General features: G+C 37.4%; 4 protein-coding genes across 6 annotated transcripts; 3 read left to right on the top strand and 1 right to left on the bottom strand.

Moving 5' to 3' along the window:
- The first annotated feature begins 15,352 nt into the window (after positions 1 to 15,352).
- Positions 15,353 to 16,494, top strand: LOC149477573 (SOSS complex subunit B homolog). Its single transcript, XM_089710755.1, has one exon. It carries the CDS (start codon positions 15,525 to 15,527, stop codon positions 16,089 to 16,091), a length of 567 nt encoding a protein of 188 aa, XP_089566881.1. The 5' UTR covers positions 15,353 to 15,524; the 3' UTR covers positions 16,092 to 16,494.
- Positions 16,495 to 27,014: 10,520 nt separating this feature from the next.
- Positions 27,015 to 31,793, top strand: Rae1 (ribonucleic acid export 1). Its single transcript, XM_089710989.1, has 7 exons — positions 27,015 to 27,503; positions 27,665 to 27,757; positions 28,730 to 28,807; positions 28,963 to 29,058; positions 29,143 to 29,214; positions 30,197 to 30,679; positions 31,421 to 31,793. The coding sequence occupies exons 1-7, from the start codon at positions 27,372 to 27,374 to the stop codon at positions 31,502 to 31,504; spliced, it is 1,038 nt and encodes a 345-aa protein (XP_089567115.1). The 5' UTR covers positions 27,015 to 27,371; the 3' UTR covers positions 31,505 to 31,793.
- ND-B12 (NADH dehydrogenase [ubiquinone] 1 beta subcomplex subunit 3) lies at positions 31,786 to 34,798 on the bottom strand. Of its 3 annotated transcripts, none has more exons than XM_089710992.1 (3): positions 34,684 to 34,798; positions 34,388 to 34,547; positions 31,786 to 31,998 (listed from the first exon to the last, which is right to left on the bottom strand). In XM_089710992.1, exons 2-3 carry the CDS (start codon positions 34,522 to 34,524, stop codon positions 31,833 to 31,835), a joined length of 303 nt encoding a protein of 100 aa, XP_089567118.1. In that variant the 5' UTR covers positions 34,525 to 34,547; positions 34,684 to 34,798; the 3' UTR covers positions 31,786 to 31,832. The 3 variants fall into 3 exon arrangements, with proteins under 3 accessions (XP_089567118.1, XP_089567117.1, XP_089567119.1); XM_089710991.1 differs by having other exon boundaries at positions 34,388 to 34,526; XM_089710993.1 differs by having other exon boundaries at positions 34,388 to 34,526; positions 34,768 to 34,789.
- An 807-nt stretch (positions 34,799 to 35,605) lies between these two features.
- LRP1 (LDL receptor protein 1) lies at positions 35,606 to 119,884 on the top strand. The gene is made up of 88 exons (XM_089710977.1): positions 35,606 to 35,981; positions 47,189 to 47,344; positions 50,484 to 50,615; positions 50,779 to 50,925; positions 52,307 to 52,417; positions 52,613 to 52,741; positions 53,840 to 54,050; positions 54,225 to 54,340; positions 54,555 to 54,717; positions 54,950 to 55,175; positions 55,539 to 55,725; positions 57,301 to 57,432; positions 57,555 to 57,744; positions 58,020 to 58,117; positions 58,331 to 58,466; positions 58,596 to 58,751; positions 58,866 to 59,008; positions 59,210 to 59,341; positions 59,902 to 60,112; positions 60,423 to 60,511; positions 60,626 to 60,712; positions 64,592 to 64,756; positions 65,122 to 65,356; positions 65,638 to 65,716; positions 65,880 to 66,111; positions 66,513 to 66,667; positions 67,868 to 67,955; positions 68,118 to 68,318; positions 68,476 to 68,591; positions 68,942 to 69,029; positions 69,677 to 69,848; positions 69,941 to 70,157; positions 70,341 to 70,497; positions 73,660 to 73,823; positions 74,458 to 74,675; positions 78,872 to 78,996; positions 79,249 to 79,346; positions 79,732 to 79,873; positions 80,246 to 80,416; positions 80,635 to 80,805; positions 80,997 to 81,287; positions 82,518 to 82,654; positions 83,005 to 83,156; positions 85,803 to 85,902; positions 86,434 to 86,593; positions 86,715 to 86,817; positions 86,900 to 87,030; positions 90,669 to 90,873; positions 91,171 to 91,375; positions 91,569 to 91,755; positions 91,957 to 92,220; positions 92,359 to 92,500; positions 92,819 to 93,030; positions 93,519 to 93,704; positions 94,085 to 94,269; positions 94,610 to 94,856; positions 95,911 to 96,072; positions 96,200 to 96,362; positions 97,970 to 98,052; positions 98,275 to 98,658; positions 99,044 to 99,367; positions 99,711 to 99,838; positions 100,033 to 100,153; positions 100,557 to 100,765; positions 100,977 to 101,138; positions 102,485 to 102,643; positions 102,719 to 102,919; positions 104,047 to 104,207; positions 104,416 to 104,559; positions 104,769 to 104,996; positions 105,134 to 105,222; positions 105,294 to 105,383; positions 105,468 to 105,540; positions 105,655 to 105,716; positions 105,934 to 106,039; positions 106,321 to 106,513; positions 106,756 to 106,976; positions 107,227 to 107,684; positions 107,823 to 107,956; positions 108,034 to 108,348; positions 108,528 to 108,669; positions 108,759 to 108,829; positions 109,010 to 109,226; positions 116,170 to 116,364; positions 117,333 to 117,522; positions 117,914 to 118,019; positions 118,158 to 118,226; positions 118,401 to 119,884. The coding sequence occupies exons 1-88, from the start codon at positions 35,894 to 35,896 to the stop codon at positions 118,467 to 118,469; spliced, it is 14,370 nt and encodes a 4,789-aa protein (XP_089567103.1). The 5' UTR covers positions 35,606 to 35,893; the 3' UTR covers positions 118,470 to 119,884.
- Positions 119,885 to 123,776: the final 3,892 nt, after the last annotated feature.

The raw sequence follows: 123,776 nt of genomic DNA, 5'->3' as shown, positions 1-123,776 counted from the left end.
TTGTAACCATCATGAGAAAAATCTGAAAAAAAATCTATTCCATGCAGTTTGAAAAATATGGGCATTTAAGAAAAACCTAAAAATTTGGTCAACCTGTAACTATTTTTCGGTTATTTTGGTTAATTTTTATTATTTTTGTTCATTTAAACTTTGGAACCGTAACCCTAAATAACATTTCTAGAACCACAGTCAAAAATAATGACACAATTGCCCCAAGTTTCCTTGAATTGAAGACTATTTGTTAAACTATACAACGTTCACAGTTTTTCTTTAGTGTATTTAGTATTAGCATTGCACCCGTGCGAAGCCGGGGCGGGTCGCAAGTATATAAATAAAAGAAAAATTGTCATACATAGGATAGCTACCAAATTATAGGCATAGGTAAGAAAGGATTTTAATAAATTCTATAATTATATTGAGCTACACTTGAAACGTTTGGGAAAACATGATGTTATAAACTTTAATGAGAAGCCTTAATCCAAAATGGCATATCAATTAAGAAAAACACGTTTTCTCGACACAAATTCGATGATGTTGCTAAACCATAATATGCCTAGTGTGGCGTCGTCTTGCGGGTTGCGACATCCGCGCCGCCGTCGACGGAGTTGTCCTCTGTGGTGCGCTTCCGCTCGTCAAAACTTTCATCTTTAAGTCTGTTAAAGTTTGAACAACTACATTAATTTATTTATGTACTAGCGACCCGCCCCGGCTTCGCACGGGTGCAATGCTGATACTAAATACACAACAGAAAAACTGAACGTTGTACATAATATATAAAAACATAGAGGCCCGCTCCGGCTTCGCACGGGTATAAAATAGATAGCCGGGCGGCCGGCCTGTACCGCCGCAAACGCTACGTCCCGCAATTTTTAAATCTGTAATATCTTCGAAAATATTCACTTAAATCATACGGTGTAAAGGGCCATATAGATCTATATTAATTGAACAATGTATTCAAGGTATTTAATTGGTTAAGGATTAATGCTCTATTGGTTAAAATCGCTTCGAAAATTAGCTATTATTTGTCGTAAAAAGTAAATGACAAAAAAAGTTATTATGGGTTATCCATAAGAGATAGAAATATACCACCACGGACTTTTCTGTAGACCTTTTCAATGTGTATAATACTTAGTACATTATTTTGATAAAACTCGTAGGGTTCAGCCTGCGTTTGCTATGTAAGCGGAAAAAATGTAATTTTTTACGACATCACATTAGAAACCTCAAAAATAACAGTACTTCTCCACTATTTGATGGATGTTATTATCTAGATATAAACCTTCCTCTTGAATCACTCTATCTATTAAAAAAACCCCATCAAAATCCGTTGCGTAGTTTCAAAGATTTAATCGTACAAAGGGACATAAGGAAATAGGGACATAGGGATAGAGAAAGCGACTTTGTTTTATACTATGTAGTGATGACATGTTCGAGCTTCAATTGCATTGAATGTACATTGTGGTTGTATACAAGCTCCAAGTGTATTTATTATTTTTTTGTCCAGTTTCCACGCCTCGGGCAATATAGATTAAGGTTAACCATAGCCATCTTGACCATCATCTATAACAGCCTTCCCCAACCTGGGGTCCGCAGACAAATCAAGAAAATTACGAGTCTTATTTTTATAGTAGCCAGACTATTCAGATTTCAGACGGCCGGATTTTGTATTTTTCAGTTATAGGATGGAATAATCTGTCAAGTGTAGCTAAGCTATTTCATACAAAAGCACTGCAGCAGTTCAATCAATTTTTAAAATAATATAGATTGACCTATGTGATTACTGTGAATAATTTTTTAAGGGATCCGAGGATCATGGTCAGGTGGCGCTAGGGGTCCGCCATTGGAAAAGGTTTGGAAAGGCTGATCCACACGATGTAACGAAGCTTTTACGATTAATGTTGAAGATGAGCCGCGGCCCCGCGCCTGCGCCCGCGCCGGTCCGGAACACGCAATGTTCTTCTAATGAGATACACAACATCGCAAGGTCTTTCGAAGCTCTCAACTCCGCCTTTTACTTTGGACACATCACACACATGAAGTATTTTAAAGTTATGTTTAATATGATATGAGATGGTAAAGGTCACTTGATCATTTCAGCTTTAATAAGAATAATATTGTAATTATACTATATGGAGATAGTTTAAATGTAAAAAATAAGGATATTGATGTAGGATTTCAAAAAATGTTGGAAATTAGTAGTAAGACTAAATGTAAATTTATGTTGTGTACATTGCCATACCTACCTGGTTTGACACAAGAACAAAATAGATTAATTCATAGTATGAATTTAAAATTGTATAATGTAACAAATCATCATCGTGATGCATTTATTTACTTTGACATTAATTTGTGTATTAAATCTTTTACTTTGACAAAGAATACAGTGTATCTGCCATCTAGATATAAGCGAGAACTTGCTATGTTAATAGCATATAATATTAACCAGTCTGGTACATGTTCGGTATCAGACCCTGGATCTACTATAATTTTATGTAGTAGTAATTATATACACCAACCTAGTGTTGACAGAAAATCTAGCCCTAAGCTAGATTTAAACTAGTATATAAGACAACAGCTAAGCAGACCTTTTCTATTGTACATCAAAACATTCAAGGCTTGGCTAGCAAATTATTAGAAATAGAATTGTTTTTAAATCATAATAGTATTAAGGTTTTTTGTGTAACAGAACATTGGCTTAAACAATGTCAGTTGTTAATAAATATTGATAATTATAAATTAAAAAGTATATACTTCAGGACATATGCTATTCATGGAGGTTCTCTTATTTTTGTACATAATAGTGTAAAATGCAAAGAACGAACTGACATTGTTAGTCTTTCTGTAGAACGGACCATTGAACTGTCCTGTGTTGAACTGGAGCGTTACATTATTGTTTGCGTTTATAGATCCCCTTCCAGTGACTATAATATGTTTGAGACAGTCATGGAAGAAATATTAAAGCGTTTAAGTAGGAGTAAAAAAAAAGTTATAGTATGTGGTGATTTTAATATTGATATACTTTTACAAACACAAACGGCAACACGAATTGTTAATTTGTTTCAGTCATTTAATCTGTATAAACTTTTTAATGAACCCACACGAATTACACCTACTTCTGCAACCTGTATTGATAATATATACTGCGACTGCATCTGTTTAGAGAAAAATATTCTCAATACACTCACTTCGGATCACTGTGGCCAGAAAGTAGTTTTTGAATGGGATTGCTTACCTGAATTTAAAAGAATTAATGTTAGGCCTATAACTAAAAAAGGCATTAATAAATTTAGAGATAATATTAATAAAAACCTGCCCGTACTGAATGATCAATCCTGTCATAATAATCCTTGTGAAATGTTTAAAAATCTTTTTAATTTAGTTCATAATGAATTTGAAAAAATATTTAAAGTTAAATCTTTAAATATTACCAAGGATTTACCATTTAGTAAATGGGCGACACCTAGCATACATAGGTGTAGGATCGTTCTTTATGAGTTATATGGTATGAAGCAATATAATAAAGACCCATCTTTTCTTAGATATGTTAGAAATTACTCAAAAACTTTTAAAATTGTTTGTTTTACTGCGAAGCGTTTGTATATCAGAGATAAAATACGCGACTCGGATAATAAAGTTAAAACAGTTTGGTCTATTATTAATGGTGAAATGGGTAAAAGCAAATCAAGTAATACCATAAAACTTGTACATAATGGCATGGTTATTGACAAAAATGCTGATGTTGCGCTTGCTTTTGAAGATTTCTTTAGTAGTGTCCCTGCTAGCATTACTAATAATTTAAACTCGTCTTCAGTACTTGCAGAGACCTTTTTGAGGGACCATGTTGCGGGGTGCAGTACATTATTTCAATTGCGTCACGTAACTGCTAATGATATTGTTACAGCATTTAAGACACTTAATTTAAAAAACACTTGTGATCTTTGGGGAATGTCCGTAAATTTAGTTAATAATATAATAGAAAATATTGCAAACAATTTAGCTTTCATATTTAATAAGTGTTGTGACTATGGTACATTTCCTAATTTACTAAAGCTTAGTAAAGTTATACCTCTATTTAAGAAAGGCGATCAAGAAGACTGTAACAACTCGATTTTACCAACATTAAGTAAGGTATTCGAAAAGTTAATATTAAACCAATTGACTAGTCACTTTGCTTCTAATAATTTGCTGCACACCAAACAGTTTGGTTTCACAAAGGGGCGCTCAACCACAGATGCTGGAGTTGCACTACTAACACATATATATAAGGCATGGGAAAACTCAAAAAATGCTTTGGGGATATTTTGTGACCTCTCCAAGGCATTTGACTGCGTTGAACATTGTACATTATTGCGTAAACTTAATCACTATGGGATTAAAGGACAAGCTCAGAACCTCATAGCCTCATACCTGCATGATAGGATACAAACTGTAGTTGTTAATGGAGAACGTTCTAGCGGTGCGTCAATTAACATTGGTGTTCCACAAGGATCTATTTTAGGACCCTTCTTGTTCTTGGTATATATCAATGATCTACCTTATTATTTACAGGATAGGTGTGAAATAGTTCTGTTTGCAGATGATACCTCATTAATATTCAATGTGGATAGGCATGACCCAAATGTTGACGAAGTGAACAGTACTCTTTTACACATATCCGACTGGTTTACTGCTAATAATTTATTATTAAATGCCAAAAAAACAACTTGTGTTGAATTTTTACTACCTAACGTTAAAAAGTTGAGCAGAAATATTACCTTGAACGGGGAGGTATTACACCCTACAGAATCGACTGTATTTCTTGGGTTAACATTGGACGAGAAACTACAGTGGGGAGCCCATGTCAACACCGCTGCAGGTAAGCTCAGTTCAGCAGCATATGCAGTCCGAAAGGTAAGGCATCTCACCGATGAAGATACAGCTAGATTGGTTTATTTCAGCTACTTTCATAGTATTATGTCCTATGGAATTCTACTATGGGGCAGGGCAGCAGATATAGAAACTATATTTATCTTACAGAAAAGAGCCATTCGCTCTATATATAATTTACGTGCTCGGGACTCACTAAGAGATCTCTTTAAGAATACTGGTATCCTTACTGTACCATCACAGTATATATTTAATAATATTTTGCATGTACACAAAAATGCCGACGTACACACAAGAGTAGGAGATAGACACTGTTATGGCACAAGGAACAGAAATAGAATTGAAATGCCATTTTTCCGATTAGCTAAAGTTAAAAATTCATTTATGGGTCAAGGTATACGCTTTTACAATAGAATTCCTCATAATATTAAAGAGTTTGGTAGTGCTAAATTTAAAACTTATGTAAAAAATATATTAGTTCAGAGAGCCTATTATAGCATTAAGGAATATATGGAAGATGAAAATCCATGGAGGGTTGTCGCGTAAGAACCACAGGACAGTTCTTTGGCATATTATGATATATTATGTAGTTAGATTTAAGTTACAGATTATGTAATATTGACAATATGATTTTAAAAGAGCAACTATGGAGTTTCTTGCCGGTTCTTCTCCATAGATACTGCTTTCCGAATCGGTGGTAAATGTTAAAAATACTTATGTAATGACGATTCGAAAGTGCTACTAAAAGTAGTCTAATTGAATAAATAAATGTTTGAGTTTGAGTTTGAGTTTGAAGGTCGGATCAGACAACACACATTTTATAATAACGATCTCTCAAATAATTGATTATAGTAAAGCATCATTTGATAGATCACGACGGAATTGACATCGTTATTTTGTACCAAAATCCTTTAATAAATGCGATTATAAAACTTATACTAGCTGGTACCTAGCTATGTGCGGCTTCATCTAGGTAGGTATTCAAAGAAATTAAGGAAATTCGCATGGAAATTAAATGTTTCACAAACGTCAAAATCCTATATCGTTCTATAACGTCCTAAGTATCTACATTAATAAAAATCAATAATCATATACCTAGAAGGTACATGAAAACTAGTGTGCTAACATTAACATTTCAAGTCAATCTAGGTATCCACATTACTAACTAAGCGAAGTCGAAGTGGTTTGCTAGCACCAAAAGTAATTATATTTACACAAAAATTCAAATGTAAGATTTACGAAACTAGCTGTTTGTTGGAAGATTGTTTTTGTTGGTTATAAAATCAAATTATTTATATCCTAATCGAAAGCTACCCAAATCATAAATCCTTTTAAACTTGAGTTAAAAGTTGTGTAAAAAAACGCGACTTTCTTTACTATAATATTAGGTATAATGTTGGTAGGTATAATCAAAATATAATATAATTATATCAGATAGGTATCGATCTTATAACAATTGTACACTAATGAACTTTTGGCGAATGCGGTACCTGTGCTCTCTAAACGTGAGACGTGAGTTATATTATAGCCGGCCGCTTCGAGAAGATAAAGTATTCCACGATACGTATGAGCTTCAACGGCCTCCAATAATGTCAAGTGTCGAAAATGTAGCCATTCGAGTTATACAACCATATACCTACAACCCACGCGAATATTAGGAGCGACCTTGAACTTGATTTTATATTAATGTCGATCTTCTTGCAAAAAACCTGGCGATAATGAATCAGCTAATAAAAATATTAGCTAATTAAGTAGTTAAGTTATAATTAACAAGAAGTTTTTGCAACGGGCAAGCGGATGCGATTGCGAGGTAAGAATGATGCGAGGTAGATGTACCTAAATTTCGAGCGCATAACGAGACTTTTAGTAAATAAATCATCTTTGTGTTAAGAGGTAGTTCGGCAAGAAATTTTTATCCACATTTGTTCCACCTGTGGTGACACTGGATGTTCAAGAATTAATACTAAATAATTTTTGTGCGAGCTTGTGTACTTGATGTATACTTAATGACTTGAGTTTTCTAATGTGAAAGTAAAGGTTTGGGGGCGGACCGTAGTAATTCTAATGACATTTAACAGCCCAAATAAACATTATTTTCTTACGCAAGCGTGTTTTTAGCTCTTTAGCCCGGCCCAGGGCACGTATGTTTACAAGTTACAACGTTCGTAGACGTTTATTCATCCATGTACCTACCTACATACAGGCGACTCTCTACCACTGGGCAGTTTGGACACTTGCCCAGCGTTAGGTTATATTCATTCCTGCAGGCCACTAAAGGATAACCAATATTTACTACCAATAACTTTTTAGAAGAAAATAATATTAGTCCAAGATCCCAGAGCCGTAAGACACAACTTATTTTCTAAAGCATATAGTATAACTTTCGGTTCTGACTGATTAAATAACATTCAAATTCAAATTTCTTTATTTGCAGAATGTAGATTTACAAAGATGTTAGGTAGGTACAGATTATATAGACTCATAAACATTCTCGCTCGTAATTGAGCGTGCAAATATATAACAATTTTATATCACACAATACTAAATCTATCTATTATAAATTTTTACAAACAAAATAATTCGGTCGAATATTCGATTCGGAAATTAGTTTTTTTTACATACTTAATATTATTATAACAAAAATACAAAAGTCAATACAATATAATTTATTTATTTATATTTTAAGCCTAAGCCAAGTCCTCGTTCATCTTACATGTCAGAAATTCATTCACCGTATAGAAGCATTTTTGTTTCAGAAATAAAGCAATCCTCCATTTAAATTTACGGGAAAGTGATTATAAATTTTTATAGCCATTCATTGACAATTGGCACAAAATAATTTTGATTTATTGTAATAGTTATCTGAAAAACATATAAAAAAAATCAGACATTAAGTAAAGATAAATAATTAAGTTCATTTATTAGAGCTTTAAAGCGTCTGATAAAAGTTTTAGCTCAGGTAGCGCAGGTGTCACCGGTAGAGCTCCACAAACATTCAGCTATTAAAAAGTACACTAGAGACTACTACTGTGAACCGAAAGTTATATGCTTTAGAAAATAAGTTGTGTCTTACGGCTCTGGGATCTTACTCTATATGACCTATAGCTATTTTAAAGGAAATCAGATAAATCTACATATTATATTTAATAGATTTATCCTTAGAGAATGTATAATTTGCTAATACATACTCTAAGGATTTATCTAATTATACATAATTTTTGAAGTGAAAACTTCTTTAGCGGCGGCGTTGAGCACTTATTCTGTAATGGGTATAAAATCTTAAACTCGCGTCAGGACACGTGACCTGATCGAAAAAGCGTAAGACGGATGGAGAGTAGACAGCTATCCCCTCTCTACTACGCGCGTTTTCACTTCTGCCGGCACTCCCGGAGTGCAACCCGTCTTTTTTTTTCACATTCGTTACTTTATTTAATAAGTGGTGGGATGGGGTTTCGTGTTTTCTTTTTAGGTATGTCATAGTCGGAAAAGGAGCTGGTGGATTGCCTGTAAGCTCTACCACCACCCAACAACATTTCCAGAGGCCGATTGCAGACCTTGCGAGTTGCGCCTGTAATATAATATACCTAGTTAACCGACTTTTAAAAAGGTAGGTACTTGGAAACCAATTTTTTGATAGAAGAAAAAAGATAAAAATTGATTTTTGGTGAATTTTCGATTGAAAATTAGGGTGCTTATTCAATATTAATTGAAAATAAGATGAAAATATGGATTTAAAAAGATTTAAAATCAAAACAATTACATAGTTACAGCGTTTTTGGGACGTAGAAAGATAAGTTTCCACCTTTCATAAAAAAAAAAAGTTTATAAAAGATTAAATTAAAAAACCCTGTGATTTTTTTAATTTAGTTACGGAATTGGCGGGAATTTTTGGCATTTTATTATTTATGTTTTGAATAATATTAACAACTTTTATCTGGACATGAAATGTTCAATGTTGTACCTTATTTTTGAAGATCCAGTGTTTTCAGTGTGACCGGACATCGGTCGTATAGAAAACGAATAGATGACGAGCGTTTTTCCATTTGTATAGGTTATTGTAACGCAGGCATGATACCAGATAATAAAACAAATGTATTGTTATTAGGTAGGTATTAAACTATTACTTACCTAGTTGTTTTCGATACCGGTAATATTTATGAATCATTCACTTATAAAGTAAGAGTTGCAAAAAAATTGGATGACGACAGCAAAGTTCGGAGTGGGCATTAGCTCCGAATAAGGAAACCAATAGGTAGGTACCTACGGCACGCCGCGTGACATAGACATGTGACCTTTATGATAAGGTCGAAAGGCAGAAGATGACTTTTTGTAAACGTATTATTACTTGAAACTGAAGATGTGTTTTTCTATACTTACCTTTTAAAAATAAACATTGAATTGCTAGAATGTCAAGGTTATTAGATAATCGAATTCGACGGATACCTATAGGTATATGGTGTGATGGTACGATTGTAGTAAGATTTTAGGGATAGGTTGTCATGATGTGGTCATGATCGTATCCTAAAACCAGTGCAATTCAAGATAATATTCTTGCATCGCGGGCGCTCGACCCTTTAGAAAATACTTCTACATACAGGTTATATAAGTAATGAATCAATAGTTAAGTAGGTACATAATCATGGACCTTACCCTTAGGTGATGGAATTAGGTGTAGGTTGAGTGGGGTGAGGCTGAATTGATGAAAGGTTTCATGAAATTTAATTTTAGCGTAGGTACCTAACTGTTACCACATTTTTAAAAGTAGTTACCTAGTCATTAATAAGTAATAACACAAAACCGCATTTGACCGCCTCCTTGGTACAGTGGTTGACGCGTGAGCGTAACACCGAGGGGTCCTGGGTTTGATTCCCGGTGGAGACAAAGAAAAAAAAATGTCTCGGTCTGGCAGGACACAGAAACTGATCACCTACTTGTCCCTAAAGAAAATCAATCAGGACTTTAGCTTCGGCCCGCGACTCCGTCCTCGCGGATGTCCGTCTTCGCGTGGATGGTTTATTTCTCCATTTTGAGTAACTCTGACGACATCTTATAAATGATGACATATTATAATAACCTCCTCCTTTTTTTGAAGTCGGTTAAAAAAAAGAATCCACTGCGGGTAACGCAACGTGTGTTCGCGGTTCTATAGAACGACGTCTATGGATAAAACTGAAAAATTAAGATTTTTTTTTTTTCCACGTATTTTTCCAGGATAAAAAGTATCCTATTTTACGCCCAGGATAATAAGGTATAATTATACCAAGTTTCATCGAAATCGAACCGTTAGTTTTCACGTGATGTCTTCACATACAGACAGACAAAAAATTTTTTAATCACATATTTGGGTTTGGAATCGATCCAGTATCACCCCCTGCTATTTATTTTTTCAATATTTTCAATGAACAGAATTGACCCTTCTACTGCCCCAGCCACACGACTCGACGAGTGGTATGGGAAGTGACGAGGGAAGTAGGCAGGGACGTAGTGTGGCCACGTTACTCGTCATGCCACTCGTCGTGCTCATCGTCCTGCTCACTGCTGTCGGCTTTTGCGCGCGAGTCAAAGGACCGGCAATACGAGTGCGAATTAGGGATGGGCGTCATGGAATCAACGGACTAGTTAAATTAACCGTCTATATGTACACTCAACGATTCGACTAGTCCATCGCTCACCAATGCACTAGTTGAATTCAACGGCTAAACAGTCTTATTGATAAGAATAAATTCTTTTCTTTGAAGTTTTTTAAAAAAAATATTTTTGGTTTACAAGACCAATGTTTTGAATTTAAACTATAAAAACAAACGATAATAAGATTTTTAGTAATACTTTTTTTAGGGAGTATAATTTTTGTAAGAAAGCATAAATATTTATTAATTGTTTTATTGAGATTAGAATTTATTGTTTTAAGAATTTATTTAATAATAGTTATTTATTTTACACATGGACTAGTCGAAGATTTTAACTAGTTGAATTACTAGTTGATGAACGACATTTAACTATCTAGTCTCGTTGATGAAAAATACGTCGACGACCCATCCCTAGTGAAGAGCGTCGTGATTAATCGCGCGAGTAGAGCAGTGTGTGGCCAGACGGCAATATCGAGGCGAGCGGCAGCGCGATGAGCAGGACGAGGAGCAGCACGAGTAGCAGGACGAGTAGCATAGTGTGGCTGGGGTATACAGATTTATTATATGTACTTACTACTTATAGATAGATACCGACCGCCAGAACTAATACGGGTCTTCGTGTGCCTCTTCACAGAATGTCTAGTTTTTATAATACCAATATATGAATGATCTTGATATGTTTTCTTGTTCCTCTTCGTCTTACAAAATGAATGTGAAAAAATTGCTATTGAACATACAAGAATATTAATGTGTAAAAATTTTTGTAAATACTTACGTATTTACCTCCGCCTTTATGTACGCATGATAAATATTAATTATCGATTATTTTTTTCTTGTCTCTCCTACTGCTGGGTGTTGGCAAAAATCCATACTAGATAATATTATAAATGCGAAAGTAACTCTGTCTGTCTGTCTGTTACTCAATCACGCCTAAACTCTGAACCAATTTTCATGAAATTTGGTATGGAGATATTTTGATACCTGAGAAAGGACATAGGCTACTTTTTATTCCAGGAAAATGACGCAATCCCGGAAATCCCACGGGAACGGGAACTATGCGGGTTTTTCCTTGAAAACGCGGGCGAAGCCGCGGGCGGAAAGCTAGTATTATATATGTTCACAGTGAAAACACTAAGGCATTTTCATGTATCTTTAGTTAATAAGATTTTTTTTGTTCTACATATTATCTCTGTCTTTGTCTCTGTTTGTTTTCCAATAAAAAAAATGAAATAAAATAAAATAAGACACTTCATACACGACACTTCAAACTCGACACTTAATACCCGACACTACACACAGACACTACAAATACAATACATAACACCTGACACTTCAAAATCGACACTTAATACACGACACTTCAAACTCGACACTTCATACACGACACTTCATACACGACACTAAACTCGACACTTCATACACGACACTTCAAACTCGACACTTCAAACTCGATACTACACACAGACACTACTAATACGATACATAACAGCTGACACTTCAAACTCGACACTTAATACCCGACACTACACACAGAGACTACGAATACGATATATAAACGAATACGATACATAACACTTGACACTTAAAACTTGACACTTCATACACGACACTTCAAACTCGACACTTAATACCCGACACTACACACAGACACTACGAATACGATACTCAACACCTGACACTTCAAAATCGACACTTCACACACGACACTACACACAGACACTACGAATACGATACATAACACTTGACACTTCAAACTCGACACTTCATACACGACACTTCAAACTCGACACTTCATACACGAAACTTCAAACTCGACACTTCATACACGACACTTCAAACTCGACACTTCAAACTCGACACTTCAAACTCGACACTTCATACACGTAACACGACACTTAATACCCGACACTACACACAGACACTACGAATACGATACATAACACCTGACACTTCAAAATCGACACTTTATACACGACACTTCAAACTCGACACTTAATACCTGACACTACACACAGACACTACGAATACGATACATAACATCTGACACTTCAAACTCGACACTTCATACACGACACTTCAAACTCGACACTTAATACCCGACACTACACACAGACACTACGAATACGATACATAACAACTGACACTTCAAAATCGAAACTTCATACTCGAACACGACACTTCAAACTCGACACTACACACAGACACTACGAATACGATACATAACACCTGACACTTCAAAATCGACACTTCATACACGACACTTCAAACTCGACACTTCATACATGACACTTCAAACTCGACACTTCATACACTTAACACGACACTTAATACCCGACACTACACACAGACACTACGAATACGATACATAACACCTGACACTTCAAACTCGACACTTCATACATGACACTTCAAACTCGACTCTTCATACACGACACTTCATACACGACACTAAACTCGACACTTCATACACGACACTTCAAACTCGACACTACACACAGACACTACGAATACGATACATAACACCTGACACTTCAAACTCGACACTTAATACCCGACACTACACACAGACACTACGAATACGATATATATTTATTTATTTATTTATTTATAGATGCACCAACAGTAACTCAATTTGTAACATTATATAAGTAATCGTACATAAAGTCTTAGGGCGCGTTCCCACTATGTCGTAACGACTAATTTATCGTTCGACGACTGTAGTCTCTACCTGTTCCCATTATAACGATTGTTTATCGTCAACATTTTTTATCGTTTAGCGACTGTCGTATCTAGCTGTTCCCATTGGATCGCTCAGATCGCTCGCATCATCAGCAAGCTACAAATCTAGTCGCCTCTGCGTTCGCTTGGGTTGGGAAAAGCAAACCGAGTACAGAGTACAGACGCGAGGAGCGCGCGGGTGCGAGAGGGAAGGGAAAACACGTGTTCGTCTACATAGAGTTGCCGTCCACGATTTTTTTATCGTTTTACGACTGTCGTGCTAGCCGTTCCCACTGTCACGACAAAGTGTCATCACTGCAAAAACTGTCGTAGACGACAGTAAATTGTGTCGTTCTAAATGTGAACACCTCCATTTAAACATATAAGCCACGACACTTAAAACTACACGATTATTTGTCGTCACGACCCGGTGGGAACGCGCCCTTAATCTAAATTGGCTACTAATTATAGGTACATACAGCATTACTTGAGAATTGGATTGAATTTAGTATTTAATCTAAATAATTATACACAGAAAAAAAAATGTCAGATATAGAGCAATGTGAAAACAATATTGTCAAAAATAATTATAGGAATTCAATAACATTTTTACAGGAATTCAATAACAGTGTCCATAGAGATAATTCTGATAATTTTATTCTTGAAAGACCAAAATGAGTCGTGAAAGATGTCAACATCATTATTTATAGTTCAGTGTTGAAAAAAAAATATTCATAGAGTTAGCAATAACCTCATTAATGTGTAAATAAAGTGGTATACATAATAATTAATAATTGGTTGAAAAATATTTACGGTTATTTTAAGTAATTTGGATTTTGATTATTTCATTAACATTTTTTTCAATGTTTGTACCTTCATCCATACTTATATTTATTTTTTTAACACAATTTGAATTAACTTTGATTATTTCGAAAAAACTACAATGAAACGAAAGCTTTAAAATTTTTTCCAACAATTAATAATTACTAACGATAAATCGATTGCACGCATCAATTCACGCGCATTACTTTTTCTAGTGCTCGATTGTGCGAAGCGTTGCTGTAGTTGGAACATTCAACGTTTAAGCATTATGCCGCATAATGCGCTCTAGTGCTGTAATTGTAAAACGGGGCTTAAGAACTAGATCACGGATCACCTATAAAGCGTCTTATTCACGGTCCATCCCCGACGTACGTCAGCTCAAGGCCGCGGTGCTGGATGTATCCTACTGACGATCGTGCGCGCATCAAGCATGGCTAGGGTTGCCAACTTTTATTTGAAGATATAGAGTATATCTGATTTTAAAGGAGATAAATAAAGAGTAAATAAATATTTTTAAAAATGTATTTTTTTGTACTTTTTGCAGTACCTAACAATTTTTCATTATTTTTAAATGAATTATATGAATCCAAACATTCCAAATCTAAATTTATATATTTCAAGAGCTCATTTTTAATTAATTTTTAATGAAGCTCGGTTTCTCTCTTCCCGCCACTTCACATTCATGACCGAAAAGACTCTTTCAGTAAATGCTGAAGTGGCGGGAACAGAGAGTATATAGCTAATCAATTTTTTTAAACAAACAAATTCGTTAGGACATTTTTTTTAAATAAATTGCCATTTTTCTGCAGTGGACTTTTGCATAAAATCTGTGTTATTCATCAATTCGCCTTGGAGTTCTTTTAAAATAATAACTTCTGAATATAAACTGTCCATATGTACTAGGTTGATCCAAAAGTAATGATAATTGGGTATTTCCTGTGTACATAAAAATATAAAATAACTGTTTCTTGCTTGCTCATGTAGGTACTCACTAGGTTATCACAAAAAAATCATATCAATAGGCCACGTTTCCAAGTACATATTTACATTAATTACTGTTGGCAACACTGATCTGCTGTACGTCTGCGCTATTGACTCTCCATCTGCACGACGTTCACGGTGGTGGGGGTGCTCGCTGGATGAAAAATTGGTCGTGCACACTGCACATCCAGCAAGATAATAATAATAATTATTGACGTACGTCAACACTATTCACTGCCGTTTTGCGTCGTGCATCGTGTATGACCTTGGCGGGACGTACGTCAAGATGGACCGTGAATACGACGCTTAAACGTTCACATACTAAATTGTCATTTGTCAGTTGAAGTACAATGTCATTTTGATTCATCTTTTATTTTTTAAAGATCTTTTATTTTACATTTCACATAAAATTCTTTACTATCACCACTTTAAGTTCAGCCCCGTTTCCTTAGATAAATAATATTCATTAGTCACTAAAATTTGACTGTTCTCAAAAATTCAAAACTAAGAATGAGTAGTACCGAGTATGTTCAAATTAAGGATTTAAAGCCTGGTATGAAGAATATAAACGCAATATTCATAGTGTTAGAAGTTGGACCGCCGACATTGACTAAGGAAGCGCGCGAGGTGCGTACGTTGCGCGTGGCGGACGCGTCAGCCTCTGTAAACTTGTCTGTTTGGGACGAACCCGGCGCATTGCTGCAACCGGGCGACATCGTGCGTCTCACGCGCGGCTACGCTTCCCTCTGGCGCCAGGCTCTCACTCTCTATTCTGGCAAGTCAGGCGACATACAGAAAGTAGGAGAGTTTTGTATGCTATTCAATGAACAAGTCAATATGAGTGAACCTCAGCCAGCTCCGCCGGCCGCCGCTGCGGGGCCTCAAGACAGAACGAACGGAGCTCACACTACAGGAAGGAATGTAGCACCCACGTCGCAGGCGTCTGCAACAAGCACGCAACAAATGCAGTCAAAAAATGAACGGTTCAATCAAAACTCGCAAGAACATAGCAACAAACACCAGCACAAGACATATGTGCGGGGCCGCGGGCACCAGAGGGGCAACAGCCGGCGGTAACCATTACCACAGTAGCGTGCTGGCTACTTTTCATATACATGAACATGATAAGGACGATCAAAGTATGAGCTTGTTACCTCATTAAGTTTTAATTTGCAAATCATCTTGGACTTATAATGTCTATTGCATTGTTGCATTTAATGAGACAAAGGTGTTGCATCATGAGATAAATAAGCATATATTTGTTTTTAGGATTACAATATTTTACCTACAGATTATTTAAGTATTCATAGTGTAGAATTCATATTGATACTGAATACCCTATTTGTAAGAAAAGTTGACATTGTAAAATCATATTATTTCATATTTTGAATGAAAACATGTTAAACTCATTACAATAAGTTTTGATGTGTTGTAACTTGTATAGAAAGAAATAATATATTAAAATCTTTTGCTTCGGAAATTCGTGTTTCTGGTTGTAAAATATTAAGTTTGTGCAACATAATTAAAATGTAGCAAATGAAATACAGAAAACATGATTGTAGCTAGACTGTGTCCGGGCACCGGGCAGGCACACTAAGTGCTAAACTGAGTCCGGGCACCGGGCGGCGGGCAGGCACACTAAGTGCTAGAAATATAAATATCATGAATACATTTATATTGTAATACATTGAATTTAATTTTAAAGCCAAAATCATATTATGTATTAAAAAAAATAAAATGAACACAAAAAGAAAATGCGACATGTATTTTTTATTATTGACCAATGGTGGATGAGACCCGTGCCTATACATGCAATTAATTAATGTATATAATATAGGTATATTTAATCTTAATTACTACAACATGCATCAAATTTCAGTAAATATTTATCTTACTATATGGCACCCGTTACACGCTCAATCTAGAATGTGATCCTTGATCATGATCATTGATCTCAATCCAGATTGACTGTGTAATGTATTTGATTGACGGATCGTAAAATCTGATCAGAAAATATCTAGATTTTTAGAAATCAACGATCTCGATCCTTTGGTCGAGATCCAGATTGATCGTGTAATGTAACATGCTGTCAAATTACGTCAGTCTGCGTTCGGAGCGCGATGGTATGGGACGACAACACACAGGTGTTACCATTTATAACAGATGATCAAAACATGCCTCCTTCATCTTGTAGTAATTTGCGTAATCCTCTTCCTCTTCCGTACTATAAATTTCATCTAACAAGTTCGAATGTGTATAGATGTTCCTTTTTAGTAGCCACGGTTCAACCCAGCGTTTCCTCTTCACGCGTTTTTTCAAATAACAGGCAATAATTATTGCTGCACAAGCTTTGTTCTTATTCAGATCTATTTAGTGGTTGTGAATGCGTGTGCATTTGACAATGTCGAACAGTGGACTGATATGTCATATGATCTGCCCCCCTAGTCAAGTGGTTTTCTGTTAGCGTAGCGTTCAATAGAATAGACTACGAATGTATGAGATTGACGTAACCTGTAGATACGTTTATCTACAGCCTACGTCAATCTCATACATTCGTAGTCTATTCTATTGAACGCTACGCTAACAGAAAGCCACTTGACTAGGGGGGCTGGATTGACCATCTAATGTCGCGACGATCCACATAAAGATTCGTCAATCCGTCACCTGACTTGGATCGTGATCTGGATTGAGCGTGTAACGGGTGCCTATTAGTACTACAACCATTATTCAAATGAGAAAAGAATAAAACAAATATATAACTACATCTATACTTATAATAATTCTGTAGAGGCCAATAATTCTGTACATGAAATATATTAAAAAAAAAACTATGAAGGGGTGATAAGGGATCACTAAGTACCTACTGATGCCAAAAATGCAATCAGTAAAATTTTTGTCTGTCTGTCTGTCTGTACATTCGTTATAGAAACAAAAACTACACGACGGATTTTAACGAAATTTGGCACAATTATTCTTCATACTCCTGGGCAGGTTATAGACTTATAGTATACTTTTTATTACGCTACGATCAATAGTGAAGGGAAATATTGGGAAAACGGGAGAAGTTACTCCATTTTTTAAGCTTCCGTCGCGTGTGTTCAGGCATCCGCCCCGGAATGGCGCGAAAGGATGCGGGTTCGAGTCCCGCCTCGTGATCGAATTTTTTCTATTCATTATCAGTTTTTCTATGCGCATTATCAGTTTGAGCTTTTTACAAAGGCGCGATTAAAGTGTCGAGTTTGAAGTGTCGTGTATGAAGTGTCGAGTTTGAAGTGTCGTGTATAAAGTGTCGATTTTGAAGTGTCAGGTTTTATGTATCGTATTCGTAGTGTCTGTGTGTAGTGTCGGGTATTAAGTTTCGAGTTTGAAGTGTCGTGTATGAAGTGTCGATATTGAAGTGTCAGGTGTTATGTATCGTATTCGTAGTGTCTGTGTGTAGTGTCGGGTATTAAGTGTCGAGTTTGAAGTGTCGTGTATGAAGTGTCGAGTTTGAAGTGTCAGATGTTATGTATCGTATTCGTAGTGTCTGTGTGTAGTGTCAGGTATTAAGTGTCGAGTTTGAAGTGTCGTGTATAAAGTGTCGATTTTGAAGTGTCAGGTGTTTTGTATCGTATTCGTAGTGTCTGTGTGTAGTGTCTGGTATTAAGTGTCGAGTTTGAAGTGTCGCGTATGAAGTGTGTATGAAGTGTCGATTTTGAAGTGTCAGGTGTTATGTATCGTATTCGTAGTGTCTGTGTGTAGTGTCGAGTTTGAAGTGTCGTGTATAAAGTGTCGATTTTGAAGTGTCAGGTGTTATGTATCGTATTCGTAGTGTCTGTGTGTAGTGTCGGGTATTAAGTGTCGAGTTTGAAGTGTCGTGTATGAAGTGTCGAGTTTGAAGTGTCAGGTGTTATGTATCGTATTCGTAGTGTCTGTGTGTAGTTTCGTGTGTGAAGTGTCGATTTTGAAGTGTCAGGTGTTGAGCAGAGGCGGCTCGTGACAAAATTTTATGGGTGTTCACTTGAAATAAAACAGTACATACATGGTGTAAAGCAGTACAATTTATCAAAAAAATTACTTATAATGAAAAGAAAGACGTATCACGTATGATACGTCTTTCTTTTTGGTGTGCAAAAATATCTATAACTTAAAGCCGATAGACGCCAATTGCAGTTCATTCAACAAATGTTACCGAGATTGTGAATGTTTTTTCATCTTGATTGAAAGATGAGCTAAGTCGTCAACGCCCGTTTCAGTCCAAGCACTCTCACCTCCGCCGGCCGCGCCCGCTTTAAATAAAAGACACGGAAAACAAAATAATTTGTTGCTTTCATCACAACCACACAACCACGGTGTTTTCACATATTGTTCAGATTTAAACACACGCGTATATGTTTTCGTTTTTGTCGTACATTTTTGCGTAAGATCAAGTTCAGGCCGTTGCGGTCCCTTAGCTTTACATTCAAGCCGAATTTGTAACGTTTTATCACACTTTTTAATGAACGCCACATTATAATTATTGTTTATTTTAACACTCACAAGTAATACTGATAACGACAGGCTATTTCAACACGTATTTTATAATTTTAATTAGAAAATTGCATGAATCGCGCGCGTGCATTGAAGTTGACTCGAGTGTTTGTTTATATTATAGAAGTGGTAACTGGTAACTGGCAACGTCGCGCACAATCGCTGTCCTGCCTGGCGGTAAAAACGAACCGGCAACGTTTGCGGGTGCGGCGCTCCGAATTTTGCTACTTTTCCATAGAAAATCTTTTGTTTCACGCGCAGGGCTCTGGCAAAACCCTCTCTTTCACTCCTGTTGGATTTCGTATTAAGAAATGTACTAAATCTTTTTTCATTGGAGCGCAATCGTGAGCGCTCCGCTTCGCGCGTTACATAATACAGTAGGTATTATACTGGTGTATGGGATGATGGAATGATGGATATATTCATTGGTATTAACAGTAGTTTGAAAGATTACGATTGATTTTAAATAGTAATAATTAATGTTAATAATTAAATTAAGGACTAATATGATTTTATTATAATTATTTATGGGAGTTCACTGCACCAGCGCTCCTTAGGGCGAGCCGCCTCTGGTGTTGAGTATCGTATTCGTAGTGTCTGTGTGTAGTGTCGGGTATTAAGTGTCGAGTTTGAAGTGTCGTGTATGAAGTGTCGAGTTTTAAGTGTCAGGTGTAATGTATCGTATTCGTTTATATAATTCTAGTGAAGTTTTGGTAATTGGCGACTTTAACTTAGGTTTCATTGATTGGGAGTTAGAAGATAACTTATTACGTCCTTGTAATTATTCCAATATTTTAGGGACATCACTGATTGACTTTATGTCTCAAAATGATCTTATTCAATTAAACAGTATTAAAAATTTTAAACAACGGACGTTAGACTTAGTTTTTGGACGTTTTTGTAACATTAACGTTTCAAAGGTTACTGTTCCCTTATCAAAACTAGATCCCACCACGCAATCTGTATAAAAATAGCTTCGATTACATGTAATTATTTGAGACACAAACCGCTTGAAATTCACAACTTTTTTAAAGCCGATTTCAGTGTTATCAACTCTGAACTGTCTAAAATTGAATGGGAACAGGAACTTTTGCCTTGTGATGATGTCAATATCATGGTTTCTAAATTTTATAAAATTATCTATGAAACTATTGATGCTCATGTACCCAAACGGATTATTAAAAGTAATAAATACCCAATTTGGTATACAACTGACCTTAAGAAACTAATATCTGAGAAGGAATAAACTCGCAAGAGGCTAAAAATATATCACAATCCGAGGGACAAGCTAGAGGTAGGTATCTTAAACAAAAGGATAAGCGATCTAATTAAGATCCGTTACAAGGAATACATTTCTAGTATTGAGTCATCTATTATACAAAACCCTAAGAAATTTTGGGCGTTTATAAATAACCGAAAAGGTTGTTCATCAAATATTCCATCTGAAATGAAACTAGGCAATGTAACGTCTGATACGGGGCAGGGTATTTGCAAACTTTTCGCTTCTCATTTTGAGTCGATTTATTCCAAGAGTGACAAGAATTTTATTTCTGATACTGAGGATAAGTATCCCCAATTCTTCATCCACAATATCGCCTTGAGTCAAGACCATATAGCTAAATTACTCCAATCTCTTGATTCTAGTAAAGGTGCCGGGCCTGATGGTGTACCACCCTTGTTTATAACTAGAACATACACAAATCTGTCACTTCCTCTGAAAATTATATTTCAAAAATCTCTTGATTCTTCACTCTTTCCTAAACAATGGAAACTTGCTAATGTTATACCTATTCACAAAAAAGGAGATAAGAATGACACCAAAAATTACCGTCCTATATCTATATTGAACACGTTTTCTAAAGTATTTGAACGCTTGGTGCTTTCCACTATTATGCCATACTTCAATAATCTAATTAACGATTTTCAACAAGGTTTTTGTAAAAACCGCTCAACGGTCTCAAACTTGCTGCATTATGCTTTTTACATCTGCAATAATCTCGACAGTGGCAGTGAAGTAGATGCTGTATACACTGACTTTAGTAGTGCTTTCGATAGGGTGGATCATTTCACTCTCTTACAAAAATTAAAAAATTATGGATTCCACGGGCGTCTTTTGGATTGTTTTCGTTCTTATCTTCACAATAGAATACAAAAAGTTACCGTGGGGGGTTATACGTCCCATGAATTTGTTGCAACTTCTGGTGTCCCTCAGGGCTCGCATCTAGGCCCGGCCCTTTTCTTGATTTTTATAAATGATATTTCAGACTGTGTAAAATATAGTCAACTAGCTTCCGCCCACGACTTTGTACGTGCATCCCCGTTTTTCCCCGTTCCCGCAAGAATTTCGGGAAATCCTTTCTTAGCGGATGCCTACGTCCTAACATCTACCTGCATGCCAAATTTCAGCCCTATACGTCCAGTGGTTTGGGCTGTGCGTTGATAGATCACTATATCAGTCACCTTTGAGTTTTATATATATGATGGTGGCAGATGATTTAAAATTGTATAGGACGGTAAATAGTTTAGCAGATGCATTTTTACTTCAACAAGACATAAATGCTGTTCATAGTTAAATGGTGTATTGATAATAGGATGGAAATCAATGTTGACAAGTGTTTACATATTAAATTCTCTAGAAAAATTAAAAAATTGAATTCAGATTATAACATTAACATGGAACCTATCAAGGAAGTATCTGTTGCTCGCGATTTGGGTGTATACTTTGACTCTAAACTTACTTTCTCGCATCACTTTGAGGATATTATTTCAAAAGCATGGCGTATGTTGGGTTTTATTAAAAGGAATACTAAGGATTTTCACAGAACTGCGCCTTTGGTTATTTTATTCAATTCTCTCGTCCGCAGTGTGCTAGAATATGCTAGTGCAATATGGAACCCTCACTATCAACGACACATTGCACGAATAGAAAAAGTACAAAAGGCATTCACAAAATTTTTAGCTTTTAAGGATGCTCACATCAACTATAGGGCCCCATACAATGATAGGTTAGCCGTTAGAGCATTTCAAACTTATTTCTTTGGAAAATCGTCGTCACCTTTTGGATCTTAAGTTATACTTTGCATAAAATCGTAAATGGCAATCTAAACACCAATCTTTTAACTTATATTAATTTAACTGTTCCCCGTTCAATTCCACGTTATGCGATAGTTAATACTTTTTCTGCCTCTTCGTCTCGTACAAACTTAAAGAAGTATAGCCCCACAGAGCAAGTAATATGTATAGCCCCATGAACAGACTAAGGGCGTATTCAGAAAGAAAGCTTGAAACTTATAAGCGCTTATCGGCGCTTGTCATGTTCATATATTTTCCTGCGCGGCTTACCAGCACTGACAGGAAAATATAGAACATGACAAGCGCCGATAAGCGCTTATAAGTTTCAAGCTTTCTTTCTGAATACGCCCTAATAATATATATCTCTTATATATAAAATTCTCGTGTCACAATGTTAGTCTGCATACTCCTCCGAAACGGGTGGACCGATTCTCATGAAATTTTCCGTGCATATCGGGTAAGTCTGAGAATCGGCCAACATCTATTTTTCATATGTACCACGGGCGAAGCCGGGGCGGACCGCTAGTAATATATAATAATATAAGCTTTTATTTCCTTACTTTTACAAAAATTTACACTTTAACTTAATACTAAATACTTTATATAATAAAATCTTAAAACTAATATAATTATGTGTATTGTTAGTGACATTTTTAGTTATTCTATGTTAGTATTTATCTTATTATTCTATATTGTAAGGACCGCTTTGTGCGGTGAAAGCCTCCTCCAAAATTTTCCATTTCTGCCTATCATTAGCCAGTTTTACCCAGTGGTTCCCCGCTACACCAACAATGTCGTCTTGCCACCTTTTATAGGGTCTGCCTCTTTTTCGGCTCCTGTCCGCTAAAAACCAGTTTGTAATGATCGTTGACCATCTTTCATCTTTTTGCCTTTGGTTGTGTCCTGCCCATCTCCATTTTAATCGAAGAACATGATTACCGACGTCATTCGCTTTTGTTACTTTCCTTATTGATGTATTTTTTATATGGTCTTTTAATCGAATATTCATGTAGCTTCTTTCAATTCCTCGTTGGCAGACTCTTAATTGGTTAAGAGATTTTTTGGTCAGTGGCCAGGTTTGGCATGCGTAAGTAAGACACGGTAACAAGCAGCTGTTCATGGCCTTCGTCTTCAAGCGTACTGGTATTGGTCCTTTAAATATGTCTTTCATAGACCAGTACTTGTTCCATGTCATAGTTATTCTTCTAGATATCTCCCTCTCTGTGCAGGACTTAAATGAGATAAGGTGACCCAGATATATGTACTCATCTGTATATTTCAGTTCTTTTGTGTCTACATATAAAGGTATTTTTTGTCTGTTTGTCATAATTTGTGTCTTGTCATAGTTGATTTCTAATCCTGCATTTTTGCTATGTTCACTGAGGGTGGTTAACATTGAATGAAGCTGAATCGGGCATTCTGATAGTAACACTATATCATCTGCGAACCGTAAATGGGACAAGTATTTTCCATTTATTCTTATGCCTTTGTCTGCCCAATCAAGTTTCCTAAAGATGTTTTCAAGTACCGCAATGAATAATTTTGGTGAGAGTGGGTCTCCTTGTTTAACACCACGTTCTATTGGAAAGGGTGAACCATTTGTGTCCAACTTTATCCTTGCATAGTTTTCTCTATATATTTCTTTTAAAAGATTGATGTAGCCAGCCTCTAAACCCTGTGCTTGAAGAGCTTCCCACATAGAGTCATGAAATATTGAGTCAAAGGCTTTTGAGTAGTCTATGAATAATATGTATAGGGGTCTGTTATATTCCACGCATTTCTCAATAACTATTTTTAATGTAAATATATGATCTACTGTAGAGAATTTTGACATAAATCCAGCCTGCTCTACCGGTTGGCTCTCATCTATTATATGGCTTATTCGTCGTAATAGGGTAGATGCGAAAACTTTATAGAGACATGATATTAAGCTTATAGGTCTGTAATTAGATATTAGTTTTGGACTTCCTTTTTTATATATTAAAACTATTTCAGACTCCTTCCACTGATTTGGTATTGCATTTTGTGAGAGAATCAGATTGAATAAATTTGTTAGTGTCTCCACCATCATATAAGAACCTGCTTTTATCATCTCATTGGTAATTCCATCTGCACCGGGACTCTTGTCAGATTTTAGATTTTTAATTGCTTGTTCTACTTCTTCATTCAAAAAGACAGGTATTGGATCGTTATTCAAGTAGGTAGTGTACGAATCCAACTTGGTTGGTATGGTCTTAGTTTTATATAAGTCTCTGTAGTACTGTGTGGCTAGATCTAGTATTCCCGCTCGATTAAAGACTGAGGAACCTGAAGGATGGGTAAGTTGTGACAGTAAATCTTTTTTAATTTCGAGTGATTTATATGCTTTTTTGACACCTCCTGTCTTTTCTAAAAAGGTCTCCAAGGTCTTTATTCTAAGTTCCTTATCATTGCTTTTTATTTTTCTTTTTATTGTCTTGTAAAGTTGGCTAATTCTCTTTTTTTCTATTTTTGTCTTGTTTTCTGTATTTCTAAGGTTGTGTAATTCTTTCTTCATGTTAATTATTTCGTCTGTCATTACAGTTTCAATTCTTTTTTCGCGTATTCGTGAATTTCGTTCTAGTGATTTTTTTATTTCATTTATTAAGGTGTTATAAAAGTCCTGAACACTAATATTATTAGTGATATTGAGTGTTAAAATGTTGTTTTTAAAATTTTTAAAGTTGAGCTTTGAAGAACTCGTGTTATTGAAACGAGCTCGGGTTAATTTTTTTCTTCTGCCAAGATCAAGTGTTATTCTTACGATTCGGTGATCACTCGGATGTATAAATTTACTAAGTACGTTGTAGTTTTCGATAATTCCAGGACAGTTGGTAGCTATGTAGAATACGCCCTAATGCGTGCTTTCAATAAGATTAATAGCATCTACAGACGCTCCGATTTGGTTGGTGCCAACCATCCGACCACGACCAAATCGGAAAGTGTAGAGAGCGGTCGGTCCGACATAATTATTATTAATATTGGTTTGACGTGGTCGGATGCGCCGGCGATACCGACCAAACCAACTTCCTATCCGATCCAACCAAATTGGAACGTCTGGAAGCTTTGTTCCGACCAAATCGGCTCATTCCATAGAGTAATATAGGTAATTGGCTCATTCACATTCGCAACGCCGCCGGTGTAGGACGTCAACATGAACGCCGAGGGAGTTACGGTCACCGAACGTGACATATTAATAAAATTGCTGGAACTATATAAAGACTTTCCCTGTTTGTGGGACTTAAGTAACAAAGATTACGCAAATAGAGATGCCAGAAATCAAGCGTATTTTATTATGTTAGAAGTATTAAAAAAAATTGACAGTGCGGCTACATTAAAAACCTTAAAAAATAAGTTATAAGAGCCGCATATGACTGTAATTTTCTCTATTTCTATAGTAGAATTTAGCCCATTCTCTTCGTACTATGGTCAACTGACATATTACTCTATGGTCAACTGACGGCTGGAAGGCCAACCGTCGGACAATCTGTAGCAATGTTGGAATGGTTGCCTTGTCGGTTCCGATATGGTTGGCACCAACCAAATCGGAGCGTCTGTAGATACATTAATAGCATCTACAGACGCTCCGATTTGGTTGGTGCCAACCATCCGACCACGACCAAATCGGAAAGTGTAGAGAGCGGTCGGTCCGACATAATTATTATTAATATTGGTTTGACGTGGTCGGATGCGCCAGCAATACCGACCAAACCAACTTCCTATCCGATCCAACCAAATCGGAACGTTTGGAAGCTTTGTTCCGACCAAATCGGCTCATTCCATAGAGTAATATAGGTAATTGGCTCATTCACATTCGCAACGCCGCCGGTGTAGGACGTCAACATGAACGCCGAGGGAGTTACGGTCACCGAACGTGACATATTAATAAAATTACTGGAACTATATAAAGACTTTCCCTGTTTGTGGGACTTAAATAACAAAGATTACGCAAATAGAGATGCCAGAAATCAAGCGTATTTTATTATGTTAGAAGTATTAAAAAAAATTGACAGTGCGGCTACATTAAAAACCTTAAAAAATAAGTTATAAGAGCCGCATATGACTGTAATTTTCTCTATTTCTATAGTAGAATTTAGCCCATTCTCTTCGTACTATGGTCAACTGACATATTACTCTATGGTCAACTGACAGCTGGAAGGCCAACCGTCGGACAATCTGTAGCAATGTTGGAATGGTTGCCATGTCGGTTCCAATATGGTTGGCACCAACCAAATCGGAGCGTCTGTAGATGCTTTTAGCGCAACCTGCTGGTGCGTTTCACGTTCCAATTAAGCATCAGCATAATTCGGCATTGTGCGGCACTGAGTCGCATTATGCTCTGTAATTGGAAAACAGCCAAGGTTCTGTGAATGAAAAAGTATTTTAGATACCTATCTGTGAAAAACCCTGAGGCGAGCCCTGAGGAAAAACCATTATTGTCAAAATAATTTCATTGTCAAAGTCATGTCAAAGTTGAAGTTTTGTGGTTGTGACGGTTTCGTGATTTCGTCTTTCGATACAGTGCTTGTTTGAAAGTGATTTTTTGGCGGATTATTTATGATTAGTTTTATTGAATTTAATTCAAATCTGTGAATTTATTCAAAAACTTACCATCCCGAAAACTATGTTTGCAAATTTTTTTGTAAATTAAAGTGAAATATATATTCTATAGGATACCGAAGTTCTGTTTCATGTGCCGCTACAATAACCTATGAGATTTTATATTTTACACAAGATTTCCATTGATAATATATAACCATGTTTGGTGGAAATAATCCTAACAAAGACCTGGAGGTTGCTTCGCCACCGGACGATACAGTGTCTGCATTGGAGTTCTCTCCCCCATCAGTGCCACAAACATTTCTGGCGGCCGGTAGTTGGGACTGCCAGGTATATACAATTTTTGCCCCCTCTGTGTTCACACTACAGTTTTCTTCTTTACATTACATTACATTCTAAGAATCACCACCACAATGACCTTTTCTTAATTTTCTCATTGATTGAAGAAAGTTATTTGTATTTTTGAGTATTTATATTGTGTTTCACTTTAGGTGAGATGCTGGGAGGTGGAGCAGTCAGGCAAAACTATCCCCAAGGCAGCTCAGAGCATGACCGGCCCTATATTGGATATAGCTTGGCATGATGTAAGCAATCATTTTATTTTATATAAACTGAGACTGGAAAGTCACTACAATAGAAACTTAAGATACTGGAAAATCTAGATAAATGTATGAAGAAATTTCACATGCTAAATAAGTTAATAACTAATGACTAGACATCGGATTATATGCATTTGCATATTTGCATATGCAAATGCATAAAACTCTCTAATTACGGTGTTAGTGCATATTTTAGCCTTTTTCCCCAATCGTGCATATTTCGATAAGTAGCGGGAGTTTTGATTGGTTGACTAACCTTTATTAGCCAATCAGAACGCTCAGCGAGTAAACAAACCCTATTTTGGCATGGTAAAATGGCAAAAAATTACAAAATGGGCTCCATTTTAAGTACATTTTGAGCCATTCAAAATAGGGCTAGATTACCCTTTTGGGGCTAAAAACTTAAAACACGGGTTGAATTCCAAAAAAGGGCTAGATTTAGCTCGGAAAGGTCTAAGGTGGCAACACTGGGCTCGCGGGTGACAAACATCACAAATTTGCGCTCGAAAATTTGGTAAAAATGCTTAATTGTATATTGGCACAAAAACTATACTTAATTTCAAGAAAATTTCACTGTTTTTGATTAAAATATATAAAAATAATAAAGGTTTTTTGATTTTGTATTGTGCATATTTTAGGCATATCAGTCGTTTTTAGTGCATATTTCGGCCTTTTTTAGTGCATATTTGCATGCATATTTTGGCATTTTGTTAGTGCATATAATCCGATGTCTACTAATGACATTTCCCTCACTCTGTATATCTATGTATTATAACATTTTTGTAAATCTGCGCATGAATAAATTCAAACACATAGTAATTTTATGATGTATTCTAAATAATTGGGTAGTCTAGTTTAACTTGGATCTCTACAATATCTACTTTCATTCAATAAAATATTGTTATTATTTTCCACATGATGATTAATGTAACATGTTATTATTATCAATGATTTTAGGATGGCTCTAAAATATTCATGGCATCAACAGACAAAAGTGTGAAGTGCTGGGATTTGGCGTCCAATGCTGCTGTCCAGGTATGCTTTATAATCTTAAGTTCTATGAACTTATAGTTTTCAATCTATTTTACAAAAAAATATTATCCTTATCAATTATACAAAATATGTAAAGATTAAAAACATTGTGACGCAAATATTTAATTTTAAAAGATTTGCATGGTAACTGTGTTCAGGTGGCGGCTCATGACGCGCCGGTGAAGACGTGCCACTGGATCAAGGCGCCGAGCTACACCTGCCTCATGACTGCCTCCTGGGATAAGACGCTTAAGGTATCATGCACCATCCCCATTCTGTTTCATTGATTCATATTATAATGATTTATTTTAAATATTTACGTGATTGTATTATTACAGTTTTGGGACACGCGCAGTTCAGTTCCAATCATGACAATCAATTTATCAGAGCGGTGCTATTGTGCAGATGTGGTAAGTAAAGTTAACATTGTATGTATGCAATAGTAATTTATTTATTTCCTTCTTTATAGCAATTTCAATTATCAAAACTATTTAAAATTTGCTGAATATTAGGAATTTTTACTCTCTTTCGATCTTTATTGAATTTAATGTTAAATTTCTAGCCATTCAAGTAATATTTTAAAAACTAGAACTCATTTCATATAGTACAACAAGCGTTCCCATAAAATATAATGGGTAGTATTTAAACGAGTGACTGTAAATTAAAGTTTTAGCTATCAAAAATAATTAATTGGGGTAACAGAATTACTAAGTGAGTGATTGACTGCGAGCTATGAAAAATTAATAGATCAGCAACTAACAAACATTAATTAGCGTTACATAAAATACAAAATGAGCAGCTTCATAATATTTGAGCGACCTAATATTAATTGTTTGAGTGACAAAATTACGTCTTGTATTATATTCATTATTTGGCATATGATTTATTTATACTGAGTGGCATTTTATCTTAATCGAGGTATTTCGAATAGAAAAATCACTTTGAAAAATACTATAATGGACACAGTAGGTACTATCAGTTCAATTTGTTTTTGAAAGTTTTATCAAATAACTATTTGAACAATTTATTCTAGTGTTTTTAGTCGCTCTAGATGAGCGTAATTTAGTCGCTCTAGTAGTAATCTATTCGCTCAACTAGTAATTTAGTCGCTCATATAGTAATGTAATCACACAATTAGAATTCTAATACATATATCAAATGGATTAATCACAATCCTCCTTTAGTACGCTCAATCTGTATTTTATTATCAACTAATATTCGTTGCTTGTTTAGTTTATTTGTCGATTACTCAAATTCATACCGCTCAAGTTATTAATTCAGTATCTCATAATCAGTCACTCACTTAATTTTCAGTCGCTCGTTTTATTATTCCCCAAATATAATGAAGAATGTCGTCGTCGGGGATGTAACTATTGTGTGTGATGTGGGCAGGACTACCCGATGGCGGCCGTCGGGCTGGCGGACCGCGGCATCTGCCTGTACTCGCTGGAGGGTAAGCCGGCCGAGGTGAAGCGCGTGGAGTCGCCGCTCAAGTACCAGCACCGCTGCCTCGCCATCTTCCGCGACAAGAAGAGCAAGGCGCCCGCCGGCTTCGCGCTCGGCTCGGTGGAGGGCCGCGTGGCCATCCAGTACGTGAACCCGGCCAACCCCAAGGACAACTTCACGTTCAAGTGCCACCGCTCGGCCGGCACCACGGGCGGCTACCAGGATATCTACGCGGTGAACGACATCGCCTTCCACCCCGTGCACGGCACGCTGGCCACCGTGGGCTCCGACGGCTCCTTCTCTTTCTGGGACAAGGACGCGCGTACCAAGCTCAAGTCCTTCGAGGCGCTGGAGCAGCCGCTCACCAAGTGCGCCTTTAACCACACCGGCCAGATCTTCGCCTACGCCATGGGCTACGACTGGTCCAAGGTACGCTCCCCGCATATCCTATTGTTATTAATGTGATTTGATATACTTTTATTTCAAATACAAATACAAAATGCCTACTTTGTATTAACGTTTTTTTTTTGTCCTGTAATGACGTGATGTTTTTTAAATAAAAAAATAAAAAAAACTATTTATTAGTCACAATGTATTATTTTATTTAATCTATCTTTCGTAATCAACGGAAAAAGTTTTTAGTCACATAATCGCAGGAAAAAGTTGTTTAAATAAACACAGGTAGATTACAAATAATGATTAAACAAGTCGTCCTATGGGGTTAATTTATGGACTTATACTAGTTTTTTTTAAATAAATACACAATTTTTTACCGAAAAAATGACTTCGATTCCGTCTTTTTTTTTCGTAGTCGACAATTTTTAGTAAAAATGTTAATTAACCTGATAAAATAACTCATAAGCTTTTGGAAATAATAAACAGAATCCAAATCGACCCATAAACTTCGGAGATGTGTCAAAAAATAGAAAGCAAGTCTACAAAAAATTAAAAATTGAATAACATGAAAAATATTATAGATAGACCCCCCCTTTTGAAGTTTATTTTCGATATTTCTTCATGAATATACAGAATATTACGGGCGGTCACATGCACATGAGCGACATTGTATATACAACTGATGAACTGTAGACCTATGATTTGCAATTTATTTCGATTTTATGAAGTGTAATTTATAAAATCATATTTTTACTATTCCTTATTGCTTTCCAGGGCCATGAGCATTACAACCCCGCCAAAAAGAACTTCATCTACCTGCGACCGTGCTTCGAGGACCTCAAGCCGCGCTCCACGTGAGCCAGCTTTGTGTACCGTGTGCCATGAACTGACTGAAGTGGGAACTGTGCTTGTGTTCAAATTTATCATTGAATGGCGAAGCCACCCAAAAGTATACCTATTAATTACTTTAATACTAAGTCTAATATTATTCCTTATGGTTAAGGCTAAATCTGACATTGATCGTATTGGACTAATTGTGCGTGTCAGTGAAAATGTGAATACCTTTGTCTTATTACTTTTTTGTATAACCTATAATAGTATAGGTTAATGTAAATCTTGTGGTAAAATAAAGAAATAAAGTTGCAAATTGATTTTTATTTAACTAATAAACCTGAAAGTACACAATCTAATGTTCAGCGTGGCCATGGCCATGTTGGTCTCCACCAGTGAGCTTGTCGTAGGCGAGGGTGGCAACGGTGAGGCCGATGCCGATAGGCAGACCACGGAAGAACAGTTTGCGGGCCTTGTACCAACGAGTGCCGAAGCCAGGGTGATACCTCCAAGCTTCATTCCTAGAAACCACAAAATATTGTCTTACAAAGTTGTTAACATAAAAAAATACATTTTAACAATATTGTGTTTATGTAATTGACAACAATGATAATAATTATAGTTAGGGGCCATCCATAAATTACGTCACGCGAATTTTAGAACTTTTCAACCCCTCCCCCACTCCTTGTCACACGTTGTCACATTTTTAGTACCCCGTTCCCCCTAATGTGACGTCACACATTTTTCAAACTTATGCATGTATCTAAAAATAATCAAAAGTAAACAGTTATTTTCATTTTTTTACTTATTAAATATCGAAAATTTAAAAAATCGTAAATTTTAGTGTCCCACTTGCATTACAACATGACTCTAGGAATTAAATGTTGTTGCGTAAGAGATAATCTTATAGCGACAGTGCGAAATTATTAAAAAATACATATAGGTAGGTAGATTAAAAATTTTCTGTTCAAAGTTTTTTGCTCACGTACTTACAAATTTCGTTTCGTTTTATTATGTCACGTCACAAAGTTTTTGATCCCCCCTGCCCCTTGTCACATTATGTCACATAAAGATGATACCCTCCCCCCCTATTAACGTGTGACGTAATTTATGGATGGCCCCTTATCAAAACAAATGTATATTAGAATAAACCCATTTAAAGCCTTTTCAAAGTTTGGTGGGCAAATTTGATATGGCAATAATAAGCCAACACCATAACTTTCAAGGAAAGCAAGAATGTCAGAGAAAATTAAATACAATAATACTATTAAATACAAAAAAAACAAATTGTGTAGAATTTATCCTCCCAAATGTAAAAAAGGTGAAAAGGAATATTATTTTAAACGGGGAGGCATTATACCCTGTGGAATCGACTGTTTTTCTTGGTTTGACATTAGATGAGAAGCTTCAATCGGGGGCCCATGTTACCACCACCGCTGCTAAGCTCAGCTCAGCTGCATATGCAGTTAGAAGAATAAGGCATCTCACCGATGAAGAAATGGCTAGATTGGTTTACTTTAGCTACTTTCATAGCATAATGTCCTATGGAATTCTGCTATGGGGCAGGGCTGCAGATATAGAAACTATATTTATATTGCAGAAAAGAGCCATACGCTCTATATATAATTTGCGTGCTCGAGACTCACTAAGAGATCTCTTTAAGAATACTGGTATCCTTACTGTACCGTCGCAGTATATATTTAATAATATTTTATATGTACACAATAACGCTTACTTACACACAAAAGTAGGAGATAGACATTGTTATGACACAAGAAACAGAAATAAAATTGAAATGCCATTTTTCCGGCTAGCTAAAGTTAAAAATTCATTTATGGGCCAAGGTATACGCTTTTACAATAGAATTCCTCATAATATTAATAGTCCGGGATACATCGCCCATTTTTGCAAGTGATTACTATCAAGCTAATTTTTCGTGAGTAGCTTTATTTTGATGAGATGCCCAATAATTTCATGTACAAAACTCTCGATTGTGGTAGCTACCAGAGGAAACAAGGATAAAATATTTTGATTTGATGGTTCTCAAATATTAATTACTAACTGAATGTTTTTTTTTGTTCAATCTCAAGATAATTATCTAAATTATTCGAAAAAATATTTGTCCTACAAAATCTATGGTTTGATCAAAGAGTCCCCCTTTCCAATGTGTATCGATAACGAAGTCATCATAAATGATTACTAACCAGCTGATTTTTTTATTTTCACTTATTTAATACTTACTTATATAATTCAACAGACATATTGTCCTACAAATTGCGTAATAAATATTTGAGAACCATCAAATCAAAAATTTTTATCCTTGTTACCTCTGTAAGCTACCACAATCGAGAGTTTCGTACATGAAATTATTGGGCATCTCATCAAAATAAAGCTACTCACGAAAAATTAGCTTGATAGTAATCACTTGCAAAAATGGGCGATGTATCCCGGACTATAAAGAGTTTAGTAGTTCTAAATTTAAAACTTATACATATAAAAAATGTACTTGTCCAGAGAGCCTATTACAGTATTAAGGAATTTATGGACGATAAAAACCCATGGAGGGTTGTCGCGTAAAAACCACAGGACAGTTCTTTGGCATATTATGATAATATATTATGATATTACATATGTAATTTGTAAAATTGTAAATCTGACATGATTAAAAAGAGCAACTATGGAGTTTCTTGCCGATTCTTCTCCGTAGATACTGCTTTCCGAATCGGTGGTAAATGTTAAAATATGTACTTAATGACGTTTCAAAAGTGCTTCTAGAAGAAGTCTAATTGAATAAATAAATGTTTGAGTTTGAGTTTGAATTGCCGCATTCACCGTACACTATTTCCTTTCAATATTTAATGGAAACCAAGTTTTCTAATCAGTTTTTATCTTTTCTTTATTATTTGTTACCTTATCCATGGATCCTTTAAGCCTCTTTTGGCGAGTTCTTTTTCCACTTCCTCTAGCTCTGGGATTCCCTTAATCTGGAACTGCGAGTAATGAGGAATGGTGTACGGGGGTCCGTGACCGTGATCGTGGCCACCCATATCTATAAATTTGAGAAAGTTCTCAACAAAAAGTATAAACAACAATACAGTCAAAACAGAATATCCTAACCTAATAATGTTATATAATTTCAATATTCAAATAATAGCATCAATGAAGCAAAAAAAAAATATACAAACGCACATTATGTAAGTACTTACTTAACTATTTAATATTTATAGCTAAAATACAAGTGTTCTTCTAAGTAATTATTTGATTTTTAAATATAGAAGAAAAGTACCTACTCCTCGTTCAGATTCGATTTGAACTTTGAAGTTGACATTATTCTGAGTTGTGACATTGACATTACTGACAATATTAATTGAATTGACGTAGGAATAGTCATGCCTGTAAAAAAACCGATTATTCTTTAATAAAATACCGGTTTTATTGCTTTAAAATCAATTTCATTTAAATGTTGCTTTTGGATCGATTCGGCATATCGCTTCACTTGTAAATAGCAACCTTAGCGCGTTAAATTTGAGACGTGCAACTATCAAGTATCTAATATATAATATATAATACTAGCTTTCCGTCCGCGGCTTTGTCCGCGATTTCAAAGAAAAATCCGCATAGTTCCCGTTCCCGCGGGATTTTCGGGATTAAACCTATCCTATGTGTTAATCCAAGTTACCCTCTATATTTGTGCTAAATTTAATTGTAATCGGTTCAGTAGTATTTGCGTCAAAGAGTAACAAACACACACATACACATCCATCCTCGCAAACTTTCGCATTTATAATATTAGTAGGATGTATACCACTTACTAGTAATATTAATATTAGACAAACGATTAATTAGCCAATTTCGTCTTATATTAGAAGTAATTGATTTTCATTATAATAAAAGTTTTCGACCTAACTACAATGCACAAAACTATTATATTGGGATAACAGTTTTATTTCACTTCTAAAGCTAATTTTGACTCAAAATAATACAACGCCGGTGAATAAATTAGAAATTCAATTTTAGTTTTAAGTTAGAACAAACAGGCACCCATAATCGATAAACACGAATCGACTCTCTTTATATTAAGTAGAAGGTGCATACCTAGCTTGTTATTGTGCTTTCATGTCAGGCAGCTTACCGCTTTCTTGTATCGGGCGCAGAGACGGTCTTTATTTATTAATTGTGCCGGTCATGTGTGATTAAAATGAATAATTTATTGCGAACAAAGATTGTTGTGTTAATGTGATTATATCGCACAAAAGAAAACTGTATCAAATTTAAAATAATAGATTTTAACTAAATAGGGAAAGCTTTATAGATTTACTGTGGTTTATTCAAATCTATTTCTTATTAATAGGTTTGACGAGTGCGGCACAATGTTTAAAGTGAAGCTATTACACAAGCTATTATAGGTTCGAAGATATGCAACCGTCCCTTGGGATGGCAAGCCCACTGCTTGCTGTTCTTATATTAGCGGCTTCGGCGTTCGCTTCGAGCCCAATACTACCCGGTATGCCCTATTTTAATACATAAATAAATATATTATAGACAAAAAAATAACTCCTGTCCTTCCATTCATTCGATAAAACATATCTAACAGCACAAGTATGTTACTTATATTTTTTTTACCAAAATCTCCCTACCTAATATACCTACCTATTCTAAATTATTGTATCAATTTGTTTATTTTCACTTTATCTGTATAGACCAGAACCAATCTATTTCCTTGCAGTACATCTTTACTTTGACTAACATGATAAAATTATTTAAGTATAGCACCTAAAGCTAAAAAGCTTTGTTTTTGCATGTTCTTTCAAAAATTATCCTGCATGTCTGTTAATGCTTTACCCACATCAGGTGTTGATCCAGGTGGTTCTGCATAATTGTAAACAAATGTCATTAAAATTACTTTTTGATAAATGATAATATCATTGAATAAATGGTGAGAAGATAGGTAATATGTTTTACTTCTGATACTCTTATTAATCATAATATGTATGGTTAGTTGCTATAAATATTGATATCTATTGACTGTCTATGAATAAAAAATGAAGTTAAATACCTAAATCTTGTTTCATTCGGTAAAATTATATTTTTATTAAAGTTCCTGATGATCTGTATGAAATATATAAAAAACACCAGTGTAGCACAGATAAGTGACCATATGTCAATAAAATTATGTAGTTTCTGTAAATTTAAGTAGTTATTAATAACAATGAATCTCCAATCCATTATTTTACCTAGATGTTTCACTGACTTCACACTTAATATTTTATAGAGCATAATTATTTATATTTTATAACTATCTTACACAAATAGTTGTAGGTATCATTTACTAATAGTTTACAAGGATATTATCTAGCTCTTCTGAAGACAATAATAACTACTAAATTATATTCATCTATATCAGTCCCCTATATGTTACTAGTGAAGAGAACTCAACATTGTATAAGGTAGAGCTCTGGCTGAAGTTACAGAAATAAAGTCAACAATGGTTTTAGTCTATATAATGTCTCCATTTCCTACTAAAATATAAATGATGATATTTTATGCTGTTTTTTTAAGATACTCTATACAAAAATCAGAAATGTGAATGTGTAAATGTTCATCATTAGGGAAAGAAAGTACTTTGAAAGCTCTTTTTTTAAATTATAACTGGAAAAGGTGAAATAGGTATCAGTAAGCGGTAAATATATCAATAGAATTATCGTCCCTTGCATATTATAACAGCCTTAACACTCAATGTAAGACACATTTAAGTTCCTAAAATAAGTCGAGGGCGGAAATTGAATGCAGTTTAATTAATAAATTAACGATTTAATTTTACATCAATAAAAAAGAAACCTTTTAAAGTGCCAGAAAACGCCCTCGCTTTATGTACCGATTTCGATGATCGCTGAAGGACGCATAGAGGCGAAAGAAGGCGTCTGCTCATAATTAGACAAAAACCGGGCAACACGCTTGCGGCTAGCGGGAACCTGAACCACCGCGCGACCGGTCCCGTGCGCTGCGCGCCCGACGCGACGCTCGACCTATCATCATTTTGCAAGCTTTGCAATTTTGTTTCAAAGCGGGATTGTGGATTTTATTTTATCGGAAATCTTCATCATGGAATGTTAGCTTAGCCTATGTCTGGAATTTCATTGATGAATCTATCATTCATAAGTGTAAGTAGGTATATTAAAAAAAAAATCAGACCAAAAGATAGGTAAATAAAAATGAAGAAAAAATGTAAGTAGTAATGAATGCATTTTTGCGCAATAACTTATCAATCATGTATTGGTTTTTACTTTTTATACTCGATAATAAAATAAACGATTACGTTGACAACGCACACTTTGAATAATAATTGCATGTTTCTTATTGTTGATGTTAATTATCACCAATTTAAATGCTACATTAGATAACTCGAACGAATATAACTGCAAGGTCTTATACATATATCAAATTCATACTGTCCACTCACAGGTTCTCATACGTACATTGTTATCGTCTTTTTTTCAAGTAGGTACATACGACGTTCAAAAATAACCACATTAGTACGACCTAGGAAGCCAAAAACCTGAATGCCAATGAGAGGTTGTTGGCCTCTATCTTAAGTCTAAACAATGAACTATCGTCCAATTCGGTATGATTTTCAAATTCAAAAGTAAGTAGGTAGGTATACAGGTATAATAACATCAATAGTAAAATACTGAAATCATGAAAGTACATTGAATAGTTCAGGATCCATCGCCCATTTTTGCAAGTGATTACTATCAAGCTAATTTTCCATGAGTAGCTTTATTTTGATGAGACGACCAATAATTTCCTATACGAAACTCTCGATTGTGGTAGCTAACAGAGGTAGCAAGGATACAATTTTTTGATTTGATGGTTCTCAAATATTTATTAACTGAACTGAATTTTTTTTTGTTCAATCTCAAGATAACTTAATTATCTAAATTATTCGAAAAAATATTTGTCCTACAAAATCTATGGTTTGATCAAAGAGTCCCCTCTTTCCAATGTGTATCGATACGAGGTCATCATAAATGATTACTAACCAGCAGATTTTTTTGTTTTCACTTAGTTAATATTTATATAATTCAACAGACATAATATTGTCCTACAAATTGCGTAATAAATATTTGAGAACCATCAAATCAAAAAATTTTATCCTTGTTACCTGTGTTAGCTACCGCAATCGAGAGTTCCGTACAGGAAATTATTGGTCGTCTCATCAAAATAAAGCTACTCACGGAAAATTAGCTTGATAGTAATCACTTGCAAAAATGGGCGATGGATGGATGGATGGAACTAGAAATACCTCGTCTTGTTTAACTAGTTTGATATATTTTCCGAACAAAGGAAATATAAAGAAGGCATAGGTACAAAGAAAACTTATCGGATCATCAAATGGTATTGTGAGAAATATGTACTACGTAGGTACCTAGCTCATTACTGCCTAAAATATAGCAAAAAAGTTGCGTTGTAAGAATATTCTTTATAACATACAATAATTAATGTAATGTGAGTAAAACTAGCAATAATAAACTCAAATAATTGAACCTTACTAGTCACTTATTACAAAATATGCTGTTGATATTAATTGGTATCGAAACAATAAAGATCACTCTCAGATATAATTTCAACATGCTCCCCCGGGTAGGCCCATATAGATTGACCAACATATCGTCTGGGGCTCATTAAGGATGATTATCGATTAATCTGACTCGGTTGAAAAGGAATCGTCCATCGGGATAAATCGCATTGTGAACGTACTGAAGAGCTCTCTGCAGAGTAGATTGAATCCAATTTTAAGAATAGGAACAAATAAATTGACCGCCATGGAACTTTGATTATTTTAAAATCACGTAACGAATTAGCAATCCGTACTTTATCCACAACGAAATGCCAATACTCCATTGAAAAGTTACATTTGGGGTTGCATTTTTTAGAGGACGCAATTTTATTTTTTTGATGTGTAGGGGGGGTCAGTCTGAAGCTATCACCAAGTTTGTGGGGTCGCCACCCTTGTCCCACGGCCGCCATCTTGAAAATAGCGGTTGATATGTTTTTTACGATATATCTCTTAAACTATTTATTTGATTAAAAACATTGAGTAACTGTGAGTAACATTATTTGTTACAAAATTAAATTCTCTACAACTTTGGTCCAGTAACTTTTTGTCGTAGAACTATAAATAAAAAAGTTATAAGCGAAAATGTTCAGAAATTAGAGATATTTATATTTTTCAATAAAACTTTTTTTTATAATTTTACGAAGAAATGATATCAGACCATTTTTGTAGATTGTTTTTCGAGGAACAACTTTTATATACAACATTTTGTCATTAAGTAAATAGCTAAGGTTTTACAGCGCTCCGAAGTGAGTACTATTTTTCAGTAGTAACTATACATAATATATTGGCTATTGGCTCTTTTCCCAGACTCCACAACAATGGAAGCACACTGCAGAACTATAGGATAGTAAGATAGTAACCCCTTTAAAATTCGACTCTACATTAAAGTCTCAATATTGCTTTAAATAAGTGGAAGTTTCCTCTGGCGAGTAATGTCCTTATCGAGCGGTGATAAACAGAGGCGCTGTGTAATTGTATCGTATCTAGTTTGTAGATATGACTTAAACACATCTGTAGGAGCTACTTAATAGGTCTTCCACTCTGCCCACCAGAGACTAAAGAGCAGTAACAGCCCTTTTGTGATTTTTCGTTTTATTAGTGATTCTGAAAGCGGGTTTCTTAAGCTTTCTATTGAATTAACTTACTTATTTCTAAGACTATAAGAATGGTTTTTATTTAACAGTTTTCACTTACTGCAAACGAAAAAAATTAACAATTTGGCGTGATTTCCCAACTAAAATACAGTATAAATTATACTGCAGATTAAATTTTAAGGTTTCATAACTAAAATGCAGTAAGCAATATAATTTTACAGTTCTTTAGATAGTTTTATATTTCTGGAAAAAAATTAAAAAAAAAATTAATACGCAGTAAAATTTACCGCCATACAAGCTATTTTTACTGCAAATTAAGAAAATACAATTTATTGTCACGAACTCCCAACTAAAATGCAGTAAAATCAAAGCTTGTCGCATTTTAGTTGTGAATACTTAACATTCTTTTATCATTATAAACTGACTAACACGCAGTAAAATACAGCATTACTGCAGATTAGTTTGGATAGCATAATGACACAGATATGATTATTCCTAGCTAAAGTGCAGTTAATGTTTTAAATACTGCAACTGTGAACTAGCTATTTTTCTTACTGCACTAGTAAATTGAACACTTTTTTCTTAAAAAACTAACTAAAATGCAGTATTTTTTTGACCTTACTGCATGTTAGTTGGGTTTCTTGACAAAATAACTGATCCAAACGCAGTAATAGGGCTTTTTGCTGCATTTTACTAAGTTTAAAATGGTATTTTTTACAAAAAAGGCTATGCAGTAATAGGCACCAAAAAGAATAAATGGCCATAATAAATTCAGTTATTAAGATATATTTTTTTTTATTGCTTTAACGTGTGAATCTATGCCTTTACAACCTTTCTGCATTCAAATTTTTTTGCTTATCATTCTGTTGATTTTTTAAAATCAATTCTTAACTTTAAATGCGTTTTACTCGAAATCGTGATTTTGCTGTTACTGCACTTTAGTGTATGGTGGGCAGCACTGACGAGTGGCAGACACGCGCAGTAAACATTTTTCGTAATACATATATGTTATTAACATACTGAACTACATAGCCGAATACCTCTTTGGCTGTAAAATGTAACATAACATAATATGATCGTCGATCACTCGTCTTGTAAATCTTAACTATTATCGAATTCACCATCTGAAAACATAAAAATTTCATTAACATCGATCCAACCGTTGAAGTTCAGTTACAAACACGCACAGAAGAAATATTCAAATAGTAAATAGTAAGTACTTAGGTCAAAAGTAGGTACATATAAAATTATGGCTGAAGTAAATATTTAGTCCATTGAATGAGTCTCTCCAAAGGGGGTCTAGAGTGCGTGAGTTAGTAACGTAAGATGTTTCTTCGGAAACATGTCAAGAGTCCCTAGGTAATAAACATACTAAAACCCCGGGACACTAGGAGGAGCCCCGGAGTGGGGGGAGGGGGGGAATGGGTCCATTTTTTCATTTTTCGCTTAAATCTCAAAAACGGTACATGTTAGAGAAAAATTTTCAAAGAAAAGTTGAAAGGCCATAAAATTATCTACCTAAATCATTTTTTTCTATTCGCAGCCGTTTTCGAGCTACATCCCATGAAAGGTGAAAAATTCAATTATCGTAACTACCCTTATAAAATTCAATTCCTCCTAAACGCCTCCATGGTGGAATTTGGTATTTTTATCAATGATAGACCTAATTATGAGCAATCTATCTGTACCGGTCACAAGTTGCACTTTTGAGTTTTTTGGAAGAAAAAAAATAAAAAGTTTAAGTACCGTAACTACCCTAATAAAATACAATTCCCCGTAAACGCCTCCGTGGTGGAATCTGGTATTTTTATCAATGATAGACCTAATTATGTGCAATCTATCTGTACCGGTCACAAGTTGCACTTTTGAGTTTTTTGGAAGAAAAAAAATAAAAAGTTCAAGTATCGTAACTACCCTAATAAAATTCAATTCCCCGTAAACGCCTCCGTGGTGGAATCTGGTATTTTTATCAATGATAGACCTAATTATGAGCAATCTATCTGTACCCGTCACAAGTTGCACTTTTGAGTTTTTTGGAAGAAAAAAATAAAAAGATCAAGTTCAGTAACTCAAACTACCCTAATATAATATTTTGACAATCGATTCCTACTAAAGGCTTCCATGGAGGAATGTGTTTATTTTACCAATTATAGACCTAATTATGAGCAATCTATCTGTACCGGTCACAAGTTGCACTTTTGAGTTTTTTGGGAGAAAAAAATAAAAAGATCAAGTTCAGGAACTCAAACTACCCTAATATAATATTTTGGCAATCGATTCCTCCTAAAGGCTTCCATGGAGGAATGTGTTTATTTTACCAATTATAGACCTAATTAAGAGCAATCTATCTGTACCGGTCACAAGTTGCACTTTTGAGTTTTTTGGAAGAAAAAAAATAAAAAGTTCAAGTATCGTAACTACCCTAATAAAATTCAATTCCCCGTAAACGCCTCCATGGTGGAATCTGGTATTTTTATCAATGATAGACCTAATTATGAGCAATCTATCTGTACCGGTCACAAGTTGCACCTTTGAGTTTTTTGGAAGAAAAAAATAAATAGTTTGGAAAATCCAAAAGTGCACGCCTCATAATTTTTTTTAATAATTATTTATTAATTATTATTTTTGTTTATTTAATAACAATTAAACCACATCGAATCAGACCCTGAAAAATGAAAGGGTTCTATTCCTGAGCATACTCAAGCGTAAGAGAAAAAAAAAAGACTCGATTAGTAAAGTATTTCGGTCGCTATCGTGTTAACAAGAAAATCCTCCGCACATACAGAGTACAGACACACGGACGTCCAAGACAGAACTTTTTTAAACTGTTTTTTAACTAGTTTAAATAACAAAAATGACATCAAAAATATCATGAATGTTAAAAATAGTGTTTTTCTTAATATGTGTGTGTATGTATTATATCTTACAAGTGCAATGTATGATACATAAAGACATTTTAAGTTTGAAAAATCAGATGTTTTGCGCGAAGTGACAGTAGTACCCACCTCAACGCTTCGCTTATGAGACGTGCAAAAGATGAAGTTCAGTAACTCAAACTATCCTAATATAATATTTTGACAATCGATTCCTCCTAAAGGCTTCCATGGAGGAATGTGTTTATTTTACCAATTATAGACCTAATTAAGAGCAATCTATCAGTACCGGTCACAAGTTGCACATTTGAGTTTTTTGGAAGAAAGAAATATTTTTTGATCGATTGATGAGCCAAAATCATTTTTTACTGCGTGTAACTCAGAAACGGTAGGATATAGGAAAAAATGATTTAGGTAAAACTTGTAGATAATTTTATGGCCTTTCAACTTTTCCTTGAAAGTTTTTCTCTAACATGTACCGTTTTTGAGATTTAAGCGAAAAATGAAAAAATGGACCCTTTCCCCCACTCCCCCCACTCCGGGGCTCCTCCTAGTGTCCCGGGGTTTTAGTATGTTTATAACCTAGGGACTCTTGACATGTTTCCGAAGAAACATCTTACGTTACTAACTCACGCACTCTAGAACTTTTTATTCAATGGACTAATTATTATTCCCGATTATTTTCTCCAATATAGCTTATAAAGTTATAACTTATTGTATTCTCATAATAGAAGTTGAACATTATAATCATTTGCATCGTAATCAATGCTACAGGTACAGACAATAGTCGCGCAAACAGCCTACGTTTATGATTCACATCTGTTTGTGGCAACGGGGAGCCGGCGCCGCGAGGTACCTACTCTATTTCATTCTGCAACATAAGCTAGCTATTGTTGGAACTCACACAAGTACATATCGGGGACCGAAAAGCGCTGTAGTTACTATGTATTCACAGTCGGTCGTTTTGTATTCATAGATTGAAATGAGTAATTAATTATTTTGCAAAGCGCAGTGTGCCGAAATAGACATAGCCTGCGTGAACGCACAGCGTACTGCGTAGTGCAGCGCAGGTTGAGCGCGCGCACGCCACTTGAGCTCGTTAGTGCTTCCTGCGCACCTCGCGCTCCCCGCCCCGCCCCCGCCTCACCCGCCGCACTCGCAACTCGACACTGCTTGCCCCTTGCCGCCCGACGTATCAGCAACAAGTGCTTCACAAAATAATAATGTAGACTGTACATTCGAGGCCTATCATGAATCACGATCATGATACATATCTATTTACACGGTGAATGGCCGAAAGGGCAACGTATAGTAACCAACAAGTGTAAATCTATAAATTTCATTAAGTTATAATGTTCTTTACCATCTTCATTTGATTTTATTCTAAGCATTCCTTGTAATTCTACCTACATCGTTTCATACAAGATAACTACATCATCATGCACGATATCCGATCTCGAGCCAACAGTATCTGCACCTATTAGACTATTTATTTATTCTTTACGATTTTATATTATAAGCAACAAACCCATTTTGTGCGGGAGGGTCCGTTAAAAAGTATGTGGCTTAAGATCAGAGCGGTCGCCTTTGTCCCCTGCAGATAACGGTTATCTCGCTGAGCCCGCGACATTGCTACTTACACCAAACAATGCATACCGATGGTCATTACTTACAAAACTTACATAAAGTAATAAGTGAGAGATGTATACATGCGCTGATGATCATCGGATACATATTTTTATGATGTGAATGTTTTTAATTTACGCACATCGTTCGTCCATTGCATCGTCATCATCGTTAATGTTTCAATATATTAGCAAACCTATTCTTACAGTTTCAAAATACATTACGCATTAAAGTATTGTAGAGGCTTAGGTAATAATCTTAATATATAAATCTCGTGTCACAATGTTTGTCCTCAATGGACTCCTAAACCACTTAACCGATTATAATAAAATTCGCACACCATGTGCTGTTCGATCCAACTTGAGAGATAGGATAGTTTAAACATGTAGGTACCACGGGCGAAGCCGGGGCGGACCGCTAGTAATATATAATCGGAAGTGTACGTGTCACGTAGTGTTCCACGGCCTGCGTGTATAGGTGGAACCGTGGAAGTGAAGTGAAGAATGAGTACGTAGCTTTAGCAGTATATAGCATTCTCGTATCTGATTATCATCTCATGTAATTCATCGAGACTTCTATTTTTTATTTTAAAATCTTGTACAACTAACAAAATGCAATGTACTTGATAAAGTTATTGGAACATATTCTTTGAATCACTGCGAGCAGTGATCCGACATTACTGCAGGTTATATATGTATAGAGTTTAGGCTTCAATATTGTATATGCATACTTTTTATTTAATGCTTTATAACATGTTTTTCTAGATCGCTAATTTGTATTCGCTTTCAGCTTCGTTTATTTACAAAATGCCAGCTGGATATATTATTTAGGGCTTGCTTGGTAATTTGAGTGCGCCGGTGAGAGTGGGTCGCGTCCGGACAAGGACTTTTAGGGCGCTTGTGCACTACAAGGAATTTTACTGTCCGGCATTCCGATTTTTTACGGTCCGGTGTGGCATGAAAAAACCGATGAATTGCTTGTGCACCTGTCCGTCTTTACTCGGATCAGTGCGGTACAGTTCAAGGAAGTTTGGCGGTATAATGCTATCATAAATGATTGTTTTGCATTTTACAAGAAACGAGTAAAAAATATAGAAGGTGAAATATTATATTACTTCGTTATAATAAAAAGTAAAGTTCCGTAAGAGATTTAAAATGCGTGTTTTACTTATTTATTTTAATCGGTGACGAGGAGCTAAAGCTATTCCCACTTGAACTTGAACTTACCAACACGTACTTAGATAATAATTATAGGTCAATGCTTGGTCAATGTATATAAAATAACAATACCGACTTCTCAAATCTCATTGCCAACTAAAAGAAAGTAAAACAAGAGCTTGCTTTTAATTGGCATATGCAGTAAAAACAGTAAAATCCAAGCAAGTGGGCATTCGAAAACAATTATACCTACAGCGACTCGTAGACACAAAAAACCATCCGGAATAGGGAAAAGTAAAATGTCGGACAGTAAAATTACGTATAGTGCACAAGCTAGTATATAGATTAATGGCGTGCCATACCGGACCGTAAAAAATCGGAATGCCGGACCGTAAAATTCCTTGTAGTGGACAAACGCCCTTAGGAAATAAGTTTCCTTTAAGGTTTCAGTGACCAAAAATATCAATTTACACTTCCGCTTCTTTTATTAAATCATGGTGATTTTTTAAATATTAATCAAAATAAAGTTAATATCATAAACTATTTGCTCATCCTATCAAATTTGTAGAGATTGTAGAGTTACGGTGATATATATTTATCTCTACATAATATGTAGGTATAGGAAGACAAAAAATATGGGTCTTTGCGAGAATAAAAACTTATTCGATTCAGTAATCAGGAGCGCTAAAATCGTTGACCAATGTTAGAAACCGCGGAAAGATAAAGTACTATGTAATGTTTAATAGTAATTAATTATATTAGGTAATAGAATAGGTAATAACTTTCGACAAAGTTACAATTCATCGCAACTAAACGAAGACGTAGACAGCTGAATCCTATCTTAGTTTTAGAACTTTATTAAAATCAACAATTTCCTCCATTATAATTTATAATGGTGTCATATTATGAAGCCTTTTAATCGTCAAGGGTACCCTGAATGAGTAATCGTACATAAGGTTAGTTTAGAAATTCAAATATGAAACATTATATACTTCCCTCATTTGTCGACATCTGTTAGAAGCTCATAAATGTAACAACAAACTGGTTTATCTTCCGTCTTTACGATAAGCGTGAAAGATCTTTGTCGTCGCTAGCAGCTGTGAGAAGACGCAGTTAAAATAATATTATGATATCAAACTGAAATAGAATATAAATTTCAAAAGATGTTTTCAATTTCGAATTTAAAATTAATATAATTAAAATACATAATTATATTAAATCGTCAAATTAGAACCGCAAAGAACGTAGTATTTTTCTAATATTTTGTCTAGATACGACGAGTACAAATTAAATTATTGAATATGATTTATCAAATGATATGAATTTCTACTTGTAATTTCCAGGGATACCGGGCGAGGGGGGCGAGGGGGGCGAGGCGGGCGCGGTGACGTGCGGCGCAGATCAGTTCGCGTGCGCGGACGGGTCGCGCTGCGTGCCCGCCGCCTGGCGCTGCGACGGGCGCCCGCACTGCCCCGACACCTCGGACGAGCTCAACTGCAGTATGAATCGTTATACACCATATTCATTGTTAATTGTTAAAGCAAATCATTTATAACAGACAAGGTTCCATATCCTTAATCCTACTAATATCATAAATAAAAAAAGCGAAAGTTTGTAAGAATATAGTTACATATAAACTCAAACTCAAACTCAAACATTTATTTATTCAATTAGACTTCTTCTAGAAGCACTTTTGAAACGTCATTAAGTACATATTTTTAACATTTACCACCGATTCGGAAAGCAGTATCTACGGAGAAGAATCGGCAAGAAACTCCATAGTTGCTCTTTTTAATCATGTCAGATTTACAATTTTACAAATTACCTAAGTAATATCATAATATATTATCATAATATGCCAAAGAACTGTCCTGTGGTTTTCACGCGACAACCCTCCATGGGTTTTTATCTTCCATATATTCCTTAATACTGTAATAGGCTCTCTTGACAAGTACATTTTTTATATAAGATTTAAATTTAGAACTACTAAACTCTTTAATATTATGAGGAATTCTGTTGTAAAAGCGTATACCTTGGCCCATAAATGAATTTTTAACTTTAGCTAGCCGGAAAAATGGCATTTCAATTTTATTTCTGTTTCTTGTGTCATAACAATGTCTATCTCCTACTTTTGTGTGTAAGTAAGCGTTATTATGTACATATAAAATATTATTAAATATATACTGCGACGGTACAGTAAGGATACCAGTATTCTTAAAGAGATCTCTTAGTGAGTCTCGAGCACGCAAATTATATACAGAGCGTATGGCTCTTTTCTGTAATATAAATATAGTTTCTATATCTGCAGCCCTGCCCCATAGCAGAATTCCATAGGACATTATGCTATGAAAGTAGCTAAAGTAAACCAATCTAGCCGTTTCTTCATCGGTGAGATGCCTTATTCTTCTAACTGCATATGCAGCTGAGCTGAGCTTAGCAGCGGTGGTGGTAACATGGGCCCCCCATTGAAGCTTCTCATCTAATGTCAAACCAAGAAAAACAGTCGATTCCACAGGGTATAATACCTCCCCGTTTAAAATAATATTCCTTTTCACCTTTTTTACATTTGGGAGGATAAATTCTACACAATTTGTTTTTTTTGTATTTAATAGTAAATTATTAGCATTAAACCAATTGGATATGCGTAAAAGAGCAGAGTTTACTTCGTCAACATTTGTGTCATGTCTATCCACATTAAAAATTAATGAGGTGTCATCTGCAAACAGTACTATTTCACACATATCCTGCAAATAATAAGGTAGGTCATTAATATACACTAAGAACAAAAACGGTCCTAAGATAGATCCCTGCGGAACACCTATATTAATCGGCGCACCGCGAGATTTCTCTCCATTAACGACAACGGTTTGTACCCTGTTCTGAAGATATGAAGCTATGAGATCCTGAGCTAAACCTTTGATACCATAAAAATTTAGTTTCCGTAATAGAGTGGAATGTTCTACACAGTCGAAAGCCTTAGAAAGGTCGCAGAATATCCCCAAAGCATTCTTTGAATTTTCCCATGCTTTGTATATATGTGACAAAAGAGCTACTCCGGCATCAGTGGTAGAGCGCCCCTTTGTGAAACCATACTGTTTGGCGTGCAGTAAACCATTTGATGCAAAATGACTATTTAATTGGTTTAAAATTAGTTTCTCGAAGACTTTGCTCAAAGTTGGTAATATGGAAATTGGCCTATAGTTATTACTGTCTTCTTGGTCACCACTTTTAAATAAAGGAATAACTTTGCTAAACTTTAGTAAATCAGGGAATATACCACAGTCGCAACACTGATTAAATATAAACGCTAGTTGATTGGCAATGTTTTCTATGATGTTATTTACTAAATTTACAGACATACCCCAGAGATCACATGTTTTTTTTAAATTTAATGTTTTAAAAGTTTTAACAATTTCATCAGCAGTCACGTGTTGCAATTCAAATAATTTGTTACACTCAGCAACGTTATCCCTCAATAAAGACTCTGCAAGCGCTGAAGACGAATTTAAATTCTTAGTTAAACTAGCAGGGACACTACTAAAGAAATCTTCAAAAGCAAGCGCAACATCAGCACTTTTGTCAATGACCCTACCAGAGTTGACAAGTTTTATGGTACTATCGTTTGATCGGATTTTGCCCAATTCACCATTAATAATTGTCCAAACCGTTTTAACTTTATTGTCAGAGTTGCGTATTTTGTCTCTGATATACAAACTCTTGGCAGTGAAACAAACTTTTTTAAATGTTTTTGAATAATTTCTAACATAACTAAGAAATGACAAGTCTTTGTTATATTGCTTCATACCATATAACTCGTAAAGAACGTTCCTGCATCTGTGTATACTAGGAGTTGCCCATTGGCTGAATGGTAAATCCTTGGTAATAGTTAAAGATTTAATTTTAAATATTTTTTCATATTCACTATGAATGAACTTAAAAAGATTTGTAAACATTTCACAAGGATTTTTATGAAAGGATTGATTATTCAGGTCAGGCAGTTTATTATCAATATTATTTCTAAATGTATGAATGCCTTTTCTAGTTATAGGCCTAACATTAATTCTTTTAAATGTAGGTATGCAATCACATTCAAAAACTACTTTCTGGCCACAGTGATCCGAAGTTAGCGTGTTGAGAATATATTTTTCTAAACATTTGCAATCACAGTATATATTATCAATACAAGTTGCAGAAGTAGGTGTTATTCGTGTGGGCTCTTCAAAAAGTTTATACAGATTAAATGAATGAAACAAATTAACTATTCGTGTTGCCGTTTGTGTGTGTGAAAGTAAATCAATATTAAAATCACCACATACTATTACCTTCTTTTTACTCCTGCCTAAACGCTTTAATATTTCTTCCATGACTGTCTCAAACAAAATATAGATATTGGTTAGGTACTCTTTCTCGAAAAAAGTACTAGTCGGATCTGGATGAAACTTAATACAGTTACATGAACTATAGAAATACTTGAACCCGCGCGACACCGCTAGTACTAAAATAATAATTCAAAATTTTCACACGATTGCCTCAAATTAAATATGTACTTTTCTTGTTGCTTTTGTGTATTATATGTATTGCAAGACCAAAATCATACAACAAATAAATAAAAATGTATGTATATGTAATAAAATATAGCATGGAATACGACGTGCGGAGCGGGGCAGTTCCGGTGCGTGCGCAGCGGGCTGTGCGTGGCGGACAGCTGGCGCTGCGACGGCGACGCCGACTGCGGCCCGCACGACTCCTCCGATGAAGACCCTTACATGTGTAAGATGCAGTTACTGATTCTACTTTCTTTATCTCGTGTAATTCATTAGGTTTTTGCCTGTATACGGCCGCATCGAAACATTCCATTGTGGTGAAAGCATTTTGTCTAAGGATTATAAGATGTTGAGGCTTACTAACTTTTCAAAACTGTCTGTCGGTCCAGGCGAGAAGGACTTCAAGTGCTGGGGCAACTGGGCGCGGTGCAGCACGCCGCTGGAGGGCCGCTTCAGCTGCGTGCCCGTGGCGCAGTTCTGCGACGGCGCGCGGCACTGCCTCGACGGCAGCGACGAGTGGGCCATCTGCAACAACTGTGAGTGCAAATCTATCAATTATATAATATATAATACCTTATATAATATAGTCAAGCAATAAACAAACCATTTTTGTCTTGAATATTTTTTTATAGAAAAATGCTTTGCAATATGGATGTTGATAAATAATGTCTAGTTTTTATTTTTATGTTTGTTTCTTATAGGGGGTGTCGTATGTATAATTTATCTTTGCATTTAATCCTTTAATATTAAATTTGTAATTTCAAAGCATTCTAATTTTTCTGATAAAAAGTTTGTGTAAAGATAACTTCTGCGAGCAAAAATTGTGTCAACATATTCTTGTCAATGTGTCTTTATAATATTTTTAGATTAATATTAAATTCATATTAATTATTAGATTAATTGATATCTTTTTAGTTTTTGTAAATAACTGTAAGTGGTGTATATGTCGTGGCCATATCGTAGATTTGCTCATTTCATGATATGATCGATCATTTCACGGAATGGTCGCATTTCATGAAATGGCCAACATAGTTTGATAAGATCGTTAAATCGTCAACGTTTCACGATTTGGCCATCCACATTTGGCCAGATCGTATAAAATATAAAGAGTCCATAAAATATTAAAAAAATTCAGAATATTCTAAAAACGAATCGTTTTTGCAATAAAAAACATTTAGGTTAGGTTAGGTTAGACTTTGATAAACAACGCACGAGCCGAGCGAGCAAAGCGAGCGTGCCGCGGTAGCGGCCGGCGAGTGCCAGAAGCGGATCGCTTTTTAAAAAACAAACAATTATAATACTATAGTAGGATATATAAATATATATCCTAAAAGAAAAAATGCGTCTTAAATTATTTTATTTAAGACGCATTTTTTCTTCAATATATAACTATAAGATATCCACATTTTCCATAGTACTCGAACCGTCGTAAATTCTTTGCTATGATTTGCTTCATATTATTATTAAACGAATTATGAAGTTTTTAACTGCGAATAATTAAATTTTCGCCAGCGGCCGTCATCTTATCACATAAACATAGAGCTAGCAGCGCCTCTACCAATGATTAATGTAACTATTTTACGATATGATCAAATAATTTTGATCATTTCATGAAAAAACCGCGCGTTTAGTTGGCCATATCGTGAAACGATTTCTTATCATTGATCTGCTCAAGCCACATCATGATGTGGCCAAACTAAATTGGCCATTTCACGAAATGCGACCATTTCGTGAAATGGCCAATCATATCATGAAATGAGCAAATTTACGATATGGCCACGACATATACATCGTGGATAAATACTAACAATTTAATTATTCTATGTTTTATTTAAACACTGTTGGTATGCGTACATAAAAAAATATACTACGTTTGTTTCACTATCTGTAACGACAGCTTGTAAAATATGTTTCCAGTCACAGAGTCTCAGTGCGCGTCGCTGGGCTGCAGCGCGTGCCGGCCGACGCACGAGGGGCTCGCCTGCTACTGCGCGCCCGGCTACGAGCCCGGGAACGGCACGTGTGTTGGTACGTTATATTATTTATAGTTTATAAATTACGTGACATATAGTAAAAAACTGATACCTATGGTCATTCACGAAAAGTGTTTACAATAATGCAGACTAAAAACAAGTGGACGAAATTTTAAGTGGAATAGTCGAGTATAGACCACGCCTTTTTTCAAGTAAAAAAAAAAACGTGAATGTAAATTTTTGTTTGCAGATAGTGATGAATGTCAGTGGGAAGGTGCGTGCGCGCAACAATGCCACAACACCGCGGGCTCGTTCACGTGCGCGTGCGCCGCCGGGTACGCGCTGCAAGATGATCGACGATCCTGTGTTGCTATTAACGGTAAAAAATACTGTTAGCGTGTGCAAGAAATACTACTCGACCCGCGTTTAAAATATTGTTCAGAAATAATTGAATACCAATAGTAACAATTTATTTTATTTTGCAACCATAATTTACGTAATTATATATTTGAGGGGACGAATAAAAATGTGCCTGCGTTCCCATCAAATTTTGTGTTATTCTTTATAGTGAATTTGTAATGTTGTATGATAATAATATCATAATGTTTTAGATTTATTTAATTTTTTTATCACAATTTCGATGCTTTCGAATGAATGGGGGCATAATTCAACAGAAATGTTTTTACAGTGTCAAAGAATACCTAAACTCGTAAATAAGATTGTCTACTTGCGTCTTGATTTTGATTTTGATTTTGTAATGTATTTAATGAATAATTTTTGTAATGAATATATTGTATATGAATGAATTGTGAAATATTAATTATATTATGATGAATAATGTGAATGAATAACAAATGAATTGATTATAATAAAATAAAATTAAGAAATATTAAGAGACATATATAATGTATTTAAGTAATTTGCATGCCGTTGAATGACGGCTAAGGGTGCACTCACACACATCAGTCACCGTCACGGCACGTCACCGGACAGGATTAAAAAAAATATGTATCAATAGTTCTAGTATGACTCTGTTCCCACACGACAGTCGCCGGCACGAAATCTATCAGTGACGTCCCCGGTCAGGCACGTCAAATAATCTTTCCATACATGTATCATACTTTTATCCCCACTCACCCGGTGCCGTCACGTCTCAGTTCAGTCAGCGTCGTGCTACCGTCAATTGCTACTTGTTCTCTAGCATGACACACGTCTAATCACTGACTAACCTGATGTATGTGTTCAATGATTCAGTCAAACCGGCGACGTGACTGACGGACAACATGACGGTGACTGGTGTTTGTGCGGATACGTACACAAACCGTCACCGATCAGTCATCGGTGACTTGACGGTGACTGATGTGTGTGAGTGCACCCTAAACATGCTCTAATAATGTATTTTAAGACCTTTGTATACCATATTTATTTGCAAATAAAAGTTTTTTTTTTAATAGAGGGTACATTTATATCGTTACAGACCCGCCGTCGGAGCCGCTGTCTCTGGTGGTGGTGACGCAGAGCGAGGTGCGGCGTGCGTGGCTCCCCCCCTCCCCGCCCGCCCCGCACACCCCGCACCCCGCACACACCCCGCACACCCCGCCCGCCCCCCACACCCCGCACACCGCGCCCCGCAACCAGACGCTCGCCGCGCTCAACGTGCGAGCGATCGATATACATTACACCAATAGGTAAGTATACACGACGCGTAATATGGTCAATACATTTTTCCTTGATACTGCGTCCCTTTTGGTCTGAATAAAAAAAAAGATGAGCAAAACATATTATATTAAAATGGTACATACTATATATACGGCGCATTTGTATGTTTATTTTTTATCTATTCCATACTCTTTTCCATTTAGATCGATCTGCTACATCCACCACAACGTGAGTCGCAGCGGCATCGTGTGTGTGGACGCGGACGACTTCTCCAAACGCACACATCTGGCGACGCCCGATCTCTTTCCAGACCTCGAATGTGAGTACACATTTATGAAGGCTATAATATTATGTTTCATAGAGTAGAAAAGTAATAAAAAGGAAAATTTTCTGCTCGATCTCTCTATCCAATCGTAGAGTTAGCACGTTTTTAGAAATTCATTGTACGTATCGTTGATTGCTGCGTGTTTTATTACATTATTTCTTATAGTGTAAATTGTAAACATTAACATACGTGTGTATCTGTCGGTCAGCGGTGTCGCACCTGGCCATCGACTGGCTCTCGGGCAACTGGTACCTGGCGGACGAGTCGCGCGAGGCGGTGTACGCGTGCGACGCGGCGCTGGCGCTGTGCCGCGTGCTGCTCGACGCCGGCCTCAGCAAGCTGCACGGCTTCGCGCTCGACCCGCTCGCCGGGTGAGCCCCTACCGACACGAGCGCCCGTGTGCTGCGTGCGGCTGCTATAAATAAAATAATCTTATTTGCGTAAATGTGGTTTTACAACACATTATTCTTATGAAACGTACAACCGATTATATTAAAATACAAATATAAACGTAGATAATTTCCGCACAGATAATTAGATAAGTTAAATTATGTATTTTATTGTTATACTACTATAAGTCAGTGCGTGTGTTTGCGTGCGCAGGCTGATGTTCTGGACGGTGTGGGGTGGGTCGGCGGCGGCGGTGCGCGGCGCGGCGCTGAGCGGGGCGCACGCCCGCACGGTGGCGGCGCGGCGCCTCGTGTACCCGGGCGCGCTGGCCGCCGAGCCCGCCGCGCGCCTGCTGTACTGGGCCGACGCCTACCTGGACTGCGTGGAGCGCGCGCGCTACGACGGCTCCGGCCGCCTCACCCTTCGCAAGGGATACTCGGTACGAGATATGCGATGTATTCGCTTGTATGTCTTTATTGCTTACGACCGTTTACCTTTGTTGCTATTTAGTTTGTTTTACGGAAACTATTTAGTTTTAAATTTTGAATGTACATAACGAACGAAACCTACATCGATGAATGTGCGCACACACACAGACGTGCATACGGAATCACCTACCGCATATATGAAAGATCATACAGAAACTTAGCAAACGCTAATTACTTATTCTTCTTCGCGATTTAATTTCACGTCATGGGTATGAACGATAACTACAGATTAATAAAATTGTCACTCTTATCGTGTAGCATATCGTCCTGTAACTGCATAGACACTACTTAGCGCTACACTGTATCTCACGCAGACGCAGAAGCTGCAGCACATCTCGGTGCTGAGCGGGCGCGTGTACCTGCCGGTGTGGGGCAACAGCAGCGTGGTGTCGGCGCGCGCGGGCCCCGCCCCGCCCGCCCCGCGCGCCGCGCCGCTGCGGCTCGCGCTGCGCGACCGCCCCACCTCCGTGCTCGTGTTCCATCGACAGAGGCAACCTATAGGTCATTGGCGGATTCAAAATAGTACTTTGATAAGAAACATATAATGTAGTTGTAGTGTATAATCTTGTATGTGTGCGTCATACAATTATAGTCCTTATGTTCTACGGTTTTAATATCAATTTAATACAGTCTATTACAGTCTACAGTCTAGTAAAGTGTGTCATTTGCCACCAACTATTGCATAGTGAAATTGGTAAAATTGGTAGCTATAAAATTTTTGTAGATTGTAGGGCGATAGACCCAGTGGTGGGCTGCGTGGCTAGTGTTGGAGGGATTTGTTATAAAATCAAACTAAAGTTACACTAAATAATTTATATTTTCTAAAATCACTGTTATACTTGTTTGTTACAAAACACTGTTATACTTTTACTTGCTAATGTTTTACTGTTAATGCTATTGTTAATAATTGTTATATTATATGTTAATTATTATCCTGTTATGTTATGTTATATGTTTACAGCCGTACAAATAAACGAGTTATAACATTTTATGCAAAGAATAAACTAAGAATAAGGAAAAATCATACAAATAAACACGAAATAAATGTAACCTAGTATAACTTCGTAATAAGTTTTCATACTAATGCTATTCCGTCCTTATTACGGCTACCACCCTAGTATAAGTCTGACATAACCGAGTTATAACATATCTTTTAGTACATTGTGCTGTGTTTTACAAGTTTTAGAAGCAATTTTCAATCTAAATTTGAGATAATAGCAATGAGAGTAATACGAGAAGTAGAAAAAGTTGAGCAAATTAATAATTTCATTACGTACCTATTGAAATGGAAAATTTTGTATGAAATGTCAAAATATACGAAATTATGAAAAACCCTTTTGATATTTATAATGATTTATTTATTTACAACATGCGCCAAACCATACATACATAAAACTTATTTCTAAACTTATCACAATAATATATACACTTTCGTTGAAAATATAAATCTTCTAAGCCTGGAGTTGTATGTTTTGAGTACCAGTTATTTGGCAACTCTCTATCTCAAGGTGGGTTTATCTTCGCATAGCGGATCGCGTTATCTATCATTTGCTTGCATATTTAATGATATATTTAAATTATTTCCAATAAATATTTAAAAAATAAATAAACAGAACATCGTATGATGAAACTTCACAACAAATTCGACGAAGTCAAACGTCAGCAAAATGACAGCACCAAGGCTTAACCGTAGACAATTTCAATGTTTTTCATAATTTTATGAATGAATTGCGACGTTGCCGCTTCGCGCCTATTGCATAGCGTGAGCATAGATACATCGACGTTATTCCAAATTTATTTGTAAGAAATTATGACATCCTTATTCTTTATTTATTCTTATCATATCTATGCATTGCATAAGGTTTGAATAAGCAAGTTTTTATTTGTACGGCTGTTAATGTTTAACGCGTCGCGACGGTAATATGTTATTTGGTGGACTGCATGAATTTATGTTAAACGCCGCCCGCGATACCTAGTATTTGCTGACTAGGCTGTTCGGTGGTCATTGCACCGAACAAGATTAAAATATCTCTTGTTTACATAATGTTTCTTTATTTTAATCTTATATTAATATAGTGCAACATCCGTGCTCGGTGAACAAGGGCGGGTGCGCGCACCTGTGCATCACTGCGTACCGCAACGGCACCGCGCACGCGGAGTGCATGTGCAAGCACGGGTACCGCCTCGTGGGCCACGGGGACTGCGAACGTGAGTACATTCATACGTTGACGTCAAATTCGAATGTCATAAATGAAGTAATTAATTTTTTTTTTCGACAAGCTAAAATAGCTTGCATTTAATGAATGTATGTGTAAAACGTGTGTCGTCAGGTGTGGAGGAGGACGAGTGGCTGGTGGTGTGCCGCGGGTCGCCGCCGCTGGTGCAGAGCGTGGGGCTGCGCGGGGCGGGGCGGGAGCGGGGCGGGGGCGAGCCGGCCGCGCCCGCCGCGCACGCCGCCCGGCCAACCGCTGCCGACGTCGACTTCGCTACCGACACGCTCTACTACTGCGACGTGCATCGGTAAATAATTCAATAAAAATAAAATAATAATTTTGTTGCTAATAACATGGTACAAACAGATGACAATGAATTTGTTGTTATTCGAGCGCATTTCCAGGTGTGTTTATGATTAATATTTGTAATTTTTGTTGATTTATTATTATAACTAAAAATGAAAGCGAGTACGCACTTATACGTACGCTTTTCAAAAAATCTGCAAAAATTATAAAATAAATGCCATTTTTATGACCTCAGCTAATTATAATGTTTATATTAATCTCGTGTCTTTTTACTAGATATGAAATAGTTCGACAAAAACTCGACGGCAGTGGCCGCGAGGTGTTCATCGGAGAAGACGTAGACAATTGTGAAGGATTGGCTATAGACTGGATAGGTGAGTCGCGAGGAACATTCGTGAAGATTCTGATTATAAAAAGTTGCAAGTGGCTACGTCTAAAATACAATAATTTTTTATGTTAAAAATAGTTCAAATGTTTCAGTCGAACGCGAAACTACACATCCTTAAACTTTTTTATTTGTATTTGCGTTCAATAGGTATAGTGAAAAAGTATCGATTAAAATAATAATGTAGTGTGTCGGTCGTCAGGCCGCAACCTGTACTGGACGGACGACGCGCTGGGCCGCCTCAGCGTGGCGCGGCTGGACTGGGCGGCGGCGCGCGCCGCGCTCGTCGACGAGCGGGACTTCCACCCGCGCGCCGTCGCGCTCGACCCGCCCAACGCGTACGTTGCTTCTGTATAAACATGTGTGTTCGTATGTGTTTGCGTATGCATATGCGTGTCATAGTGCGTGTGCATGTGTGTGGTGATATGATTATTTGCAATTGTAAAATATTGTGCTCTTTTGTATAGAGTGATGTATTGGAGCGTGTGGGAGGGCGCGAGCGGCGGGCGCGGGCGCATCGAGGTGGCGAACATGGACGGGTCGCGGCGGCGCGTGCTGGCGGGCGCGGGGCTGCACTGGCCCAACGGGCTCGTGCTGGATGCCGCGCGCCACTATCTGTACTGGTGGGTGTGGCTCATGTCATGCAGTACTCCAGCAACACTCTCTCACTCACTTTTGAATTGATTTTGAATATTTGGTTGTATGCGTATTTTATAAGCCAAGAATGTGTGGCACAGGTGTGACACGTACCTCAACAAGATCCAGCGGCTGCGTGTGACGTCATCCGGCGACGCGCTTGCGGGCGCCGAGCCGCAGCTGGTGCTCGCCAGCACGCCGCAGGTGCCCATCTCCAAGCCTTATGGACTCGCTTTGTATAATGGTATGCTTTGAAACAACTCTATCACAGTTTTCGGAATTAAAAAAAATCTTTTATAAAATTGCCAAACTTGAAAATAAAAAATAAAAGTCATTCAAATTTGGAATTCAATACAAATCTCTATGTAAAACGTAAAATTTACAAAATTATAAAATATTTTTTTACAAAATGAACGACGTTGAATATTTTATATGTTGTATGTAGGCGATGTGATATGGAGCGAGCACGGCACGGGCTGGGTGCGCAAGCTGGAGCGCGGCGTGGTGAAGCCGCTGCGCCAGTTCCCGCCGCCGCTCTACGACATACGACTCGTCTCCAAGAACTTGCGGGATGGCCGTGAGTTTTATAATTAATTTATAAAAAGTTTGAAGATCGAGAGTAGTGTTTTGAAAGATTTGCAATTTCCGTATTGAAGCAGAAAGAGTAAATTGAAACATTTGTATCTAAAATTATGTAGAAATTTTTTTTGACTACGTTTAAGTGTCTGAGAAAATATTTAATTTAGTTCTTTCTCGTTATTGTTTTTTTTGTTATTGTATATTGTAATGACAAAAATTCATATTATACAGCAATAACTATTCAAAATGATGTATGTAGCCGTTTTGTAAACAATAATATATTATGAACAAAAGTCCGCTATCGGTGTTTCCTTTAACGTTAGAATCGTATCATTAACTAGCCGCTCCGCGCGGTTTCACCCCCGTGGCTCCTCTCCTGTTGGTCGTAGCGTGATGATTTATAGCGCCTATAGCCTTCCTCGATAAATGAGCTATCTAACACCGAAAGAATTTTTCAAATCGGACCAGTAGTTCTCGAGATTAGCGCGTTCAAACAAACAAACAAACAAACTCTTCAGCTTTATAATATTAGTATAGATTTATAACGCTTTTCATCAGGCAATGCGTGCTCGTTCGCGAACGGCGGGTGCATGGAGCTGTGCCTGGCGGCGGGTGCGGGCGGGGCGGGGGGCGGTGCGGGGGGCGGGGCGGGCCGCACGTGCGCGTGCGGGGCGGGGCGGGCGCTGGCGGCGGACGGCAGCTCGTGCGCCAACCGCACCGCCGCCGAGCCGCCGCGCTGCCCGCCCGAACACTTCCACTGCGGACGGGGGTCAGTCTATTATTTCAATAGATATACTGACGTTTCAAAAGTGCTTCTAGAAGAAGTCTAATTGAATAAATAAATGTTTGAGTTTGATTGTTTTGAGTTAGAATACTAACAGCATTCTGCATTTGTTTCCGACATTAAACACAAGAAAAAATACATAATTAACTATAAACAATAGTTTAAAAATGGAACTTTATCATTATTTCAAATTCTTACTATTTAAAATCTTTGAAGACATTAGGCTGTCTTTATTTACAACATACATATATTTGGTTTTCACATTGAATAATGAACAGTAAGATTTGTAAAACAGGCGATGTATTGATGGCTCGCTGGTGTGTGACGGTGACGCAGATTGCCCGGACGGCTCCGACGAGAATTCCACGCCTGGTGGCCCCTGTGGTGAGAATTACCAATTTTTATATTTGAATTACTAAATTGGCTTTTACTTAAAATAAAATCTGTCCAAAACAAGGAATACGCGTGCAATGGTAAATAAATATTTTATTTTTCCAGCTAACGTGACTTGCAACGAGGATCAATACATGCAATGCGATACCAATCGCTGCATTCCAAAAAGTTGGGTCTGCGATGGACTTAAAGGTAAATTTGAAATTAATTTACTTTAAAAGACGGATTAGGATTATTATTATGTATTATAAACGGAACAGTAAAGTAGATAGAAGTGTGATGTGGGCGTGGCCCACGTGTCACTGGTAAGGTAAGATCACCTAACTTGTTCTCAGTTATGCGCAGAAAAATATTCGAGTCGGTTGTCAGCTGTCAAACCTTTTTTCCATATTTATTCATTAATTAGGACGTGTTGTTCGGTATTAGAGTGCAAAAATGATAGCAGACGAAATAATATCAGCAATGGAGGCATTTCATACCATCGGTAAGTCTTATTTTTATTTATTTTAATTATATTTTATGTTCTAACTTCGCTTGTCGTAATTTGTCAAAATTGTATACAAATATCTAGTCAAAATGAACCTTAATCCGTAAGAAATTAGTACTATTATAGATTGAACAGCAAACAAGACTTTCTGGAATATTATTGCACTAAACAAACGAATGTCACTTTAGTGATGCTTGTGGCGCATATCGATAGTATCGATACTTTAGAAAAGACAAACATTATAAATATTAAATTTTATTTTATTTTTCCTTAGCTTTCATTTGTCCAATTTATTTATAGATTTCCCGAAGAGGCTAATTTAAAAGAGAAATGATAAATGCAACTTGACGAGTTAACTGGATGCCGAACAGCACTAAGCGGTCTAACAAAGGCCACCGATACAGCAAACCTACGGCAGTTCCAAGATTTAAAATAATGCATATTTTCTGTTTGTATTTTGTAAATATAGATTTATACTATTCTATTCCGTTTTTTATTTAATAATAATAATATAAAAAGACGTACTTAGTAGTAATAAACATACTCCAAAATGTGACACATTATACTATACTCATATAAAAGAAAGAAAAAAAATACACAAAAAATATTTATTTCTGAATTATCGATAACAAGGCTGACATCCCTCAGGGCATAGCATCAGATAAATATTAAGTTAATGTCATTAATGTTGAGTGACACAAATTTCAACCTTATCTCTATGTGTTGCGTTTCAAATTTATATCTATCGAAAACTAACGCCCTCTGTTGTGGAGTAGCTGAATGTTTTCGAATTTGGAATTTCTGTGCAATGAGAAACAAAACAGCTTATATACCTAGGGATGTTATACTAAAATAAACCGTAACATGGTGCGTTAGGGTACATATTGAAATGCTGAATTTATAACCTAAGTCAGTTTTTACTCAAATTAAGCTGTCCAATCAAAGGCATAGTTTACTTGTAGTGTACTGTATAACTATCGGTTTAAATGTGTGGGTTTGGCGACACTGGTTTTCTCGGAGCAATTATCAAGCCTGGAGAAATAACAATTAATTGAACAATAAAGCACTAGTTTGGCCTTTTTGGCTTATGGCAAAATGTCATGCGAAAAAAGAGGACAGATATATGTCAGTTCGATAGTTTGAAATGACATGTAGCCATTTCAATTTGTTTTAGTGACCAGTCTGGTCACTAACGCATGGTGATTTTAATTATTGTTTTTGAAGTGAAAAACGTGTTTTCTAGTTTCTTATGTTATTTTCTGAAAAGATAATTTACTAAAGATTACATGGCTTGTGTTGTTCACGGCTGTAAAAGCCGTAGTACTGGGAAATCGGATGAAGATTGGAATTTGTCTTTTCACAGGTTAGTGTTTTGATCATTTTTTTTGTTAATTGTATTATAAATAAGTTAATTTACGTTATTTTCATAATCATCTATGTTTTATCTAACCGTAATCATTGAAATGAAATCATAATCAGCTTAGTTTTTAGAAAAAAATGCAAAATATAACTTCCATAGTGTTGTGCAATTATCGATACTTGAGTAGTAGGTACGAATTAGGTTAGGAGAAAAAAAAAAGGTATTTAAGTATGGATTTTATTGTTATTTGCAGGTTTCTGGCTTGAGAAAAATTAAAAGATGTTTGGGTTAAAGCTATAGCACAGGGAAAATTGGAAGCCTTCAAAACATTCTCGGCCTTGTTCAAATCATTTCGAATCAGACGGGAAGAAAAGTAAAGTGCTTTGCAGAGATGCTGTGCCACAAGTTTAAGGTGGCATCTATTTTAAATAATAAATATTGTAATTTGTTAATTAAGTATCGAAATAAAATGTTGTAAAAAAATTTTTAAAATTTTATTTGTTTTATTTGAAGCAATTTATTTTAAACTTTTACCAATTTTTTCCTGTGGGAATGGGTTATTTTCCCGCGGTAAATTGTAGCCTATATAGACTACAAGCCCGCATAGGAAAAAAATATGGGTCAAATGAACCACCAGGGGACATATCTAGAACGATAGAAGAGCAAAAAATAATAAGATTCATCACTATGCCGTCACTTGTAAGCTGTCCAACTGAGTGCAGATGAGAATTGAAAAGTACAGGTAGACTCGGTAAATTTTGGTCATATATTTTTGTACGGCATTCTTAACCATCGATAGATCCATTAAAAATAATAAGAAACCGCTCAGTGCCGTACAAAAATGGTGGTCCACCAAGTCGGAATTTTTATTTAATTTCCGAGAGTTACCGGGGGTAAATTTGGTCATTTGACCATGTACGGCATCTGTGTCATACTATTGCTATATTGCTTTTAATCCATTATTCCGCAACGCCGTACAAAAATCATGGGGACAAGGGAAAAAATCGAGAGTTGTAATCCCCTCTCTTTCCCCACTCCAGGGGGTCATTGGGTGGGTCAGGGGGTGGACCACCATTTTTGTACGGCACTGAGCGGTTTCTTATTATTTTTAATGGATCTATCGATGGTTAAGAATGCCGTACAAAAATAAATGACCAAAATTTACCGAGTCTACCTGTACTTTTCAATTCTCATCTGCACTCAGTTGGACAGCTTACAAGTGACGGCATAGTGATGAATCTTATTATTTTATGCTCTTCTATCGTTCTATATATGTCCCCTGGTGGTTCATTTGACCCATATTTTTTTCCTATGCGGGCTTGTAGTCTAATATGTTATTCTGATGTTTAATATATAATATGTATAATTGTAAAGTTCCATAAAAACTCATTCAGTAGTTTTTTCGTGAAAGAATATCAAATGTCCATTCTTATATATTTTTGCTTTTATAATATTAGTAGGATACGATTATTGATTTGTAAAAAGATCAACCAGGTGGAAGTCAGATTCGCGCACGAAGGGTTCCGTATAATTCTATGAATGAATCTATGAAAACAGGAAAAAATACGAATACTCTTAGATTCACAGACTAATAATAATATACTACGTATACAACTAATAATATTTTTTTATAAATACCACTACCATACAATGCAAGGCAGTCAATACGCATCGTAAATGAATAATTCCAAATTAAACGAAACTTAAAATTTGGAATTACCTATCCATAATTCAAAATTAAAAGAATCTTAAATGATCTTCAAGCAATTTTATAACTTAATTTTTTTATTTATCGATATTTTAGTATTCGATAAAGTGGCAAGCACTACCTTTTTAGAACAAGAAGTGGCTACATGTGGATTTGAATGCCAAGCCGATAACAGTGTGTTGTCTCTTTCTATCGCATTAATTAGGGTATTGAATAAAAGAGAGCCACTATATAAGAAACGTTCAATTTATTGTTACTTCTCCAGGCTTGTTAATTGCTCCGAGCTGGTTTTCATACTAATTATGACATTATAGCACTTCTATATGTTTTTACTGTTCTGTGGTATTATCAATATGTATACCAAATTGTTAAATTTTTTATCCATTATTGTTATGAATCGATTGTCGACTTTGCGATCGATTTTTTTTCACATTAAAGCGTAATAAGGGCTGGCGATGAAAAGAAAGTTATTTTATGATACAATTATTGTATCGGGTAACTTTTTGTGGTTGGCAGACTGCCGCGACGGGTCGGACGAGAGCGGCGCGTGGTGCGCGCGCGTGGTGTGCGGCGCGGAGCAGTTCGCGTGCGCGCGCTCGCGGCGCTGCCTGCCCGCCGCCTGGCGCTGCGACGGGGACGCCGACTGCGGGCCCGCCGACGATAGTGACGAGGCTGATTGCGGTAACATAATAATAATCTAAAATATAACTTTCTAAAATTATAGTTTATCAAAGTTTCAAGCTCAAATATATTTCCTGTAGTATAAAATAGAGCAGTTAATTGCAAAACAGTTATTAATTGCAAAACAGTCCCATTGTTTTTTTTTTCATAATCCGTGATCCGTTCCTTTAGATTTATTTCTTGTATGTTTAAACAGATTATTTCTTAGTTTTTTTTTTTGTTAAAAAGTAAAGAATGAAATAAACATTGATGATGAAATGTGCATTTAACAATAAAACTGTTCTATCAAAAAATACGCATCGCGCATATCTCTACCTGAATGATATGCCATGTCAAAGTGAGCGTACGACGGCACTGTGTCGCAGACTCGGGCTCGTGCACGGGCGTGATGTTCAAGTGCACGAACGGCGCGTGCGTGCCGTGGGAGTACTACTGCGACGGGCACGCGGACTGCGGCGACGCGTCGGACGAGGTGGCGTGCCGCTCGCCCGCGCGCGCCTCGCCGCGCCCGCGCCCGTCTGCCTCGCCTGCCTCGCCTGCCTCACCTGCCTCCCCCGCGCCTGCCACCGACCGCGTGCCGCACCGCCCGCACTCGCACTAGTGAGAACATCTGCTTTTCTTAAAAAAAATATGTCCACTTATACGTTTCAAAATTTGTTAATTTCTATAAAATTATTTTAAGATTTTTATTTTTTACTTTAAGTTAACTTTTTATCCCAAACCTAACCTAACCTAATGCATCAGTTGAAAAGCTGATTTCACATTCTGAGATAACGGTTATTAAAAAATACCGTTTTATTTGCAATTATCATAGCTGCTCATCTGCAAATTTTGCCCTTCTTTTTCATCCCCCGTACTAATTTTGAAAATATTCATTTCAGCCATTACCACGATTCGGATCGTGGAGGATTGTGCGAAGAACACGAATTTCAATGTACTAACATGGAATGCATTCGAAAAGTGAGTTATTATTTCTTAAAAACTTTCTGTGTTTTCTTATTTTAACCCATTGACCACCGAGCGGCCCGATCGGGCCGAGACACAATAGATTTTCTATTGTGTCTGTGATCCGAGGACTGACGGATTAAGTGAAACGTTCTAACCGCGGTATATAAATTTCCAGGAATTCAGGTGCGACTCGCGCGTGGACTGTCTGGACGGGTCGGACGAGCTGGAGTGCGGCGCGCTGACCAGCAGCACCAGCACGAGCCCGCCGGCCGCCAGCACGCCGCCCGCGGACGACTGCGGCTGGCCCGCGCTGCGCTGCGACAACCGCACGCGCTGCGTGCCGCTCGCCGACCTGTGCGACGGGGTCGCGGACTGTGCGGACGGCGCCGATGAATCGGATCGCTGTGGTTAGTGATCCACTTCTATACAATGATACGAGTTCATGTTATTCATACGCTTTTATTAGCTTCACCTGTATATTTATATGTAACCAACTTGAGTTGATTTTGACCCGCTTATATGGATTTATAAAAGTTATTTTTTTTGTACACTTATCAAGAATCGGAGACCATTCAGTAATCTTATCTTATTAAGTAAGAGTTTATCTCATTAAGCGTGTTTTTTTAAATTTTTTTTTAGTTTTACTTGTTGGAATCGCCGCATTCCTAATTTTTGCTGATGGATTGGCCATCATCAATCAATAAAAAAATAATCAAATCAAATTCAAATCACGCTTAAGAACATTACTTCGCAAGACTTTAAGTATTATTATTTACAAATGAATATATTTATTATTTGGCGCGTGCAGGCGAGCCCATGTGCGCGGTGTCGGGCTGCTCGCACGCGTGCCACCCCACGCCGCGCGGGCCCGCGTGCTCGTGCCCCGCGCCGCTGCACCTGCAGCGCGACCGCCGCACGTGCCGCGCCGAGCACGTGTGCGCCGACTGGGGCGTCTGCAGCCAGGTTATACACACTTAATACTCTGATACATATATACACTGTGGAAATCTACGATGGGCCCTGGAGGGAAAGAACTTGAAATATGTACTCAAGATAGAAAAATTTGCTGATATATGAAACATTCCTTTATTTTTAAAAAGAAATAGAACTGCATTCATGATTCTCGAAAATTCACTTGCTTCGACCGGGAATCGAACTAACTAAAAATTAAAAAAGAAATAAAATTTGTACATCTGACAGCCGTCATCTACATCTGACAGCCGTTATCTACATCTATCATCCGTTATATGTATATAATGATAATAATATTGGGAATGAATTAAAGACAATTCCGTTTTTTCGTTGTAATAAAAAACAACATTTAAAGCCTTTTAAAAATTGACAATCAGAGAAATCAGAGAATACAGAGCCTCAATGTCACTTTTAAATGTCAAACACACACGTCACAACACACAACAGATAATAAATAGCACAGAAAAAAAATGTATTCTTTACATGTATACATCTGACACTCTTCATATACATCTGACAGCCGTCATCTACATCTGACCGCCGACATCTACATCTGACATCCGTCATATTCATCTAATAGCCGTCATCTACATGTATCATCCGTTATAAACATCTGACACTCGTCATCTAAATCTGACAGCCGTCATATTCATCTGACATCCGTCATCTACATCTGACAGCCGTCATATACATCTGACAGTCGCCATATTCATCTGATAGCCGTCATCTACAACTGACGTCCGTCATCTACATCTGACAGCCGTCATATATGTACATCTGATAGCCGTCATATGCATCTGACAGTTGCCATATACATTTAACAGCCGTCATCTACATCTGACAGCCGTCATTTACATCTGACAGTCGTCATTTACATCTGACAGCCCTCATATACATCTGACAGTCGTCATATACATCTGACAGGCGTCATATACATCTGACAGTCGTATATACATCTGACAGCCGTCATATGCATCTGATAGTCGCCATATACATCTAACAACCGTCATCTACATCTAACATCCGTCATCTACATCTGACAGCCTTAATATACATCTGACAGCCGTCATATACATCTGACAGCCGTCATTTACATCTGACAGCTGTCATCTACATCTGACATCCTTTATACATATAACATTGTTACAAGCCTTTTTAAATGTGTGTAATAACTAAAAACTATTCGTGTAGACTTGTCAACCGCAAAAGAACCGCTACCGCTGCACGTGCTACGAAGGATATCGACTCGCCGATGACGGTTTCACCTGCAAAAGTACAGGTAATATAAATATTATAAAATTGTTTTTTTTTTTAGAAATATAGGTCTATAAATGTGTATCGTATCTATTTGGCTTTATTTAAATGACATCCTACTACTATTTTATGCGCACAATGACTTCTAGAAAATATGTAGTATGCATGGACGTTATGTGGTGCGCAGACGCGACGGGCGGCGTGCTGGTGTTCAGCAACCGGCACGAGGTGCGCGCGGTGGAGCTGGGCTCGCTGGCGTCGCGCGCGCTGGTGTCGTCGCTCAAGAACACCATCGCGCTGGACTGGCGCCGCGCCGCCGGCCGCGTGCAGCTCTACTGGACCGACGTCGTCGACGACAACATCTACCGCGGCACCATCGTCGACAACGGTCAGTGCCACACCTCCACACCTCCACACCTCCACACCTCCACACCTCTTGCCGCAGGGCCATTACTTATTGATGAAAAAATAAATAATTGTCCCTATTTTTTTTCAGTTGTGATTTGCCTTTACCCAAATAAAAGTAAATACTTTTAAATTTTCAGCTCTGAGTGACATAAAGGTTGTGGTTCAACAAGGACTGTCGACTGCGGAGGGCTTAGCCGTAGACTGGATCGCCGGTAACCTGTACTGGGTGGAGAGCAGTCTTCATCAAATCGAGGTGAACCGGGAGTTTATTTTAATTTGTTATATGGTTATAATCATGATCATGGCCATACGCCTACGTATGTAATTAATTATAATCAGTTGTATCAGTTCATACCAAATCATGACCGCCTCCTCGGTACAGTGGGCGTGAGCGTAGAACCGAGGGGTCCTGGGTTCGATTCCCGGTGGAGACGAAAAAAAAAAAAATGTCTCGGTCTGGCAGGACACAGAAGGCTGATCACCTACTTGTCCCTAAAGAAAAATCGATCAGTGAAACAGATGTATGAATAATACATCTGCCCCCTACCCCACTACGGGGACACGGGACTTCACTTTATACCAAATCGAAACAATAATTCGCAGGTCGCTCGAGCGGACGGGCAGTACCGCCGCACGCTGATCGCAGGCGACATCGACAGTCCTCGCGCCATAGCAGTCGACCCTAGAAAAGGTAATATTATGTATAAAGAATACACTTTTACCTACTATTTATATGTAACTTTTGTTTGCTTTGTGTAAATTATATTATTCAAATTAAAAAAAGTCATATTTTGGAATAAACGTTGTTCTATAAGGGAAAATAAAACAATTGAGTTTTCAGTTCACTTAACAATCTACTATTTTGCTCATACCATATCAACAGGCGCTAATTATTACCTAGCTGATTACAAAATTTGAACTCTCTAGGTCATCTGGAAGTGGGTTAGGTTTTGTATAATATCTATGAGTCAGTCTTAAAAATTGCGATTTTTGGATATTAATATCTACGCAACTGTTTAAACCGTATTTATGAAATTTAAAGTTTTTGTTTATCTTGGGGTTCTCTTTAGATGTAGCAAATTTGGTTTGTTTAAATTAAATAGTTTTCGAGTTATAAGGGGGTGAAAAGTGGCTCCAAATGGTTTGTGTAATATTACACACGGCTGCTGCTCGTCAGTTCTCTTCGCTTGAACTTGGCTTGACACGCTGCCGCGTGTCTAGATGAATTTATTAAAATAATGCATTTAATAAATTGAATGAATTTAATGAAATGAATGAAATAAAAAGAATGAAATTTATGAAGTAAATGAAATGAATGTACGTATAACATGTGTCCAGGCTACCTGTTCTGGAGCGACTGGGAGCAGAGCGCGCCGCGCATCGAGCGCGCGTCGCTGGCGGGCCGCGCGCGCGTGCGCGTCGTGCGCGTGGACGCGCTGGCGGCCGGCGCCTGGCCCAACGGCATCGCGCTCGACCACCGCGCCGAGCGCCTCTACTGGATCGACGCCAGGTATGTGCGGCTGTAGTTAGGTTGTATGGCAATGTTTCCATTATCTTACATCACTCATGGTAACATTAGTACAAGTTCTGTAAACTTTACAGATCGGACTCGATCCACACGACGACGTACTCGGGGTCGGACCACCGCGAGGTGCTGCGCGGGCACGCGGCGCTGGCGCACCCGTTCGCCATCACGGTGTTCGAGGGCCACGTGTACTGGACCGACTGGCGCAGCAACAGCGTCGTGCGCGCCAACAAGTGGAACGGCTCCGACGTCACTGTTGTGCAGCGCACGCTTACGCAACCCTTCGATCTTAAAGTACGTGCAATTTGAATACTTTCTACCGAAGCTAAAGTCATGAATATAAATGATTGTGTAGTCGGCCATGATCATCTAATGATTACTATCAACAAGATCATCAAGCGACATCGAGGACTTCTACTCCACGGTGACGATCATGGCTATAAAATAATTATGAATGAAATGGAGTGTGATTTACAGGTGATCCACCCGAGCCGGCAGCCGCCGAGCGAGTTCAACCCGTGCGGGGTCAACAACGGCAACTGCTCGCACCTGTGCCTCATCGACACTCCCACCGAGCGAGTGTGCGCCTGTCCGCACCTCATGAAGCTCACTGCCGATAACCAGACTTGTGAAGGTATTCAAGTATACACTCACAGAACAATAAAAACATATAGAAGTGCTATAATGTCATAATTATTATGAAAACCAGTGTCGCCAAACCCACACATTTAATCCGATAGTTATACAGTACACTACAAGTAAACTATGCCTTTGATTGGACAGCTTAATTTGAGTAAAAACTGACTTAGGTTATAAATTCAGCATTTCAATATGTACCCTAACGCACCATGTTACGGTTTATTTTAGTATAACATATCTAGGTATATTAGCTGTTTTGTTTCTCATTGCACAGAAATTCCAAATTCGAAAACATTCAGCTACTCCACAACAGAGGGCGTTAGTTTTCGATAGATATAACTTTGAACCTCAACACATAGAGATAAGGTTGAAATTTGTGTCACTCAACATTAATGACATTAACTTGATATTTATCTGATGCTATGCCCTGAGGGATGTCAGCCTTGTTATCGATATCTCGATATCGATAATTCACAAATAAATATTTTTTGTGTATTTTTTTTTCTTTCTATTATACGAGTATAGTATAATGTGTCACATTTTGGAGTATGTTTATTACTACTAAGTACGTCTTTTTATATTATGATTATTAAATAAAAAACGGAATAGAATAGTACAGGGTGGCACTGAAATACGTTGACAACTTATTTTACGATTTATTTTATTTTTCTTTTACACAGTATAACGGTGACTACTAAATAATAGAAATACAGTATTATTTTAATGTAAATATCTATTTATTTTCATAATAAGCACCTTTAGATTTAATACAAAGGCTTAAACGTTTTCTGAAGTTTTCGACTATTTTCCGTACCTCCTATTCAGATATTTTGTCCCACTCACAAGTAAGTGTTGTCTTCAGCGAGTCTACACTTCTGTGTGAAGTTGCACAGGCCCTCGCCGCTAGAATTGATCATACGCTGAAATCCATTTGATTAAGATCTGGTGTAAATGAAGGCCATTGCTTGGAACTTATATGAACTCTGGGTAATGGTCCATACATCACTACTGCACATTTGAGGCCCTGTGAGATGAAGCAGAGTCCTGTTGAAAAGTCCACAATTGGTCACCGAAGTGCTGCTGGCTCCAAGGAAGAACTACACTCTCCAAAATATCGCGTCGGTATATTTCTTGATTCATTTTCACACCTTTTTTTACGAAAACGAGAGGAGTTTTGCCTGTTGAGCAAATGCCACGCCAAACCATGACTGAATCCGGTTTTTGCCGATGGGGGATAATTGCTGTGGCTCCACGGCGACTAGAAGAGTAAACTCTATCGTTTTGGCGGTTATGAGACTGCTCAATTTGAAAAAAATTTTCATCCGTGAAAAAAATATTTTTCCACGCTTTACCAGCGGAGCGCGTTTTCAGTAAGCGACATCTTTCAAGGCGTATTTTTTTATCTTTATCATCCAACCGCTGCGCTTTTCGCAGCTTGTATGCTGTTAACTTGAGCTCATTTTTAACAACTCGTTGTAACGTTGAATGACTTACACCTAAATCTCGAGCCATTTTTCTTACCGCGGCTTGTGAATTGCGGGTCAATCTTTGTTTGACGATATGTCGAAGCCTAGGTGTCCTCACAGTTATTTTTCTGCCTCTTCCCAGACGGTCACCAAGATGGCCAAGCTCATCCTAGCGTTTAATAGCAGAAGAAACTAACTGCCGACTGATACCGAGAAGTCGCACTATCTCGCACTGCCGCTTACCAGCCTCATATAAGGATATTATTGCACCTCGTTGAGCAGACATAGTAAAAAATGAAATTTTTAATTTATTCTCTTCACAATTAACGTTAAGTTGGCGCCAAAACATGTGAAAATAATAATTAAAAAACAATAGCAACGCAGCATGTCCTATTTTTTAACCGACTTCAAAAAAAGGAGGAGGTTATCAATTCGGCCGGTATGTTTTTTTTTTTTTTTTTTTTATGTATGTACACCGATTACTCCGCGGTTTCTGAACCGATTTACGTGATTCTTTTTTTGTTCGATGCGGGATGGTGTCGAATTGGTCCCATAAAAATTTTATTCGGATAGGCCCAGTAGTTTTTATTTTATGAGCATTTTTGTCTGTATTTGTAAATGTTGCAAGTGCAAGTTTGAAGTCGGTTGTTTTTAACGCAGTTATTGACTTGTGAAATTTATTATTTTGAAGTTTGTCAACGTAATTTAGAACCACCCTGTATTAATCTATATTTATAAAATACAAACAGAAAATATGCATTATTTTAAATCTTGGAACTGCCGTAGGTTTGCTGTATCGGTGGCCTTTGTTAGACTGCTTAGTGCTGTTCGGCATCCAGTTAACTCGTCACGTTGCATTTATCCATTTCTCTTTTAAATTAGCCTCTTTGGGAAATCTATAAATAAATTGGACAAATGAAAGCTAAGGAAAAATAAAATAAAATTTAATATTTATAATGTTTGTCTTTTCTAAAGTATCGATACTGTCGATATGCGCCACAAGCATCACTAAAGCGACATTCGTTTGTTTATTGCAATAATATTCCAGAAATTCTTGTTTGCTGTTCAATCTATAATAGTACTAATTTCTTACGTGTTAAGGTTCATTTTGACTAGATATTTGTATACAATTTTGACAAATTACAAGCGAAGTTATAACATAAAATATTATATGTAAAATAAATAAAAATAAGACTTACCGATGGTATGAAATGCCTCCATTGCTGATATTATTTCGTCTGCTATCATTTTTGCACTCTAATACCGAACAACACGTCCTAATTAATGAATAAATATGGAAAAAAGGTTTGACAGCTGACAACCGACTCGAATATTTTTCTGCGCACAACTGAGAGCAAGTTAGGTGATCTTACCTTACAAGTGACACGTGGGCCACGCCCACATCACACTTCTATCTACTTTACTGTTCTGTGTATACACTATATTATGAACTGCTAGTTTTTATACAGAAATATTACTTATTGTACACGTGTACAGTTATAAAAGTTTTTGAGAATAAATTTTTTCAGAATTTTCAGGATAAATTTTCCAGGTTGCCTCGGTTTGTTCACTGCATTTATTTGAATTTAAATGGTAAACCGATAAGTTTCGGTTTACAGCTCGAAATGAACATATAATATAGATCGACATAGACACAATGAGTGTGATGTGAGTGTGTGTCGTGTTTGCAGCGGAGCAGCTGGTGCTGCTGGTGGGCGGCGCGGGCGCGGTGCGCGGGCTGGCGCTGCGCGGCGGCGCGCCCGTGGCGCCCACGCTGGCCGGCCCGCTGCTCACCACGCCCGCCGCGCTGCAGTGCTACGCGCCGCACCACGCCGTCTACTGGGCCGACACCGACGTCAGTACCACACGACACACGACACATACATCACTTTGCTTTCATTTTACTTTTTACACGACTACCGCAATAGCAGAATTAGATTTTTCGAGTCTTTGTATGTATTATTTATAGTTTTATGGCACGTCTTAGCGCTTCAACGGTTCTCGTTTGTAAGATAGTGCCACTTGGCAAATCTATATAGAAAAAAAAATTGCTACCGAAAGTAAAACCACTCACTTTTTAACTATGTTTATTGCTCCACTCAGAAGAAGAGAAATACAAGTTTATAATTACTATAAATAAACACTTTATAATACACAATAACAGTAAATAACTGGTATAGAAGTAGACGCATTCAATGACGAAGATCGAATGATTTTAAGTTTAAACGTAAATTATAAAAAATTTCGAACTACCCGCTCGGCAAATTTAGTCGCGGTACGCATACAACGCTAATACCTCGACTGCTACGGAATAATAAATATTGTAATTATTCTGTATGAGGATATTGAACGTCTGTCTCTGTGATCTGTGTTACGTTTAAATACGAATATAAATGTGAAATAAAATATTGAAATTCTCGTTTCGAGTTAAATATGCAAATGACAAAATACATAACATAGAATATTATAATAACGCACGTGTGTGGCAGACGAGCGAGATAAAGCGCACGGACGTGCGGGGCGGCGCGGTGGAGGTGGTGGCGGACAGCGGCGTGGCGGCGCCGCGCGCGCTGGCCGTGCAGCCCCGCGCGCGCCTGCTGTACCTGTGCGCGCGGGGTGCGCTGGCGGTGGCCGGCCTGCGCGGCGAGCGCCTGGCGCTGCTGCACGCCGGCCTCGACGTGTCCGCGCTCGCCGCGCACCCCGACTGGTACGCCCGCTCCCCTTCATCATTATAAGTGTTCTACAGTAACAGAACAAAAACATCCGTAGATGTTCATAATTGTATTTATTTCATGTTTAATAACTCAGGCCCCGGTATCACAGACACAATAGAAAATCTATTATATCAGTCATCTACATCTGTCAGCCGTCATATACATCTGACAGCCGTCATATGCATCTGACAGTCGCCATATACATCTAAAGCCGGGTCCCCTGCAACGTGTTATCGTGTTAGCTAACACGATAACATGTTTTGCTAACCGAATAGGGGCGTGGCCTAACAGTTTTGTTAGCAAAATCACAATAACATGTTTGCCGAGACGAATGGATAACATCCCCCGCGTTCGCCTGCGGGGAGGGGAAGGAACGCATTTTATGTTCGCACTCACGAGAAGAAGACGTCCGTCCTAATTTATCTATGGTCCGTCCGCCTATATTCTCTTTGACGTCCGCCATAATTGTGTTGATTTTGTGTGACAATTCTCTTTGTTTTGTTTCTGTTGTGTGTGATGGAGTGGAATAAAGAAAATACTTTGTTTTTTTGAACCTATCATCAATTTTTAGTTCTTGATAAATATTGAAGGAACGAGGTTGCAGGTAGGGTCGGACCCGGAACCTATTTTAGAAAGAAAGAAGAAAGAAAGAAAATACATTTAATCACAAATACAACATTTTATCTTACAACTAATACATTTTAAGAACAATAAAAATAAAAAATAAATATTAAGTACATCGGATATAATATTATTCTAGTATTTGGTCAGTATTTGTGATAAGGTGGACTACTCAGCATTTGCCTCTCCGTATTAGTGGAGAGGCGCCGGTTTTCAGTAGTCCCCTCGACTTGCTACGCTTGGAGCACCAGAACGGTTTTTTTTTTTTTGGGTGGTAAAATAAATAGCATAAACGTTTATTATAATTTTGAGATAGGTGAATAAAAGATAAGTAAGATAGTTATAATTAAAAGAAAAACGAAACAATATATTATATGTCCATATATAAAAAATGAAATGTACATACACAATTACACATATAAATATACATAATGATATGAGCGTATACATTTAGCGCTATTAGGGCTGGTTGAGAAATTCAGCAAGTACAACTTTTCTATACTGATATTTAAAACTGTGCAGTGTTTTGCAATTTCTTGTAGGTGGAGGCAAATTATTCCAGCACCTAGTAGCGCTGTATGTGAAGCTTCCCCTGAAGGCCGCTGTGTAATTTCTGGGAACTGAGAGTTTATACATAGACGCCCGTGTTTCATATAACCGGTTGCCGTCATCCATCCACTTGAGTTTGTTGTAGAGGTAGGCGGGAGCTTTAGTCAGGATCACGTTAAAAAGTAGAGAAGCTAGGTGCAGTCGCCGCCTACTCTCCATGTTTAAGATTTTGTGGGACTTAAGGACAGGTGTTATATGGGTCCGAGCTGGTATGTCCCAACAAAAACGAGCGCAGGCATTTTGTATTCGCTGTATTGAATTTTTTGTGCGTACCAACAATCTAGGGCCATACATCACATCGGCATAGTTAAATTTTGCTAGTATGAGTGATTCGCAAAGCTTTATACGCAGATCTGTGTTCAAATGTGACCTTATGTTGTACAAAACTTTGAGACGGTAAAAGCAGTTTGCTATTATTGAATTAATGTATTTTTCGAATCTAAGTTGTTCGTCGAATATGACTCCTAGATTACGAGCTTCACGTACACGCTCTATGACAGTACCTTGGATGTTTATTACAGGGTTTTGCTGCTCTATACTTTTTACTTGTTTTGGTGTACCTAAAATCATAAATTTTGTTTTGTCAGCGTTGAGCACTAAGGTATTATTAGCAGACCAGGTAGAAATTCGATTTAGATCACCATTAAGTTTAACTAAGCAGTCGTGTGTATCATTGGGCTTGCAAGAGAGATATAATTGTATATCATCAGCGTAGGAATGAAATTTACAAAATTGAATATTATTAATAATGTCTGCAGTGTATAAGATAAATAATAAAGGACCTAAAATTGAACCCTGGGGAACACCTCGTTCGACAGACCTACACTGTGAAAATATCCCCGCGCCGTTTTCTCCCTTGATCATAACAGTTTGAGTTCGATTGTTAAGATAACTGTCGAACCATGAGACTGCATTTTGTGCGAATCCATAATAAGATAGTTTAGCAAGTAATAGAGGTATGTTCAGGGTATCGAAGGCGCGTGAATAATCGAGATATACAAGAATTGTGCTCATACCTCCATCCTGTGCTCTAATTATGTTATCTACTACATCTGTTAGTGCTGTAGCAGTACCACGTTGTCGTCTAAAACCCGACTGTAGATCTGGTAAGATTCGATTAGTCTCCAGGTATTCTACGACTTGTCTGTGAACAATTTTTTCCAGTATTTTTGACATACACGGTAGAATGCTGATTGGCCTTAAATCTTTATATGTATCAGGATGATCTTTTTTTGGAATCGGCTGTACTAGTGCGTTCCGCCATAACGTAGGGAAAGTGTTCGAGGAAATTGAGATGTTAATGATGTGTGTTATTATTTTTAAGGTTGATGGTGTAGTTAATTTTAGCATGTCAAGCGAGATATCATCACTGCCTACAGCTTGCGATGATAATTCTCGAATGGCTTTCCATACGTCTTCATCAGTAACTGGCTTCAATGTAAGGACTGCATCATTACTATATCGATGCGATTCGAAGTATGATATGTATGTTGGTGGTGAGTGTCTAGGGCCCGGAGTGTTAAGGAAGTGCATATTAATGCTATCAGGATCACGCAAATGGGGCGGTAAGAGCGATTCTCTTTGCGGATTTATCCGTATATGTTTTTTTAAATGTTTCCAGAGGACCTTAGGGTTGTTTGTGTTAGCATTAATATAACTATCAAAGTAAGCTTTTTTTTCTCGGTTGAGAGCTCCTTTGACGTAATTTCTAAGTTCGTTGTAATAACGTATATGTGATACGTGTTTAGTTAATCTCGCCCGAGTTTGTGCATCGTCCCTATCCTTCATAATTAATTTAATATTGTGCGTTATCCATGGATATTGTTCTGTCTTAATCTTAAATGTTTTTTTTGGGGCATGGATATCGTACAAAGCTAGAACACTGGCGGTGAGGGTATTTAAAGCTTCGTCCACATTTTCCATTAAGAGTATCGCGTCCCAGTCAAAAGAGATTAAAGATTGATTGAAGTCATTTAAATTAATATTTTTGAGGGAGCGCCTCGATATCCATTTGGGTTTAGGTTTTTCCTTTATGATATTTAAAATACAACTTACAAATGCATGATTGCTCAAGTCCTTTATATAATCTACCTCTACCCGAGACACTGAACAGTCTGAACAGATTAAATCTAGTAGGGTCTCGTTTTCGCTTGTAAAATGTGTAGGCTTAGTCACATGTTGTTTCAAATTGGTACTTATTAAGAAATTGTTTAATTTTATAAAACTAGTATTTTTTTCATTTAGTACATTAATATTAAAATCCCCTACTAATAACATACAATCACTCCATGCAAAAGAGCTGATCGATTCTGTAAGAGCAGTGAAGAAGGTATCCATATCTAACCATGGCGGTCTGTATGCGGTTCCAATAACGATTTTTTTACCCCGAGAAGTTAATTTGAGCCACATCTGTTCAACTTTTATTATTTCTTTGGAGAACTAAATCAACTATTGCTAAAACAACTTCCACGTCTTCTTCGTCGGAACTCATTTTTGAAATGAAATAAAAACAATAACAAAAATAGGCGCAGCGGACGAGCGGTTTTGCAAACATGTTTTGGTAACATGTTTCGATAACATGTTTTGTTAGAAAATTGTCGCTGCGGACCCGGCTTAACAGCCGTCATCTACATCTGACATCCGTCATCTACATCTGACTGCCGTCATATACATCTAACAGCCGTCATCTACATCTGACAGCTGTCATATTCATCTAACAGCCGTCATATTCATCTAACAGCCGTCATTTACATCTGACATCCGTCATCTACATCTGACATCCGTCATAGAATAAATTTTCAGAATATTAATAGAAAATCTATTGTGTCGGGGACCGATCGGGCCGTTCGGGGCTCAATGGGTTAAATAACATAATATTTGAATCCGAATTTTATCAAAGACAATCTAGGTATAGTTTACCTGTTTTAAACTGCAACCGACTAACGTGCGTGTGGAACAGGGGCGACATCTTCTGGGCGGTGCGGCTGGGCGGCGTGGAGCGCATCGAGCGCGCGGCGGGGGACGGCAGCGGCCGCCGCACGCTGCTCGACTCCAACCGCGACGTGCACCTGGCCGGCGTCACCAGTGAGTACACAGCTTTATACTAACACTAATAATTATTTCAACCTATTTTGAAAAACTATAAAAAACTGCTACATTTTTGTAGCAGTTTTGCTACTCTATTTTATTTATCTTTAAGCTTGGATCTATCTTTTATTTATTGTCAACGTTTTAAATCTACACCAATTCGAGAAAAAAATTCAATTGATCCACTGTTTGTAACAAAAATTAAATGCGGATTCGAATTTGTTTCGTAAAATTTTAATTATCTTTTAGGTATGACAATCGACACGGAAAATTCATTACTGTATTGGGTGAACACTGCATCAGCGAGTATTCAGTATATGGACCTTAAAACTGAAAAGGCTACGACGGTTAGTTTCTTAATTATATTCGTTTTAGTATCATTTATGGCCGATTTTTCAATGCTTGGATAAAACTTATCCGTCCAATAAAGTATTACACGATAATATTAAAATGTCACGTAAACTGTCAAATACGGGCAATTAGAATACGTTTTTAAAATGGTAGTTTTATTCATTATTCGACGAATAAGTTTTATCCAAGCATTGAAAAATCGGCCCTTATTGGAATAAAAGGAGAGGGCATTTTTAAATGATTTCAAAAAAGAAGAAGGTAATAAATTCGATTGATTATTTTTTCCTTTATTGCTATTAACTACTTATTGATAAAACGATTTTATTAATTAGAAATTATGAAAATTATGAAATTGGAGAAAAATAACATAATATTGCATAGTTGGCACTGGAGCTGGGCGCCCGACCCAGCGCGCTGGACGTGTTCGGCGGCGAGCTGCTGTGGGCCGACGGCGCCGCCAGTGCACTGCGCGCCTGCAACCAGCGCGACTGCAGCCAGCCCAGGGTCATACGGAATAACACTGGTGCCGATATGTTGCTATACTTTTTAGATTTGAGCATGGCAAGATAACTGAATAACTCTTCCAACTTATTTTAATTCCAATCTAAAGCAAATCCGATTCTAATGTTAATTTTGCTATAACGTGATTTTGTTCTCTTGAAAATAATGGTCAATTTTTTTTATACAACTGCTTTGGTTATTATTTATTTTTTAATTGCTTTAATTATCGGCAAGCTATGTATTCGTTTAAAATATGTTTATTTCGCTCGCAGTTATTTTTTAAAAGAATTGTCTGTGTTCGGTTTTAGTTCTGTTTGATTTTAGATCCTTAATTTTATAAACTCCATCCGTTCAGTTTTATAAACCGTCTCATAAATAGTAATGTACGGCACAGAGGGCGTGATCTCGCTGCGCGTGTACGACGGGCGGCGGGCGGGCGGCGGCGGCGCGTGCGCGCTGCGGGCGGGCCCCGAGCGGTGCGCGCACCTGTGCCTGCCCGCCGGCGCCGCGCGCTCCGCGTGCCGCTGTGCAACGGGCTACCGGCAGCGCGACACGCACTGCACACGTGAGATGGTGTTTTGTTTTAAACAACCGACTGATTGAAGAACTGTGTATAAAATCATATGCCAAAATAAAAGTAACCCAAAGTTATAAGTTACGTCCAGAGTGTATAAATGAAAATTTATAACATGTTTTAGCATAATTGTGTTATAAATTGTTATAACAATGTCAAATTCATTTAATATAGTATAGCTAAAATATAAATGTTATCGTATTTCACAGCTATCGAGCCAGCCCTGATTTACTCGTTGAGTTGGGAATTACGAGGTTTGGCTTTGGAGGGAGCGCAGTTGCGAGACGAGGACGCTACAGTTGCAGACGGCGGAGCGAGCGACGACGCTTTGCCGCCCTTACCGCAGATCTCTTGTGCAGCTGCAATCGACTATTACGCGAGTAAGAAAATTTCCACGTTTTAGATAAATTAATTATGATTTATACTATCGACGATCTTCAGTTTATACTTACTTATGAATTTGAAAAACAAAAGCACACAGTTTGCAATGGCGATAAAACACAATTTGTATGTATTGTACTTTATTCGTGCTCATTCACAATTAGCTTTAATTCGAATAACCGTTCGACAGAGGAAGAATGGATATACTGGGCTGACCCGGAGGCGGGCGCGGTGTGGCGCGTGAAGCGGGACGGCAGCGAGCGGCAGCGCGTGGTGCAGCAGGCCAGCGCGGGCGGCGAGGCGGCGGGCGAGGCGGGCGGCGCGGGGGGCGGGGCGGGCGACGCGCTGGCCGCGCTGGCCGTGGACTGGCTCGCCGGCAACCTGTACTGGTCCGACCCGTCGCGCGCGCTGCTGCTCGTGGCGCGCCTCGACGGCTCGCACCGCTACGTGCTCAAGGACACGGATCCCTTCGCTGTCACTAGTAAGTGTTGTGAAGCTATTGTATTATACAGCTATACAGGGTGTAATCGTTAAGTGTGCACAGGCGATTTTTCCGTAAGTATTACAGATAACAAAAAACTTTAAACTGATATCGAAAGTAAAACGAGAAATATCTATAAAATTAACATGAATCCCTCCCATACATTTAGTATGAAATATGAATATCCCATGTACATTTAATATGGAAGATTATAGCTTTTTCTTACTTTATTTGGTTTTCTGCTTTAATTACTTCGCAAATTTGAAGGAAAGTTCATTTAGAAACTTTAAATAATAGTACCTCATTGTATTGAAAAATGAGGACATCACTTCGAAATTCTACCATGGATACAAAATGTATGGGAAATAAAATGTATGGGAGCGTTTAATGTGACATTTTTTTTCGTATTTTTAAAAATTTGTTATACTCATTATTGTCGAGCCAATTTAATAGGCAACATTTGACGTCTATCAATTTTATCTTCATAGGGTGGTAACCTGCTTAAAAACATCGATTAAAGTGAATTAATCGATACGAACTTGAAACATTTGTCAATCGAACTTGAAACACATGTCAATAATTTATGATCATTTTTTTTTTTTATTCCCAAGTAATCAATGCATTCGATTCTAGATGTCAGATTTCGATTTTTAGAGTAACGTCTCTGGTATTTAAAAAGAAAAAAGGTTTATTGACACAAAATTGTAGCGACGTCAGTTCTTTAAATCAGAAATTGTTTATTATGTTTAGAATGGTTTATCAGTAAAATCAAATCCTAAAATTAGTTGTATCGGTCATTATTAATATAAATATGTAATCGTAATTGAAAAAAGTTAAGCAAATGTGCAGTTCTAACAAAACGAAATATCATGTTATTCTATGTCGTCGTTACTAGGTTACATTGTTGAATTTTGTTGAACTGTCAAATGTTGCCTATTAAAATGGCTCTACTATAGGTTAAGTACTTTCGATATCAATTTAAAGTTTTTTGATATCTGCAATAGTAACGGAATAATCGCTTGTGCACACTTAACGATTACACCCTGTATAATATTAATATAAATAAACTATCGCTGTATATAATCAATTTTCACCCTATTTCAAAAAAAAAGAAGAAGATGAAATTTTTAATTCGAAATTTTATCGTTCCGGTTAAATTTAGTCTTTTCTGAAGGCGGACGTAGTCTTTTTAAAATTATGTTTTACTAAATAACTTTTTTCACCCTCTAGCTCTCGCGGTGGACCCGGTGGCTGGCTGGCTGTTCATGTCGGGCGGCGGCTGGATACAACGCACGCGCCTCGACGCGTCCGAGCCGCAGCTGCTCTACAACGGCACCGCTGTGGCGCACATCGCGCTCGATACACAGGTTATAGTTATTGCAAAATATAAATATATTGAATAACATGAACAATCGGCATTTGAGTGCCATAGAACCAAAATATCGAATTCATTTTAATATTTGTTTAATAATATGAGTTTTGGTTAGATTTGAAAGAAATAGAAAACATTTTCTTTCTTCTACCCACATTTATATGATATTTATAGAGAGAGTGATTGGAAAGAAAGAGAGAGATGATATCATATTTTCTTACGGACTTACGAGATCGCTATAATTTTTCAATAATTAAAAATGATTTACTCCTTTATGCTAGGAAATAAATAAAAAAAATGACATGACCCATGTTAATCCAATAAGTATGTCCGTTTGTGGGTCAGAGCGAGATGGTGTACTGGGCGGAGGTGTGGGACGTGTCGGTGTGGGCGGTGCGGTACGCGGGCGGCGCGCGGCGCGAGCTGTGGCGCGGCGCGCCGCTGCACCACCCCGTGGCGCTGGCCCTCAGGGGCCGCACGCTCTACTGGCTAGACACGTTCGTTCGTTTCCTATATAAACATTACTTTATGGAATCATAATCTTATGTTTTTTGTTCTAGTTATTATTTTTTGTAGTATGTATATGGAAAAAATTACTCTGAATTATATTACATTGTTTTAAGGCTAGGTATCAGAAAACTAAAAATTTTAAGCGATGTATATATATGTTAGAAAAATAAATGTTTGAATTCAATAAAACAGTACTATAGAGATATCTTCTATAAACTAGTACTATTCTATAATCTCTGCTTTCCATTTATTAAAATTAAAGTAAGTTGTAATAACCATGCACCTAAATGGATAACGAAAGGCCTCAGGAAATCCTGCAAAACCAAACGCCAACTTATTTATAACTATTACAAAAATAAAACTTCTGAAAACAAAAAACTACAGGGAGACTACGGTAAAATACTAAAAAAATGTGTAAAGACTTCCAAGAGGCTTGTCAACATAAACTACTTAAATAATGCACTTAATAAGTCTAAAGCAACTTGGAATTTAATCAAAAAGAAGATAGATGAAGTGCGGTCATTTGATGAAATAGGTCCAATCAAAGCTAACGGAAAATTGTCACTGACACGAATCAAATAGCCAATGAATTCAATAGCCACTTTACTAACATAACGCAAACAAGAACTGGATTAGCACCAGACTTTAGTTGTGTTCAAACATCGAATTCATCTATATTTCTGACACCCTGTACTACTCTAGAGATATCTTCAATAATAGCATCCCTTAAAAATACTAAAGCCGCTGGGTACGACTCTATTACAACCCACGTTTTAAAGCACTGCAAGACAGAACTGACAGACGTTATTACTCACCTTATAAACCTTTCCTTTGAACAGGGCACTTTTCCAGACTGCCTAAAGATATCTATAGTTAAGCCTGTCTATAAAAAAGGTGATAAACAGATGCTTAACAATTACAGACCCATAACTCTGATCCCGATTCTAGCGAAGGTATTTGAAAAAGCTATGTACTTATAGGAAATTAAATTCATTTTTAGAAAAATTTAACATAATTAAAGAAGAGCAGTGTGGGTTTCAAAGAAACAAATCAACGTCATTGGCTACATTCTATTTAGTAAAAACATTGATCGAGCATATGGACAAGCGAGAAAAGGTTACAGCGATCTTCTTGGATATGAGTCGGGCTTTTGATTTTGTTAATCATAATATTCTTCTCCATAAATGTAATCTGTATGGAATAAGAGGACCAGCACTTGATTGGCTCGAAAGCTATTTAAAAAATCGTCAACAATACGTAGAAATAGCCCACGCACACTCGGATCTAAACGTTAGAATGCACAGATCCGCTCCTAAATATAACAGAAGTGGAGTGCCGCAAGGAAGCGTCCTTGGACCTTTATTATTCCTCCTATATATAAACGATTTGCCCAATATAACACCGCATAAATGTGTACTGTTTGCTGATGATGTATCAATTATTATTGCCGATAACAAACTTACTGACTACCAATCCGTTATTAATAACACAATTAAAAATGTAATAGAATGGTTAGAAACTAATGATTTAAACATTAATATAGGTAAAACAAACTTTATTCAATTTCACAATTATAAAAATAAAACAACCCCACTACATTTAACTTTTCGCGGAACATCAATGACCGAGCTTGCAGAAACTAAGTTCTTAGGTGTTATTATTGACAAGAATTGTAATTGGAAATCGCAAATTCAAACAGTTGCATCACGACTTCATAGATTCGTGTATGCTCTAAGAAAATTACGTAATGTGGTTTCAGAAAGGGCCGCTATTGTTGCTTACCACGGCTATGTTGGCTCTATATTGAGATATGGTATTTTAATATGGGGTAATTCTACTGACGTACACCAAGCTTTTCTAGCTCAAAAAAAGTGTGTCAGAGCTATAACAGGAATAGGACCCCTCGATAGTTGCAGACCGATGTTTCGAAGGTTACAGATCCTGACTGTAGCTTGCCTTTATATTCTCGAGATAGCTCTTTTCGTAAAAAAATATACATATCATTTTGTTACTTTTGAAAAAGACTGCCTGTTTCAGACTAGGGATCCCACCCGACTACGCTTCCCCATGTGTAAATCAAAATTATTTTGTGCCAATTGTCAAGGAATGGCTATAAAAATCTATAATCACTTTCCCCCAAATATAAGGAGTTGTAATCTTAATAAATTTAAATGGAGGATTACTTCATTTCTGAAACAAAAATGCTTTTATACGGTGAATGAATTTCTGACATGTAAGATGAACGAGGACTTGGCTTAGGCTTAAATATTGTATTGACTTTTGTATCTTTATTTATTATAATAATATTATGTAAAAAAAACTAATTTCCGAACCGAATATTCGACCGAAATATTTGTTTGTAAAAATTTATAATAGCTGCTATAATTTAATATATATATATAATGTTAATGGGATCTAGTGTTGTGTAATATAAAATTGTTTATTGTAATTTATAATATATTTGCATGCTCAATTAAGAGCCAGAATGTTTAAGAGCCTATGTAATATGTATCTACCTAACATCTTTGTAAATGTACATTCTGCAAATAAAGAAATTTGAATTTGAAAAAAAAATTCACTTCCTATCATCTTCTATACAGTTAAATTCATATTTTGCTTTTAATCAATAACAGAATGTTAGAGCGCGGCAGTATAGTGCAGGCGCCAATTTCGAACCTCAGCGACTACAAGCTACTTGTAGATGGCGTGGGTGACAGCCTAAAGGATTTATTGGTAAGTGTTTTTTTCAAAATTCTTACTCTTTGCTCACTGATAATATTATATAGTCAATTAAATGAATTTATGGCCATTTTTGTTCTTAGTTCCCTCATTTAATTATTATGTACTGTACGAGCAAGCACGTCCAAAGTGCAACAAGGCGCTTTGCTTGCAAATTGTATCCAACATTTTACACTTTATATTAAATTAAAAAAAGTTCATCGTCGACGGGCATTAAGAGTATCTCGCGTGACTCATCCATCCATTATATAGTTATTATATTCAGTTAATTACAAGTTTCTTATATTTTAATAATTCTTTTATTTTACATTTATTAATCATACACACGTACGGGATAGGCCCGTACATTCTGGAGTCACGCGAGGTACTCTTAATGCCCGTCGACGATGAACTTTTTTTAATTTAATATAAAGTGTAAAATGTTGGATACAATTTGCAAGCAAAGCGCCTTGTTGCACTTTGGACGTGCTTGCTCGTACATATACTGAAAAACAGTTGAAGTTGAAATAGCATTGTTAACGTCAGATATGGTCGAGCGCGAACCAGACAGCTACCGACACCAGGAACGAGTGCGCGATGTCGGCGGGGTACGGCGGGTGCGCGGCGCTGTGCCTGCGCGGCGCCGCGCGGGCCCGCTGCGCCTGCCCGCACGGCGAGCTGGCGGCCGACGGGACCACGTGCAAGCGTTAGTGTTATTGCGACAAAGTTCATTCTCAATGTTGAAATGTGGAAGTGACTCGTAGTTTATTTCCACATGGAACACTAAAAAAATGTATTATAATATTTATTGATCTTTAATTTTCTAGCATACGAATCATTCATAATGTATTCGAGGGTGACGAAGATCGACAGCATTCATATAGAAGACGAAAGTAACCTAAATTCGCCGTATCCACCAATTGAAAACATGTAAGTAATAGCTATATAAAACTATACATCTTATATTAATTCTAATATGATGCACGTGTACTTAATTTACTTTCTTATTCAGGACGCTGATGCGCAACGCGATTGCACTGGCCTACGAGTACGACACGCAGACACTTTTCTATTCTGACATCCAACGCGGTTCCATCAACTCCGTGCATTTCAACGGCTCCAATCATGAAGTTCTACTCGATAGTAAGCACTCAATATTCAACTCTATCGTATACAGGGGGTAATGGTTAAGTGTGCACAGGAGTGTTTAATGTAACATTTTTGGATATTTCTCATTTTATTTTTAAAAACTATTATTGCCATTTTACTCAAAAAAACTCCAATACTAATATCAATAAAATAAGTACCTTTACACATCCATACTATTTTAATATTATAAATGCGAAAGTAACTCTGTCTGTCTGTCTGTTACTCAATCACGCCTTAACTACTGAACCAATTTGCATGAAATTTGGTATAGAGATATTTTGATACCCGAGAAAGGACATAGGATAGGTTTTATCCCGGAAATCCCACGGGAACGGGAACTATGCGGGTTTTTCTTTGACTGCGCGGGCGATGCCGCGGGTGGAAAGCTAGTTACAAATAAAATACATTACATACACTCTTGTTCATTTAATAAGTAACGCGCGAAAAGGAGCTTACGGAGCGCTCTCGATTGCGCTCCTATGAAACAACATTCAGTACATTGCCTACATACGAAATCCAATAAGAGTGAAAGAGAAATTTCGCCACAGTCCTGCGCGTGAAACAAAAGATTTACTATGGAAAAATAGCCATTTTCGGAGCGCCGCTCTCAATCGACGCGACGTTGCGCATCGCATGACAGCAGCAATTGCGCGCGACGTTGCCACTCCTATATTATAAACAAACACTATGAATACGCTCGCGAATGCAAATTCGGGGATTTTCTAATTTTGCTAAATAATAATTGAATTCGTTTTGAAATACTTTATAATTTTTAGTGTTTATATAGACACTACCGCATAGTTCCCGTTCCCGTGGGATTTCCGGGATAAAACCTACCCTATGTGTTAATCCAAGTTACCTTCTATAATATGTGTGCTAAATTTTATTGTAATCGGTTCAGTATATTTGCGTGAAAGAGTAACAAACACACACACACACACACATCCTCACAAACTTTCGCATTTATAATATTAGTAGGATTAAAACTGCTTTTTACATTATCTCTCTGATTAAGTTTTTTAATTTATCTATCAAATTAAATACTTAATTAAATAAATAATAATATTACCTTCACAATCGCCTAACAACGGTTTAGAGCAATCTTCCGTATCCTCTCCCATCTCACCGAACCGTTGTATCTCTTCTGAATTATTTCTGAGAAACACGAAATATAAGGTTATTTATTATGCATACCATGTTTAAATATAAATTTATAGTTGAATCGTTTCTATCGCCTTTAATACATATTTTATCATAATTTATCTATAATATTATTTTTTATTGACTTATCGAAATTTTCCTGGCGTATAGAAATTTTCCTGGCTTATAGAATGCTGGCTTATAGAAATTTTCCCGGCGTATAGAAATTTACCTGGCGTATAGAAATTTTCCTGGCTTATAAACATTTTCCTGACTTATACAATTTTTCCTTATCTATATAATTTTTCCTGACTTATACAAATTTTCCCGACGTATAGAAATTTTCCTGACGTATAGAAATTTTCCTGGCTTATAAACATTTTCCTGACATACAAATTTTCCTGACGTATAGAAATTTTCCTGACGTATAGAAATTTTACTGGCGTATAGAAATTTTCCTGACTTATAAACATTTTCCTATCCTAGAAATTTTTCTGACGTATAGAAATTTTCCGGACTTATGGAAATTTCCCTTTCTTTTGGAAATTTTCCTGGCGTATAGAAATTTTCCTGGCTTATAGAAATTTTCCCGACGTATAGAAATTTTCCTGGCGTATAGAAATTTTCCTGGATTATAAACATTTTCCTATCCTAGAAATTTTTCTGACGTATAGAAATTTTCCGGACTTATGGAAATTTTCCTTTCTTTTGGAAATTTTCCTGGCGTATAGAAATTTTCCTTTCTTATGGAAATTTTCCAGCTTATAGAAATTTTCCTGACTTATGGAAATTTTCCTGACTTATAGAAATTTTTCCTGACTTATCGTAATTTTTCTGTCAATCGAAATTTCCCTAACTATTGTTTAAATCATTTTTCTAATCTTCCTAAAATTGGAAATTTTGACGACTGATTAAAGTAAACCACCCACCTATTCCCACCCACATCCCGTACACTATGCTCTCTATCCACAGGCCGCGCGTGCGCAGATGGCTCAGTATCTGCATAGCTAGCGAACGTATAAACTCGCCTGGTCGTTGGGCGTTCATGAACAATATCATCATCATCATTTTTATTGAAAATAATATTCATATATTTTTCTTTGCCCGCGGATTCTCCTGATGTTAAATTCGCATTAGTATGAGTCGTTTCACCGCTGTCAAAAGTTACCCATGGCCATGTCACATTAAAACGAATAAACACACTTTCGCATTTATAATATTATGCTAGAGGTCCGCCCCGGCTTCGCCCGTGGCACAAATTTCGCAATAAAAGGTAGCCTATGTCCTTTCTGGGGTATCAAAATATCTCCATACCAAATTTCATGCAAATTGGTTCCGTAGTTTAGGCGTGATTGAGTAACAGACAGACATACAGAGTTACTTTCGCATTTATAATATTAGTATGGATTTATAATGTGGTGCTCATTTTTTTTGTAATAAATTATCCTGCTAACGCTATTGTATTTTCGTTGTTTTATTTCAAGTGAACACCCATACAATTTTGTCACGAGCCGCTTCTGATAGTTACGGAACAATCGCATGTGCACACTTAACGATTACACCTGGTATAGTTATAAGGATTATGGCTTAAATCGTAACTGATATTATGTTAGATAGGCACTAATCACTATCACTACATAGTATAAAACAAAGTCGCTTTCCCTGTCCCTATGTCCCTATTTCCCTATGTCCCTTTGTACGCTTAAATCTTTGAAACTACGCAACGGATTTTGATGCGGTTTTTTTTAATAGATAGAGTGATTCAAGAGGAAGGTTTATATGTATAATAACATCCATTAATAGTGGAGAAGTACTGTTATTTTGGAGGTTTCTAATGTGATGTCGTAAAAAATTACATTTTCTCCGCTTACATTGCAAACGCAGGCTGAACCCTACGAGTATCAAAATAATGTACTAAGTATTATACACATTGAAAAGGTCTACAGAAAAGTTCGCGATGGTATATGTCTATCTCTTATGGATAACCCACAATAACTTTTTTTTGTCATTTACTTTTTACGACAAATAATGGCTAATTTTCGATGCGATTTTAACCAATACAGCATTAATCTTTAACTAATTAAATACCTTGAATATATTGTTAATTTAATATAGATCTATATGGCCCTTTACACCATATGATTTAAGTGAATATTTTCGAAGATATTACAGATTTAAAAATTGCGGGACGTAGCGTTTGCGGCGGTACCGGCCGGCGAAGCCGGAGCGGGCCGCTATATTATTTTTATATACAACGTTCGCAGTTTTTCTGTAGTGTATTTAGTATCAGCATTGCACCCGTGCGAAGCCGGGGCGGGTCGCTAGTTATTATTATAAAAAAAAAATCTATAAAAATGTTTGCAATGTTTTTGCTTAATTGGAATGTGATAAAAACCTAGAACAGCATCATATCTTTTCTATTTGCGCAATGCATTGGTTTTAATTGGTAATTATGAATGTCTGAATTGATGTAATAATGTGCGCGTGTGCAGAGTGCGGCGCCGTAGAGGGCATGGTGTTCGCAGCGCCGACGCGCACGCTGTACTGGGCGTGCTCGTCGTGCGCGGCGCTGCGCGGGGCCGCGCTGGGCCCGCTGCGCGCCGCTCCGCCCGCGCGCCGCGCCGCGCGAGTTCGCAACGTGCTGCAGCTGCGCGACGGAGACCGGCCCAGGGCACTCGACTTTGATCCTTGTGAACAGTGCGTTACTTTATTTGCTATTGCAACTTAACATCATAATTACGAAAGTAACCGAGTTCATTTATCTGTATGTTTGTTTCTGTTTGTTGTGTATAAATATAAAGCACTATATGATGGTAAAATTTGAAAAAAATATGCACCATACCTTGGCTTTCTTTTTGTCAAGAAAAAAAAACTAAGTATATACATATGAAATAGAGAATAAAAGTAGTAATGGCTGCCACGGTGGTTGAAACGTGAAAGCATTGCATCATATTAAATGGCTTGAGGAATTACTGAAATACAAATTGATTATAGCCGGATATACTACACGAACTGGAACGAGAAGCGGCCGTCGATCTCGCGCGTGCTGGAGAGCGGGCTCGGCGCGCAGGACATCGTGACCACGGAGGTGTCGATGCCCAACGCGCTGGCGCTGGAGCACGCCGCGCGCCTGCTCTACTGGGCCGACGCCAGGCTCGACAAGATCGAGCGCATGCGCTACGATGGCTCACACAGACGGGTGTGTGCTGTGCTTATCTTTTATACATTTAACTTTTAAATATTTCAACTAGAGATTGCTACAGTCAGTCAGCCAACCGTGATTGGTTGCTACATTTGCTATATCTATATCTTTTAGGTATATTTCCGCTTCCATAAACCAATAAATAATAATAAATGAATATATATAAGTATGAATGGCCGTTTGCACGCAGCTAGTGACGCGGTCGCGCACGGAGCACCCGTTCGCGCTGGCGGTGGGCGGCGGGTTCGTGTTCTGGACGGACTGGGCGGCGCACGGCGTGCTGCGCGCCGACCGCCGCGCGGGCGACGTGCGCGTGCTGCGCCGCGACGTGCCGCGCCCGTGCGCCATCGTGCGGGTCGCGCCCGACCACTACCAGTGTACGTCGCTCTAATGTACCAACGAGGCTTTATTGACAACCATTTATTCGTAGTCTCTTATCTAGTTTAGATATTTTTTATTTGTTTTACGAGTTACAGCATGTGGACATTTACAGTTTATGAACTAATTAATTGTGGATTTATGTTTTAACGGACGTATGCTCCTATAACATAAAAATATAAACGAAACAACGTGTACAGGCGCGGCGGACCCGTGCGCGGTGATGAACGGCGGGTGCGCGGAGCTGTGCCTCGTGGAGGCGGGCGGGCACGCGGCGTGCGCGTGCGGCGGCGGGCGCGCGCTGGCGCGGGACGGGCGCGCCTGTGCGGCGCCGCGCGCGCCGTGCCCGCCCGGCCACTTCGCCTGCGCCGAGGGGCCGTGCCTGCCCGACCCGCTCGTGTGCGACGGCGTGCCGCACTGCAGCCCCGACGCAGACGCTAGCGATGAGGACCTGTACTATTGCTGTGAGTCCAACTGTTCAAAAGTTTGTTTCTCTTACAATCAATGTACTAATGTCATGTTCATTCATTCTTTTTACATCCGTCAAATATGTCACAATGAGTTATTTTATCTGCAAAAGTTATTTATTTGTTAATTTGTAGCTTCCCGCACTTGTCCTGAAGACACGTTAGCGTGCGGTACGGGCGGACGTTGCGTCACCACGTCACGTGTGTGTGACGGCCATCCAGATTGTGATGATGGAGCTGATGAACGAGATTGTGATTGCAACGCCGATCAATACAAGTGAGGATTGTTTAAAGCTGACACGTGCCCACTTTAAACAATGTAGAATTTAGAATGTTGAAGGATTTGGCTTTGCTAATGAGTTTTCTGAAACATAACATTTAGATAATGAAATTATATCATGATGAAACTCAAATCATCGGAGAATAGAGTAGAGGTAGTAGATTCATTTAATTATTATAATTTTTGTGAGATTTCGCTTTTATAAGTGATTTTCATAATAATAAACACCTTCAAGAAGTCTGCGGCTAAGAAATCACGTATATGTACAAAATCACTCGTATGCATCTTTCTTATAATTGAAATATGCATGTGCAGATGCGACGACGGCACGTGCGTGTCGGTGGCGGCGCGGTGCGACGGCGCGGCGCAGTGCCCCGACGGGTCGGACGAGCGCGGCTGCGGCGCCGACACGTGCGCTCCGGGCGAGCTGCGCTGCGCCACTGCCGCCACCTGCTACCCGCCCGCCGCGCGCTGCGACGGCCACTACGACTGCGCCGACCAGAGCGACGAGACTGACTGTCCCGCTGGTACGAACGTGTTCATTACTATTTATACACACATAAAAAAAGTTAGAAGTAATCTGAATGAATTCATAGAAAAATATGAAGTCATCTAGGTATGTTTAAAACATTGCGTGATTTTTATGAACGTGAAAATCATCTGAAAGTAGTATTGAATCACGATACATATTGTACCTCCCAAATCTAATTAATATGTATTTAAATATTCAATTACTAGCTGAAATAAGGGTCTTCAATCGCATAGTATCGGAGCTAAAAGTATTATGTGATAAGCCAGATCAAAATCTATCGGATCCGATATGTCTCTCATCAGACACGACAGATTAACAATTGTCAATTTTTTCATTACAAAGTTTCATTTTTATATAATTAAGCTAATAGAAAAAGGGAAGTAGTTTCGAAAAAATAAAAGATCAGTCGCAATTTCTTAAAACTTTATTATTGTACTTAAATTATTACCCGAATACACTCGTAACAATGCAATTCGATTGCAGAGACGACAATCAAATCGTCGTCGAGCCAGGAGTCGTTCGACGAGCAGCCGCTGCTGGGCTGCCACGCGGGGCAGTTCCAGTGCGGCGGCGAGCGGCAGAGCGGCGCCGTCGAGTGCATCCCGCTGTCCTGGCTGTGCGACGGCCGCGTCGACTGTACTGATGGCTCTGATGAGACTCCGCAGTGTGGTAATGCATTTATGTGACAAACATAGTACAATAAATAATAGGAATAGAGAAATGCTAAATGAATTCTATAAAAGTGAATTCTATAATAAGAAAAAAGTTTATATTGTTCTTACTTTCGTCGTTGGCCTATTTGATCTGTAGTAGATCATATATGCAGTTACATTTAAATTATTGTTCTTACTTTTAATAATTGTAATTTATTAAGACGCATAAAACTCATCTTATGTTTACTTATAATCGGATCTACATCTCGCTATGATAAGTATTAATTTAGACATGAATAAATAGAAGATTACGAATACAGGTTGGCATTTTCCTACAATACATTTTTTGTTGTTGAAACTTAAACGATTGGCATGTATTTAATGTTATTTTGTCAGGAAACCGCAACGCGTCCGCGCAGTGCGGGGCGGGCGAGTGGCGGTGCGGCTCGCGCGGGCCGTGCGTGCGGCTGGACGCGCGCTGCGACGGCGCGCCCGACTGCCCGCGCGGCGAGGACGAGGCGCGCTGTGCCTGCGCGCCCGGCGCCTTCCGCTGTGCGCACTCCGGAGAGTGCTTGAATACGGTACTTACTTGCATAATATAACACAAATTGTTAAATAACTGATAATAAGCTTTTTAATTTGGTATTAAAAGCAGAAAGTTACGTGTATGATTATAAGATAAAGTTAGTACATTACAGTGCATTTCTGTGCAAATTTTTCGATGGTGTGTCCTACGCTATAAATATCAAATACACACACAAATTCGCGAATTATATATTTAAGTCATTCATCCAACTTGTACTTTATGCTACGATTATTTATGTTGGATGTTATGATTCGCATTGTCAGTAAATAATTGACCGTCTTAAAACAGTTAAATAATGTGATTCACAATAAGTTAATGTATTTTCTTTCATTCAGAATCTATACTGCGACGGGGACGCGGACTGCTCGGACGGGTCGGACGAGCCGCCCGGCTGCTCGTCGCGCTCGACGCCCGCGCCGCCCGGCTCGCCCGCGGGCGGCGCGCTGCTGTGCGCGGGCGAGGCGGGCGCGCTGTACTGCGCGGGGCGCTGCGTGCCGCCCGCGCTGCAGTGCGACGGGCGGGACCACTGCTTGGACGGCGGCGGACAGGGCGCCGGCTCCGATGAGGATCCTGTTATGTGCGGTAGGTGTAGTTGTCGTTAAAGCTTGATGTTAGTACTTTTAGAAACGATTAAAGTTTTTATGTAAATAAGCCGCAGTTCGCGACAATACAAATAAAACAATAGTTTTATTCAACACTTCAAAAAAATACTTTATCGAGTTTAAACTAACGATGAACGCTAAGTTTTACATTTATTACATAGGTAATATTTTATAGTCGAGCCAATTTAATAGGCAACATTTGACGTCTATCAATTTTATCTTCGAAGAGAGGCAACCTGCTTAAAAACATCGATTAAAGTGAATTAATCGATACGGACTTCAAACATTTGTCAATCGAACTTGAAACACATTTATTAATTTATGATGATTTTTATGCACAAGTAATCAATGCATTCGATTCTAGATGTCATATTTCGATTTTTAGAGTAACGTCTCTGGTATTTAAAAAGAAAAAAAGTTTATTGACACAAAATTGTGGCGACGTCAGTTCTTTAATTCAGAAATTGTTTATTATGTTTAGAATGGTTTATCAGTAAAATGAAATCTTAAAATTACTTCTATCGGTCATTATTATAATAAATATGTAATCATAATTGAAAAAAGGTAAGCAAATGTGCAGTTCTAACAAAACGAAATATCATGTTATGCTATGTCGTCGTTACTAGGTTACATCGTTGAATTTTGTTGAAATGTCAAATGTTGCCTATTAAAATGGCTCTACTATAATTTACAAGACAAATGTGAAAAGTAAATCGTAATAAACATTATTTCAAAATAAATTAACGTCGAACAATGCGTCGAACACATTCGTTCGAATTAGTATTTTACCGATTCCATACGTGTTCATACATGTTTCAAAACACAAACTTTTAATATTATTTCAATTTATCCGGTATAATTAAGACTTAATAGTGATATATATGATCATTATAAATACAAATAGGAATTAACAATATCACGGATACGTGGCACAACTAAAATTTTACCGATACCACCCGTGGCCATTCTCCTTTGCTCATTTATGCAAAGCGAGTATAAATATTTAATATTTATAATTCATAATGTACGTTCAGCATCATACGCGCGCGCGTTCGGTACTGCGGTGCAAGCGGCGGTGTCGAGCCGCGTGTGCTCGCGCAGCGAGTGGCAGTGCGGCAACGGCGCCTGCGTGCCGCACGACGCGCTGTGTGACGGGGTCGACTTCTGTGGAGACTTCACGGACGAGTCGCATTGCAGTGAGTTATTATGTTCATTACTTAATATTTTACTGTATTGTTTTTCAGTGAATATTTTTTCTATGTTTTCGATAAAAAAAGCGTTCTGATTTTTGACTCGTACCATAAATGCGTGAATCGTGTGCAGATATAAACGAATGTTTGGTGAAGAACGGCGGGTGCGCGCACAACTGCACGGACCTGGCGGTGGGGCGCGCGTGCTGGTGCCGCGCGGGCTGGCGCGCCGCCGACAGCGCCTGCGCGGACGTGGACGAGTGTGCGGAGGACCAGCCCTGCGACCATCGCTGCAGGTATACCGACAACCCCGCTCACAATATTGTTCACACGTCAACTTGCAGAAACAAGAGTTCAAATTGAAAAATAAATAAGATTACCTCAAATACGATTTTCTAGCTTACAAAAGTTTAAAAGTATACCACTTTTAAAGTTTTGATTTTATTTTAATAATATACTAGATTTCCGCCAGCGGCGTCGCCCGCGTTTTCAAAGGAAAACCCGCATAGTTCCCGTTCCCGTGGGATTTCCGGGATAAAACCTACCCTATGTGTTAATCCAAGTTACCTTCTATAATATGTGTGCTAAATTTTATTGTAATCGGTTCAGTAGTATTTGCGTGAAAGAGTAACAAACACACGCACACACGCACACAGCCTCACAAACTTTCGCATTTATAATATTAGTAGGATTAAAACTGCTTTTTACATTATCTCTCTGATTAAATTTTTTAATTTATCTATCGAATTAAATACTCAATAATTAAATAAATAATAATATTACCTTCACAATCGCCTAACAACGGCTTAGAGCAATCTTCCGTATCCTCTCCCATCTCACCGAACCGTTGTATTAAGTTCTCTTCTGAATTATTTCTGAGAAACACGAAATATAAGGTTATTTATTATGCATACCATGTTTAAATATAAATTTATAGTTGAATCGTTTCTATCGCCTTAAATACGTATCTTATCATAATTTATCTATAATATGTATTATTTTTTATTGACTTATCGAAATTTTCCTGGCTTATAGAATTTTTTCCTTCTCATGGAAATTTTCCTGGCTTATAACATAAATGGCAATGGCAATAAACATTTTCCTGACGTATACAAATTTTCCTTATCTATACATATAATTTTGCGGCAAAGAGAAATTTTCCTCACGTATAGAAATTTTCGTGGCTTATAGAAATTTTCCAGACGTACTGGACGGACGGACTGACTTATGGAAATTTTCTCTTCTTTTGGAAATTTTCCTGGCGTATAGAAATTTTCCTGGCTTATAGAATGCTGGCTTATGGAAATTTTCCCGACGTATAGAAATTTACCTGGCGTATAGAAATTTTCCTGGCTTATAAACTTTTTCCTGACTTATACAATTTTTCCTTATCTATATAATTTTTCCTGACTTATACAAATTTTCCCGACATATAGAAATTTTCCTTATCTATATAATTTTTCCCGACGTATAGAAATTTTCCTGACGTACAGAAATTTTCCTGGCGTATAGAAATTTTCCTGGCTTATAGAAATTTTCCCGACGTATAGAAATTTTCCTGGCGTATAGAAATTTTTCTGGCTTATAAACATTTTCCTGACTTATACAATTTTTCCTTATGTACATAATTTTGCGGCAAAGAGAAATTTTACTCACGTATAGAAATTTTCCGTTTATAGAAATTTTCCTGGCTTATAGAAATTTTCCTGACGTATAGAAATTTTCCTGGCTTATAGAAATTTTTCCTGACTTATCGTAATTTTTCTGTCAATCGAAATTTCCCTAACTATTGTTTAAATCATTTTTCTAATCTTCCTAAAATTGGAAATTTCGATGACTGATTAAAGTAAACCAATATGTATATAATATACTAAACCACTACGTATATAATAATATTTTATAGAAACACAATTGGAAGCTTCGTCTGTTCGTGCGCTCCGGGATATCGTCTTATGGCGGACGGTGTGAGCTGTGTGCCTATTTCGTGTAAGTTAATTATTAAAATTTTCACATCTTTATTATTATCTTATTAATCATAATAATTCTTCTACGTAATAAAACATAGATTAATTGAATATTTTTCAATTATTGTTACTTTTTCGAACCAGTTAAAGTATTTTACTATTTAAATATTCCATTGAAAGAAGTATTGAAATTATGATTTTACTTTATGTAGAGTTTTATAAAAGTCATTTTTTTTGTTTGTAGCAATAAAAGCATCGCTAATATTCACGAACCGCTACTACATCCGTCGCACGGCGATCCGCGACGACAACGACAACATCACGGGTGAGGCGAGCACGTCGCTGCTCGTGCACAACCTGACCAACGCGGTCGCACTGGACGCGGAGTGGTCGCAGGGCTGCCTGTACTGGAGTGACGTCACGCGACTGGGCAGCTCCATCAAGCGCGTGTGCCGCCCCGACGAGCTGCGGTCCGCACCTCCAGAGATGCCCGTAGCGCCGAACGCGGCCTCTCGCCTGCCCGCGCTGTCGTCTGACGAGTACGCAGTGGTTGCGGGCGCGACGTTACAGAACCCTGATGGATTGGCGGTCGATTGGGTCGCTGGGAATATTTACTGGTGTGATAAAGGTACATAATTGTGTAGCGGCTTTATATTGTTCGGATAGCTCAATGTAAATACATGATACATGGTGTAATATGCTGACGGTACAATTGACTTATGTAAATTTTGTTTTTGCGTATTATTTTTTGCGATATATACTTATACACTTATACTCATATACAGTTATCTAAAATAGTTTTTGGAAGTCGTAATCGTAATGTTAAATCAATTAGAAGATGTGACTTTCAACGATCATACAATTTTAACGGAAAGGCTTTGAAATTTATTCTGCGAAAACAAACCATTTATAATAATGAACTTTTATTAGTATTATATGCGATTGAAATGATTTTCAACACTGTCTCGTGAGTAATGTGGGTGCGTACGTGTGAGTGTGTGGTGTGCGCGCAGGCACGGACACGATCGAGGCGGCGCGGCTGGACGGGCGGCACCGGCGCGTGCTGGTGCGCGGCGGGCTGCGCGAGCCGCGCGCGCTGGCGCTGCACCCGCGCGCCGGCCGCCTGTACTGGTCCGACTGGGGCGCGCTGCCGCACATCGCGCGCGCCGCCATGGACGGCTCGGCGCGCGAGCTGCTGCTCAGCGCCGGGCTCGGCTGGCCCAACGCGCTCACCGTCTCGCCCGACTCCGACGAGCTCTACTTCGCCGACGCGCGCGAGGACTACATCGCCGTCGCCGATCTGGACGGCAAGAACGTGCGGATACTCTTCTCTAGGAGTGAGTCGACGTTCGTTTCTTATCAACTTTATTAAATCAATTTATTTAACATGCTTTTTAAACCGAACTTTTGTCAACGAATAAAATTTAAGTTTTATGTTATGTTTTATACTAGCATTACTAAATGAACTATTTTTAACAACCATATCAAATTAATGGCGGGTAGCACGTGCGCCGTTCAAAAATAAATAGTTTGTCATTTGCTGGCTGTGCGGTGATATATGAAACGGTCAATCAGTCAGTTTTCGTTTTGAAATTTCACAAATAGATCGTGATAAAATAAACGCAGCTATGTATTTAGTTACAAAGTGACCTGAAATATTATGAACTTATAACTTTCCAGAGAACATGCCGTGGCTCCGCTTGCACCACGTGTTCGCGGTGGCGGTGTGGGGCGGGCGCGTGTACTGGAGCGACTGGGAGACGCGCGCCGTCGAGAGCTGCCGCCGCAGGCCCGACATGCGGTACAATGTGCGTACTAGTTAACGTTATTATACACAGACAGATACAAAATTACATTCAGACAAAGTTGTAAACGCGGATACAATTACAAATAAAAATAAGAAAATATGTAAGAACACCAATACAAACACGGCTACTAACGCAATACGTACGCCAATATAGACACCGATACAACTACATGTGGTTTTAATTCATAATTGTAGGACAGTTCAGTAGAGCCGCTCCACAGTGGTGGCGCGTGGCGATGCCGCACGGAGGTGCATGCGGTGCACAAACCCATGGATTTGCGTATATTGCATCCGGCCAGACAACCGCCGGTACCCGGTAAGTCTGTGTTATTGATGTAGATAAATTTTAGTTTGTTAAAGTACCAGCTAATATATGGAAATCGTTGTTCTCAATGTTGTTGAGAATAAGTCGAAACTTCAAAATCAGTGGAAATATTCTAACTTATCAAGCAAGCTTTAGCAGAGGCAATTCGTAGTGATCCTTCGAGCCGGATCTTATTTTTTTTTTATTCCATTTTACCATATTTCATAATTGAGCTATAACAGAGGTGGTATAAGTGAAATAATTGAATGTTTATATAAAGCTTAAGAAATATTATTATGAACTTTGATACGACTGAAAACTTTGAGTAGGGACGTTGAAACATTACTCGATTAATGTATGATAGCGTTAGGATGAAAATTTATTCTAGGTTATAGCAAGTTGTATGTGATTGTAGAGCTGACGCTAGCGTGCGAGCGGCTGAACTGCTCCGGCCTGTGCCTGCTGCGGCCCGACGGGCGCGGCGCCCGCGCGGTGTGCGCGTGCCCGGAGCACTGGGCGCTGCAGCCCGACGGCCGCTCGTGCCGCCCCAACTGCACCTCCGCGCACTTCGTGTGCCGCGCCGCGCTCAAGTGCATCCCCTTCTGGTGGCGCTGCGACACGCAGGTGCCTATTGTGTTTCAATTCTTATTTATGTACAAGTGAACATTTATCGAAAACTCTATTGTCACTGCACGACACGAGTATGCTTATTTTAGAAATCGACGATTTTTATATGATTGAATAAATAAAATAAATAATAAATAAATAATTTACTTAATAAGTATTGTGAAATCATCAGACTCAAGTATAATAATTGATTTCACGTTCCGCCTAGGACGACTGCGGCGACGGGTCGGACGAGCCGGCGTCGTGCCCGCCGTTCCGCTGCTCGCCGGGCCAGTTCCAGTGCGCCAACGGGCGCTGCGTGCACCCCGCGCACATCTGCGACGGCGCGCAGCAGTGCGGCGACGGCTCCGACGAGACCGACTGCGATCAGGTGCGTTTGTTGACCACATTTTAGTTTTATTTTATTTTATTTGTATAAGAACACAACAGTCATACATGATTTCATATAAAAAAGTTCTAAATTTCACTACGACCACACAACATGTTCTATTGAGAAAAGAAAAACAGCATATAAAAAAACAAGCCTCACGCAAATGAACTAATAGACCGGGAGATACTGACACAAAATTTCGAGTCATTTGTAACAGGATGGCGGTTCTACAGGGGTCTTAGTACGCAATGACAAAAAGAAAAATGATGGTATGAACGCTGGTACCGGTGGGTTAGTCGCGTGGGCGTTAGTCGAACTCGTCGGAAAAAATAGCGAAAGTCAAACGATTTGTAACACAAAAATTTTAGAATTTACCGATAGCCCATAAAAAAGAAGTAGGCGGTAGTGTCATGCCATACTTTTCCGGTATGACTTACAGCCCGCCATACCGACGCGAATGTGTTGATTTAAAAAAAACAATTATTCAACCATTTGTACCAAGCTAACTTTTGCACAGGTAACCATCGTCGTGCAGCCATTTACGAAAATCGCCATGCCATACTTTTCGGACGATTCCAAATGGTCGCCATACCGCCGAAAATCTGCAAAATTTTTTTATTTCGCCTATCTTTTTGTACCAGTATTGCATTTGGCTTTTTGGAGAGTATTTGATAAAATGTGACCATTATTATATTTGCCATACTTCTAGTAGGGGGAAAAAGTGCTGTCATACTTGAAAAATAAATTTATTATTAATTTATATAAGTGAAGATTTCCAACACCTAGATCTTTGAAATTTTGTATTTATATTCGTTGATACTCAAACTTACAGGAAAAATAAGTGCCATACTGTTACAAATCGTTAGACTTTCGCTATTTTCCGACGAGTTCGACTAACGCCCACGCGACTAAGCCGCCGGTACCAGCGTTCACACCATCATTTTTCTTTTTGTCATTGCGTACTAAGAACCCTGTAGAACCGCCATCCTGTTACAAATGACTCGAAATTTTGTGTCAGTATCTCCCGGTCTATAACTAATCTTAATCTTAAAATAATAAATAAAGCCCACATTTCATTACAAACTTAGAAAACTGAATAATTTAAATTATACATAAGTTACACATTAGCTACATAAATTAATGATATTTCTTAATTGATATCTACTATAACTATCTGAACGTTTTTAAGAAAACATGTCTTTGTAGTACATTAAACATTACAATCGACTTTACTTTATACATATAATATCATAATTACACTAATTTTCATCGGGTGCAATTTTAATGATTACAAATAATTAATTCATAAAAAATATGGATGTAATAATTGTGTGTCATGTGTGCAGTTCACGTGCCTGTCGGCGCAGTGGAAGTGCCGCGGCAACGCGACGGCGGGCGTGTCGGCGCGCTGCGTGGCGGCCGCGGCGCGCTGCAACGGGCGCAGCGACTGCCACGACGGGGACGACGAGCTGGACTGCCCGCCGCGCACCTGCCCGCCGCAACACGTGAGCCCTCCCTCGCGAGCCCCCCCTCCCCCCGCGCCCCGCCGGACCGTCCGCTGTAACGTGCGCGTGTTGCAGTTCACGTGCGGCAACGGCGCGTGCGTGCCGTGGGTGTGGCTGTGCGACCAGGACTCGGACTGCGAGGACCGCTCGGACGAGGGCCCGGCGTGCGCGGCCCGCACGTGCGCGCGCGACGAGTTCCGCTGCGCGTCCGGCCGCTGCGTGCCGCGCGACTGGCTGTGCGACGGCGACCCCGACTGCCCCGACCGGGAGGACGAGGTGACCTAACTTACTAAATTATTATATTATTAGTCACTTTAAAAAATACTTCATGATTATAGACTGTATGACTGTATAACTGACGCTTTAGAAACTTGTTTTGACGTTTCTATTGACTGTGTCATATCGTTGCAAAAAATATATAACTATAGTCGAGCCAATTTAAATTGGCAACATTTGACGTCTATCAATTTTATCTTAGTTCGTAGGGAGATAACCTGCATAAAACATCGATTAAAGTTAATTAATCGATACGGACTTGAAACATATTATGTCAATCGGACTTGAAACATATGGCAATTTTAAAATCCATCAGGCAAATCCCTCTCCAAGTAATATATTTTCTTTCGAAAATTCAAGGAGCAAAATAAATCAAGTATCTATATGTATAATTAAAAAAATTATAGATAATTAATAGAATAATAAATAAATTTATGTTTTATTATAAACAACCCATTTATAAATTTATGGTGATATATTTTATTCACAAGTAATCATTACATTTGATTTCGATTTTTAGAGTAACGTCTCTAGCATTTAAAAAGAAAAAAGGTTAACTGACACATCATTGTAGCGACGTCAGTTGTTAAAATCAGAAATTGTTTATTATGTTTAGAATGGTTTATTAGTAAAATCAAATATTAAAATTACTCGTATCGGTCATTATTATTATAACTAATCTTATATATAAAAATGCGATTCATTTTTATATATCTCTTATATATAAAAATGAATCGCAAAATGTGTTGGTAAGCGCATAACTCGAGAACGGCTGAACCGATTTCGATAATTCTTTTTTTATTATATTCCTTGAAGTACGAGGATGGTTCTTATGTAGAGAAAACGTAAACATGTACCACGGGCGAAGCCGGGGCGGACCGCTAGTTAGAAGAAAAATATGTAATTGTACTTAATTGAAAAAACTTAAACAAATGTGCAGCTCTAACAAAACAAAATGACATATTATTCTATGCTGTCGTAACTAGGTTACGTTGCTGAATTTTTGTTGAACTGTCAAATGTTGCTTATTAAAATGGCTCTACTATAATATCAAAACTTAAAAACGAAATCAAAACAAATAATTTTGAGTACGTATTACGAAGTATCTAGCTAATTTAAACTTGTAGCGCGATTGTGCGGTGCGGTCGGTGTGTGAGGCGACGTACTTCCGGTGCGGTGACGCGCGCTGTATCCCGGGCCGCTGGCGATGTGACTTCGAGGAGGATTGCACTGACGGCTCCGATGAGCGAGATTGTACGCCCAGGAACTGCTCTGAATCTGAGTTTAGGTCTGTATTACTTGCATTGAAAAATGAAAAATCATTACTATGTGCAATCACATAGTAAATGTTTTAGTTTGAATCTCGCCTCGTGATTGAATTTTAACATTTATACTCATCAATTCATCGGTCATTCATTTATTTAGTCGTTCATTCGTTTACAAATTTAATCAAAAAATATTTCTATGTGTTATAATATGGCTTATGTGGTGTGTAGATGCAACAACGGCGAGTGCATCCGCGGGTCGCTGCGCTGCTCGGGCGCGGCGGAGTGCAGCGCGGGCGAGGACGAGGCGGGCTGCGCGCCGCAGTGCGCGGCCCCCGCGCGGCCCTGCCCCGACACCGGGGAGTGTCTGCCCAGGTACGTTAACATTTTCACTATCAATAAAGTATTTTGATGTGATTTTTACAAATTTAAAATATAATGCAAAATGTCTCACACATTATTCAAATAAAAATTAAACAAAAATGATAAATTGTCAGGCATTATATAAAAAATGTGTGCCGCAATTCAATTGATAAATTACGTTCACGATGTCAGGTCTGACGTCAACTATATTATGGTTACAGTGAGCGTTGGTGCGACGGCGAAGTGGACTGCCCGGACGGCGCGGACGAGTCGCAGTGCGCGCACGAGTGGCCCGGCCCCAGCGAGCCAGTGTGCGGCGCGCGGCTGGCGTGCGGGCCGCGCTGCGAGCCGGCCGCGTGGCGCTGCGACGGGCGGCGCGACTGCCCGCGCGGGGCGGACGAGCGGCCCGACCTGTGCGCCAGCCTCGCCTGCCCGCCGCCTATGATCCGGTACTACACTGATATATCGACATATCATTATTTAAAAAAATAACAATAAAATAAAAAACACAATTGTATTGCGTTAGAACTTTGATTGACTTCTTTCTTCTTACTGTTGTTAAAACTAACTCACTTTTTTAATAAAGATGCGGCGATGACACATGCGTTCCACCTAACTTGTTGTGCGACGGTAACGCGGACTGCAGTGATGGCAGTGATGAAAACAAACATCTATGTAAGTTCAATTTCAACACTAATTATAACTTTTTATGTAAAGGTCACTATTTACCACCGTGTGTTATACAGGTCGTGATATGGAAGAGAAGATGTGCAGTGAAGATCAATACTTGTGTGAAGACGGCCGTTGTGTCGCTTCTGATGAGGCGTGCACGCAAGGTATGTAATTATGTTTTTATTTGTTTCTTTACTTTAGATATACTTTATAATATGTGTATTTATCTTTTATTTATTTGTACTTAGAACGAGGTGACTGCACCTGGCGCTCGTGCCCTCAGCTGTGTATGCCCAAACACGCACACAACCATACGTGCAAGTAAGTTACGTTTTATGACATATCATAAATCCTGATATTTACTGTAACTATAAACACTATAATATATTGAATATGTATAGTTTAAAAAAAATACAACAAAATATTTTAACACAGATGTGTACCTGGGTACCGACATCGTCAATTAACCAATGGAAGCATCACCTGTGAAGCTCAAGGTAAGTGAAATAAATAATGCTGTTATTTTTTTTTCTGGGAAATATTAAGAGTAGAAACATTTATATGCATTTTTGTAAAAAAAAATCTTTGTGTTTTATCAGAGGTTTTCGTGTAAATTTTCCATATTCTATCGCATGCACATAAGCACAAATTGCGAGTATATGGCATATGAATTATTTTTGGAATACACTATAATAAAAGAGATTTGTTACACAGGCGAGGAGGCGGGCGTGGCGGTGTGGTCGCGCGGCGCGCTGCGGCTGTGGGAGCTGCGCAAGCACGAGCACAGCAACGGGACCGACGCGCCGCACGACGAACACGGGTATGCTATAAGATAATAGCATCTTGGCTTTTACACTAATTTAAATTTGGACAAAACAATCCTTGAATACTAAAATTTTAACCAGTAGCAAATTATTTATTCACATTTTCTTATATCAGAGCGTGCAATTTAGCTGGTAGATCAATAACATTTTAAAATATATAAACCAATATGAAGCTTACGTTTCTATTGTTCAAAATCCTGTCACGACTTGTGAATAGCATTTTTTTGCTTCTTATATCCATCAATTGAATGATACTGAAAATAAATATGTATTTCAGCGTGGAAGTGACATCCGTAGCAGTATCCCCGCTGGAGGGCGCGTGGTGGGCGTGGTGGGGCGACAGCGCGGGCCGCCTGCGCCGCTCGCGCCTGCGCGCGCTCACGCCCACCAAACCGCCCGCTTCTAGCGAACCATTGCCGCCGCTGCCCCTGCCTGATAGTGAGCTGCCGGCTGAGAAAGTCGATACTATTGTGAGTTGAAAAGTTTCTTTATTTGAATAATTGACCCATGCAACGTAGTGCTATCAAAAGTATATTTTTATTTTGCACAATTCTTTATTGATTCTTTTCATTATTGTAGCGTGATTTAACGTAGCTTGTAGCATATATCGATACTTTTCTATGTCTGACTTTTCTACACGTTACCTGATAAAAATGACATGAATTCAGCAAATCAGCAAATCCTTAACTACACTGTATTTATCACTCCACAGGTGAAGGACGGCGGTATAATCCGCGGCGTGTCCATAGACGCAGTGTCCCAGCGCGTGTACTGGACGTCCGTCACGAGCGCGGGCGGCAGTGCGGGCGGCAGCGCGGGTGACAGTGCGGTGGGCGCCGTGGTGAGCGCGGCGCTGGACGGCCGCCGCCGGGTCACCGTGTGGCGCCGCACCGGGGCCGAGCTGGACGATATCGTCGTGTCCCCGGATACTGCGTGAGTGCCTTTTGTACCTTATCAATTCTGAATGACACTGTTTATTTGTGTGCTTCTTATGAAAAAATACTTTTTTAATAATTATACGTAATGTTAGCAGTCTACCACATCGCGTAAAGTAAAAATAATATGCGGTTAACACAGTCGGTATGTTAGAGCAAGCTTCAAGAATTAAAACATTATTTAGCTTTAATTCTTGAATTCAATGGTTTAATTTGTTACTTAATTTGTTGTTGTACGTTTGTTACAGTGAACTATTCTGGTCTGAGCGCGGCGGAGAGCCGGGTGTGTACCGCGCATCTCTCGCGGGCGACAACGTGACGTGGCTGGTGCGTCGTCACGTGCGTCGCGTCACCGCACTGGCACTCGACGCGCCCGCTCGTCGGCTGTACTTCCTCGACCCGTACCGTGGCGTGTTGGAAAGCGTAGCGCTCGATGGGTCAGACCGCGCCACACATGCTGTGTTCAAGCAGCGGACGAGTGACGGGAAGGAGGAGAGCAAAGGAGAAGGGGAGGCGGTGGTGTGGGGGCGGGCGTGCGCGCGCATGGCGGTGTGGGAGGACAGCGTGTGGTGCGCGAGCGCGCGCGGGCTGGCGCCAGTGCCGCGCCGCGCGCCGCCGCACGCGCACGTCACACCCGCCGCGCGGCACAGCGCGCCTGTGTCCGCGCTCGCTATACTGCACCCCGTGCTGTTCGCACATCACGATGGTGAGTTCTAACTACAATTACCTATTTTTTTATTTAAAGTATTGAATTTTCTTATCTCTCTCTCTGGAATAATTATTTCATATCATTCAAATTTAGTGTTTATTAATAAATAATGGTTTTATTATTTACAATGTTTAGCGATCAGTAACCCATGCGTTTTGGACAATGGCAAATCTGCGTGCGACAGCAGCGCAGTGTGCGTGCGAGGTCCGGGGAAACGATTCTCTTGTCTCTGCCCAGATGGCCTGCAACCCACCTCTTCTATACCTGATGTATGTATACCTTTCTTATTATTAACTTTTATAAAATTAATGAAGCAAAATAAAAAAAATGATTTAATCTTATACAGAAAAGCCGTGAATGCGTGATATCATCGAACGCAGCAAGTTCAATCAACGAGACAACGTGCTCGCTGTACTGCGGGCCCGGCAAGTGCGTAATACGCGAGCCGACCGAGTCCATAGTAACGAACGCCAACAACCCGTCTGAAAGGGATACTCCAAGTGCAGCGGCGGCGTGCGCGTGCCCGGCGCTGTTCGCGGGCGCGCACTGCGAGCACTACCGCTGCGCCACGCACTGCAACCGCCGCGGCCGCTGCGAGCTCGCCGCGCACAGCGGGAACGATACATACACTAGTCTCGACACCACTCCACCGCCCTTGAAGGTGACTTATCGGCCAATTGATTTTTTTCGCGTATAGGTATTTGTGTTAATGTTTTGCATTTTTGGTCTTATGGGTTTTCACATATTGAAATAACACAAATATTTATTATTTCCTTGCTATTTAATGTTTAAAAAAGCATAATAATATGCGTGTCTTAAATAAACTGCGTTGTCCCGCAGTGCTCGTGCTACGCGGGCTACTCGGGCGCGCGGTGCGAGGTGGAGGCGGACCCGTGCGGCGCCGCGCGGTGCGCGCACGGCGCCGCGTGCCGGCGGCTCTCGCACAGCGCGGCCTACTGCGTGTGCACTCCGCCTTATACTGGCACGTTACCATATGTTTAATGCTTTATTATCGATCAGTATCTGTGCATATAAACTTGTAACATTTCTTAATATTATTAATTTTTGTAGGTCCACGATGTGAACAATGCATGGACCTCGGCAATGAAGATTGTATGTGCCTCGATAAATGTCTCAATGGGGTGAGTTCATTTTACTTCCTAACTGTTTATAGTTAATTTAAATACTCGCCATAATTATTGCACAAATAATACTTAGACCTTGGAAACAATATTCAATTACCAAAAATTTTCAGTTAAATTGTCATTAATTATAATAAAAAAGTCCTTTAAAAGTTTAATAACATAATTGATGTTCACTAGGGCATATGCCACGTGATAGAAGGAGCATGGATGTGCAAGTGCCCCGCGGGTTGGCATGGCGCGCGGTGCCAGACACCTGGCGACCACGATCACGACCACGATCACGAACATGACCACGACCATGACCACGACCACGACTCGCACGCTGGACGCGACTCACGACCTGACCACAGAAGCAACGCTATTGGAGGCGACGACCATGATTACAAACCACACAGTAAGTCAATCTCTCTCTTTACGACCTACAAATGACACAAAATATAATCCAAAAAGCGAACTAACCACTAGCTAAAAGGTCACACCAGGTATTTTTTGGGGTTTTTCAATTAAATTTCTTGTTTCATTTAATGTGTCTTCATAATTTATTAACGTGTACAAAGATCAAAGCTCGGCTAGCAACTAAGGTCAAATGGAACAATTAAACAACGTTTCGACCAAACTTCCCCGCCGCAAGAGCGCAGGAAAAATCCTTGTCTAAAGCTGTCGAGCAAAAAATTGTGTTTATAGCTCTCTTGAGCTGGTATTCTAGGTTGTTGCATATATGTCGGTTCTTTTTTTTAATGCTGAATGAAGGATGTTATAAAAAGATTTCATATAAGTATACTATTTATGTTCAACCTTCCCGAAGTTTTCCATTCCCTCACATATTGGTTTATAAAATCGAAAATACCTTCATAAATTGATTTTTGCACAACACAAGCAACGAACGTAAAGTTTTACTTATACTTTAGGATACGTTGAATTTCTCAGAAATAAATGTTATCTTATTTCAAACATTAAGGAAACCCTCGATAGGTATCCTTATACCTACACCTAAGAAGAATCGTGGATTTTTAAATGACAATTTTATTTTATAGTTAAAGGAAAATTTATAAATGCACATACTTTTATGTAATCAAAGCAATAAAGACATAAGGTAATTTTCTGATTAAATTTAAATCTTTAAAAAATATTCTGTTATCGATTATTATCGATTGATAGGTAAGTCAGTCTTTATTAAGTATGCATAGCTAGATTTAAATAAGGATATACAGTATTATATTACATTTACATATTAATTAATAAAGAACAAAACTGCGCGTTGTTTTTACTGAAAATAATCATTCCTAAATCAATCAATTGAGCCCATAGAACGGAACTGTTGGCTATTGATTACATCATGAATATATTCATTGTTACTTGACATTAACGTTGTGTACATACGATTTGTTATTTACAATTGACGTCAGAGTATTCCCAGTATTAGCACATCCTAAATAATATGTATAGACAGATGAAAGATGTGTTTCGAGGAATTGTGATGTAACGTACTAATTTCAATAAAGATTTTGTCTATAAAATAGATAAAGATAGAAATGTTACCGCACAACTAAACATCGTGAGAGCTTCCTGTCATGTTGTGAATATAGGATTTTTTCCGACTGCACCAGAAAGTGGCTCACGTTTTTATTCCGTTTCTACTACTTCCCATTTGTGAAGTTGATCCAGCAACTACAATGCCAAGAACCTCATTTTGTCTTGTTGCTAGTTTGACTTTAAATAGTATTTTGTAATATTTCAATACAAAAATTAAACAGCAATGATACAGATGATCTACATTCTAACTACATTAATTCAAAGTGAATACATCAAGTTTTATAAAAAGCTGGAAAAAAGATAGCCCGCAAATGTACGATAAATGCAAGCTAAAAAGCTCTAGATCTCAATGTCGATAGTCAGCGCTCAGCACGAAGGTCGCGGCCTTCACCCCGCGATACAGCGTCGCTAGATATCACGATACATTGCACTAGCTGGTACACGTGACGTTGCTCGCATTTTCCATTCTGTTTTTCATTTTCGTTTTTATTAAGTAGCCAAAATATATTATGTATAGACTGCATTTTGACTTGAGTGGTATAATAAATACTTTTTCTTAAACATATAGTTTAAAAATAAACAATATTGAAGTGGCACAGCTCAGCTAGTTAGTAGTATTATAATTTATTTATATGGAGAAGTAACTATACAAGACAATGGATCAACTTTTTTACTCATATTATACTTATACATATACTAGCGGTCCGCCCCGGCTTCGCCCGTGGTACATATTTCTATGATAAAATGTAGCCTATGTCCTTTCTTGGGTATCAAAATATCTCCATACCAAATTTCATCAAAATTGGTTCAGTAGTTTAGGCGTGATTGAGTAACAGACAGACAGACAGAGTTACTTTCGCATTTATAATATTAGTATGGATTATGTATATATATTTGATTAATGATATTCATCATTTAAACTAACTTGAAACAAAAGCTATTATAAATTTAATAAAATCCCTAAAACCATATTTCCTCGCATAATATTAATATGTAATTTATGTTATTTAACAGAATAGGGTACATCTAGTGCGTACTATGTGCTCTAGTTACATAAGCTGACATTCAGTTCAACGTTTTAAGTTTTCTCAATTATAAAACACGATGTCATAAGTTCTGTTTTCCAAAATAAGCTAAATTATTTCGTTTTAAGTTATTTTGTAGCAACCAAGGCCATGTGTGGGCTACGGTATCAAGTTATTTTCACAACTATTCAATGGACTATTTAACGACAAGATGGTATGTGTCCGGATCTTTTTAAGTTGTATATTAATATGTATAGGCAAAACTATTAACATGTTGAGCATAAGATTAACTGAACGTAAGTAATAATGTATCGAATGGATAACTGCATTTTTAAGAACGATAAAAAGTAAGTACATTTTACAAGGTTTGTTTGTGTAATGTGACGTTACATAAAGCACTAATTGCCGAAGGAAAAAAATATAATTATTCCGTAATTAAAATATTAACGTAAACTATGTCAATGTTGAATGCAAGGATTGGAAGTAATTCCAATAAAAATTGTTTCAAATCATTTCGTATGACGTTCGTTCTTTGGACGTCCTTGAAAAGCGAATTATCTATATCAACGAAAACAAAAGAATGATAAATTGATTGAGATAGGAGATAGTAGGTTCTTTTCTATTTTTTAATAGTTCATAGAAAATATTCAATAAGTTGATATATTATGCAAATTCGTTACGGACTCGGTACCAGTTTGACATGTGTTTCAAAGAGTGAGCAAAATTTGGATCTATCCCAATTTAGTGGGGGTGGGCATTCGATTAGGAATTAACGACGCTATGAGTGTCCTACAGAATTGTGAGTTGCGCAAAGGTCACCGATTACATATTAACTTATCAAGATTACGTCGCGTGTCTCTCGAGGTATCTAATGAGTCATCGAGCGGGAAAGCCTGACCTCGTTCAGGTGGAGTTTTAAATTTTAATTTAAAATCACGAGCACCGGCGATACCCGCGGGTAACTCCACATTATTTCATTGTATTTGCTCTTGCTTTACGTCACATCACTATTTTTTGCTGCCGTTAAACTAGTTTGAACATCGAATTTATTCAATAATGTTAAACGATTAATGATTCTCTCTTTTTATGTTTTTATTGATTACGCAACCAGGATTTAAATATAAAAAAATACATGATGTATGTATTATGTTATGCATCATAAATGTACAATGTTTTAAATATTATTATTTAATCATGTGAAGTGAACTAGAAACGGCTCTAGCCTCTATTTACTAATTGGTTAATAATATATGCACAGAGGTATTCTTCGATAAATTGCAACGTAAAATAGGACAAGTGTATTTATCGCCGACATAATAATACACTTATTGTAATCCGACGTAGGTTTCGCTGGCAAATATACACGATTGTTTTACTGCTATATTATAAAACAGGTTTTAAAAAATTCACAAATCCAATTGACATTTAAATGTAGGTAATGCCCTTAAAATAAAATATACGAATGAAATTAAGCCGAGAAAGTTGTATGAAAGTTTATTTTTATCTTTATAGGTATATAGTAAGTATGTTTGTAAAGTTATCATAACGTAACTTTCTGCTCTGGTTATTTTTTAAATTAATTCAAAATTAACAGTTATTATTATAGCCTTGGTAAATAGCCTTTAATTTGTTCTTGTGTAGGTTTAATTATTATACGATTATATCAAAGGGCATCGCTCTTGGATTAAACAAGGCACAATGCAATAATAATGCTCTTAAAACGTTTTTTACGCCAAACCTTTCATGTGAACAATAATATCAGAGCTTTTAGTGACCTAAATCTTCAAACACAGGTAGAGCCGAGCCCGGAGCCAGGTTGTATCAGCAAAGTGCGGTGCTATTATAAACCTCGACTGTTGTCACGACAAAAGCAACATTCTGCCTTTCTCCACATTTACATCTTATCTATACGATCTATTCACAATTCAATTGCCAAGTTTACTTACAAAAGTCAATAGTTCGACAAAGGAACATAAATTATCGTAGTATCGATTCCACTACCTATAATTTTTACTATTTATCCATTATTTATCTGGGAAATCGCCGCCGTTCTGTATAAAAACCCAAAAGCTTCGGCCAATGTATCGTCATCACATTCGCTGCCAACGTCAACTTTTCCTCTTTATGTACATATCACTTTATAAAACTTTATATTTATTGACCTCTACATTGATTTAGCGACCGGTTTGGGACTTCGTTATGACTTGAAGTTACGAAGTATGCGAACATTTTGAATAATTACATTAGTTGCATCAATTTGTTTGCATTTAATACCTGCTTTAAACATGTGTACTTGTGTAGGTATCACAAATTATGATATTACCTACGCGCTGTTTATACATAGATTTAATGATTCGATAGCATAGGTATGTAGCTACTCAAGGGATATAGAAGGTTAATTAATGTATTTCTATTTGCTTGGAAAGTAGAAAGTTTATTTCATATGAACTAATTTACATAATTTCTGATTAACAGAAGGTTCATTAATAAGAGAGAATTGAGAACATCCGTCGTTTGTGTAACGGTGGGAAAAATAACTTAAAAAGTTAGCGTAATTAACAAATGCTACCTATTGTTAGTGATGCAGTTTGCTGCGGGGAAGCAACCGAATTAATTATGGGCTAAAGAATTAATATCACAGAATACGTCGCGGTATTTCCTTCAACGTCTAGTTATTTTGGATCCTCTCAGTGCTTTAGTAGCCGGCGCTTGCTTCTGATGTGCGGACGTATTTGGAATTTTAAACGTCGGAAAATGATCGGTAGTGCCGCGACAATTACATTGTAATCGTAACTTCTGAATATAATATACTTACATCAAAATGTCATTAGTAAATATTATAGAGGTCATGAAGTATTTGTTGTTATGACATTGAGCATCGTGAATGCACCTGTTCGGATAGACTTGATACAGTGATTAAAATAAATGGGTCGCAGAAAAAGAAGCGGTGAGGTTTCAGTGATTTTTTTTATTAATAAAGTGGTTTGTTGCACGCTATTTATCAGTTCTTGTATTAGTTTTTAATGGTGGACTTTGCGATTTGTATTTTTATAAAAGAATATGAGTGAATTTTTTCTACGATCGTTTAGTTGCGGATATATATTTTAAGCTGGACACTTCGATCGTTTAAGATAATTGTGGATTTGTGTCGGAAGTCAAAGGGTCTGGGAATTGAATTTCCGGATATTTATGAAACAAAGCTTATTATTCAATATGAAGAAATATGTTCAATTGGTGTCAAATCATTTACTATATGACACAAGCCGAAACATAGTAGAACTGTCTTAAAACATGGTTTAGGATCATTTTAAATAGTAAAATAAATGGTACATAGGTAGGTATATCAAACCAACTGAAATATGCCTCCGCCGAATTATTATTTCAACGAAACACGTAAAAATGCATCTATGTAAAATGGGAAATTTATTGCCTCTTATATAAAAAAAGACTTCCTATTGTAGGGTTGGACAATGGGCCAGAAACATTGCAAATTTGTTTCACGAGGAGGCTTTAGGTGCAATGATAGTTCGAATACCAATAAAGATAGGCGAGGTTTTCATTCGACAGTTATTTTGAATAATGCAGGAAGTTACTAATTAACGACTTGCAGTATTTAGGCTCGTGATAATAGGTTTGATTGACCATCGAGGACTTACTGCGGTGGATATTTGTTTACTATTCAGTGTTCACCTTGAATGAATTCATTCAATGGGTTGATTTAATTTATACTGGTAATTTAAATAATGTTATTTCATTAAGATGAATAATGTAAAGTAATGAAGGAGAAATTCTAAACATTCTGATTTGGAAACATTTTTCTATATCAATGCTTGAAAAGTATATTTAAATGCATGCATCCACGTGTTTTTGAGAATATGTATTTTAAGGGTATAGAGTCGGCATCCATCAGCGGCATCAGCTATATCAGCGTCAAAAGTAACAAATCGTTTAATAATTTGAAGTACTTAACTGCAACGAATGTAATGCAGTTATTAATTTTTATTCATTGTCATTTAAGCGTAACAACATATTTTCTATAATTTATATACTATTATGTGTGTGTGTCTAATTTCACTTCATGCAAATTATATTTAATTAATTCGTTGAGATTATTAGTTACCACGTGTTATGGGCATAAAATTATGATTTCAACGGATTATCATTTCAACGAAACTATATATTTCTAGTCCTAGAATGATAATATGAAGGATAATATACGAGTTAGCTATAGCAGAAGATTCGGTCAAACAAATCAATCATTTCAATATGCCACGACCTTTTAGTTTAATTACTTTACTATGTAGCTTTTAGCTAATCCTCATGAAGGTTGTAATCAGAAATATCCTTTGGAAATATCAGACAAATAATATGTATTTCCAAACGAGAAGCAGTCTGAGATATTCAATTATAAAAACAAGTTATTACAATTTTTTCTGTTTATTAAATCATTTATGCAAATTTGTTTGTTTTTTGATCTGTTAAAATCTGAATTCAAGTTTCAAATACAACAATAGAAACATTTTGCATTACATAAAATAGAATGCGCTATGGTGATGTTAATACTTTATATGGTGATGGATGGATAATCTTAGTAATATGGTGATATAGTTTGATATAGTAGAATAGTAGGTGCCTAATTAATGATATTTCTTGGTTTATCTATTGAAAGCGTTGTTTTCCGCCTTTATTTTCCCAAGTAAGGTTGATGGCTCCCCAGAGCAGGCACTTGCCTGCACGGTGATGTATTCCCCTACATTATACTTGTGTTTACACTTGCAGAGGGCTCGCTGTGGTGCTCGGGCAAGTGCATGCACGGCGGGCGCTGCGTGGCGGTGCAGGGCGGGACGGGCGCGGGCGCGTGCGCGTGCGCGGGCGCGTGGGGCGGGCCCGCGTGCGCCGCGTACGTGGGCCACGACCATGCGTGCCTGGCGCTCGCCTGCCCGCCGCCCGCCATCTGCGCCTGGCGACACACCGGTACGTGACACATACATACACGTAGGATAAACTACACACTCGTGCGTAACAATTGTTCGAAACAAAACTCTGCCTACGTAGAGACGTATTAGACAGAGTTCCAACGAATGTTAGACAACTCCATTCGGATGCTTTTTTGTCGACGTTTTAATAGGACAAAAAGCCTATGTCCCCACGAATAAGTAGGTATTTTCAATACCAAGCATATGGTTTATGCATAATAAATAACACATTCATTTAACTCGCAATTTTCAAGGTTAATAAATAAGTTTTTCAAAACACATTATTTAAATTAGAAGACAAAATTATGAGTAACTTCATCTTAGTAAATATAAATATTAAAGGCTAAAAATCTTCACTGTGAAGTAGGAAGCAATTTAGCGGTTCAAATATGAGTCTAAAAAAGTGATGTTGAAGGTAAAGCACGATACAAGTGTAAGCGTGCAATTATTGTAATTTGAGATGCACCTCAAGTTACGACATGAAATATTAATATGAGTTTCATAAAAAGTTAAAGGTCACTGTTGAGGTCCCTAAATATCAAGGTCTAACTTCTTAGAAGACTTATAAAACTTAAAATAAGTAAATAATCATTGTGTTGCCAATTAGATCCTTGTTATATAGCCGAATTAAACGTAAATTTTGTGATAAAAAGTGTAACAGATTCTCATTATTATTTATTTATTCATCATTTTTAATTTTTCTTATAGTTACGTTGAGTCACGTAAACAGGTTATCAAACATAATTACATACATGGTGTGCAGATTTTAATAGGCTGTATTGTTTGTTAATGTAAACAATATAACGATGTGTTATAGATAGAGTTATTGTCATTGCAAATAATTGGTACATTGTGATGTATAAAAATTTATCCCAGTAAAAGTCCCACTTCAAAAGTTGTTTCGAACATACATCTACGTGAGTAGTTAATCGAAACCAAATAAGTAATATTAACTGTATATTTCAGATGACACATCGGAGCACGGCACGGCATACTGCGCGTGCTTGGCGGGCGCGAGCTGCACCGCTCCGGGGCTAGCGGGCGGGGCCGCGGGGGAGAGCGGCGCGGGCGGCGCCTGGGCGGCCGGCTTGCTGGCCCTGCTGGGGATCGTGGCGGCCTTGCTGGGCGTGCTGTACCTGCTGCACAGGAGGAGACAGTGAGTGATTGGCGTATTTGCGATGAGTTGACTTTATTGGGAGCTACGATTGTTAAAATGTTATTAGATCTACAGTTAACTATCCACAGTTAAACACCGGATCCCGATCCTGTGTTTAACTGTGTTAGTAAAACAAGTCGATTTTATTTTTTAAATATGAAACCGAACTTTTAATACCGAGCATTTCTATTATCTACGTTAAAGTCATTACAAAATGACAAAATGACGTGAATGCAAAAAAAGACAAATGGCAATAGGGTTTCCCATATTGAGAAAACCCAGAACTTTTGAAGTGAATACCCATGTCTGTCTCTTCAAATTCAATAATATTTAAAAGGACCTAAAAGTATTAAATATTTAGTACTTAATCATACGTTATTTAATTTTGCAGTGGTGCGTTCGTGCACGCCCGGCTGGCGGACAACGTGGAGATCAACAACCCGATGTACCTCGCCGGGGAAGACGAGGCGAGACATAACGACAGGCATACGCACAATGTAACAATACGATATTTCGATTACTTATCTTTTATTTTATTTTCACTTATCAGAATAATTATTCATTTAATTTCAGAAAAAAAAAATTGTATCTTTTATGTAAAAAAAATGTGTTAAGATTTGTTTTAAATATTACAGAACGGAAGAAATCACTTCGCGAATCCGGTATACGAGAGCATGTATGAACCTCATCAGAATCCAGTCGAGGTAAACATCTCAATATATTATTACACTTTGTAATAAGTCCAAAATAACTTAAAAATCTCTTCACAAACGTCCTGCAAATATATTCTATACTCGACTTTTCAGTTGCCATAAAATTAGCCTATATTTTTGTCAACTTTGTTTAGCTTGTTATTAGATCAATTTGTACCATTCCAGGAGGATGTAACGCTGCTAGAGCGCGGCGAGGGCTCCCCGCCCCCCGCAGAGGGCGCGGCGCTGCTCTGACACACAGACGAGCACTAGCGCACACACACACACACGTGGACGTGTAGACGTCTAGTGGACACATATATCTTCATATATATCTCTATGTATTATATTACATATCCCCATATTATATCCATATTTTATGAATCTCTTCGACCGGTTATCCGCTATAACCGTTACATTTTGAATGACTGATCTGTACTAACTTTCTTAATTCACTTTAGAGTTTTTCAATGTTTTTAACGATATTATGTAAGAATGACTAACGTTTATGAGCTCTCTTTTAGTGTATGTTACAAAATATAGACTAGGGACAAGTTCCTTATTACGCAATTTTAATCGAGGTAAATAAATTGATTATAATTATTATTGTAAACTATACGTTTATTGATGTACTCATTATGAATCAATTTTACGATATCGAATGTACATTTTAAGTGTGAATGTAAAATAATGTGAATTATTATGATATTAATTACATTTTATCATCGTGTAGCATAAATTTATTTAAATTTTATATTCCTAATACATATCTGAATCGACCACTATATTTTAGAATTGTAGTTCTTAAAAACCCCTTTGGCAGCTCTTAGTATAGATATTAAGTTATGTTTAGTACACGGCACAATAATAGTTGACTAGAATTTATGGTTTTAGATTGAGAAAAAGAAACAGTAGATTCGTTTTCTCAATAACCTTCGTAATCTTTTATAGTACAAAACATCAACGTGCATCTAGTTTTAGCAAACGAGCTCATTTTTTGCCAAAATCTTGTATGTATTCTGTTTTCAGAATATTGCCATATCTCATAAGTACACTTATGTTTTGTACGGTGATATAGTGTTAGTTACTTAATTATGTTTGCAATTAAAACTATTTGTATCAAATCCTCGCTAGATTTAATTTTTTGTATCCTTTTAAAAAGTACAACGAGGGATTCTCCCCAGGCCTATTCACAATTCAAATTTTATTGTAGACGAAAACGGTACAAGTAGTGTTAGGTATTCTCATAATATCCAAGTTAGAATCTCGTGATTATTTAATCGATCTCGACCCTGGACCGATTTTAGTTGTATTAATATTAGTTTGATGAACAAAGCTATAGTTTAGCGTGTGCCATAACGTTGTTAATTTCGTTTATCGGTTGTTCCTGACTATGTAAGGTATTGGCTCTGTTCGATTGTTTTAGCTTTAACTCAGACAAAAGTAAACATTCTCGCTCGAACTTTTCGGATTTTGCAAAGTTTATTAACTGTTAAAAAAGTTTTAACAGTCCCAGGGCCATTGTCTTGGCAGCTATTTTTATTTGTTAAGACGAAATACAATCATGCTTGTGCACCTTTTGGGCTACGCCCCCTGGGTGGAGCATAAGAGCGCGCGGGACGCTTCACAAAAATCCCCTCGCCACGCCACACAACTGAATAGATGACGGAAACATATGGAACTAACGGAGGTTCAATGAACTTTACTTATATTCATAATATTCGCGCGGTTAAAGCTGAGTAAAGCGATCCGGCAACGTCTTTTCGTTGCCGGGCCCATCGAAGTAGAAAAATCGACCTTTGTTCCTTTGCACGAAGGTCGATTTTTAATTGGTACAAATCTGGTTACAAAAAATGAGCTTGTGACTAAATTATTTTATGATGTAATTATTTGTTATTGTTAGAATTGTCGCTACCTACGTTACTAGCTTATTTGCAAATCTTTGTAAACAAATTTTATAGGTTTTCGACATGGGGACTTTACGTACAATCTTTATATATAAAAATGAATCGCAAAATGTGTTGGTAAGCGCATAACTCGAGAACGGCTGAACCGATTTCGATAATTCTTTTTTTTATTATATTCCTTCAAGTACGAGGATGGTTCTTATGTAGATAAAACGTAAGCATGTACCTATACCATACCATGTACATGTAAATATATTTTTTTTAAATTACTGATGTATTAATTGAAAAATCTAATCCCGTACGTCCCTCAAGAATTGAATGGAAGTGGATGTGGATAAAATTTCATTGATATTACTTTACTATTGTCCAAATGAAATTGATTCTCCGTTTAATTTTTGGCCAACTTCACAACGTTTTTCTATCGAGGCAAATTTTGTCAATCGTGTTTCGGTTCCCAAACGTCACTAAACAAACTCTTCAATTAAATAAATCGATAAATAAAAAAAATCAAATTCAAAGTTTTTGAAGAAAAAAATTAATTCTCCGTGCGCTCGAAACGTATGTTTTGGGTCTCATTTCGCCTTAAATGTAATTACAAACAATTTTGAATTGTTTTTACAAGAGATCATAATAGAAATGCGTATTTACAAAATGATTTTTAGGACTAGGTTAGGATAAAATTTCGTGACGTCTCCATTTTCGTATGTGAAAAGAAATTATTTTAAATGTGTTACTTTGTTATGAAAATGCACAAATTCAATCGAGCTCAAATTTTGTAAAGGTTTTACCGTAATTTGGAGCTTATCTAACACAATACAGTAGAGATATAGATAATAATATTTAGTTGTAAGTGACCGTGATGCCCCAACGTGACTGTTGTCGACAGCTAATGGATAAACGAGATACAAATAGATCTAGTGAAATAAATGAATTACATGTGACATTGGTATTTTATTTAAAAATCCCTATATACTACCTATGCTAACAGAGTAAATTTTGTGTTGGAAAACAACGTTCGAGACAGTGCAGATGTTATTAGTGGTCATATGGACCTGGCATATCCCGCGAGTACACACAATCGTATAACACACTACACGTTTATCAAGTCAAAAATTTACCTTCCTCCTCATGGCCTAGCTTATGACGCCTAGTCAATCATAGTATAATATTATATGTGCCTAAATCTAATTAGTTAATATAAACAATAATAATACAATTATAGAATTGAAACAAAATCTTAATATGTATATATATAAATCTCGTGTCACAATGTTTGTCCTCAATGGACTCCTAAACCACTTAACCGATTATAATAAAATTCGCACACCATGTGCAGTTCGATCCAACTTGAGAGATAGGATAGTTTAAACATGTAGGTACCACGGGCGAAGCCGGGGCGGACCGCTAGTATACTATAATGATTAAGCAGAACCAAAAACTACCAATAATATTTTCATACACTACATAACAAAAGATTTAGGTATTTGAAAAAGGCATTGATCAAGCATTGTAAGGAATAACCACCTACTTATTACATTAGATCTCATGACCGATGATAAAAATAAAATAGCCCATGTTCTCAATCGCATTCACATATTTTGAAAAGTAGTACACTATAAAATACTATTACCGTGCATTTACATCAAACGAGCGAATGCTCATTGTAACCCCACTATGTCAAATTCTTAGAGTAAACACTAAACAGGCGTAAGCCATTCTTTGTTCTTAATGCGTCCGAAAAGATTCTATGCAATGTTCTAATACCGAACGGGAACTATATTTTCTATCACCAAAATTTATATTTATCATCAAGTTGTATCACCTAAATAAATAGATCTATCACCACGAAATATTTTCGTTCTCAGATAAACAAAAATTGTTCCCAGGTATGAATTATCAAATTAATGTTAATATATGTGTAAAATAAGAGATCGATAACCAATAAAATTATATTGCATTACATGAATATAAACTTCGTTCTTGTAATAACAGTATAATAGCTCTGTGCTCAGAATGGTAGATCTGTCACCAAATAAATCGATTATCGATCCCTGACTGCGACTCCTTTTTATTTGATATTTTGTCACAGTAGTAACATTTTATTTCGTTCAGATATTAAATTAATAGTATTCGCTACCAATTTAATACATCAATTTATAATTTTAATGAAAAAATGATCAAAGGGGCGGAGACAAATTGGCGCGCTTTAAAAATTGATTATTTTAACTTTAATTAAGTGTTTTATCTACAATTATGCTAGCCATAAGCCAGCTATTAAACCAGAGCTGATTATTCAGTGGTAATATTCAAACAATAAATATTGATTATTTTGACTTTAATAATTGTTTTATTTACTACTCTGCTAAAAATTTTATTTAAATATAATTTATACTACCAGTGGAAATTTAGAACCTTGAGAGTCTAGTTAAGTAGCAGAATCTTTTGGTTGAAACGATGATGACAACTCTAATTTTTTATTTGAACTTAATGCAATTTTCTAGTAACATAATATGATTTATTGGTGATCTCTTTAAATTAGTTTGCTTAAATACTTATTAGGACACACCTATAATTATAATACATACAAAATCATTTATTTGGTACTAGACCTTATATCTCAGGATTTTAGGTTATTTATTGTGGAACTGATTTTGCATTGTATGGTGACTACATTTTGGTGACAGATCTACTATTTTGAGGACAAACCCTATTATTTAAGAAACACAAAACTAATTAAATTGGTGATAGCTTAAATGATACCCATACTGAACAACACTGAATACGAGTTTTCGTTTATTTTTTTATTTTTTTTTAATTTATTTATTTCTTTGTAATCATACAGCATTACAATAAGTAACAATTTTTAATATATTAGTACAGAACTAAGAGCCAATTAAGATTACTACTTAGATACGTTAATTTTTTAAATGACATATTATCAAAAAGGAGTGTATTACATGTTTCGGTGAATTATATAATATCTTAAGAAAGGTTAATGAATAATTAAACAGTTAAATCTGAAATCTCCCTTTGTGTGCGTGTGTGTATGTGTGTGTGAGTGTTAGTGTGATGTGAATGTGTGGTTGTCTGGACTTGCATGTTAGTACTAAAGCCGAATTGTATGTGAATTTTGTTAATTTCTTTTATAAATCTTTGCTTTGATAAAAGAAAAACATCTAGTTCTCTATAGTCTTTATTATATTATATATGAGAAATTCTACACATAATTCGATTCTTTGCGTAATTACTACTAGAATTAGGAGTGTAAAATAATGATGTGTGACGAGTTCTAAACTGAGGGGTGTTGAAATACACCAGTTCTAGGAGTTCCGAAGAATCAATTCTTCCATTGCATAAAGCATGAAGAAATAATAAGTCATTTTTAATACGTCTAAGTTGTAATGGTTCTAATTTAAAATATAAGCAAACATCCGTATATGTGTTGAAGCAGTGTTTAGCTTTAAAACACAAAAACCTTAAAAACCTTTTTTGGATAGATTCTATTCTATTTACGTGTTTAGCGTAATATGGAGACCAAATATTTGAGGCATAATCGAGTATACTCCTGACAAATGTAGAATACAAAACTTTGATACAACTAATATTTTTGAAACTTTTACAAGTGCGTTTGATAAACCCAAGTTGTTTAAGCGCC

Source organism: Colias philodice, chromosome 25 (genome assembly GCF_061535455.1).
Source record: "Colias philodice isolate Cphi_HAF_F1 chromosome 25, ilColPhil1 Martin Lab GWU primary, whole genome shotgun sequence".
NCBI lineage: Eukaryota > Metazoa > Arthropoda > Insecta > Lepidoptera > Pieridae > Colias > Colias philodice.
This window is presented reverse-complemented; position numbering and strand designations above follow the sequence as displayed.

Bases quoted from the DNA above. Each gene is read 5' to 3' on its own strand.
- LOC149477573 (XM_089710755.1), top strand. From the start codon at position 15,525: ATGAGTAGTACCGAGTATGTTCAAATTAAGGATTTAAAGCCTGGTATG.
- Rae1 (XM_089710989.1), top strand. From the start codon at position 27,372: ATGTTTGGTGGAAATAATCCTAACAAAGACCTGGAGGTTGCTTCGCCA. The intron at 27,504-27,664 runs GTATATACAATT...GTTTCACTTTAG, and splicing joins CCGGTAGTTGGGACTGCCAG to GTGAGATGCTGGGAGGTGGA. The intron at 30,680-31,420 runs GTACGCTCCCCG...ATTGCTTTCCAG, and splicing joins TGGGCTACGACTGGTCCAAG to GGCCATGAGCATTACAACCC.
- ND-B12 (XM_089710992.1), bottom strand. From the start codon at position 34,524: ATGGGTGGCCACGATCACGGTCACGGACCCCCGTACACCATTCCTCAT. The intron at 31,999-34,387 runs GTAACAAATAAT...TGTGGTTTCTAG, and splicing joins TTAAAGGATCCATGGATAAG to GAATGAAGCTTGGAGGTATC.
- LRP1 (XM_089710977.1), top strand. From the start codon at position 35,894: ATGCAACCGTCCCTTGGGATGGCAAGCCCACTGCTTGCTGTTCTTATA. The intron at 60,113-60,422 runs GTCAGTCTATTA...TTTGTAAAACAG, and splicing joins CACTTCCACTGCGGACGGGG to GCGATGTATTGATGGCTCGC. The intron at 65,717-65,879 runs GTGAGTTATTAT...ATAAATTTCCAG, and splicing joins ACATGGAATGCATTCGAAAA to GAATTCAGGTGCGACTCGCG.